Here is a 124,214-nt window from a genome sequence, read left to right on the forward strand (position 1 = left end):
CATCTCTATCAACTCTATCATATGCCTTCTCCAGATCCATAAATGCTACATACAAATCCATTTGCTTTTCTAAGTATTTCTCACATACATTCTTCAAAGCAAACACCTGATCCACACATCCTCTCCCACTTCTGAAACCACACTGCTCTTCCCCAATCTGATGCTCTGTACATGCCTTCACCCTCTCAATCAATACCCTCCCATATAATTTACCAGGAATACTCAACAAACTTATACCTCTGTAATTTGAGCACTCACTCTTATCCCCTTTGCCTTTGTACAATGGCACTATGCACGCATTCCGCCAATCCTCAGGCACCTCACCATGAGTCAAACATACATTAAATAACCTTACCAACCAGTCAACAATACAGTCACCCCCTTTTTTAATAAATTCCACTGCAATACCATCCAAACCTGCTGCCTTGCCGGCTTTCATCTTCCGCAAAGCTTTTACTACCTCTTCTCTGTTTACCAAATCATTTTCCCTAACCCTCTCACTTTGCACACCACCTCGACCCAAACACCCTATATCTGCCACTCTGTCATCAGACACATTCAACAGACCTTCAAAATACTCATTCCATCTCCTTCTCACATCACCACTACTTGTTATCACCTCCCCATTTACGCCCTTCACTGAAGTTCCCATTTGCTCCCTTGTCTTACGCACCCTATTTACCTCCTTCCAGAACATCTTTTTATTCTCCCTAAAATTTACTGATAGTCTCTCACCCCAACTCTCATTTGCCCTTTTTTTCACCTCTTGCACCTTTCTCTTGACCTCCTGTCTCTTTCTTTTATACTTCTCCCACTCAATTATATATATATATATATATATATATATATATATATATATATATATATATATATATATATATATATATATATATATATATAATTTGTTTATGGATTGGGTTGTTAGGGAGGTGAATGCAAGAGTTTTGGAAAGAGGGGCAAGTATGAAGTCTGTTGGGGATGAGAGAGCTTGAGAAGTGAGTCAGTTGTTGTTCGCTGATGATACAGCGCTGGTGGCTGATTCATGTGAGAAACTGCAGAAGCTGGTGACTGAGTTTGGTAAAGTGTGTGAAAGAAGAAAGTTAAGAGTAAATGTGAATAAGAGCAAAGTTATTAGGTACAGTAGGGTTGAGGGTCAATTCAATTGGGAGGTGAGTTTGAATGGAGAAAAACTGGAGGAAGTGAAGTGTTTTAGATATCTGGGAGTGGATCTGGCAGCGGATGGAACCATGGAAGCGAAAGTGGATCATAGGGTGGGGGAGGGGGCGAAAATTCTGGGAGCCTTGAAGAATGTGTGGAAGTCGAGAACATTATCTCCGAAAGCAAAAATGGGTATGTTTGAAGGAATAGTGGTTCCAACAATGTTGTATGGTTACGAGGCGTGGACTATGGATAGAGTTGTGCGCAGGAGGATGGATGTGCTGGAAATGAGATGTTTGAGGACAATGTGTGGCGTGAGGTGGTTTGATCGAGTAAGTAACGTAAGGGTAAGAGAGATGTGTGGAAATAAAAAGAGCGTGGTTGAGAGAGCAGAAGAGGGTGTTTTGAAATGGTTTGGGCACATGGAGAGAATGAGTGAGGAAAGATTGACCAAGAGGATATATGTGTCGGAGGTGGAGGGAACGAGGAGAAGAGGGAGACCAAATTGGAGGTGGAAAGATGGAGTGAAAAAGATTTTGTGTGATCGGGGCCTGAATATGCAGGAGGGTGAAAGGAGGGCAAAGAATAGAGTGAATTGGAGCGATGTGGTATACCGGGGTTGACGTGCTGTCAGTGGATTGAATCAAGGCATGTGTATGGGGGTGGGTTGGGCCATTTCTTTCGTCTGTTTCCTTGCGCTACCTCGCAAACGCGGGAGACAGCGACAAAGCAAAAAAAAAAAAAATATATATATATATATATATCCCTGGGGATAGGGGAGAAAGAATACTTCCCACGCATTCCTCACGTGTCGTAGAAGGCGACTAAAGGGGACGGGAGCGGGGGGCTAGAAACCCTCTGCTCCTTGTATTTTAACATTCTAAAAGGGGAAACAGAAGGAGTCACGCGGGGAGTGCTCATCTTCCTCGAAGGCTCAGATTGGGGTGTCCAAATGTGTGTGGATGTAACCAAGATGAGAAAAAAGGAGAGATAGGTAGTATGTTTGAGGAAAGGAACCTGGATGTTTTGGCTCTGAGTGAAACGAAGCTCAAGGGTAAAGGGGAAGAGTGGTTAGGGGATGTCTTGGGAGAAAAGTCAGGGGTTACTGAGAGGACAAGAGCAAGGGAAGGAGTAGCACTACTCCTGAAACAGGAGTTGTGGGAGTATGTGATAGAATGTAAGAAAGTAAACCCTAGATTGATATGGGTAAAACTGAAAGTTGATGGAGATGGGTTATTATTGGTGCATATGCACCTGGGCATGAGAAGAAAGATCATGAGAGGCAAGTGTTTTGGGAGCAGCTGAATGAGTGTGTTAGTGGTTTTGATGCACAAGACCGGGTTATAGTGATGGGTGATTTGAAGGCAAAGGTGAATAATGTGGCAGTTGAGTGAATAATTGGTATACATGGGGTGTTCAGTGTTGTAAATGGAAATGGTGAAGAGCTTGTAGATTTATGTGCTGAAAAAGGAACGGTGATTGGGAATACCTGGTTTAAAAAGCGAGATATACATAAGTATACGTATGTAAGTAGGAGAGATGGCCAGAGAGCGTTATTGGATTACGTGCTAATTGATAGGCGCGCGAAAGAGAGACTTTTGGATGTTAATGTGCTGAGAGGTGCAACTGGAGGGATGTCTGATCATTATCCTGTGGAGCAGAAGGTGAAGATTTGTAGGGGTTTTCAGAAAAGAAGAGAGAATGTTGGGGTGAGGAGAGTGGTGAGAGTTAGTGAGCTTGGGAAGGAGACTTGTGTGAGGAAGTACCAGGAGAGACTGAGTTCAATATGGAAAAAGGTGAGAACAAAGGAGGTAAGAGGGGTGGGGGAGGAATGGGATGTATTTAGGGAAGCAATGATGGCTTGCGCAAAAGATGCTTGTGGCATGAGAAGCGTGGGAGGTGGGTTGATTAGAAAGGGTAGTGAGTGGTGGGATGAAGAAGTAAGATTATTAGTGAAAGAGAAGAGAGAGGCATTTGGACGATTTTTGCAGGGAAAAAATGCAAATGAGTGGGAGATGTATAAAAGAAAGAGGCAGGAGGTCAAGAGAAAGGTGCAAGAGGTGAAAAAGGGGGCAAATGAGAGTTGGGGTGAGAGAGTATCATTAAATTTTAAGGAAAATAAAATGATCTTTTGGAAGGAGGTAAATAGAGTGCATAAGACAAGGGAGCAAATGGGAACTTCAGTGAAGGGGGCTAATGGGGAGGTGATAACAAGTAGTGGTGATGTGAGAAGGAGATGAGGCGAGTATTTTGAAGGTTTGTTGAATGTGTTCGATGATAGAGTGGCAGATATAGGGTGTTTTGGTCGAAGTGGTGTGCAAAGTGAGAGGGTTAGGGAAAATTATTTGGTAAACAGGCCACATACCCATAGCCACATTCGTTCACACTCAGTCTCTAGGTGTCATGTAATAATGCACCGAAACCACAGCTCCCTTTCCACATCCTGGCCCCACAAAACTTTCTATGGTTTACCCCAGACGCTTCACATGCCCTGGTTCAATCCATTGACAGCACGTCGACCCCGGTATACCACATCGTTCCAATTCACTCTATTCCTTGCACGCCTTTCACCCTCCTGCATGTTCAGGCCCCGATCACTCAAAATCTTCTTCACTCCATCTTTCCACCTCCAATTTTTGGTCTCCCACTTCTCCTCGTTCCCTCCACCTCCGACACATATATCCTCTTGGTCAATCTTTCCTCGCTCATTCTCTCCATGTGACCAAACCATTTCAAAACACCCTCTTCTGCTCTCTCAACCACACTCTTTTTATTTCCACACATCTCTCTTACCCTTACATTACTTACTCGATCAAACCACCTCACACCACATATTGTCCTCAAACATCTCATTTCCAGCACATCCACCCTCCTGCGCACAACTTTATCCATAGTCCACATCTCGCAACCATACAACATTGTTGGAACCACTATTCCTTCAAACACCCATTTTTGCTTTCCGAGATAATGTTCTCGACTTCCAAACATTTTTCAACGCTCCCAGAATTTTCGCCCCCTCTCCCACCCTATGTTTCACTTCCGCTTCCTTGGTTCCATTCGCTGCCAGATCCACTCCCAGATATCTAAAACACTTAACTTCCTCCAGTTTTTCTCCATTCAAACTTACCTCCCAATTGACTTGACCCTCAACCCTACTGTACCTAATAATCTTGCTCTTATTCACATCTACTCTTTACTTTCTTCTTTCACACACTTTACTAAACTCAGTCACCAGCTTCTGCAGTTTCTCACATGAATCAGCCACCAGCGCTGTATCATCAGCGAACAACAAATGACTCACTTCCCAAGCTCTCTCATCCACAACACACTGCATACTTGCCCCTCTTTCCAAAACTCTTGCATTCACCTCCCTAACAACCCCATCCATAAACAAATTAAACAACCATGGAGACATCACACACCCCTGCCGCAAACGTACATTCACTGAAAACCAATCACTTTCCTCTCTTCCTACACGTACACATGCATTACATCCTCGATAAAAACTTTTCACTGCTTCTAACAACTTGCCTCCCACACCATATATTTTAAATACCTTCCACAGAGCATCTCTATCAACTCTATCATATGCCTTCTCCAGATCCATAAATGCTACATACAATCCATTTGCTTTTCTAAGTATTTCTCACATACATTCTTCAAAGCAAACACCTGATCCACACATCCTCTACCACTTCTGAAACCACACTGCTCTTCCCCAATCTGATGCTCTGTACATGCCTTCACCCTCTCAATCAATACCCTCCCATACAATTTACCATACAATCTTATATATATATATATATATATATATATATATATTTTTTTTTTTTTTTTTTTTTTTTTTTTATACTTTGTCGCTGTCTCCCGCGTTTGCGAGGTAGCGCAAGGAAACAGACGAAAGAAATGGCCCAACCCTCCCCATACACATGTACATACACACGTCCACACACGCAAATATACATACCTACACAGCTTTCCATGGTTTACCCCGGACGCTTCACATGCCTTGATTCAATCCACTGACAGCACGTCAACCCCTGTATACCACATCGCTCCAATTCACTCTATTCCTTGCCCTCCTTTCACCCTCCTGCATGTTCAGGCCCCGATCACACAAAATCCTCTTCACTCCATCTTTCCACCTCCAATTTGGTCTCCCTCTTCTCCTCGTTCCCTCCACCTCCGACACATATATCCTCTTGGTCAATCTTTCCTCACTCATTCTCTCCATGTGCCCAAACCATTTCAAAACACCCTCTTCTGCTCTCTCAACCACGCTCTTTTTATTTCCACACATCTCTCTCACCCTTACGTTACTTACTCGATCAAACCACCTCACACCACACATTGTCCTCAAACATCTCATTTCCAGCACATCCATCCTCCTGCGCACAACTCTATCCATAGCCCACGCCTCGCAACCATACAACATTGTTGGAACTACTATTCCTTCAAACATACCCATTTTTGCTTTCCCAGATAATGTTCTCGACTTCCACACATTTTTCAAGGCTCCCAAAATTTTCGCCCCCTCCCCCACCCTATGATCCACTTCCGCTTCCATGGTTCCATCCGCTGACAGATCCACTCCCAGATATCTAAAACACTTCACTTCCTCCAGTTTTTCTCCATTCAAACTCACCTCCCAATTGACTTGACCCTCAACCCTACTGTACCTAATAACCTTGCTCTTATTCACATTTACTCTTAACTTTCTTCTTCCACACACTTTACCAAACTCCGTCACCAGCTTCTGCAGTTTCTCACATGAATCCGCCACCAGCGCTGTATCATCAGCGAACAACAACTGACTCACTTCCCAAGCTCTCTCATCCCCAACAGACTTCATACTTGCCCCTCTTTCCAAGACTCTTGCATTTACCTCCCTAACAACCCCATCCATAAACAAATTAAACAACCATGGAGACATCACACACCCCTGCCGCAAACCTACATTCACTGAGAACCAATCACTTTCCTCTCTTCCTACACGTACACATGCCTTACATCCTCGATAAAAACTTTTCACTGCTTCTAACAACTTGCCTCCCACACCATATATTCTTAATACCTTCCACAGAGCATCTCTATCAACTCTATCATATGCCTTCTCCAGATCCATAAATGCTACATACAAATCCATTTGCTTTTCTAAGTATTTCTCACATACATTCTTCAAAGCAAACACCTGATCCACACATCCTCTCCCACTTCTGAAACCACACTGCTCTTCCCCAATCTGATGCTCTGTACATGCCTTCACCCTCTCAATCAATACCCTCCCATATAATTTACCAGGAATACTCAACAAACTTATACCTCTGTAATTTGAGCACTCACTCTTATCCCCTTTGCCTTTGTACAATGGCACTATGCACGCATTCCGCCAATCCTCAGGCACCTCACCATGAGTCAAACATACATTAAATAACCTTACCAACCAGTCAACAATACAGTCACCCCCTTTTTTAATAAATTCCACTGCAATACCATCCAAACCTGCTGCCTTGCCGGCTTTCATCTTCCGCAAAGCTTTTACTACCTCTTCTCTGTTTACCAAATCATTTTCCCTAACCCTCTCACTTTGCACACCACCTCGACCCAAACACCCTATATCTGCCACTCTGTCATCAGACACATTCAACAGACCTTCAAAATACTCATTCCATCTCCTTCTCACATCACCACTACTTGTTATCACCTCCCCATTTACGCCCTTCACTGAAGTTCCCATTTGCTCCCTTGTCTTACGCACCCTATTTACCTCCTTCCAGAACATCTTTTTATTCTCCCTAAAATTTACTGATAGTCTCTCACCCCAACTCTCATTTGCCCTTTTTTTCACCTCTTGCACCTTTCTCTTGACCTGTCTCTTTCTTTTATACTTCTCCCACTCAATTGCATTTTTTCCCTGCAAAAATCGTCCAAATGCCTCTCTCTTCTCTTTCACTAATACTCTTACTTCTTCATCCCACCACTCACTACCCTTTCTAAACAGCCCACCTCCCACTCTTCTCATGCCACAAGCATCTTTTGCGCAATCCATCACTGATTCCCTAAATACATCCCATTCCTCCCCCACTCCCCTTACTTCCATTGTTCTCACCTTTTTCCATTTTGTACACAGTCTCTCCTGATACTTCTTCACACAGGTCTCCTTCCCAAGCTCACTTACTCTCACCACCTTCTTCACCCCAACATTCACTCTTCTTTTCTGAAAACCCATACTAATCTTCACCTTAGCCTCCACAAGATAATGATCAGACATCCCTCCAGTTGCACCTCTCAGCACATTGACATCCAAAAGTCTCTCTTTCGCACGCCTGTCAATTAACACGTAATCCAATAACGCTCTCTGGCCATCTCTCCTGCTTACATAAGTATACTTATGTATATCTCGCTTTTTAAACCAGGTATTCCCAATCATCAGTCCTTTTTCAGCACATAAATCTACAAGCTCTTCACCATTTCCATTTACAACACTGAACACCCCATGCATACCAATTATTCCCTCAACTGCCACATTACTCACCTTTGCATTCAAATCACCCATCACTATAACCCGGTCTCGTGCATCAAAACCGCTAACACACTCATTTAGCTGCTCCCAAAACACTTGCCTCTCATGATCTTTCTTCTCATGCCCAGGTGCATATGCACCAATAATCACCCACCTCTCTCCATCAACTTTCAATTTTACCCATATTAATCGGGAATTTACTTTCTTACATTCTATCACATACTCCCACAACTCCTGTTTTAGGAGTATTGCTACTCCTTCCCTTGCTCTTGTCCTCTCACTAACCCCTGACTTCACTCCCCAGACATTTCCAAACCACTCTTCCCCTTTACCCTTGAGCTTCGTTTCACTCAGAGCCAAAACATCCAGGTTCCTTTCCTCAAACATACTACCTATCTCTCCTTTTTTCACATCTTGGTTACATCCACACACATTTAGGCACCCCACTCTGAGCCTACGAGGAGGATGAGCACTCCCCGCGTGACTCCTTCTTCTGTTTCCCATTTTAGAAAGTTTATACAAGGAGGGGAGGATTTCCGGCCCCCCGCTCCCGTCCCCTCTAGTCGCTTTCTACGACACGCGAGGAATACGTGGGAAGTATTCTTTCACCCCTATCCCCAGGGATAATATACATACACACACACACACACACACACACATACATATATATACATATGAAAAATGTAAGAAACAATTTAGAAAACAAACTTTTAGCTTGAAATGAATGAAAAAATTGAATATATATATATATATATATATATTGCATTATAACGGCTTGTAGCAGCCAATTATGCTTTTTGTATACATTATAACGTCATATAGCAGCCACTTATAAGTGCTCATGACCAGGAATCCTAAAATATTAGAATAAAAAGCTGACAAATTCTCTCTATTAGAGATAAACAGCGACAAGATAACACACAATATTGCTGGAATACACTGTGGATCATTCCTTCAGTGTATTAAAGGACTGCCTCACGTGGTGCGGCCAACGAAGAACTGTGACCAAGGACAATATATCATTCAAACACCTAATCCTACGTTGGGTAAGACAATTACCAAAGGTAGTGGTAGTAAAACTTGGGCTATTTCAAACAAAAAGAATACGCTCCAGAACTTCTGACGTGCTGTAGATGTCAGCAGCATGGACATATGTCATGTTTACATTAAAGGACAAGAGCAGGGTTTGATCTTTGCAAAACACGACGGGACATTGCATGGAAAAGGTAGCCAGTGGGGAGGCGGTGCAGGCCGTACATCTCCACCGATTGATTATGCTTAGAATTGGAACTGTCCATGGAGGCCTCGAATCAGAGAGCGGAAACTCTTATGAGACAGCAGTTCAACCCCGCTTCACAGCCTTTAACCCCATGTTGGATCAATCCACTTCAGTAGCTTAAAGTGACACAAAATTAACAAAACTGCCCTCCTCTTCCGCAAGGAGTGAGCAAGAAAAAATTCCCAAAGCACCCTTTAAATGGAGTAAGGCTTCATAACCTGATAATACAACTCGACCAGGCTGTCTGAAAATTTATGGAAAATTTTTATAAGGAATTACATCCGAGAAACAAACCGTTCTTGCTCAAAGACCTTCACAAAATAAATTCATCGGAGACATTGGTTCTAAGGGAGAAAATGGTTGACAGTAAAGTGGATAATACAAAGCGTGAAGATACTATCTGGGATAAAGCGAAACTAGTTCGGTTCTTCTTGTTCAACAAGGGAGAGATTGGCAGACATCACAATAAGTACACAGCCACACACTACGTACACCACAAGCGTACCTTGAAAAGAAAAAGCACAACTGCATCGAATTCCTTGCATAAGAGAAGAATGAAAGATAATACCTTAATAAATGCATACCTTGTAACCAAATACCATCAGAAGAAAGCGACGCAGCAAAGAGGTTCAGGGTCAAATAGTCAACTTCATTTACTTCCAAACGAAAGTCCAGATACATTACGTACACCTAACTCCCGGTACGCACTATATCCAGGATCCTTGTTGCTATGAAGAAAAGCAAAACAGCAAACTTCAGACGCATAAATTTAAACACTCATCAACCGGTACGGACAATTCTGCAACCTTTGGTGTAGTTCTTGTAGATCTGGAGCAAGCGACTTTGATGTCACCGAAATTGTTGTCACTGACATTGGTAGATGGCGATACAAATGATTTCACGGATGTGAGAGTTACATGATGGTAATTACTAGATGGATCACCCTTCAAGAAGAAGCAGTGGATTAATGAACGACGACAGTTATCGTAAGTTCTACCAGGCAACATAAATTGGAACTTATAATGTATGAACAGTGATAAAGTGAGGTTACGGAGCTGATACATTAACGTAATGATTTGTATATTCTTCAAAATCTCGTTTGATGTGCTTCATACATGTGTATTTTCAGGTGATTTGTGATTGACCCATCTTTCTGTAATTCATCAAGTCGTGTTTTTTAAGACAAAAAATGTTTTGCTGTCAATATACAACACTTGACCGTCCCTGTAAATGTCGTGTTTTCAGCGGCTCTGATGAGTAATTAAGAAACAAGCTGCAGATAACATTGTATAATCCTCTACACTTGCATTTATTCCGGTAAAATGGTTTTGACTGTAATTGTTTAAGAAATATTCATTTTGATTTTATGTAAATGAGATCTGTCCATGTAAATGTTTTCATTGGTTAGGAGCTCCAGGAAACAAGCTTCAAGTAACATTAAATACCTCTCGCAGGAGAAATTTTCTGAATGTTGATATTTGTCTATATTCTTTGATTTTCAAGACATGTATAAATACGAGCCGTTTTCTTCATTCAAAAATCCTATTTTGACTAATTTTACTTTGATTATCATGTCTATAAACTTGTTTGATTTTTTTAAATTTTGATGATTTCAGGTTATGTCTATGTTTTGTTAATGTACATAATTTTCTATATTATCATTCTAACTATTTGAATTATTGATGATTAATTGCTTTCATGTTTGAAGCGTAATTTTTGTACTGTACTGAAATGAGAAATCAATAAAAAACTCTCCCAAATCTCAAGGCAGAGGTACGTTTAAAACTTTGCCACACTGGTCTCTTGACAGCAAAGTAGTCCCTTCACTCATGACCTTACGATTTTATGGAGATAATTGAAATGGATTATACTTGAGCAATCGAATAAATTATTTTGTGGTATTTAGGAGTTAAGTGTGATTTGCTTTATATTTCTTTTTCAGTTTCTCTGGCCATTGTATACAAACATTGATTGCATTCTCGGTCCAAATAACGACTGCGTTACTTGCACACTCCAGTGATTATCACCTCGTAAATATCATAAACATATCAATAAGCTCTGAAACATTATAGTTTTCTTAATTGACATCTACCAACGGTATGTAGTTATTTTATCTCGTAATTATTCCACACGATTGTCAATGGCAAGGTCAGTTTTGTGGGAGCTGTGTTTAATGTAGGGTAATGGTGGACGCTCTGCAACAATCTGTTACTACATCCACTTGCTAAACCAACGTATCTGACTTACTTTTGAACTAGCAGTAACCTGTCCCAGGTAGATTCTTACCGGAGCAAATTGTAGTAATTTCTTTGACGTGATACAGATGCTAGAGTAAAAACCGTAAGATGATTGGCAGTATCTGACAACAGTGTTTGTCTTACTAATTTTTAATATCTAGCGTTATTTATATTAATCTCATGTCTGTGTAACTTTGTATTGGTATTTAACGCTGTTGCTTATGAACATATTCGTTTTGTAAAAGGAGGATAGCACTTCAGACTTGTTACCGAGAACTTAACTGTGACAACTCCAGGTGTTGTCTGTTGTTATGTGATAACCACCTCCTTTGTTAACATTACGTTAGTGTTACAGTTTTATTTGTGAATTCGATTTCGTGTTACAACCTTTGATTGTTACAAGGCCTACTTTTGACTTTCAGGGTTTACCTGCAGTTATGAATATGTTACTACTTATGAATGCCAATTTGTAACCTGTTTTATTATAGTATTTCTTCGTAATTTGCCGTCAGTACCTCAGGTACATTACTTGTTTAACCATTCAATGAAACTAGCTTTAGATATCGAGTTGATATGTTGAGCATTGCCAATGGAACGTTTAAAAAGAATGCAATAAGTGTTTGGAATGTAATTTGGAGCATTTTATTTTGCTCTGCGGTTGTAGTGAAAGTAATGTATATTAGGGAAAAATGTGTGGGTCATTGTAAACTTAGATAAAACTTTATGATCAGAACATGTGAAAACTTGCATGACCTCTCTTAGTAGCCAAGATGTATATTAGATGTATGCAGGCATTGAGTTAATCTGATACTGGGAATTGCATATTATAGCTGCTTTCAGGAATATTTGGCAGTGGCTTGAATAACCACTTGGTCTGTTTATTGGCATTTGTTAGCAGTTAGCGTGATGTTCAGTCATTGGTGTGATTGGTATAGTTCCACCAGTTTTGAACATTTGAATAAGTCATGAGTGCTAAGTAGCTAAGATGAAGCTTTTGTAGTTTCTTTTGATGCTTTATGTGTTTCAAATAGTTGTGCATTACCCACAGTTTCCCTTATATTTGTAGCCCACTCCTTTTTTGCTCTGTTTTAGCACTTTGATGCTTGAAATCAAGCGTCACAACAATTAATTTTCAAGATACTATGTTAGCATTATGGAAGAAAACTACTTTATATCTAAATCTTGTTTTGATGTGTTGCTGAAATGGTAATTTACCACCTCTGACATAGCATTTACTTTTGTTACATGTGATTGAGATTTATTGCACTTGGACCTAGATCTGTAAAATCTTTTGCTTCATGACACTGTGTCTTAGAATATCAAGTGATTTTGTTTTGTGATATTGGTTGGTGTAGTGTATAAAGCATAGAATGTTATAGTTTCTCTCCATGTTTGTGTTAGCTTTGGATGGGTATGTATATTGAGGAAAATGTGGGGTTATTAATGCTTGAATGCTGGGATTCATCAGATGAAGATTTGTGTAACAGGTTCAGGGAGTCATCATATGAGCCGTAATATTCACAAGCTTTCTTTAAATCTCCAGTCAGTATTTTGAAGTTTTTATAGGTGCCTAGTTTTGCTCTATTCATCATAGATGCTTTCTAGAGACATTCCTAATCTCTGAAAGCAATTCTGAAGTGTTGATACATACTTTGATAAGTAGATGATATGGTTTCCAGTGAATGTCGGTTTGCGGCAGGAGTTCGTGATGTCTCCATGGTTGTTTGATTTGTTTATGGATAGGGGGGTTAGGGAGGTGAATGCAAGAGTTTTGGAGAGAGGGGCAAGTATGGAGTCTGCTGTGGATGAGAGGGCTTGGGAAGTGAGTCAGTTGTTGTTTGCTGATGATACAGTGCTGGTGGCTGATTTGGTGAGAAACTAGAAGTTGGTGACTGAGTTTGGTAAAGTGTACAAAAGAAGGAAGCTGAGAGTAAATGTGAATAAGAGCAAGGTTATTAGGTTCAGTATGGTTGAAGGACAAGTTAATTGGGAGATAAGTTTAAATGGAGAAAACTGGAGGAAGTGAAGTGTTTTAGATATCTGGGAGTGGAGTTGGCAGCGGATGGAACCATGAAAGTGGAAGTGAGTCACAGGGTGGGGAAGGAGGCGAAGGTTCTGGGAGTGTTGAAGAATGTGTGGAAGGCGAGAATGTTGTCTCAGAGAGTAAAAATGGATATGTTTGAAGGAATAGTGGTTCCAACAATGTTATATGGTTGCAAGGCGTTGGCTATAGATAGGGTTGTGCAGAGGTGGGTGGATGTGTTGGAAATGAAATGTTTGAGGACATGTGGTGTGAGGTGGTTTGATTGAGTAAGTAATGAAAGGGTAAGAGAGATGTGTGGTAATAAAAAGAGTGTGGTTGAGAGAGCAGAAGAGGGTGTATTTAAATGGTTTGGTCACATGGAGAGAATGGTTGAGGAAAGATTGACAAAGAGGATATATGTGTCAAAGGTGGAGGGAACGGGAAGTGGGAGATCAAATTGGAGGTGGAAGGATGGAGTGAAAAAGATTTTGAGCGATTGGGGCCTGAGCATACAGGAGGATGAAAGGCATGCAGGGAATAGAGTGAATTGGAATGATGTGGTATACCAGGGTTGACGCACTGTCAGTGGATTGAACCAGGGCATGTGAAGTGTCTGGGGTAAACCATGGAAAGTTTTGTGGGGCCTGGATGTGGGAAGTTCGGTGCATCATACATGAGAGCTAGAGACTGAGTGTGAAGGAATAAGGCCTTTGTTGTCTTTTCCTAGCGCTGCCTCACACACGTGCGAGGGGAGGGGGTTGTCATTTCATGTGTGGCTGGGTGGCGACGGGAATGAATAAAGGCAGCAAGTATGAATTATGTACATGTGTATATATGTACATGTCTGTGTATGTATATATATGTACATGTTGAAATGTATAGGTATGTATATGTGCGTGTGTGGACGTGTGTGTATATATATGTGTATGTGGGTGGGTTGGGCCATTCTTTCGTCTGTTCCCTTGTGCTACCTTGCTAATGTTGGAGACAGCGACAAAGTATAATATTGGAGGTGGAAAGATGGAGTGAAAAAGATTTTGAGTGATCGGGGCCTGAACATGCAGGAGGGTGAAAGGCGGGCAAGGAATAGAGTGAATTGGATCGATGTGGTATACCGGGGTTGACGTGCTGTCAGTGGATTGAATCAGGGCATGTGAAGCGTCTGGGTTAAACCATGGAAAGTAGTAAGGGGACTGGATGTGGGAAGGGAGGTGTGGTTTCGGGCATTATTGCATGACAGCTAGAGACTGATCGTGAACGAATGGGGCCTTTGTTGTCTTTTCCTAGTGCTACCTCACACACATGAGGGGGGGAGGGGGATGGTATTCCATGTGTGGCGAGGTGGCGATGGGAATGAATAAAGGCAGACAGTGTGAATTGTGTGCATGGGTATATATGTATGTGTCTGTGTGTGTATATATATGTGTACATTGAGATGTATAGGTGTGTATATTTGTGTGTGTGGACGTGTATGTATATACATTGTGTATGGGGGTGGGTTGGGCCATTTCTTTCGTCTGTTTCCTTGCGCTACCTCGCAAACGCGGGAGACAGCGACAAAGCGAAATAAAGAAAAAAGTAATATATATATATATATATATATATATATATATATATATATATATATATATATATCTTTCATCTTTCTTTCATACTATTCGCCATTTCCCGCATTAGCGAGGTAGCATTGAGAACAGAGGACTGGGCCATTGAGGGAATATCCTCACCTGGGCCCCTTCTCTGTTCCCTCTTTTAGAAAATTAAAAAAAAAAGTGAGAGGGGAGGATTTCCAGCCCCCCGCTCCCTCCCCTTTTAGTCGCCTTCTACGACACGCAGGGAATACGTGGGAAGTATTCTTTCTCCCCTATCCCCAGGGATTATATATATATATATATATATATATATTTATATATATTTGTTTTTTTTTTATTATACTTTGTCGCTGTCTCCCGCGTTTGCGAGGTAGCGCAAGGAAACATACGAAAGAAATGGCCCAACCCCCCCCCCATACACATGCATATACATACGTCCACACACGCAATTATACACACCTACACAGCTTTCCATGGTTTACCCCAGACGCTTCACATGCCTTGATTCAATCCACTGACAGCACGTCAACCCCGGTATACCACATCGCTCCAATTCACTCTATTCCTTGCCCTCCTTTCACCCTCCTGCATGTTCAGGCCCCGATCACACAAAATCTTTTTCACTCCATCTTTCCACCTCCAATTTGGTCTCCCTCTTCTCCTCGTTCCCTCCACCTCCAACACATATATCCTCTTGGTCAATCTTTCCTCACTCATTCTCTCCCATGTGCCCAAACCACTTCAAAACACCCTCTTCTGCTCTCTCAACCACGCTCTTTTTATTTCCACACATCTCTCTTACCCTTACGTTACTCACTCGATCAAACCACCTCACACCACACATTGTCCTCAAACATCTCATTTCCAGCACATCCATCCTCCTGCGCACAACTCTATCCATAGCCCACGCCTCGCAACCATACAACATTGTTGGAACCACTATTCCTTCAAACATACCCATTTTTGCTTTCCGAGATAATGTTCTCGACTTCCACACATTCTTCAAGGCCCCCAGAATTTTCGCCCCCTCCCCCACCCTATGATCCACTTCCGCTTCCATGGTTCCATCCGCTGCCAGATCCACTCCCAGATATCTAAAACACTTCACTTCCTCCAGTTTTTCTCCACTCAAACTCACCTCCCAATTGACTTGACCCTCAACCCTACTGTACCTAATAACCTTGCTCTTATTCACATTTACTCTTAACTTTCTTCTTCCACACACTTTACCAAACTCAGTCATATATATATATATATATATATATATATATATATATATATATATATATATATATATATATATATATATTTTTTTTTCTTTTGCTTTGTCGCTGTCTCCCGCATTTGCGAGGTAGCGCAAGGAAACAGACGAAAGAAATGGCCCAACCCACCCCCATACACATGTATGTACATACGTCCACACACGCAAATATACATACCTACACAGCTTTCCATGGTTTACCCAGACGCTTCACATGCCTTGATTCAATCCACTGACAGCACGTCAACCCCAGTATACCACATCGCTCCAATTCACTCTATTCCTTGCCCTCCTTTCACCCTCCTGCATGTTCAGGCCCCGATCACACAAAATCCTTTTCACTCCATCTTTCCACCTCCAATTTGGTCTCCCTCTTCTCCTCGTTCCCTCCACCTCCGACACGTATATCCTCTTGGTCAATCTTTCCTCACTCATTCTCTCCATGTGACCAAACCATTTCAAAACACCCTCTTCTGCTCTCACAACCACGCTCTTTTTATTTCCACACATCTCTCTTACCCTTACGTTACTTACTCGATCAAACCACCTCACACCACACATTGTCCTCAAACATCTCATTTCCAGCACATCCATCCTCCTGCGCACAACTCTATCCATAGCCCACGCCTTGCAACCATACAACATTGTTGGAACCACTATTCCTTCAAACATACCCATTTTTGCTTTCCCAGATAATGTTCTCGACTTCCACACATTCTTCAAGGCTCCCAGAATTTTCGCCCCCTCCCACACCCTATGATCCACTTCTGCTTCCATGGTTCCATCCGCTGCCAGATCCACTCCCAGATATCTAAAACACTTCACTTCCTCCAGTTTTTCTCCATTCAAACTCACCTCCCAATTGACTTGACCCTCAACCCTACTGTACCTAATAACCTTGCTCTTATTCACATTTACTCTTAACTTTCTTCTTTCACACACTTTACCAAACTCAGTCACCAGCTTCTGCAGTTTCTCACATGAATCAGCCACCAGCTCTGTATCATCAGCGAACAACAACTGACTCACTTCCCAAGCTCTCTCATCCCCAACAGACTTCATACTTGCCCCTCTTTCCAAAACTCTTGCATTCACCTCCCAAACAACCCCATCCATAAACAAATTAAACAACCATGGAGACATCACACACCCCTGCCGCAGACCTACATTCACTGAGAACCAATCACTTTCCTCTCTTCCTACACGTACACATGCCTTACATCCTCGATAAAAACTTTTCACTGCTTCTAACAACTTGCCTCCCACACCATATATTCTCAATACCTTCCACAGAGCATCTCTATCAGCTCTATCATATGCCTTCTCCAGATCCATAAATGCTACATACAAATCCATTTGCTTTTCTAAGTATTTCTCACATACATTCTTCAAAGCAAACACCTGATCCACACATCCTCTACCACTTCTGAAACCACACTGCTCTTCCCCAATCTGATGCTCTGTACATGCCTTCACCCTCTCAATCAATACCCTCCCATATAATTCACCAGGAATACTCAACAAACTTATACCTCTGTAATTTGAGCACTCACTCTTATCCCCTTTGCTTTTGTACAATGGCACTATTCACGCATTCCGCCAATCCTCAGGCACCTCACCATGAGTCATACATACATTAAATAACCTTACCAACCAGTCAACAATACAGTCACCCCCTTTTTTAATAAATTCCACTGCAATACCATCCAAACCTGCTGCCTTGCCGGCTTTCATCTTCCGCAAAGCTTTTACTACCTCTTCTCTGTTTACCAAATCATTTTCCCTAACCCTCTCACTTTGCACACCACCTCGACCAAAACACCCTATATCTGCCACTCTATCATCAAACACATTCAACAAACCTTCAAAATACTCACTCCATCTCCTTCTCACATCACCACTACTTGTTATCACCTCCCCATTTGCGCCCTTCACTGAAGTTCCCATTTGCTCCCTTGTCTTACGCACTTTATTTACCTCCTTCCAGAACATCTTTTTATTCTCCCTAAAATTTAATGATACTCTCTCACCCCAACTCTCATTTGCCCTTTTTTTCACCTCTTGCACCTTTCTCTTGACCTCCTGTCTCTTTCTTTTATACGTCTCCCACTCAATTGCATTTTTTCCCTGCAAAAATCGTCTAAATGCCTCTCTCTTCTCTTTCACTAATACTCTTACTTCTTCATCCCACCACTCACTACCCTTTCTAATCAACCCACCTCCCACTCTTCTCATGCCACAAGCATCTTTTGCGCAATCCATCACTGGTTCCCTAAATACATCCCATTCCTCCCCCACTCCCCTTACTTCCATTGTTCTCACCTTTTTCCATTCTGTACTGTCTCTCCTGGTACTTCCTCACACATATATATATATATATATATATATATATATTGTTTCCTTGTTTCCTTGCTTTACCTCGCAAACACGGGAGACATCGACAAAGCAAAATAAAATGAATATATATAATATATTTATTTATTTATTTTGCTTTGCCGCTGTCTCCCGCGTTTGCGAGGTAGCGCAAGGAAACAGACGAAAGAAATGGCCCAACCCACCCCCATACACATGTATATACATACACGTCCCCACACACAAACATACATACCCATACATCTCAATGTACACATATATATACACACACAGACATATACATATATGCACATGCACACAATTCAAACTGTCTGCCCCTACTCACCCCCCATCGCCACCTCGCCACACATGGAATAACATCCCCCTCCCCCCTCATCTGTGCGAGATAGCGCTAGGAAAAGACAACGAATGCCCCATTCGTTCACACTCAGTCTCTAGCTGTCATGCAATAATGCCCGAAACCACAGCTCCCTTTCCACATCCAGGCCCCACAAAACTTTCCATGGTTTACCCCAGACGCTTCACATGCCCTGATTCAATCCACTGACAGCGTCAACCCTGGTATACCACATCGAACCAATTCACTCTATTCCTTGCCCGCATTTCACCCTCCTGCATGTTCAGGCCCCGATAACACAAAATCTTTTTCACTCCATCTTTCCACCTCCAATTTGGTCTCCCACTTCTCGTTCCCTCCACCTCCGACACATATATCCTCTTGGTCAATCTTTCCTCACTCATTCTCTCCATGTGCCCAATCCATTTCAAAACACCCTCTTCTGCTATCTCAACCACACTCTTCTTATTTCCACACATCTCTCTTACCCTTACATTACTTACTCGATCAAACCACCTCACACCACACATTGTCCTCAAACATCTCATTTCCAGCACATCCACCCTCCTGCGCACAACTCTATCCATAGCCTACGCCTCGCAACCATACAACATTGTTGGAACCACTATTCCTTCAAACATATCCATTTTTGCTTTCGGAGATAATGTTCTCAATTTCCACACATTCTTCAAGGCTCCCAGGATTTTCGCCCCCTCCCCCACCCTATGATTCACTAACGCTTCCATGGTTCCATCCGCTGCCAGATCCACTCCCAGATATCTAAAACACTTTACTTCCTCCAGTTTTTCTCTATTCAAACTTACCTCCCAATTGACTTGACCCTCAACCCTACTGTACCTAATAACCTTGCTCTTATTCATATTTACTCTTAACTTTCTTCCTTCACACACTTTACCAAACTCAGTCACCAGCTTCTACAGTTTCTCACATGAATCAGCCACCAGCGCTGTATCATCAGCGAACAACAACTGACCCACTTCCCAAGCTCTCATCCCCACAGACTTCATACTTGCCCCTCTTTCCAAAACTCTTGCATTCACCTCCCTAACAACCCCATCCATAAACAAATTAAACAACCATGGAGACATCACACACCCCTGCAGCAAACCTATATTCACTGAGAACCAATCACTTTCCTCTCTTCCTACACGTACACATGCATTACATCCTCGATAAAAACTTTTCACTGCTTCTAACAACTTGCCTCCCACACCATATATTCTTAATACCTTCTATATATATATATATATATATATATATATATATATATATATGGGAGAAAGAATACTTCCCATGTATTCCCTGCGTGTTGTAGAAGGCGACTGAAAGGGAAAGGAGTGGGGGCTGGAAATCCTCCCCTCTCATTTTTTTTTTAATTTCCCAAAAGAAGGAACAGAGAAGGGGGGCCAGGTGAGGATATTCCCTCTAAGGCTCAGTTGTTTTTTAATTCTACCTAGCTAACATGGGAAATGCAAATATGTATAAGAGAAAAATCAAAGCAAATAAGCCAAACTTTCCAGCAAGATCCTTAGTGTGTTCAGTGGGCTCAATCACATGTAGATTATCATAATGTATATTTTCTTTATTAATCCAATTGGTAAACAAACATTACCATCTGGTAATGTTTGTTTTCCTATGGTATCTTAGTTATGTCTCTTCATTGTTTATCGAGTGACTGTTCTATTTCTTTTATCTCATAACCTGATGATGTGATCATTACAGGAAAATGCACTTGGGAATTTATCGGGTTTCATTTTCTATGTCGTTACATGCATATAGTTGATCAAGTGCACCACTGTGATGTCTTGCAGTGTTTATACATATATACTTATGTACATTGCTTACTTGCTTGTCTTCATCCATTCCTAGCACCACCCTGCCCTACAGGAAACATTCCCCCCCTCCCTTTGCGTCAGCTAGGTAGCACAGGAAACAGACGGAGGAAGGCCACATCCACTTACATCCATATATAAACTGTCATGTGTAATGCATTGAAACCACAGCTCCCTATCCACATTCAGGCCCAACAGACCTTTCTATGGTTTACCCCGGATGTTTCACCTGCCCTGGTTCAGTCCACTGACAGTACGATGACCTTGCATGCTTTTCACCTCCTGCATGTTCAGGCCACAGTTGCCCAAAATCTTTTTCACTCCATCCTTCCACCTCCAATTTGGTCTCCCAGTTTTCCTTGTTCCCTCCACCTTTGACACATATATGGGTGAAATCAGCAATATTTGAATTCTGGAAAAAAGTTATGAGTTATATAAAGAGCTACCATTATTTAACCCTGTATTGAAGACTTTATACCTTGGCACAATACTAGGCACTAAAATCTTGATTGGCTGCAAGCCATTGCTTGCCCAGTGACTCCTCCATTTTCAAATATACAGGGTGTAATCAAAAAGTTCTAAGACTTTGTCTATTACTGGTTGCTCTAACTGTAATTTATAAAGAGTACTCAGACAGTTAACCAGACCTTTTATAAAGAGTTTCTGATTTGATTGGGGGATAAAGGTAGGAGAAACTGCCACCAGCTGTTTGAAAATTGTGGATGGTTTCTAGAGCACCATGGCAATGCTTCTTCACACACTGGTGTCTCCATTCAAGAATTTTTGGCTAAATAAACACTCTCATTATACCATATCCTCTGTATTCACCTGACCTCACCCCATTTGGTTTTTTCTGTTCCAAAAATGAAGCTGAAAGATTGACTTAATGATTTTCCAAACATCCATAAAAATATGAAGGTATAACTACATCAGTTCACAGTTGAAGACTTCCAGCAATACTCTCAAAAGTGGCAGAAATGTTAGAACACTTGGATATCATCATAGGATGATTACTCTAAAGTGAGACTAGGCTGATTACTTTAAAGTGGGACTGCTTATGAATATGTTGTATTAATACTACTGTTTAAAAAAGGCTAAGTCTTTGAACTTTTTGATCACACCTTCTATATACATACTCAGCCTTTACCTAGTAAGAAACAAGTGAGCAGAGACAGCTCTTGATTAGAGTTGTGGGTTACATATGGCACCCACATATGCATCAAGGAAGCATACACCTAAAATCATGGGCTTCCTCAGACATGGGTAGGAAATTTACAAAAATACATGTATGCCCTTAGCACTCTTTGGAGAGAATGCATGTACATGTCCACAGTACTAAAGGGTAAAAAGGCTTTCTGTGATATACTACATGGGTGTCGGTAAGCAAGAGATTTGCTTAGATAGTTATCTTTGAGTTTGTGAGAGATTTTTTTAAGATCGTCGGGGTTAGAAACCGATTAACCCCCTCCCTTACCCCTTTCAAACCACCTTTCATTAGTTGTGGCCAACAGCAACCCCCGCTTGGCTGACATGTTGGGCACACTGGTGATTTTTCTCCACCCTTACCTTCTCTCTTTTGGAAAACTTTTCTTGTACCTGATGGTAACCTTCATTAGGGTGATATCCATGCTTGGAGAATTGTGAGGCAACCAATGTGGCTGGCAGGATTATGATGTCGTTGCTGAGTGGAGGTTTTATGATTGGTACTGGAGGTTTTATGATTGAACTGAAGACAGCAATTACTGAAAAGTGACTAGTGAAAAGCATAAACCTTACCAGAAGGCAGGATTTAGGTGTTTTTAACCTCCAAGGATCTTTGAGTATCTATGTCAGCTTGCAGGATACCACCCCAGAGAGACAGTTTACAATTTTCGAACCTTACTGTTTCAACTAAAATTATCACTTGCCAAACTCATCTTCCCCCTCAGAGCGTGGCTGATATTAGGACTATCTTTGGGGGTTTGAGACATTAGGGACGGATGGCTAACATGAGAGAAAGTTACCGTATGATGTCATGGATAGGGGTTGAGGAATAGCTTAAGCTGGTTATTGCAGATGTTTTTGACTTATTTTGTTATACTACCATGTAAAACACTTTATGATTTAGTTACATTGTTTGTGTGAATCCAGCTTGAGTATCCCCCCTTTTTTTTTTTTTTTGCTGTATTTATGTTTCGTTAGATGTTTGCCTATTTTGGCTGTCATCTTATGGCTGTGACAGCTTTATAAGAGCATAATCTAGGTGAAGGGGAGATGAGGATTCCAGTTCAGAAACATGCTTTTCACAAGCTTCAAGATTTTTTCTGTTAAAGGTGAACTAGCTGTAGATTAGGACGATGTCTTTCATACATAGGTATTAAAAATTTGAATTAAACTGAAGCATTTATGTGGTCACCTTCAAGAAGTTTGGTGGTAAAACCAACTTAATTTTCATTCATAAGGGTTGGATGAAGTGCATGCAGCTATGTATTTTTTTGTGGGAATAATTTTTCAAATTGGGATTCCCACTGGCTGGCAAAGGGCAATGATCCTGAAGTAAACTTGCTGCCCTGCTTAGTGTATTATATATGAAAGGCTCTGCTCTGTGAAGGAGAATGAGATGTTAACATTTTGGGACACTGAAAAACATCAAGGCAGAAGTTTGTTCTGAAGATAGTTTATGATGTTTTGCATTTGCACTTTATGTGGGACAAGTCAGTTCTTTTCATTTTCTTTAAAATATCTTTTTATATTACAGTACAACTGGAACTTCAAAACTCTGAGGCTCTTTGAAAAGACTTGCAACTAAGAGTTAGGAATTATGGTCCATTTGTTGCTGGTAGTTATGTAGCGGTAACTATATGTTCCAATTTTTTTAGACGAGTTAAACTGCTGAAGACAACATGGAATCCATTGATACCCAAGAGGAGATGGATGACACAACTTACAAAGAAGAGGATGGTGTGATTCAAAAGTGTGATCAGATGAGCAGTGAGGAAGAACAATTGAACTGTGAGAAAAACCAGATATCTGAAAATGGTTTGATATTAGAGGAAAAGGAAAGATTACAAGCAAGAATAATGGAATTGGAAGCACTCTATGAGAAGACAAGACATGATTTGGAGGCTGCACGAAAGGTAGGTTGTGCTGGTTAATAGTTAAAAAACTATGAATCATTTGACAATGTTGACTACCTCTGGCCACCAGTTGCTAGGAGGAGGATGGATACAGGTGAACCACCTCCCCTTCTTCCTGCCCTCTCTGTTGTACCCACACACTGTTCTCTAATATAGACCAAATACTGTGAATATGATTTGGAAAGTATTGTTGCATAATATTGCTGCCCGTTTGATGACAGTTTTATTTGATGTAGAGAGGTTTATGATGTAATAGTTGCTCTTAAACACAATTCCTTTAATTGCCATTGAAATGATAGTTACCTTTAAACAAGATTTCTTTTCCTTAACTTATACCATGGAACCTTTGTAATATGTTTCTGCTTTAGGTTAGGCCATTAAGAACAAATTCATTATACAGACTCTATAGTTTACCATAGATTTGATGTTTGATAATGGTATTGGTGGTTATATTGAAGTATGATTTAATGAGGACAAATTTATTAGAAAGAAGCAAATGTCAGTACCCTATCTTTTCTCTCTTTTATTCATCTCTTTATGCGTAGAATGTTTTGAATCCAAGTTAACATAAGCCCTTGATACATAAAATTCTAACTCTACCACCAATTTCCCCATTAATTTTCTAAGCATTGATTGTTCATGATGATACCTATATATTACATATGTTCAAGATTTCTCTTGACTTTTATTTTAAAGTTTAAGGTGACATGGAGGGCAATATTTGGTGTGCTGTTAAGGGCCTTTGGTTCCTAACTCTGTATTTATAGAGGAAATCATTAAGCTGAACTTCACAACTGAGACTCAAGGCATTTCAGTCCATCTGTTGATCTTTATTATTATTGTTATACTTAAACGCTGTTTCCTGCATCAGTAAAGTAGTGCAAGGAAACAGACGAAGAATGGCCCAACCACCCACTCACATGCACACACAAATATATACATAAATGCCCATGCACGCATGTATACATATACATTTCACCGTTTACATACACATACATTTTTTATTTAGTATACCTTGTCGCTGTCTCCCGCGTTAGCGAGGTAGCACAAGGAAACATACGAAAGAATGGCCCAACCCACCCACATACACATATACATACATGCCCACACACGCACATATATATACCTATACATTTCATCATATACATACATATACTTACACAGACATAAACATATATACACATGTATATATTCATACTTGCTGCCTTCATTCATTCCTGTCACCACCCCGCCACACATGAAATAGCATCCCCCCTTCCCCGTGCATGGTAGCGCTAGGAAAAGACAAAAGGCCACATTTGTTCAGGCTCATTCTCTAGCTGTCATGTGTAATGCACTGAAACCACAGCCCCCTTTCCACATCCAGGCACATCTCTCTCACCCTTTCATTACTTACTTGATGAAACCACCTCACACCACATATTGTCCTCAAACATTTCATTTCCAACACATCCACCCTCCTCCGCATAACCCTATCTATAGCCCACACCTCACAACCATATAACATTGTTGGAACCAGTATTCCCTCAAACATATCCATTTTTGCTCTCTGAGTTAACATTCTTGCCTTCCATACATTCTTCAATGCTCCCAGAACCTTCGCTTCCTCCCCCCACCCTATGACTCACTTCCTCTTCCATGGTTCCATCTGCTGCCATATCCACTCCCAGATATCTAAAACACTTCACTTCCTCCAGTTTTTCTCCATTCATACTTACCTCCCAATTGACTTGTCCCTCAACCCTACTGAACCTAATAACCTTGCTCTTATTCACATTTACTCACAGCTTTCTTCGTTCACACACTTTACCAAACATATACATTTTTATTTTTTGATTTTTTCATTATACTTTGTCGCTGTCTCCCGCATTGGTGAGGTAGTGCAAGGAAACAGACAAAAGAATGGGTAGTGAGTGGTGGGATGAAGAAGTAAGAGTATTAGTGAAAGAGAAGAGAGAGGCATTTGGACGATTTTTGCAGGGAAAAAATGCAATTGAGTGGGAGATGTATAAAAGAAAGAGACAGGAGGTCAAGAGAAAGGTGCAAGAGGTGAAAAAAAGGGCAAATGAGAGTTGGGGTGAGAGAGTATCATTAAATTTTAGGGAGAATAAAAAGATGTTCTGGAAGGAGGTAAATAAAGTGCGTAAGACAAGGGAGCAAATGGGAACTTCAGTGAAGGGCGCAAATGGGGAGGTGATAACAAGTAGTGGTGATGTGAGAAGGAGATGGAGTGAGTATTTTGAAGGTTTGTTGAATGTGTTTGATGATAGAGTGGCAGATATAGGGTGTTTTGGTCGAGGTGGTGTGCAAAGTGAGAGGGTTAGGGAAAATGATTTGGTAAACAGAGAAGAGGTAGTGAAAGCTTTGCGGAAGATGAAAGCCGGCAAGGCAGCAGGTTTGGATGGTATTGCAGTGGAATTTATTAAAAAAGGGGGTGACTGTATTGTTGACTGGTTGGTAAGGTTATTTAATGTATGTATGACTCATGGTGAGGTGCCTGAGGATTGGCGGAATGCGTGCATAGTGCCATTGTACAAAGGCAAAGGGGATAAGAGTGAGTGCTCAAATTACAGAGGTATAAGTTTGTTGAGTATTCCTGATAAATTATATGGGAGGGTATTGATTGAGAGGGTGAAGGCATGTACAGAGCATCAGATTGGGGAAGAGCAGTGTGGTTTCAGAAGTGGTAGAGGGTGTGTGGATCAGGTGTTTGCTTTGAAGAATGTATGTGAGAAATACTTAGAAAAGCAAATGGATTTGTATGTAGCATTTATGGATCTGGAGAAGGCATATGATAGAGTTGATAGAGATGCTCTGTGGAAGGTATTAAGAATATATGGTGTGGGAGGAAAGTTGTTAGAAGCAGTGAAAAGGTTTTATCGAGGATGTAAGGCATGTGTACGTGTAGGAAGAGAGGAAAGTGATTGGTTCTCAGTGAATGTAGGTTTGCGGCAGGGGTGTGTGATGTCTCCATGGTTGTTTAATTTGTTTATGGATGGGGTTGTTAGGGAGGTAAATGCAAGAGTTTTGGAAAGAGGGGCAAGTATGAAGTCTGTTGGGGATGAGAGAGCTTGGGAAGTGAGTCAGTTGTTGTTCGCTGATGATACAGCGCTGGTGGCTGATTCATGTGAGAAACTGCAGAAGCTGGTGACTGAGTTTGGTAAAGTGTGTGGAAGAAGAAAGTTAAGAGTAAATGTGAATAAGAGCAAGGTTATTAGGTACAGTAGGGTTGAGGGTCAAGTCAACTGGGAGGTGAGTTTGAATGGAGAAAAAGTGGAGGAAGTGAAGTGTTTTAGATATCTGGGAGTGGATCTGGCAGCGGATGGAACCATGGAAGCGGAAGTGGATCATAGGGTGGGGGAGGGGGCGAAAATTCTGGGGGCCTTGAAGAATGTGTGGAAGTCGAGAACATTATCTCGGAAAGCAAAAATGGGTATGTTTGAAGGAATAGTGGTTCCAACAATGTTGTATGGTTGCGAGGCGTGGGCTATGGATAGAGTTGTGCGCAGGAGGATGGATGTGCTGGAAATGAGATGTTTGAGGACAATGTGTGGTGTGAGGTGGTTTGATCGAGTGAGTAACGTAAGGGTAAGAGAGATATGTGGAAATAAAAGGAGCGTGGTTGAGAGAGCAGAAGAGGGTGTTTTGAAGTCGTTTGGGCACATGGAGAGAATGAGTGGGGAAAGATTGACCAAGAGGATATATGTGTCGGAGGTGGAGGGAACGAGGAGAAGAGGGAGACCAAATTGGAGGTGGAAAGATGGAGTGAAAAAGATTTTGTGTGATCGGGGCCTGAACATGCAGGAGGGTGAAAGTAGGGCAAGGAATAGAGTGAATTGGAGCGATGTGGTATACCGGGGTTGACGTGCTGTCAGTGGATTGAATCAAGGCATGTGAAGCGTCTGGGGTAAACCATGGAAAGCTGTGTAGGTATGTATATTTGCGTGTGTGGACGTGTATGTATATACATGTGTATGGGGGGGGGTTGGGCCATTTCTTTCGTCTGTTTGGGCACATGGAGAGAATGCGTGAGGAAAGATTGACCAAGAGGATATATGTGTCGGAGGTGGAGGGAACGAGGAGAAGTGGGAGACCAAATTGGAGGTGGAAAGATGGAGTGAAAAAGATTTTGTGTTATCGGGGCCTGAACATGCAGGAGGGTGAAATGCGGGCAAGGAATAGAGTGAATTGGATTGATGTGGTATACCAGGGTTGACATGCTGTCAGTGGATTGAATCAGGGCATGTGAAGCATCTGGGGTAAACCATGGAAAGTTGTGTGGGGCCTGGATGTGGAAAGGGAGCTGTGGTTTCGGGGATTATTGCATGACAGCTAGAGACTGAGTGTGAACGAATGGGGCATTCGTTGTCTTTTCCTAGCGCTATCTCGCACAGATGAGGGGGGAGGGGGATGTTATTCCATGTGTGGCTATGGGGGTGAGTAGGGGCAGACAGTTTGAATTGTGTGCATGTGTATATATGTATATGTCTATGTGTGTATATATATGTGTACATTGAGATGTATAGGTATGTATATTTGCGTGTGTGGACGTGTATGTATATACATTTGTATGGGAGTGGGTTGGGCCATTTCTTTCGTCTGTTTCCTTGTGCTACCTCGCAAATGCGGGAGACAGCGACAAAGCAAAATAAAAATAAATAAAGAATATATATATATCCCTGGGGATAGGGGAGAAAGAATACTTCCCATGCATTCCTCACGTGTCGTAGAAGGCGACTAAAGGGGACGGGAGCAGGGGGCTGGAAACCCTCCCCTCCTTGTATTTTAACTTTCTAAAAGGGGAAACAGAAGAAGGAGTCACTCGGGGAGCGCTTATCCTCCTTGAAGGCTCAGATTGGGGTGACTAAATGTTTGTGGATGTAACCAAGATGAGAAAAAAGGAGAGATAGGTTGTATGTTTGAGGAAAGGAACCTGGATGTTTTGGCTCTGAGTAAAACGAAGGTCAAGGGTAAAGGGGAAGAGTGGTTTGGGAATGTCTTGGGAGTAAAGGCAGGGGTTAGTGAGAGGACAAGAGTAAGGGAAGGAGTAGCACTACACCTGAAACAGGAGTGATGGGAGTATGTGATAGAGTGTAAGAAAGTAAACTCTAGATTGATATGGGTAAAACTGAAAGTTGATAGAGAGAGATGGGTGATTATTGGTGCATATGAACCTGGGCATGAGAAGAAAGATCATGAGAGGCAAGTGTTTTGGGAGCAGCTGAGTGAGTGTATTAGTAGTTTTGATGCAAGAGACTAGGTTATAGTGATGGGTGATTTGAATGCAAAAGTGAGTAATGTGGCAGTTGAGGGAATAATTGGTGTACATGGGGTGTTCACTGTTGTAAATGGAAATGGTGAAGAGCTTGTAGAATTATGGGCCGGAAAAGGACCATTGATTGGGAATACCTGGTTTAAAAAGAGAGATGAACATAAGTATACGTATGTAAGTAGGAGAGATGGCCAGAGAGTGTTATTGGATTACGTGTTAATTGATAGGCACGCGAAAGAGAGACTTTTGGATGTTAATATGCTGAGAGGTGCAACTGGAGGGATGTCTGATCATTATCTTGTGTAGGCGAAGGTGAAGATTTGTAGAGGTTTTCAGAAAAGAAGAGAGAATGTTGGAGTGAAAAAAGTGGTGAGAGTAAGTGAGCTTAGGAAGGAGACTTGTGTGAGGACATTCCAGGAGAGACTGAGTACAGAATGAAAAAAGGTGAGAACTAAGGACGTAATGGGAGTGGGGGAGGAATGGGATGTATTTAGGGAAGCAGTGATGGCTTGCGCAAAAGATGCTTGTGGCATGAGAAGTGTGGGAGGTGGGCAGATTAGAAAGGGTAGTGAGTGGTGGGATAAAGAAGTAAGATTATTTGTGAAAGAGAAGAGAGAGGCATTTGGATGATTTTTGCAGGGAAATAATGCAAATGAATGGGAGATGTATAAAAGAAAGAGGCAGGAGGTCAAGAGAAAGGTGCAAGAGGTGAAAAAGAGGGCAAATGAGAGCTGGAGTGAGAGACTATCATTAAATTTTAGGGAGAATAAAAAGATGTTTTGGAAGGAGGTAAATAAAGTGCATAAGACAAGGGAACAAATGGGAACTTCAGTGAAGGGGGCTAATGGGGAGGTGATAACAAGTAGTGGTGATGTGAGAAGGAGGTGGAATGAGTATTTTGAAGTTTTGTTGAATGTGTTTGATGATAGAGTGGCAGATATAGGGTGTTTTGGTCGAGGTGGTGTGCAAAGTGAGAGGGTTAGGGAAAATGATTTGATAAACAGAGAAGAGGTAGTAAAAGCTTTGCGGAAGATGAAAGCCAGCAAGGCAGCGGGTTTGGATGGTATTGCAGTGGAATTTATAAAAAAAGGGGGTGACTATATTGTTGACTGGTTGGTAAGGTTATCTAATGTATGTATGATTCATGGTGAGTGCCTGAGGATTGGCGGAATGTGTGCATAGTGCCATTGTACAAAGGCAAAGGGGACAAAGGTGAGTGCTCAAATTACAGAGGTATAAGTTTGTTGAGTATTCCTGGTAAATCATGTGGGAGGGTATTGATTAAGAGGGTGAAGGCATGTACAGAGCATCAGATTGGGGAAGAGCAGTGTGGTTTCAGAAGTGGTAGAGGATGTGTGGATCAGGTGTTTGCTTTCAGGAATGTATGTGAGAAATACTTAGAAAAGCAAATGGATTTATATGTAGCATTTATGGATCTGGAGAAGGCATATGATAGAGTTGATAGAGATACTCTGTGGAAGGTATTAAAAATATATGGTGTGGGAGGAAAGTTGTTAGAAACAGTGAAAAGGTTTTATCGAGGATGTAAGGCATGTGTACATGTAGGAAGAGAGGAAAGTGATTCGTTCTCAGTGAATGTAGGTTTGCGGCAGGGGTATGTGATGTCTCCATGGTTGTTTAATTTGTTTATGGATGGGGTTGTTAGGGAGGTGAATGCAAGAGTTTTGGAAAGAGGGGCAAGTATGCAGTCTGTTGTGGATGAGAGAGCTTGGGAAGTGAGTCAGTTGTTGTTCGCTGATGATACAGCGCTGGCGGCTGATTCATGTGAGAAACTGCAGAAGCTGGGGACTGAGTTTGGTAAAGTGTGTGAAAGAAGAAAGTTGAGAGTTTATGTGAATAAGAGCAAGGTTATTAGGTACAGTAGGGTTGAGGGTTAAGTGAATTGGGAGGTAAGTTTGAATGGAGAAAAACTGGAGGAAGTAAAGTGTTTTAGATATCTGGGAGTGGATCTGGCAGCGGATGGAACCATGGAAGCGGAAGTGGATCATAGGGTGGGGGAGGGGGCGAAAATCCTGGGAGCCTTGAAGAATGTGTGGAAGTCGAGAACATTATCTCGGAAAGCAAAAATGGGTATGTTTGAAGGAATATTTGTTCCAACAATGTTGTATGGTTGCAAGGCATGGGCTATGGATAGAGTTGTACGCAGGAGGATGGATGTGCTGGAAATGAGATGTTTGAGGACAATGTGTGGTGTGAGGTGGTTTGATCGAGTAAGTAACGTAAGGGTAAGAGAGATGTGTGGAAATAAAAAGAGCGTGGTTGAGAGAGCAGAAGAGGGTGTTTTGAAATGGTTTGGGCACATGGAGAGAATGAGTGAGGAAAGATTGACCAAGAGGATATATGTGTCGGAGGTGGAGGGAACGAGGAGAAGTGGGAGAGCAAATTGGAGGTGGAAAGATGGAGTGAAAAAGATTTTGTGTGATCGGGGCCTGAACATGCAGGAGGGTGAAAGGAGGGCAAGGAATAGAGTGAATTGGATCGATGTGGTATACCAGGGTTGACGTGCTGTCAGTGGGTTGAATCAGGGCATGTGAAGCGTCTGGGTAAACCATGGAAAGCTGTGTAGGTATGTATATTTGCGTGTGTGGACGTATGTATATACCTTCCACAGAGCATCTCTATCAACTCTTATCATATTCCTTCTCCAGATCCATAAATGCTACATACAAATCCATTTGCTTTTCTAAGTATTTCTCACATACATTCTTCAAAGCAAACACCTGATCCACACATCCTCTACCACTTCTGAAACCACACTGCTCTTCCCCAATCTGATGCTCTGTACATGCCTTCACCCTCTCAATCAATACCCTCCCATATAATTTCCCAGGAATACTCAACAAACTTATACCTCTGTAATTTGAGCAGTCACTCCTATCCCCTTTGCCTTTGTACAATGGATTTGTTGGATATGAAATGTTTTAGGACAATATGTGGTGTGAGTGGTTTTCTTGAGTAAGTAATGAAAGGATAAGAGAGATGTGTGGTAATAAAAAGAATGTGGTTGAGGGAGGAGAAGAGGGTGTATTTACATGGTTTGGTCACATGGAGAGAATGAGTGAGGAAAGATTGACAAAGAGGATGTATGTGTTGGATGTGGAGGGAATAAGAAGTGGGAGACCAAATTGAAGGTGGAAGGATGGTGTGAAAAAGATTTTGAGCGATCGGGGCCTGAACATGCAGAAGGGTGAAAGACATGCAAGGAATAGAGTGAATTGGAATGATGTGGTATACCGGGGTCGACATGCTGTCAGTTGGTTGAACCAGGGCATGTGAAGCGTCTGGGGTAGACCATGGAAAGTTTTGTTGGGCCTGGATATGGAAAGGGAGCTGTGGTATTGTAACATCATACATGGCAGCTCGAGAATGAGTGTGAACGAATGTGGCCTTTGTTGTCTTTCCTAGTGCTACCTTGCGCACATGTGGGGGAAGGGGGTTGTCGTTTTATTTCAAACATATTTATACACAGACATATACATATATACACATGTACATATTCATACTTGCTGCCTTCATGCATTCCCATCGCCACCCCACGACACATGAAATAGCATCGCCCCTCCAGTGAAGTACATCAGGAAAAGAAAAAAGGTCCAATTTCATTGAAAAGTCCTGTTGTTAGTTGGACCTCTTTTTTAAGCTTTCTACTGCCTATGGCTACACTATTTCTAATAGTAGGGATATGAAGATTCCTTTGGTTCCAAAGTGAGTTCATTGATGAAACTGTACTCCCAATTATACGGTATTGCCCAAAGTGGCTTTCCATTTGCAATGTAACCTTGAGTAGGATGAGTTGGTAACAACTAATATAAAGTATAGTTCTGTGCATGTTATACACATATGGATAGTATATTGTAAGTGAATAATCTTACTGGGGACCAAGCAGGTTGTGCAGAACATATTGGTTGGTCTGAGGCAAGCCACCAGATGGGCCATGCCTCACAGTTTATTCACTCTGTGCATCAGTGTACAGTATTTCTACTTTTACAGAATTGCAAGTTTTGCATTCAATGTTTTTTGTGTTCCAAGCTATTTTTTGTGTGATACTTATATTTTAATTGTTTTTCAAGTTTCTCCAGCAAAAACTGATTTTGGGTCTCGAAGAGTTTATAGTAGTAAATGAATTACAGGCTGTACAGGAATTCAAACATTTCTCAGTTGTCAGATGCTATAATCATTAATCTCTTGAATTGTGCGTGTAGGCATCTGAACCTTCATTTCTAGCCTTGTAATGTTACCATAGGTGTTTTTATCAATATCAGAGCTGGATTCTCTCACTATTTCTGTAATTCTTCACACCTTTCACTACAGTTTTTCTGGTGAACTAATGCATCTTGTGACATATCCCACCTGGTTGTAGTGTAAATTATCCCCAACCAATGGCAACATCTTGGATAGTTCATGGCAGCTAGCAAAACTTTCAAGAAAAATGCTGGAATCTAGTGTTTGTTGATGGCATCTCTGACTGATTGATGTGTACATGTAATTAAGCAGTTAACGGGTTAACCTACCTGTTGTTTTTTTCATTTTCCTTTTTTTCATATCAAATAGGAAAGCTTATGTAAAGTCTTTGCTGTTATTTATACCTTTGATAATCCTCTCCTCTTTGACAAAGCTTTTCATTAAATCAGGAGTCAATGATACAGTATGGGGTATGCTTAACCCTTCCATACTGAAAGTCTTAGTATGAATGAATGTAGCAGTTGCTAGTAGTCATCACATGAACACTGGTTTTTGCAGGCTTGTTTTGAACAGCCTGCCAAGATTTTGATATTTGTAGGACTGCCACGTGCCTCTTGGTTACTATAGGTTCTTGTTACAGAAATTACTATACAATTTAAAAATAATTAAAAATAAAAAGGACTGATGATTGGGAATACCTGGTTTAAAAAGCGAGATATACATAAGTATACTTATGTAAGTAGGAGAGATGGCCAGAGAGCGTTATTGGATTACGTGTTAATTGACAGGCGTGCGAAAGAGAGACTTTTGGATGTTAATGTGCTGAGAGGTGCAACTGGAGGGATGTCTGATCATTATCTTGTGGAGGCTAAGGTGAAGATTTGTATGGGTTTTCAGAAAAGAAGAGTGAATGTTGGGGTGAAGAGGGTGGTGAGAGTAAGTGAGCTTGAGAAGGAGACCTGTGTGAGGAAGTACCAGGAGAGACTGAGTACAGAATGGAAAAAGGTGAGAACAATGGAAGTAAGGGGAGTGGGGGAGGAATGGGATGTATTTAGGGAATCAGTGATGGATTGCGCAAAAGATGCTTGTGGCATGAGAAGAGTGGGAGGTGGGTTGATTAGAAAGGGTAGTGAGTGGTGGGATGAAGAAGTAAGAGTATTAGTGAAAGAGAAGAGAGAGGCATTTGGACGATTTTTGCAGGGAAAAAATGCAATTGAGTGGGAGATGTATAAAAGAAAGAGACAGGAGGTCAAGAGAAAGGTGCAAGAGGTGAAAAAAAGGGCAAATGAGAGTTGGGGTGAGAGAGTATCATTAAATTTTAGGAAGAATAAAAAGATGTTCTGGAAGGAGGTAAATAAAGTGCGTAAGACAAGGGAGCAAATGGGAACTTCGGTGAAGGGCGCAAGTGGGGAGGTGATAACAAGTAGTGGTGATGTGAGAAGGAGATGGAGTGAGTATTTTGAAGGTTTGTTGAATGTGCTTGATGATAGAGTGGCAGATATAGGGTGTTTTGGTCGAGGTGGTGTGCAAAGTGAGAGGGTTAGGGAAAATGATTTGGTAAACAGAGAAGAGGTAGTGAAAGCTTTGCGGAAGATGAAAGCCGGCAAGGCAGCAGTTTTGGATGGTATTGCAGTGGAATTTATTAAAAAAGGGGGTGACTGTATTGTTGACTGGTTGGTTAGGTTATTTAATGTATGTATGACTCATGGTGAGGTGCCTGAGGATTGGCGGAATGCGTGCATAGTGCCATTGTACAAAGGCAAAGGGGATAAGAGTGAGTGCTCAAATTACAGAGGTATAAGTTTGTTGAGTATTCCTGGTAAATTATATGGGAGGGTATTGATTGAGAGGGTGAAGGCATGTACAGAGCATCATATTGGGGAAGAGCAGTGTGGTTTCAGAAGTGGTAGAGGATGTGTGGATCAGGTGTTTGCTTTGAAGAATGTATGTGAGAAATACTTAGAAAAGCAAATGGATTTGTATGTAGCATTTATGGATCTGGAGAAGGCATATGATAGAGATGCTCTGTGGAAGGTATTAAGAATATATGGTGTGGGAGGAAAGTTGTTAGAAGCAGTGAAAAGTTTTTATCGAGGATGTAAGGCATGTGTACGTGTAGGAAGAGAGGAAAGTGATTGGTTCTCAGTGAATGTAGGTTTGCGGCAGGGGTGTGTGATGTCTCCATGGTTGTTTAATTTGATTATAGATGGGGTTGTTAGGGAGGTAAATGCAAGAGTTTTGGAAAGAGGAGCAAGTATGAAGTCTGTTGGGGATGAGAGAGCTTGGGAAGTGAGTCAGTTGTTGTTCGCTGATGATACAGCGCTGGTGGCTGATTCATGTGAGAAACTGCAGAAGCTGGTGACTGAGTTTGGAAAAGTAGTGGAAGAAGAAAGTTAAGAGTAAATGTGAATAAGAGCAAGGTTATTAGGTACACTAGGGTTGAGGGTCAAGTCAATTGGGAGGTGAGTTTGAATGGAGAAAAACTGGAGGAAGTGAAGTGTTTTAGATATCTGGGAGTGGATCTGGCAGTGGATGGAACCATGGAAGCGGAAGTGGATCATAGGGTGGGGGAGGGGGCGAAAATCTTGGGGGCCTTGAAGAATGTGTGGAAGTCGAGAACATTATCTCGGAAAGCAAAAATGGGTATGTTTGAAGGAATAGTGGTTCCGACAATGTTGTATGGTTGCGAGGCGTGGGCTATGGATAGAGTTGTGCGCAGGAGGATGGATGTGCTGGAAATGAGATGTTTGAGGACAATGTGTGGTGTGAGGTGGTTTGATCGAGTGAGTAACGTAAGGGTAAGAGAGATGTGTGGAAATAAAAAGAGCGTGGTTGAGAGAGCAGAAGAGGGTGTTTTGAAGTGGTTTGGGCACATGGAGAGGATGAGTGAGGAAAGATTGACCAAGAGGATATATGTGTCGGAGGTGGAGGGAACAAGGAGAAGAGGGAGACCAAATTGGAGGTGGAAAGATGGAGTGAAAAAGATTTTGTGTGATCGGGGCCTGAACATGCAGGAGGGTGAAAGGAGGGCAAGGAATAGAGTGAATTGGAGCGATGTGGTATACCGGGGTTGACGTGCTGTCAGTGGATTGAAGCAGGGCATGTGAAGCGTCTGGGGTAAACCATGGAAAGCTGTGTAGGTATGTATATTTGCGTGTGTGGACGTATGTATATACATGTGTATGGGGGGGGGGGGGTTGGGCCATTTCTTTCGTCTGTTTCCTTGCGCTACCTCGCAAACGCGGGAGACAGCGACAAAGTATAATGAAAAATAAAAAAAAATTAAAAATAATTCTGAAGCGTTGATATGTATGTAAGCATGTGTAAATAAGAACCATTAAAAGTAATGTGTCATTCGGTGAATGTAGATCATGAGCCCTTACTCCACTAATTATAGAGGTTGTGTAACTTCAGTTCGAATGGTGTGATATTATGTACATCATTGAATTGCACACATTGATGTTTTGCCAAGACAAACATAGAAAAAAGAAATTATATATTATTTTTTCAAGAAAGCTTCCTACTTTTTTGTTACTTGACGTGTATAATATTTTTTTCTTGCTAATATGGATTTCAGTACATTTATAGTTAATGAAAATAGTACTTTACTATACAGAAATTACAGCAGTAAGCACAAAATTTATGATAATCAATAGAGATCAAAAATGGTTTATTCCTGGGGATAGGGAAGAAAGAATACTTCCCACATATTCCCCACATGTTGTAGAAGGTGACTAAAGGGGGTGGCAGTGGGGGCTGCAAAACCTCCCCTTCTTGTAATTCATTTTCTAAAAGATAAAACAGGTGTCAAGTGGGGAGTGTTCATCCTCCATGAAGGCTCAGATTGGGGTGTCTGAATGTTTGTGGATGTAACCAATATGAAAAGAAAGGAGATAGGTAGTCTGTTTGAGGAAAGAAACCTGTATGTTCTGGCTCTGAGTGAAATGGAGCTTAAGGGTAAAGGGGAAGAATGGTTTGGAAGCATCTTGGTAGTAAAGTCAGGGGTTGGTGAGAGGACAAGAGCTAAGGAAGGAGTAGCGCTTCTCCTGAAGCAGTTGTGGGAGTGTGTGATAGTGTAAGGAGTAAATTTTAGATTGATGTGGGTAAAACTGAAAATGGATAGCAAGAGATGGGTGGTTGTTGGTGCCTCTGTGCCTAAGCATGAGAAAAAAGATCATGAGGGGCAAGTGTTTTGGGAGCAGTTGAGTGAGTGTGTCAGATTTGGCGCATGAGACCGGGTATTAGTGTTGGGTGATTTGAATGCAAAGGTGAGGGTTTAATTGGTGCTACATGAATGGAAATGGTGAAGAGCTTGTGGATTTGTATGCTGAAATAAAGATTGATTGGGAATACCTGGTTTAAAAAGTGAGATATACACAAGTATATGTATGTGAGCAGTGGGCATTATAGATTATGTATTAATTAATAGGGGTGTAAAAGAGAGACTTTTGGATGTAAATGTGCTGAGACTGGCAGCTGGTGGGATGTCTGATCACTATCTTGTGGGGGCAAAGGTGAAGATTTGTAGTTTTCATAAAAGAAGGGAGAATGTTGGGAGAAGAGAGTGGTGAAAGTACATGAGCTTGGAAAGGCAACATGTGAAGAAATACAGGAGAGATTGAGCATAGAATGGCAAAAGGTGAGAGCAAATGAATTGAGGGGAGTGGGGTGAGGAATGAGATGTATTTAGGGAAGCAGTGATGGCATATGCAAGAATGCATGTGGGATGAGAAAGGTGGGAGGTGGGCAGATGAAGAGGTAAAGTTGTTAGTGAAAGAGAAAAGAGAGGCATTTGGATGATACAAGGAAGGTGTGCAAATGACTGGGAGATGTATAAGAGAAAGTGGCAGGCCAAGAAGAAGGTCTAAGGGTTGAAAAAGAGGGCAAATGAGTTAGGGGTGAGAGAGTATCATTAAAGTTTAGGGAAAATAAGATGTTTTGGAATGAGGTAAATAATGTTCGTAAGACAAGAGAAAAAATGGGAACATCAGTGAAGGGGGCAAGGGGGAAGTCATAACAGGTAGTGAGGAGATGGAGTGATTATTTTGAAGGATTGTTGAATGTGTTGAAGATAGAGTGGCAGATGCAGGGTATATTGGTCAGGGTGGTGTGCAAAGTGAGAGCGTCAGGGAGAATAGTTTGGTAAAGAGAGAAGAGCAGGTGAAAGCCTGCAAAAGATGAAATCCGACAAGGTGGCGGGATTGGATGGCATTGCAGTTGAATTTATTAAGAAAGGAGGTGACTGTTTTGTTGATTGCTTGGTAAGGATATTCAATGTATGTATGGATCATGAAGTGCATAAGGATTGGTGGAATGCATGCATAGTGCCATTGTACAAAGGCCAAGGGGATAAAGGTGAGTGTTTGAACCACAGAGGCATAAGTTTGTCGAGTATTCCTGGGAAATTGTATGGGAGGATATTGATTGAGAGGGGTGAGGACATGTGCAGAGCATCAGACTGGGGAGGAGCAATGTGGTTTTAGAAGTGGTAGAGGATGTGTGGATCAGGTGTTTACTTTGAAGAATGTATTTGAAATATACTTAGAAAAACAGATGAATATGTATGTAGCATTTGTGGATTTGCAGAAGGCATATGATAGGGTTGATCGAGATGCTTTGTGGAAGGTCTTAAGAATATATGGTGTTAGAGTTAAACTGCTAGAAGCAGTGAGAAGTTTTTATCAAGGATGTAAGGCATATGTACAATTAGAAAGAGAGGAGCATGGTTGGTTCCCAGTGAAGATTGGTCTGTGGCAGGGGTATGTGATGTCCCCATGGTTGTTTGATTTGTTTATGAATTGGGTGGCTAGGGAGATCAATGCAAGAGTTTTGTAGAATGGGGTGAGTATGCAGTCTGTTGGGATACTCTTAGGGATGAGAGGGCCTGGGAAGCATGGAAGTGGATGTGAGTCACAGGGTTGGGGAGGGGGCGAAGGTTCTGGGAGCGATGATGAATGTGTAGGAGAGAATGTTATGTTAGAAGGATTAGTAGATCCAACAATATCATATGGTTTCAAGGCATGGGCTATGGATAGAGTTAGATGGAGGAGGATGATTATGTTGGAAATGAAATATTTGAGGACAATATGTGGTTTGAGGTGGTTTGATCAAGTGTGTAAGGTAAGGATAAGAGAGATATGTGGTAATAAAAAGTGTGGTTGAGAAAGCAGAAGAGGGTGTGTTGAAATGGTTTGGACATATGGAGAGAATGACTGAGGAAAGGTTGACAAAGAGGATATATGTGTCAGAGGTGGAGGGAACAGGGAGAAATGGGAGACTATTTTTGAGATGGATGGATGAATGAAAAAGAATTTAAGTGATTGTGGCCTTGAACTTGCAGAAGGATGAAAGGCATGTAGTTAAACATCTGAGGCAAATCATGGAAAGGTCTGTGGGGCCTGGATGTAGATAGGGAGCTGTGGTTCGGATAATACACACGACAGCTAGAGACTGAGTGTGAGCTGATGTGACCTTTTTTGTATGTTTCCTGGCACTACATCGCTGAAGCAGGGTGTGGTGATGCTGTTTTCTCTGGGGAAGGATGGTGCCAGGAATGGACGAAGGCAAGAAATTATGAATATTTTCATATGTATATATGTATATGTGTGTGTATGTATGTATATACATACATATATGTTGATATGTATATGTATTTATATGTACATTTAGGTGCATGTATGTATATATGCATGCATATGACTGGATGGATTTTTCTTTGTCTGTTTCCTGGTGCTACCTTGCTGATGTGGGAAATGGAGATCAAGTGTAATAAGAAGTAAGATCCTTTCTCTAATATTTCCCTACTTTATATAGTCCTATTATACTGTAGAAAGACTGTTAAAGGTTATAGAATTAGATACAAGGCTATGGGATATAAGAATAAAAGGGAAATGTATGGTGGATGGATGAGATTAGAAATGCTGTGAAAGAAAAGAAAAAGGCATGTGGTAGATTGCGTGAAAGGAATGTATCGCTGGAAAGTCAGCAAAGGAGGAGGGAAGAGTATAAGATGTGCTAGTGGAATGTTAAAGAGGCTGATAGAGGAAAGCAGAGAAAGATTAGATGAAGATTTTGCAAGAAAGTTGAGTGAAAAGTTTAAGGAAAATAAGAAATTGTACTGAAAGGTGAAAAGGTAAGAGATGGTTGTGAGAATGGAATGGAAATATGAGAAGTAAGGTAGAGGGGTGGCTGAATCAGGAGGAGGAAGTGAAAGGAAGATGGAAAGAGTATTTTGAAGAACTGATGAATGGGAGAGAGGATTAGGCAGCAGTTGATGCATGCGTAGGTGTAGAGGATGGAAGGAAAAGGATACAAGTGCCAGGGCGTGCAATAAAAAGGGAGATGAAAAGACAGTAATGAGTTAGAAGGTAGGAAAGGCTATGGAAGTGGATGGGATTACAGCTGAAATGCTGAAGTATGGAAGAAAAAGTGTGATAGAGTGGATGCATTTGATATATGATTTAGCATGGAAGCAAAAGGTTGTGCCTGAGGATTGGATGAAAACTATTATTATTCCTTTAATCAATGGGAAAGGTCCTAAGGATGTGTGTATCAGTTGTAGGGGAATAAGTTTAAGTATAACAGGAAAAGTTTATGCAAGAGTGTTGATTTGTAAAGTGATAGAAGTGAATGAATGCAGTATGAGGATTAAGGGGGTTTGGGAAAGGTGAGGGATATGTGGATCAGATTTTTACATTGTGAATAGAAAGATTTTGAGCAAAAAGTAGAGAAGCTGTTTGTAGTTTTAATGGATCTGGAGAAAGTGTATGACAGAGTCAAGTGGAGTACCTTATGGGATGTGTTAAGGATATATGGGGTAGAGGGACAGCTGTTGGATGTGAAAGCCTTCTGTTAAGGAGAAAATGCATATGTAAGAGTGGATGGAGAGTTGAGTGAAAGTTTCAGTGTTCATGTGGGTGTGAAGCAAGGTTGTGTGATGTCACTGTGACTTTTTTAACATATTTAGGATAAAGTGATGAGAGATGAAAGCAAAGGAAAAGGAAGGTAGATATGGTTGTGGTGGTGGGGTATGTTGCTGTTGACAAGCATGTATGTGGATGATACTGTATTATTTGCTGAAAGTGAAGAGTTGTAGATGGTTATAATTCTGTTTTATGATGTATGTAAGCATAGGCAGTTTAAGGTCAGTTCAGTAAAGTAATGATATATGAAAGGAAATGGAGTGAAAATTTTTGCAAAGCCCTGTTGAATGAGAAAAGAAAGTGTAATCAGTTGTTTTAGATATGGGGAGAAAGACTGGAAAAGGTGACAGAACTTGATTATTTGATTATTTGGGAGCTGTTATGGGTAAGTTTGGTGATGTGGAAGGAGAGAGAAGGGAGAGAGCAATAGAGAGTAAAAGAGTCACTGGTTCCCTTAATAGAAAAATGAAGGGTAGAGATGTAAGTGTGGAAATGAAGAAAGGATTAAGGGACAGCACAATCCTCTCAACCCTGACCTATGCAGCTGAAACATGGAAATGGTATGAGTCGCAGATGTCAAGAATCTAGGCTGTGGAAACAACCTAATTGAGAGGAGCATATGATTAGATGGAATGGAGAAAGTAATGAAAGGGTGTATAGGAGATTTGATATGGTAGGGAATGCAAAGGAAAATGAATTGTGGAGTAGTAGAGTGGGTGAAATGTAATGCTTTGAGGTGGTCTAGGCTTGTGGAAAGAATGCAAGACTGGAAATTTGCTAGGTGGGTGTATGATGATAAAATTAAAGAGGATGGTGCAATTAAAGGGGATGCTGTGAGAGGAAAACCACGTGTGACATGGGGAACAGGGTGGAAAAGTACTGGTAAAAGAGAAATGGGGAAGAATAGGTGAAATGGTGTATGCAAGGGAGGTGTGTAAGGACAGGGATATTTGGAGAGGTATAGATAGATATATAGGTAGAGAGGGAAAAAACAAACCATACAAATTTGGCTAGAGTCCTCACTGCATAAGATATTGTTTTATATGAGTTACTGACACTAGAGTTATTTTTCCTGTGCTAATTGTAGTTGATTTTGACCTGAAATATCAATAAAAACTGATAAAGTCACCTATTTTAAATGAGGGTGGGAAGATGACTCCTCGACAAGTACTTTGAGGAACCTGCCTCCCTAAGCTGTATCTGTGTCTGGGGTCCTTAAAGAGTTCAGAATGAGCTGTTCCTAGTTTAGGAAAAACACATCATGTACTGTAATGGCCATTCTTATGTATACATGTTACCTTCTCACATTTTGAAACTACTTTATTTATACGATTAAGTACAGAGTAATTATTGAAATTATTTTTTTTAATTCCTATTTATTCAAAGTTAAGCTTTTGTATTTTAGAAAAACACATTTACTGAACTGGCCAGTTCTAAGTAAGGGTTGTGGGGGCATAACAGTAAGCATTACACATGCTGTTAGTCCCTAAAAAAGTTACAATACCACCCACTGTGATCATTAGAAGGATATTGAGACCATCAAGCAGCTTCAGTGACCCTTGTTTTGTTTTGGTTGCCGTCTGTGATCAGCCTACATTGTGCACAGAATTCAAGATGTGGGAAAGCAGTGATTCAATTGAGGAAAGAATTGTAGCATCCTAGTACACTTGCTTCAGTCAGGGACAGTAGCACTGAAAGGGTTAGATACTCGTAAATGAAATCTCTTCCTTTGTCTTGTTTAGGTATGCACTGAGTTCAGTCTCATGGTCAAGATATGTTTGAGATTATTTAATTTTTGCAGGGTATTTTCATCTGTTTCCAGTGCCATGAAAATCATGAGCTATTGCATGAGTTGTAGTGTGTTATGAATACATGGCAGTTTCTTGGTAAAGGAACATGTTGTCTTGATGAAACATCAGATTTAAGCCTTGTTTTCCCAGGAGTAAATTTCTGCACATTAAATACTGAAAAACTCCATTGCTCATGGTTAGTTTTTATCCATTTTTATGATAATTTTAAGGTGTATAATCTACTTAGACTTTTCTGTTCTCTTTAAAAAATTTTAGAATATTCTTTGTGTTTATGTGTTTGTTTCAGTGTACCTTTACATGAAAATTTGTTTTGCTTTTAGAGAGAAAGTTTAAAAGCTATTATCCTGATACAGAACAAAACAGTTGAATATTTCTTTAGCTTTTTATATATGAATGAGTAGCAACTGCAAAATGCACTTTTTAGAAAACTGTTTTCTTAATTACAGTAAAACCTGTGTTATCCAAAATGCTTAGGGGAATCAGCCACTCCAGATGACAAATTTTTTATTTTTTCAGGGTTTTTGATATGTTGATAATACAGAAATTTTCAAAATCTAAAATGTTTTACATATCTTTGAATATAAAGGGGAAATATTGAAATATGTAAGCAAATAATGTGGAAGTTCTTCACAAGTGCGGACATGGAGTTGCCCTTAGCCAGCCCCTTGCACATTTCTGTCTTTTTTACGAAGCTTAAAACATTCCTCTTGTGCTTCGTGCAAGACATAGATGGCTTTGATGAGCTGTCAGGCAATTGCTGGCAATTCTTGAAGGGTGTAATTGTCCACATCAGTAATCCAGGGTGCACAAGATACGCAAATGTGCAGGACCAGCACACAACACTGCACCACAAAATGCTTGGGAGATGGTAGGCTATCACCAGTGCTACAGAACACTGGGTAGTGAGTACAGTAATTGCTGTGGCATGGTCATTGCACGACTCTTTAATATATCTTTTAGTTTTTCAAATTTTTCCAAATGATAGAGGGTTGCCAACCGAAATTGTGAAAATATGTTTTGAACATTTAGTTGGCTCAAATTATGGTTAATAAAGGTTTTACTGTACTTTATTTTCATTTGAATTGACTGCAGATTGGGACTACATCTTTTATGAATTAGTTTTTTTTTTATATGTTTCAGGTAAATTCGAGCACCTCTGTAGTTGACCACATGGGATGAGTTGGTTATGATTTCTTGCACTGTCTTGACAGCATGATAATAATTTTGTTTTGAAATTAGCTCTGTTCCAGTCTTTTGGTTGACTGCTTATTTTATGCATGATCTGGTCTTTTTATGGAAGCTCATCAATATCTTCATTATTTTTTTTTTCACAAAAAATATGTGATACATATATGTCTAGTCCCATTTTTCATGCATGTATGCTATTGTAGTGTTTCACACATACTCAGAGCATATAATGTCTCATTAGAGATCACATTTTACTGCAGTATTCAGCCCTGATATTCTAATTTGGTTTTATGAAATTTTTTTTTAAGGCTCTTTCCAAGATTGAGACAGCTGAGAATGCAACTACAGCTGATGAAGTTAAGACTGACAGCCATAATTCTGAATCAGCTGATCAAAAGAGTTCACAACCAGGACAAGAATCAGAACAGGTGTTTATTACATCTGTATTTTTTTTGTGAGGTCATACATGTTTGCCATTTCCCACAGTAGAAAGATAGCATGAGGAAAATTGATTGAACAAGAAATGAGCCTTTTGGTTGTTTATGTGCTGAGAGGTGCAATTGGAGGGATGTCTGGTCATTATCTTGTGGAGGCAAAGGTGAAGATTTGTAGAGGTTTTCAGAAAAGAAGAGAGAATGTTGGGGTGAAGAGAGTGGTGAGAGTAAGTGAGCTTAGGAAGGAGACTTGTGTGAGGAAGTACCAGGAGAGACTGAGTACAGAATAGAAAAAGGTGAGAACTAAGGATGTAAGGGGAGTGGGGGAGGAATGGGATGTATTGAGGGAAGCATTGAAAGCTTGTGCAAAAGATGCTTGTGGCATGAGAAGTGTGGGAGGTGGGCAGGTTAGAAAGGGTAGTGAGTGGTGGGATGAAGTAAGATTATTAGTGAAAGAGAAGAGAGAGGCATTTGGACGATTTTTGCAGGGAAAAATGCAAATGAGTGGGAGATGTATAAAAGAAAGAGACAGGAGGTCAAGAGAAAGGTCCAAGAGGTGAAAAAGAGGGCAAATGAAAGTTGGGGTGAGAGAGTATCATTAAATTTTAGGGAGAATAAAAAGATGTTTTGGAAGGAGGTAAATAAAGTGCATAAGACAAAGGAGCAGATGGGGACTTCAGTGAAGGGGGAAGATGGGGAGGTGATAACAAGTAATGGTGATGTCAGAAGGAGATGGAGTGAGTATTTTGAAGGTTTGTTGAATGTGTTTGATGATAGAGTGGCAGAGATAGGGTGTTTTGGTCGAGGTGGTGTGCAAAGTGAGAGGGTGAGGGAAAATGATTTGGTAAACAGAGAAGAGGTAGTAAAAGCTTTGCGGAAGATGAAAGCCGGCAAGGCAGCAGGTTTAGATGGTATTGCAGTGGAATTTATAATAAAAGGGGATGACTGTATTATTGACTGGTTGGTAAGGTTATTTAATGTATGTATGATTCATGCGCAAAAGATGCTTGTGGCATGAGAAGAGTGGGAGGTGGGCTGTTTAGAAAGGGTAGTGAGTGGTGGGATGAAGAAGTAAGAGTATTAGTGAAAGAGAAGAGAGAGGCATTTGGACGATTTTTGCAGGGAAAAAATGCAATTGAGTGGGAGAAGTATAAAAGAAAGAGACAGGAGGTCAAGAGAAAGGTGCAAGAGGTGAAAAAAAGGGCAAATGAGAGTTGGGGTGAGAGACTATCAGTAAATTTTAGGGAGAATAAAAAGATGTTCTGGAAGGAGGTAAATAGGGTGCGTAAGACAAGGGAGCAAATGGGAACTTCAGTGAAGGGCGTAAATGGGGAGGTGATAACAAGTAGTGGTGATGTGAGAAGGAGATGGAATGAGTATTTTGAAGGTTTGTTGAATGTGTCTGATGACAGAGTGGCAGATATAGGGTGTTTTGGTCGAGGTGGTGTGCAAAGTGAGAGGGTTAGGGAAAATGATTTGGTAAACAGAGAAGAGGTAGTAAAAGCTTTGCGGAAGATGAAAGCCGGCAAGGCAGCAGGTTTGGATGGTATTGCAGTGGAATTTATTAAAAAAGGGGGTGACTGTATTGTTGACTGGTTGGTAAGGTTATTTAATGTATGTATGACTCATGGTGAGGTGCCTGAGGATTGGCGGAATGCGTGCATAGTGCCATTGTACAAAGGCAAAGGGGATAAGAGTGAGTGCTCAAATTACAGAGGTATAAGTTTGTTGAGTATTCCTGGTAAATTATATGGGAGGGTATTGATTGAGAGGGTGAAGGCATGTACAGAGCATCAGATTGGGGAAGAGCAGTGCGGTTTCAGAAGTGGTAGAGGATGTGTGGATCAGGTGTTTGCTTTGAAGAATGTATGTGAGAAATACTTAGAAAAGCAAATGGATTTGTATGTAGCATTTATGGATCTGGAGAAGGCATATGATAGAGTTGATAGAGATGCTCTGTGGAAGGTATTAAGAATATATGGTGTGGGAGGCAAGTTGTTAGAAGCAGTGAAAAGTTTTTATCGAGGATGTAAGGCATGTGTACGTGTAGGAAGAGAGGAAAGTGATTGGTTCTCAGTGAATGTAGGTTTGCGGCAGGGGTGTGTGATGTCTCCATGGTTGTTTAATTTGTTTATGGATGGGGTTGTTAGGGAGGTAAATGCAAGAGTCCTGGAAAGAGGGGCAAGTATGAAGTCTGTTGGGGATGAGAGAGCTTGGGAAGTGAGTCAGTTGTTGTTCGCTGATGATACAGCGCTGGTGGCTGATTCATGTGAGAAACTGCAGAAGCTGGTGACTGAGTTTGGTAAAGTGTGTGGAAGAAGAAAGTTAAGAGTAAATGTGAATAAGAGCAAGGTTATTAGGTACAGTAGGGTTGAGGGTCAAGTCAATTGGGAGGTGAGTTTGAATGGAGAAAAACTGGAGGAAGTGAAGTGTTTTAGATATCTGGGAGTGGATCTGTCAGCGGATGGAACCATGGAAGCGGAAGTGGATCATAGGGTGGGGGAGGGGGCGAAAATTTTGGGAGCCTTGAAAAATGTGTGGAAGTCGAGAACAGTATCTCGGAAAGCAAAAATGGGTATGTTTGAAGGAATAGTGGTTCCAACAATGTTGTATGGTTGCGAGGCGTGGGCTATGGATAGAGTTGTGCGCAGGAGGATGGATGTGCTGGAAATGAGATGTTTGAGGACAATGTGTGGTGTGAGGTGGTTTGATCGAGTAAGTAACGTAAGGGTAAGAGAGATGTGTGGAAATAAAAAGAGCGTGGTTGAGAGAGCAGAAGAGGGTGTTTTGAAATGGTTTGGTCACATGGAGAGAATGAGTGAGGAAAGATTGACCAAGAGGATATATGTGTCGGAGGTGGAGGGAACGAGGAGAAGAGGGAGACCAAATTGGAGGTGGAAAGATGGAGTGAAAAAGATTTTGTGTGATCGGGGCCTGAACATGCAGGAGGGTGTAAGGAGGGCAAGGAATAGAGTGAATTGGAGCGATGTGGTATACAGGGGTTGACGTGCTGTCAGTGGAGTGAATCAAGGCATGTGAAGCGTCTGGGGTAAACCATGGAAAGCTGTGTAGGTATGTATATTTGCGTGTGTGGACGTGTGTATGTACATGTGTATGGGGGGGGGGGTTGGGCCATTTCTTTCGTCTGTTTCCTTGCGCTACCTCGCAAACGCGGGAGACAGCGACAAAGTATAAAAAAAAAAAAAAAAAAAAAAATGATTCATGGTGAGGTGCCTGAGGATTGGAGGAATGCTTGCATAGTGCCATTGTACAAAGGTAAAGGGGATAAGAGTGAGTGCTCAAATTACAGAGGTATAAGTCTCTTGAATATTCCTGGTAAATTGTATGGGAGGGTATTGATTGAGAGGGTGAAGGCATGTACAGAGCATCAGAGTGGGGAAGAGCAGTGTGGTTTCAGAAGTGGTAGAGGATGTGTGGATCAGGTGTTTGTTGAAGAATGTATGTGAGAAATACTTAGAAAAGCAAATGGATTTGTATGTAGCATTTATGGGTCTGGAGAAAGCATATGATAGAGTTGATAGAGATGCTCTGTGGAAGGTATTAAGAATATATGGTGTGGGAGGCAAGTTGTTTGAAGCGGTGAAAAGTTTTTATCAAGGATGTAAGGCATGTGTACGTGTAGGAAGAGAGGAAAGTGATTGGTTCTCAGTGAATGTAGGTTTGCGGTAGGGGTGTGTGATGTCTCCATGGTTGTTTAATTTGTTTATGGATGGGTTTGTTAGGGAGGTGAATGCAAGAGTTTTGGAAAGAGGGGCAAGTATGCAGTGTGTTGTGGATGAGAGAGCTTGGGAAGTGAGTCAGTTGTTGTTCGCTGATGATACAGTACTTGTGGCTGATTCATGTGAGAAATTGCAGAAGCTGGTGACTGAGTTTGGTAAAGTGTGTGAAAGAAGAAAATTGAGAGTAAATGTGAATAAGAGCAAGGTTATTAGGTACAGTAGGGTTGAGGGTCAAGTCAATTGGGAGGTAAGTTTGAATGGAGAAAAACTGGAGGAAGTGAAGTGCTTTAGATGTCTGGGAGTGGATTTGGCAGCGGATGGAACCATGGAAGCGGAAGTGAATCATAGGGTGGGGGGAGGGGGGGAAAATTCTGGGAGCCTTGAAGAATGTGTGGAAACCGAGAACATTATCTCGGAAAGCAAAAATGGGTAGGTTTGAAGGGATAGAGGTTCCAACAATGTTGTATGGTTGCGAGGCATGGGCTATGGATAGAGTTGTGCGCAGGAGGGTGGATGTGCTGGAAATGAGATGTTTGAGGACAATATGTGGTGTGAGGTGGTTTGATTGAGTAAGTAATGTAAGGGTAAGAGAGATGTGTGGTAATAAAAAGAGTGTGGTTGAGAGAGCAGAAGAGGGCGTTTTGAGATGGTTGAATGAGTGAGGAAAGATTGACCAAGAGGATATATGTGTCGGAGGTGGAGGGAACAAGGAGAAGTGGGAGACCAAATTGGAGGTGGAAAGATGGAGTGAAAAAGATTTTGAGTGATCGGGGCCTGAACATGCAGGAGGGTGAAAGGCGGGCAAGGAATAGAGTGAATTGGAACGATGTGGTATACAGGGTCGACGTGCTGTCAATGGATTGAACCAGGGCATGTGAAGCATCTGGGGTAAACCATGGAAAGTTCTGTGGGGCCTGGATGTGGAAAGGGAGCTGTGTTTTCGGTGCATTATTACATGATAGAAAGAGACTGAGTGTGAAAGAATGGGGCCTTTGTTGTCTTTTCCTAGCGCTACCTCGCACACATGAGAGGGGAGGGGGATGTTATTCCATGTGTGGTGAGGTGGCGATGGCAATGAATAAAGGCAGACAGTATGAATTATGTACATGTGTATGTATGTATGTATATGTCTGTGTGTGTATATATATGTATACATTGAGATGTATAGGTATGTATATTTGCGTGTGTGGACGTGTATGTATATACATGTGTATGTGGGTGGGGTGGGCCATTCTTTCGTCTGTTTCCTTGCGCTACCTCGCTAACGCGGGAGACAGTGACAGCAATTTTTTTTTTTTTTTTTTGTCGCTGTCTCCCGCGTTTGCGAGGTAGCGCAAGGAAACAGATGAAAGAAATGGCCCAACCCACCCCTATACACATGTATATACATACACATCCACACATGCAAATGTACATACCTACACAGCTTTCCATGGTTTACCCCAGACGCTTCACATGCCCTGATTCAATCCACTGACAGCACGTCAACCCTGGTATACCACATCGATCCAATTCACTCTATTCCTTGCCCTCCTTTCACCCTCCTGCATGTTCAGGCCCCGATCACACAAAATCTTTTTCACTCCATCTTTCCACCTCCAATTTGGTCTCCCACTTCTCCTCGTTCCCTCCACCTCCGACACGTATATCCTCTTGGTCAATCTTTCCTCACGCATTCTCTTCATGTGCCCAAACCATTTCAAAACACCCTCTTCTGCTCTCTCAACCACGCTCTTTTTATTTCCACACATCTCTCTTACCCTTACGTTACTTACTCGATCAAACCACCTCACACCACACATTGTCCTCAAACATGTCATTTCCAGCACATCCACCCTCCTGTGCACAACTCTATCCATAGCCCACGCCTCGCAACCATACAAAATTGTTGGAACCACTATTCCTTCAAACATACCCATTTTTGCTTTCGGAGATAATGGTCTCGACTTCACACATTCTTCAAGGCTCCCAGGATTTTCGCCCCTACCCCACCCTATGATCCACTTCTGCTTCCATGGTTCCATCCGCTGCCAGATCCACTCCCAGATATCTAAAACACTTTACTTCCTCCAGTTTTTCTCCATTCAAACTTACCTCCCAATTGACTTGACCCTCAACCCTACTGTACCTAATAACCTTGCTCTTATTCACATTTACTCTTAACTTTCTTCTTTCACACACTTTACCAAACTCAGTCGCCAGCTTCTGCAGTTTCTCACATGAATCAGCCACCAGCGCTGTATCATCAGCGAACAACAACTGACTCACTTCCCAAGCTCTCTCATCCACAACAGCCTTCATACTTGTCCCTCTTTCCAAAACTCTTGCATTCACCTCCCTAACAACCCCATCCATAAACAAATTAAACAACCATGAAGACATCACACACCCCTGCCGCAAACCTACATTCACTGAGAACCAATCACTTTCTTCTCTTCCTACACGTACACATGCCTTACATCCTCGATAAAACCTTTTCACTGCTTCTAACGACTTGCCTCCCATACCATATATTCTTAATACCTTCCACAGAGCATCTCTATCAACTCTATCATATGCCTTCTCCAGATCCATAAATGCTACATACAAATCCATTTGCTTTTCTAAGTATTTCTCACATACATTCTTCAAAGCAAACACCTGATCCACACATCCTCTACCACTTCTGAAACCACACTGCTCTTCCCCAATCTGATGCTCTGTACATGCCTTCACCCTCTCAATCAGTACCCTCCCATATAATTTACCAGGAATACTCAACAAACTTATACCTCTGTAATTTGAGCACTCACTCTTATCCCCTTTGCCTTTGTACAATGGCACTATGCACGCATTCCGCCAATCCTCAGGCACCTCACCATGAGTCATACATACATTAAATAACCTTACCAACCAGTCAATAATACAGTCACCCCCTTTTTTAATAAATTCCACTGCAATACCATCCAAACCTGCTGCCTTGCCGGCTTACATCTTCTGCAAAGCTTTTACTACCTCTTCTCTGTTTACCAAATCATTTTCCCTAACCCTCTCACTTTGCACACCACCTCGACCAAAACACCCTATATCTGCCACTCTATCATCAAACACATTCAACAAACCTTCAAAATACTCACTCCATCTCTTTCTCACATCACCACTACTTGTTATCACCTCCCCATTTGCGCCCTTCACTGAAGTTCCCATTTGCTCCCTTGTCTTACGCACTTTATTTACCTCCTTCCAGAACATCTTTTTATTCTCCCTAAAATTTAATGATACTCTCTCACCCCAACTCTCATTTGCCCTCTTTTTCACCTCTTGCACCTTTCTCTTGACCTCCTGTCTCTTTCTTTTATTCATCTCCCACTCAATTGCATTTTTTCCCTGCAAAAATCGTCCAAATGCATCTCTCTTCTCTTTCACTAATAATTTTACTTCTTCATCCCACCCCTCACTACCCTTTCTAATCAACCCACCTCCCACTCTTCTCATGCCACAAGCATCTTTTGCGCAGTCCATCACTGATTCCCTAAATACATCCCATTCCTCCCCCACTCCCCTTACTTCCATTGTTCTCACCTTTTTCCATTCTGTACTCAGTCTCTCCTGGTACTTCCTCACACAAGTCTCCTTCCCAAGCTCACTTACTCTCACCACCCTCTTCACCCCAACATTCACTCTTCTTTTCTGAAAACCCATACAAATCTTCACCTATGATCATAATGAGTCATTTTTTTATACTAGATTTCTTTTAAGTATGTTATATAGTAAATTACCAAAAATGTTTTTTCTTAGGCCGCAGGTAAGGAGCAAGCACGAGGAAACACCTTTAAAATATTTGTTGGGAATCTCAGTGATTTTGCCACAAGTTCAGATATCCGAGAACTCTTTGAAGCATATGGTACAGTGGTTGAAGCTGATGTTGTGAAGAACTATGGGTTTGTACATATGGAAAAAGAAAATGAGGGTCAAGTGGCTATTAAAGCTTTGAATGGTCACATGCTTCGTGGAAAGGTAGGGATGGATTTTTTTCCCACTCACCACCTTAAGTGATGACTGCTTAGTTTTATCTCATAGTTTGTAATATTCTAGTTATATTGGCTTTTCTCTCATGTAAAACTTCATTCTTGATGTTTTGATTTGAATAATGCTGAATTGTTTTTAAATTTATTACTGAGATGAGTAATAGGCATGCTAAAATGTGCTGAAGAACCAGTAGGTTCTTGTGCTTTACAAATTACATGAAATCAATGCACATTTTATTTCAGCCAATGAATGTTGAAGCCTCCACTCGCATAAAGAAGGGTAGCAACCAAACAACAAAAATCTTTGTTGGCAATGTACACAGGGATGCAAAACGCCTGGAATTGAAAAGTCTCTTTGAAGCTTATGGCAATGTGGTAGAGGCTGACATTCTTACTAACTATGCTTTTGTTGTAAGTATACACAAATTCTTTTGATAATTTGCTTTTATCTTTTTCATATCTTTTTTATTTTTATTTATTATACCTAGTCGCTGTCTCCCGCATCAGCGAGGTAGCACAAGGAGACAGACGAAAGAATGGCCCAACCCACCCACATACACATGTATATACATAAACACCCACACACACACATATACATACCTATACATCTCAACATATACATACATATACATACACAGACATATACATATATACACATGTACATATTCATACTTGCTGCCTTCATCCATTCTCGTCACCTCCCCCGCTACCTCGCGCGCATGCGAGGTAGCACCAGGAAATGATTGAAAAAAAGGCCACATTCATTCACACTCAGTCTTTAGCCATCATGTGTAATGCACCAAAACCACACCTCCCTTTCCACACCCTGACACCACAAAACTTTCCATGGTTTACCCCAGACGCTTCACACACCCTGGTTCAATCCATTGACAGCATGTCGACCCCGGTATACCATATCGTTCCAGTTCACTCTATTCCTTGCACACCTTTTGCCCTCCGTTATGTCTTGTGTAGTTGCCCTTGACATATCTAAGGCTTTTGACAGGATGTGGCATCGGGGTCTCATCTCTAAGCTCCCCTGTTTTGGCTTCCCTCCCTCACTTTGCCCCTGCATATCTAGCTCCCTCTGTGGCTGATCTACCTCTGTGGTTGTTGATGGATCAGCCTACCCCCTTTTCTTCATCAACAGCAGTGCCCCTCACGTTTCTGTCTGTCCCCTATTTTTATTCTCCTATTTTTCAACAATTTTCTCTCCTCCACATATAACCCAATGCACTCATATGCTGATGACTCAACACTGCTTTCATCCACATCCTTCATTTCTGCTCCCTCTTCTCTCACTTGTCTTGACACAGCTTCCTCAGTAAACTAATACTTGGACAGGATATCTCTGTGGGGTAAACAAAATATCTGCCCATCTCTCTATCGAAAACTCCTCACAACTCGTCTTTCCTTTGGTGGGTCTTTAATTCCACCTCATGATTCAGTGAACATATTGGGTATTGCTGTAACATCCATTCTTTGTTGGAATCCCCACATTGCAGGAATAACTAAGTCTGCCTCTAAGAAACTGGGTGTCCTGTTTAGATGTCGAAGTTTCTTCTCTTCTGAAAAATTGCTTTATATATACAAGGGGCTGATTCATCCTTGTATGGAATACTGCTCTCACATTTAAGGTGGTTCAAACTCTGTATGCTTACTTGACAGAGTTAAGTCGAAAGTGATTTGACTTATAAACTGTCCCAGGCTAACTTCCAAACTTGACCCCCTTGCCCTACACCACAATGTTGGTTCATTTTCCCTCTTCTGTAAGTATTACTTTGGTTTCTGCTCCCGAGAGCTGGCTGCTTGTGTGCCCCCACCACTAGCTAGACCACCCAATACTTGGCAAGCTGCTGCATCGCATGATTATTACGTGGCCATTGGCAACTTAAGGTTGGGCCCATTATGATACCTGCATCTTTCCCTGCATGTCAAAGCTTTAGAACTCTTTGCCTTCTCATGTCTTAGCCAATAACTATGACCTGGCACAATTCAAATGACAGGTCTTTTACTTCCTCCAAAATTTGTAAATACTTTCCTATGTTTTTTCTTTTCCCTTTTCATAATTCTCTCTTTATTTGAGGACAATATGTGGTATGAGGTGGTTTGATCAAGTAAGTAATGAAAGGGTAAGAGAGGTGTGTGGTAATAAAAAGAGTGTGGTTGAGAGAGCAGAAGGGGGTGTGTTGAAATGGTTTGGTCTCATGGTGAGAATGAGTGAGGAAAGATTGACAAAGAGGATGGATGTGTCAGAGGTGGAGGGAACGAGAAGAAGTGGGAGACCAAATTGGAGGTGGAAGGATGGAGTGAAAAAGATTTTGAGCGATCAGGGCCTGAACATGCAGGAAGGTGAAAGGCGTGCAAGGAGTAGAGTGAATTGGAATAGTGTGGTGTACTGGGGTCGACGTGCTGTCAATGGATTGAATCAGGGCATGTGAAGCATCTGGGGTAAACCATGGAAAGTTTTGTTGGGCTTGGATATGGAAAGGGAGCTGTGGTTTCGGTGTGTTATACATGACAGCTAGAGACTGAGTGTGAATGAATGTGGCCTTTGTTGTCTTTTCCTAGCCCTTCCTCATGTGCATGCTGGGGAGGGGGGGTGTCATTTCATGTGTGGCTGGGTGGCAACAGGAATGAATGAAGGCAGCAAGTATGAATTATGTTTTTTTTTTTTTTTTTTTTTTTTTTTTTTTTTTTTATACTTTGTCGCTGTCTCCCGCGTTTGCGAGGTAGCGCAAGGAAACAGACGAAAGAAATGGCCCAACCCTCCCCATACACATGTACATACACACGTCCACACACGCAAATATACATACCTACACAGCTTTCCATGGTTTACCCCGGACGCTTCACATGCCTTGATTCAATCCACTGACAGCACGTCAACCCCTGTATACCACATCGCTCCAATTCACTCTATTCCTTGCCCTCCTTTCACCCTCCTGCATGTTCAGGCCCCGATCACACAAAATCCTCTTCACTCCATCTTTCCACCTCCAATTTGGTCTCCCTCTTCTCCTCGTTCCCTCCACCTCCGACACATATATCCTCTTGGTCAATCTTTCCTCACTCATTCTCTCCATGTGCCCAAACCATTTCAAAACACCCTCTTCTGCTCTCTCAACCACGCTCTTTTTATTTCCACACATCTCTCTCACCCTTACGTTACTTACTCGATCAAACCACCTCACACCACACATTGTCCTCAAACATCTCATTTCCAGCACATCCATCCTCCTGCGCACAACTCTATCCATAGCCCACGCCTCGCAACCATACAACATTGTTGGAACTACTATTCCTTCAAACATACCCATTTTTGCTTTCCCAGATAATGTTCTCGACTTCCACACATTTTTCAAGGCTCCCAAAATTTTCGCCCCCTCCCCCACCCTATGATCCACTTCCGCTTCCATGGTTCCATCCGCTGACAGATCCACTCCCAGATATCTAAAACACTTCACTTCCTCCAGTTTTTCTCCATTCAAACTCACCTCCCAATTGACTTGACCCTCAACCCTACTGTACCTAATAACCTTGCTCTTATTCACATTTACTCTTAACTTTCTTCTTCCACACACTTTACCAAACTCCGTCACCAGCTTCTGCAGTTTCTCACATGAATCCGCCACCAGCGCTGTATCATCAGCGAACAACAACTGACTCACTTCCCAAGCTCTCTCATCCCCAACAGACTTCATACTTGCCCCTCTTTCCAAGACTCTTGCATTTACCTCCCTAACAACCCCATCCATAAACAAATTAAACAACCATGGAGACATCACACACCCCTGCCGCAAACCTACATTCACTGAGAACCAATCACTTTCCTCTCTTCCTACACGTACACATGCCTTACATCCTCGATAAAAACTTTTCACTGCTTCTAACAACTTGCCTCCCACACCATATATTCTTAATACCTTCCACAGAGCATCTCTATCAACTCTATCATATGCCTTCTCCAGATCCATAAATGCTACATACAAATCCATTTGCTTTTCTAAGTATTTCTCACATACATTCTTCAAAGCAAACACCTGATCCACACATCCTCTCCCACTTCTGAAACCACACTGCTCTTCCCCAATCTGATGCTCTGTACATGCCTTCACCCTCTCAATCAATACCCTCCCATATAATTTACCAGGAATACTCAACAAACTTATACCTCTGTAATTTGAGCACTCACTCTTATCCCCTTTGCCTTTGTACAATGGCACTATGCACATATATGTGTATATATGTATATGTCTGTGTATGTATATATATATATATATATATATATATATATATATATATATATATATACATTGAATTGTATAGGTATGTATATGTGTGTGTGTGTGGAAGTGTATGTATATACATGTGTGTGGGTGTTGCCATTCTTTTGCCTGTTTCCTTGCGCTACCTCGCTAATGCGGGAGACAGTGACAAAGTATGATAATAGTATTTCAATTAAGGCCCAGCCCTGATGTGGACTTTTGTCTGCAACTGGAGCCTTTAAAAAAAATTAAATCCTTGTCACACATAACATTAGACAGCGCATAACTCATACAGCTCATTCTTCATAACTCTAGATTTCCTCTGGTGAGTGCCATGTGCTATCCCTGCCTGTTGGGAAAATGGTAGGAGCAGTAGATAGAAGTAGTAGTTAGGAACATTTAGGTAGGAGCATTAGGTAGAAACATCAGGTAGAAGTTGTCAGTAGGAATATTAGGTAGGAGCCTCTGCAACATTGTGTAAGACTTACCTTCTGCTGGTGGCCTGTTAAGGGTGAGGCAGTGAAGGCTAAGAAGCAGCACTGGAATTCACTAATTATGGAGATACTATTTCTGTGAACACCCCCTTGAGGGAGTTCCAGGTGGGAACAGGTGTCAAAGATATAGATAGAGGGATAATTTCTCATGCCCTGGTTCAGTCTATTGACAGTTCATTCCAGTTCACTTTAACCCTTGCATAACTTTCACCCTGGTGCATGTTCAGGTATTGATTGTTTAAAATTTTTTCAACTCATCCTCCCATCACCTGTTTGGTCTCCATGTTTTCCTTGTTCACTCCACTTCTGACATGTTTCCTCTTTTTCATCCTTTCCTTACTCATTCTTTACATATGTACAAACCATTTCAGCACACCCTCTTCAGTTCTCTCAGCCACACTGTATTTATTACCACACCATTCTCTTACCCCTTTCATTACTTAATCAAACCCCCTCATACCTCATATTGTCCTCAGACATTTCATTTTCAACACATCCACTCTCCTTCACACACTGTTATCTATAGGCCATGCCTTACAGGCATATGATAATGTTGGGACTGCTTTACATTCAAAACATGCCTATTTTTGCCTTCCCATATAACAGTCTCTCTTTCCACCATTCTTCAGTTTTCCCAGAACCTTGGTCCCCTCTCCCAGCCAATTGGTCCCCTTCTCGCTGCATATTGGTCCCCCTCTTCCAGCCTATGACTTGCTTTTGCATCTGTGGTTCCACTTACTACCACAACCAGTCCCATGAATCTAAAACACTTCATTTTTCCAATTTTTCTCCATTCACACTCACACCCTAGCTATCTTGTCCCTCAACTCTTCAAAATCTAATAACCTTGCTTTTATTCCCTTTTACTCTCAACTTCCTCCTTTCATGCACCCTTCCAAACTCAGTTACCAACCTCTACAGTTTGAAACTCAAATCTTCCCTCAGTGCTGTATCATCAGCAAACAACGACTGACTCACTTCTCAAGCCCTCTCATCCCATACAAACTGTTTACTCTCCCCTCTCTCCAAGTCTTTCACATTTACTCCCCTCATTACCCTGTCCATAAACAAATTAAGGAACCTTAGTGACAGTCACACACCTCTGATACAGACCAGCCTTCACTTGGAACCATTCATTCTCCTCTCTTCCTACTTGTACACTTGCCTTACACTTTTAACAAAAACTTATTATTGCTTCTAACAGCTTTCCTCCAATGCTATATATTCTTAAGACCTTCTACAAGGCATCTGTATCAAACCTGTCATATGCTTTCTACAGATCCGTAGATGTCATATAAGCAACCATTTATTTCTCTAAGTATTTCTAACACATTCTTCAAAGCAAACACTTAATCTACATACCCTCTACCACTTTTGAAACCATACTACAATTCCTGCTTCAGGAGCAGTGCTACTCCTTCTTTTAGCTCTTGTCTTCCCACCAACCCTTTACTTTACTAAGACATGTCCAAACCATTCTTCCCCTTTACCCTTGAACTTTGTGTCACTTAAAGCCAGAACATCAAGGTTTTTCCTCAAATATACTACCTATCTCCCCTCTCTTCTATTCTTGGTGACATCCACGTACATTCAGATATTCCCCCTGAGCCTTCGAGGAGGATAAGCACTCCCTGCTTGGTTCCTATTGTTTCGTCTTTTAGAAATTGAAGTGCAAGAAGAATAATGTTTCTCACCCCATGCTCCTCCCCGCTTTGGTTGCCTTCTATGACACAATTGGACTATAGAGGTACAATTTTCTCCCCTGTCTCAGGGAAAAGACTTTGTATCCTCATGAAAAAGTATAGCTCATAGAGTGTAGTTTATGTGCACCAGGCAAGTGTATGTTATCTGTGAACTCATTTTATATTCTTATTAGATGAAACAGAAGTCATGTGGGGAGTACTCGCTCATCCTCCTTGAAGGCTCAGATTGGGGTGTCTAAATTTGCGTGGATGTAACCAAGATGAGAAAAAGGAGGAGTGGTAGTATGTTTGAGGAAAAGAATCTGGATGTTTTGGCTCTGAGTAAAACAAAGCTCAAGAGTAAAGGGGAAGAGTGGTTTGGAAATGTCTTGGGAGTAAAGTCGGGGTTGGTGAGAGGACAAGAGCAAAGGAAGCAGTAGCACTACTCCGGAAGCAAGAGTTGTGGGAGTATGTGATAGAGTGTAAGAAAGTAAGCTAGATTGATAAGGTAAAACTGAAAGTGGATAGAGAGAGATGGGTGATTATTGGTGCCTTTGCACCTGGGTATGAGAAGAATCATGAGAGGCAAGTGTTTTGGGAGCAGCTGAGTGAGTGTGTTAGCAGTTTTGATGTATGAGACCAGGTTATAGTGATGAGTGATTTGAATGGAAAGGTGAGTAATGTGGCAGTTGAGGGTATAATTGGTGTACATGGGTTGTTCAGTGTTGTAAATGGAAGTGGTGAAGAGCTTTTAGATTTGTGTGCTGAAAAAGGACTGGTGATTGGGAATACCTGGTTTAAGAACAGAGATACACATAAGTATACGTATGTAAGTAGGAGAGAAGGCTAGAGATCGTTATTGTATTACGTGTTGATTGATAGGCATGTTAAAGAGACTTTTGGATGTTAATGTGCTGAAAGGGGCAACTGAAGGGATGTCTGATCATTATCTTGTGGAGGCGAAGGTGAAGATTTGTAGAGGTTTTCAGAAATGAAGATAGAATGTTGGGGTGAAGAGAGTGGTGAGAGTAAGTGAGCTTGGAAAGGAGACTTGTGTGAGGAAGTACCAGGAGAGACTGAGTGCAGAATGGAAAAAGATGAGAGCAAAAGACGTAAGGGGAGTGGGGAGGAATGGGATGTTTTAAGGGAAGCAGTGATGGCTTGTGCAAAAGATGCCTGTGACATTAGAAAGGTAGGAGATGGACAGATTAGAAAGGGTAGTGAGTGGCGGGATGAAGAAGTAAGATTGTTAGTGAAAGAGAAAAGAGAGGCATTTGGATGATTTTTGTAGGGAAATAGTGCAAATGACTGGGGGATGTGTAAAGGAAAAAGAAGCAGGAGGTCAGGAGAAAGATGAGAGGCGAAAAAAAGGGCAAATGAAAGTTGGGGTGAGAGAGTATCGTTAAATTTTAGGGAGAATAAAAAGATGTTTTGGAAGGAGGTAAATAAAGTGCATAAGACAAGAGAACAAATGGGAACATCAGTGAAGGGGGCTAATGGGGAGGTAATAACAAGTAGTGGTGAAGTGAAGGGATGGTGTGAGTATTGTGAAGGTTTGTTGAATGTGTTTGATGATTGTGTGGCAGATATACGGTGTTTTGGTTGAGGTGGTGTGCGAAGTGAGAGGGTTAGGGAGAATGGTTTGGTAAATAGAGAAGAGGTAATGAAAGCTTTGTGGAAGACGAAAGTGGGCAAGGCAGCAGGTTTGGATGGTATTGCAGTGGAATTTATTATAAAAGGGGGTGACTGTGTTGTTGACTGGTTGGTGTGGATATTCAGTGTATGTGTGGTTCATGATGAAGTGCCTAAGGATTGGTGAAATGCATGCATAGTGCCATTGTGCAAAGGCAAAGGGAATAAAAGTGAGTGTTCAGATTCGAGAGGTATAAGTTTGCTTGAGTATTCCTGGGAAATTATATGTGAGGGTATTAATTGAGAGGGTGAAAGTAGGTACAGAGCATCAGATTAGGGAAGAGCAGTGTGGTTTCAGAAGTGGTAGATGATGTGTGGATCAAGTGTTTGCTTTGAAGAGTGTGAGAAATACTTAGAAAAACAAATGGATTTGCATGTAGCATTTATGGGTCTGGAGAAGGCCTATGATAAAGTTGAGAGAGATGCTCTGTGGAAGGTATTAAGAGTATATGTTGTGAGAGGTAAGTTGCTATAAGCAGTGAAAAGTTTTTATCGAGGATGTAAGGCATGTGTATGAGCAGGAAGTGAGGAAAGTGAATGGTTCCCAGTGAATGTCAGTTTGCGGCAGGGGTGCATGATATCTCCATGGTTGTTTGATTTGTTTATGGATGGGGTTGTAAGCGAGGTGAATGCAAGAGTTTTGGAGATAGGGGCAAGTATGCAGTCTGTTGTGGATGAGAGGGCTTGGCAAGTGAGGTAGTTGTTGTTCTCTGATGATACAGCACTGGTGGCTGATTCATGTGAGAAACTGCAGAAGCTAGTGACTGAGTTTGGTAAAGTGCGTGAAAGAAGAAAGCTGTGAGTAAATGTGAATAAGTGGTTCAGTAGGGTTGAGGGTCAAGTCAATTGGGAGGCAAGTTTGAATGGAGAAAACCTGGAGGAAGTGAAGTGTTTTAGATATCTGGGAGTGGATTTAGCAGCGGATGGAACTATGGAAGCAGAAGTGTGTCACAGGGTGGGGGAGGCGGCAAAGGTTCTGGGAGTGAAGAATGTGTGGAAGGCGAGAATGTTATCTTGGAGAGCAAAAATGGGTATGTTTGAAGGAATAGTGGTTCCAGTTATGTTATATGGTTGCGAGGCGTGGGTTGTAGATTGGGTTGTGCGGAGGAGGGTGGATGTGTTGGAAATGAGATGTTTGAGGACATTATGTGGTATGAAGTGGTTTGATCGAGTAAGTAATGAAAGGGTAAGAGAGATATGTGGTAATATAAAGAGTGTGGCTGAGAGGGCAGAAGAGGGTGTCTGGAAATGGTTTGGTCACATGGAACGAATGAGTGAGGAAAGATTGACAAAGAGGATATATGTGTCAGAGGTGGAGGGAACAAGAAGTGGAAGACTAAATTGGGGGTGGAAGGATTGAGTGATAAAGATTTTGAGCGATCTGGGCCTGAACACACAGGAGGATGGAAGGTGTGCAAGGAATAGAGTGAATTGGAACACTGTGGTATACCGGTGTCGTCTTGCTGTCAGTGGATTGAACCAGGGTATGTGAAGCGTCTGGGGTAAACCAAGGAAATTTTTGTGGGGCCCGGAGGTGGAAAAGGAGCTGTGGTTTCGGTGCATTACACATGACAGCTGGAGACTGAGCGTGAACAAATGTGGCCTTTGTTGTCCTTTCCTAGCTCTACCTTGCGCCCATGCATGTGTGTGTGTGTGTGTGTGTGTGTGTGTGCCATTTAATGTGTTGTGGGGTGGCAATGGGAAAGGATGAATGCAGCAAGTATGAATATTTCCATGTATATATATATCAAGTCAATTGGGAGGTGAGTTTGAATGGTGAGAGGCTGGAGGAAGTGAAGTGTTTTAGATATCTGGGAGTGGATCTGTCAGCGGATGGAACCATGGAAGCGGAAGTGGATCATAGGGTGGGGGAGGGGGCGAAAATTTTGGGAGCCTTGAAAAATGTGTGGAAGTCGAGAACATTATCCCGGAAAGCAAAAATGGGTATGTTTGAAGGAATAGTAGTTCCAACAATGTTGTATGGTTGCGAGGCGTGGGCTATGGATAGTGTTGTGCGCAGGAGGATGGATGTGCTGGAAATGAGATGTTTGAGGACAATGTGTGGTGTGAGGTGGTTTGATCGAGTAAGCAACGTAAGGGTAAGAGAGATGTGTGGAAATAAAAAGAGCGTGGTTGAGAGAGCAGAAGAGGGTGTTTTGAAATGGTTTGGGCACATGGAGAGAATGAGTGAGGAAAGATTGACCAAGAGGATATATGTGTCGGAGGTGGAGGGAACGAGGAGAAGAGGGAGACCAAATTGGAGGTGGAAAGATGGAGTGAAAAGGATTTTGTGTGATCGGGGCCTGAACATGCAGGAGGGTGAAAGGAGGGCAAGGAATAGAGTGAATTGGAGCGATGTGGTATACAGGGGTTGACGTGCTGTCAGTGGATTGAATCAAGGCATGTGAAGCGTCTGGGGTAAACCATGGAAGGCTGTGTAGGTATGTATATTTGCGTGTGTGGACGTGTGTATGTACATGTGTATGGGGGGGGTTGGGCCATTTCTTTCGTCTGTTTCCTTGCGCTACCTCGCAAACGCGGGAGACAGCGACAAAGTATAAAAAAAAAAAAAAAAAAAAAAATATATATATGTCTGTGTATTTTTTTTTTTTTTTTGTCGCTGTCTCCTGCGTTTGCGAGGTAGCGCAAGGAAACAGACGAAAGAAATGGCCCAACCCACCCCCATACACATGTATATACATACGTCCAAACACGCAAATATACATACCTACACAGCTTTCCATGGTATACCCCAGACGCTTCACATGCCCTGATTCAATCCACTGACAGCACATCAACCCCGGTATACCACATCGATCCAATTCACTCTATTCCTTGCCCTCCTTTCACCCTCCTGCATGTTCAGGCCCCGATCACACAAAATCTTTTTCACTCCATCTTTCCACCTCCAATTTGGTCTCCCACTTCTCCTCGTTCCCTCCACCTCCGACACATATATCCTCTTGGTCAATCTTTCCTCACTCATTCTCTCCATGTGCCCAAACCATTTCAAAACACCCTCTTCTGCTCTCTCAACCACGCTCTTTTTATTTCCACACATCTCTCTTACCCTTACGTTACTTACTCGATCAAACCACCTCACACCACACATTGTCCTCAAACATCTCATTTCCAGCACATCCATCCTCCTGCGCACAACTCTATCCATAGCCCACACCTCGCAACCATACAACATTGTTGGAACCACTATTCCTTCAAACATACCCATTTTTGCTTTCGGAGATAATGTTCTCGACTTCCACACATTCTTCAAGGCTCCCAGGATTTCCCCCCCCCCCCACCCTATGATCCACTTCCGCTTCCATGGTTCCATCCGCTGCCAGATCCACTCCCAGATATCTAAAACACTTCACTTCCTCCACTTTTTCTCCATTCAAACTTACCTCCCAATTGACTTGACCCTCAACCCTACTGTACCTAATTACCTTGCTCTTATTCACATTTACTCTTAACTTTCTTCTTTCACACACTATACCAAACTCAGTCACCAGCTTCTGCAGTTTCTCACATGAATCAGCCACCAGCGCTGTATCATCAGCGAACAACAACTGACTCACTTCCCAAGCTCTCTCATCCCCAACAGACTTCATACTTGCCCCTCTTTCCAAACCTCTTGCATTCACCTCCCTAACAACCCCATCCATAAACAAATTAAACATCCATGGAGACATCACACACCCCTGCCGCAAACCTACATTCACTGAGAACCAATCACTTTCCTCTCTTCCTACACGTACACATGCCTTACATCCTCGATAAAAACTTTTCACTGCTTCTAACAACTTTCCTCCCACACCATATATTCTTAATACCTTCCACAGAGCATCTCTATCAACTCTATCATATGCCTTCTCCAGATCCATAAATGCTACATACAAATCCATTTGCTTTTCTAAGTATTTCTCACATACATTCTTCAAAGCAAACACCTGATCCACACATCCTCTACCACTTCTGAAACCACACTGCTCTTCCCCAGTCTGATGCTCTGTACATCCCTTCACCCTCTCAATCAATACCCTCCCATATAATTTACCAGGAATACTCAACAAACTTATACCTCTGTAATTTGAGCACTCACTCTTATCCCCTTTGCCTTTGTACAATGGCACTATGCACGCATTCCGCCAATCCTCAGGCACCTCACCATGAGTCATACATACATTAAATAACCTTACCAACCAGTCAATAATACAGTCACCCCCTTTTTTAATAAATTCCACTGCAATACCATCCAAACCTGCTGCCTTGCCGGCTTTCACCTTCCGCAAAGCTTTTACTACCTCTTCTCTGTTTACCAAATCATTTTCCCTAACCCTCTCACTTTGCACACCACCTCGACCAAAACACCCTATATCTGCCACTCTATCATCAAACACATTCAACAAACCTTCAAAATACTCACTCCATCTCCTTCTCACATCACCACTACTTGTTTTCACCTCCCCATTTGCGCCCTTCACTGAAGTTCCCATTTGCTCCCTTGTCTTACGCACTTTATTTACCTCCTTCCAGAACATCTGTGTATGTATGTGTATGTATATGTTGAATTGTATGGTTATGTATATGTGCATGTGTGGATATGTATGTACATACGTGTGTATGTGGGTGGGTTGAGCCAATCTTTTGTCTGTTTCCTTGTGTTACCTCACTAACGCAGGAGACAATGACAAAGTATGATAATAAAAAATAATAGAAATTAAAAAATTCCATTTAATGTGTTGCGGGGTGGCAACGGAATGGATGAATGCAGCAAGTATGAATATGTACATATATATATATATATTATCTCAGTGAATGTAGGTTTGCGGCAGGGGTGTGTGATGGCTCCATGGTTGTTTAATTTGTTTATGGATGGGGTTGTTAGGGAGGTAAATGCAAGAGTTTTGGAAAGAGGGGCAAGTATGAAGTCTGTTGGGGATGAGAGAGCTTGGGAAGTGAGTCAGTTGTTGTTCGCTGATGATACAGCGCTGGTGGCTGATTCATGTGAGAAACTGCAGAAGCTGGTGACTGAGTTTGGTAAAGTGTGTGGAAGAAGAAAGTTAAGAGTAAATATGAATAAGAGCAAGGTTATTAGGTACAGTAGGGTTGAGGGTCAAGTCAATTGGGAGGTGAGTTTGAATGGAGAAAAACTGGAGGAAGTGAAGTGTTTTAGATATCTGGGAGTGGATCTGGCAGCGGATGGAACCATGGAAGCGGAAGTGGATCATAGGGTGGGGGAGGGGGCGAAAATTCTGGGAGCCTTGAAGAATGTGTGGAAGTCGAGAACATTATCTCGGAAAGCAAAAATGGGTATGTTTGAAGGAATAGTGGTTCCAACAATGTTGTATGGTTGCGAGGCGTGGGCTATGGATAGAGTTGTGCGCAGGAGGATGGATGTGCTGGAAATGAGATGTTTGAGGACAATGTGTGGTGTGAGGTGGTTTGATCGAGTGAGTAACGTAAGGGTAAGAGAGATGTGTGGAAATAAAAAGAGCGTGGTTGAGAGAGCAGAAGAGGGTGTTTTGAAGTGGTTTGGGCACAAGGAGAGGATGAGTGAGGAAAGATTGACCAAGAGGATATATGTGTCGGAGGTGGAGGGAGCAAGGAGAAGAGGGAGACCAAATTGGAGGTGGAAAGATGGAGTGAAAAAGATTTTGTGTGATCGGGGCCTGAACATGCAGGAGGGTGAAAGGAGGGCAAGGAATAGAGTGAATTGGAGCGATGTGGTATACCGGGTTTGACGTGCTGTCAGTGGATTGAATCAAGGCATGTGAAGCGTCTGGGGTAAACCATGGAAAGCTGTGTAGGTATGTATATTTGCGTGTGTGGACGTATGTATATACATATGTATGGGGGGGGTTGGGCCATTTCTTTCGTCTGTTTCCTTGCGCTACCTCGCAAACACGGGAGACAGCGACAAAGTATAAAAAAAAAAAAAAATTACCCCTGGGGATAGGGGAGAAAGAATACTTCCCACGTATTCCCTGCGTGTCGTAGAAGGTGACTAAAAGGGGAGGGAGCGGGGGGCTGGAAATCCTCCCCTCTCATTTTTTTTTTTTTTTTTTAATTTTCCAAAAGAAGGAACAGAGAATTCGGCCAGGTGAGGGTATTCCCTCAAAGGCCCAGTCCTCTGTTCTTAACGCTACCTCGCTAATGCGGGAAATGGCGAATAGTTTGAAAGAAAAAGAAAGATATATATATATGTATATGTCTGTGTGTATATATATATGTATGTTATACGTTGAAATTTATAGTTATATATATGTGCATGTGTGAGCGTGTATGTACATACAGTTAGGTTCGGTAAAATGCTATCTGCTGGCTATGTGCGCCTGTTGGGAAATAACCGGTGTAGACCCCATTGCTCACCAATGCGAGACGAAGGGTATTCGAGTACATAGTATTCGAATAGTTATTTCCTATTAGCCAGGCCCATAGCCTAGCGGTTAGCATTCCCGCCTCTTGCACAGGGGTCCCAGGTTCGATCCTGGCTGTTGGAGGTTTGTATGTTATACATGTGTATGTGGGTGGGTTGGGCCATTCTTTCGTCTGTTTCCTTGTGCTTCCTCACTAATACGGGAGACAGCGACAAAGTATAATGATAGAAAATAATAAAAATTAAATGAAGACATGCATAAGAGAGTGCTTAAAGAATAACTTTTTTTTTCATGTTGTTGAACCATTTAGATTATTCCTGTAATTCCATCAGTTGTATAGGGAACTAGAGTGCTAGATTAAGGTGTAGTAGCTTCTGTCCTTGAAATATTTAATCAATACCACTCATTTTATATTTTTTCTTAGCATATGGATGATGAGTCTCAAGCTGAGCAAGCTATTCAAAAGCTTGATGGGCATGAACTCCATGGCTTGCGTTTGACAGTCCAGAAGTCAACTTCACGTAGCAGACCACAAGCAGGGATGGGAAACAGAGATTTGTACTTCCGCTTTGGACCTGGTGAGCGAGGTCACAGCTTTGGAAATCGATATGACCCCTATCCACCACCACCTCCACCCAGATATGCCAGGGACCGTATGTTGCGCTTCAGGGTTAGTTGCAGTTGTATGTTTGTTGACTTGAATTATAAAAGTAATGGTTTATTTTCACACAGATTGCTGTGATTTTGTGAATCACTAGTGCTAAAATTTATTAACCAGGTTATAAGAGAGAGTACCTGTGTTCTGTTTATTGTCTTTACCTCCATTTCTGTATATATTGGCTGGACGAAGTGTACCTTCATCTTGGAACTGGGCCTCCCTGCTCTTTGTTATCATTCAGGATTAGGGTTAGGGACCTCCACTTAAGCAAAATTTGTTTCACCAAATATGTATGACTTTCTGCTTTTGATACAGTCTTTGCACTTGATAATTGTGTTAAAGATGATAGATTAGATAAATGGGATGAAGTTTACAAAAGCTTACATCCTATTTATACTCACAGATGCACTGTGCTGGAGCTCTTCATAACTCTTTGTTGTTCACTCTGAATTAACTGAGTAGTTTAGGCTTCCATCTCCATTCACCTTTTCACCCTCATTAATTCTTATTCTGTAAAATGTTCCCCAATGTGGAAAAAACAATAAAACTTTTTCCCCTCTGGAATATCTTTACATCATATGTGATGTTATTGAAGTATTCAAGGAAATAAACAAAGATGTAGTAAACCTTCTGTAATGGTATGAGAGGGGGTTGAGCAGGCGGGGGAGGGTCCTGGCTGGCAGCAAGGATCCTCTGTGATTATGTGAGTATTCAATGATTATGTTTATTTTCTAGGTGCGATTTCATTTTACACACTGCTAAACACATTAAACACTTTATTGTTATTTTTTTTCAATGCATGATTTTACACATCCCATGTGTATCATTTGCATTTTTTTCACACACATACACACACACATATATATTGAGGATGTAAGGCATGTGTACGTGTAGGAAGAGAGGAAAGTGATTGGTTCTCAGTGAATGTAGGTTTGCGGCAGGGGTGTGTGATGTCTCCATGGTTGTTTAATTTGTTTATAGATGGGGTTGTTAGGGAGGTGAATGCAAGAGTTTTGGAAAGAGGGGCAAGTATGAAGTCTGTTGGGGATGAGAGAGCTTGGGAAGTGAGTCAGTTGTTGTTCGTTGATGATACAGCGCTGGTGGCTGATTCATGTGAGAAACTGCAGAAGCTGGTGACTGAGTTTGGTAAAGTGTGTGAAAGAAGAAAGTTAAGAGTAAATGTGAATAAGAGCAAGGTTATTAGGTACAGTAGGGTTGAGGGTCAAGTCAATTGGGAGGTGAGTTTGAATGGAGAAAAACTGGAGGAAGTGAAGTGTTTTAGATATCTGGGAGTGGATCTGGCAGCGGATGGAACCATGGAAGCGGAAGTGGATCATAGGGTGGGGGAGGGGGCGAAAATTCTGGGAGCCTTGAAGAATGTGTGGAAGTCGAGAACATTATCTCGGAAAGCAAAAATGGGTATGTTTGAAGGAATAGTGGTTCCAACAATGTTGTATGGTTGCGAGGCGTGGGCTATGGATAGAGTTGTGCGCAGGAGGATGGATGTGCTGGAAATGAGATGTTTGAGGACAATGTGTGGTGTTAGGTGGTTTGATCGAGTAAGTAACGTAAGGGTAAGAGAGATGTGTGGAAATAAAAAGAGCGTGGTTGAGAGAGCAGAAGAGGGTGTTTTGAAATGGTTCAGGGACATGGAGAGAATGAGTGAGGAAAGATTGACCAAGAGAATATATGTGTCGGAGGTGGAGGGAACGAGGAGAAGAGGGAGACCAAATTGGAGGTGGAAAGATGGAGTGAAAAAGATTTTGTGTGATCGGGGCCTGAACATGCAGGAGGGTGAAAGGAGGGCAAGGAATAGAGTGAATTGGAGGGATGTGGTATACCGGGGTTGACATGCTGTCAATGGATTGAATCAAAGCATGTGAAGAGTCTGGGGTAAACCATGGAAAGCTGTGTAGGTATGTATATTTGCGTGTGTGGACGTATGTATATACATGTGTATGGGGGTGGGTTGGGCCATTTCTATCGTCTGTTTCCTTGCGCTACCTCGCAAACGCGGGAGACAGCGACAAATCAAAAAAAAAAAAAAATAATTTACCAGGAATACTCAACAAACTTATACCTCTGTAATTTCAACACTCACTTTTATCCCCTTTGCCTTTGTACAGTAGCACTATGCAAGCATTCCACCAATCCTCAGGCACCTCACCATGAGACATACATACATTAAATAACCTTACCAACCAGTCAACAATACAGTCACCTTCTTTTTTAATAAATTCCACTGCAGTGCCATCCAAACCCGCTGCCTTGCTGGCTTTCATCTTCCGCAAAGCTTTTACTACCTCATCTCTGTTTACCAAATCATCCTCCCTAACCCTCTCACTTTGCACACCACCTTGACCAAAACACCTTATATATGCCACTCTATTATCAAACACAGTCAACAAACCTTCAAAATACTCACTCCATCTCCTTCTCACATCACCACTACTTGTTATCACCTCCCCATTAGCCCCCTTTACTGAAGTTCCCATTTGTTCCCTTGTCTTGCACACTTTATTTACCTCCTTCTAAAACATCTTTTTATTCTCCCTGAAATTTAATGATACTCTCTCACCCCAACTCTCATTTGCCCTCTTTTTCACCTCTTGCACCTTTCTCTTGACCTCCTGCCTCTTTCTTTTTTACATCTCCCATTCATTTGCATTATTTTCCTGCAAATTCGTCCAAATGCCTCTCTCTTCTCTTTCACTAATAATCTTACTTCTTTATCCCACCACTCACTACCCTCTCTAATCTGCCCACCTCCCACACTTCTCATGCCACAAGCATCTTTTGCACAAGCCATCAGTGCTTCCCTAAATACATCCCATTCCTTCCCCACTCCCCTTCCCTCCTTTGTTCTCACCTTTTTCCATTCTGTACTCAGTCTCTCCTGGTACTTCCTCACACAAGTCTCCTTCCCAAGCTCACTTACTCTCACCACTCTCTTCACCCCAACATTCTCTCTTCTTTTCTGAAAACCTCTACAAATCTTCACCTATGCCTCCACAAGATAATGATCAGACATCCCTCCAGTTGCACCTCTCAGCACATTAACCTCCAAAAGTTTCTCTTTTGTGAGCCTATCAATTAACACGTAATCGAATAACGCTCTCTGGCCATCTCTCCTACTTACATACGTGTACTTATGTATATCTCTCTTTTTAAACCAGGTATTCCCAATCACCAGTCCTTTTTCATCACATAAATCTACAAGCTCTTCTCCATTTCCATTTACAACACTGAACACCCCATGTATACCAATTATTCCCTTAACTGCCACATTATTCACCTTGGCATTCAAATCACCCATCACTATAACCCAGTCTTGTGCATCGAAACCACTAACACACGCATTCAACTGCTCCCAAAACACTTGCCTCTCATGATCTTTCTTCTCATGCCCAGGTGCATATGCACCAATTATCACCCATCTCTCTTCATCCGCTTTCAGTTTTACCCATATCAATTTAGAGTTTACTTTCTTACACTCTATCACATACTCCCACCACTCCTGTTTCAGGAGTAGTGCTACTCCTTCCCTTGCTCTTGTCCTCTCAGTAACCCCTGACTTTACTCCCAAGACATTCCCAAACCACTCTTCCCCTTTACCCTTGAGCTATGTTTCACTCAGAGCCAAAACATCGAGGTTCTTTCCTCAAACATACTACCTATCTCTCCTTTTCTCTCATCTTGGTTACATCCACACACATTTAGACACCCCAGTCTGAGTCTTCGAGGAGGATGAGCACTCTCCGCTTGACTCCTTCTGTTTCCCCTTTTCGAAAGTTAAAATACAAGGAGGGGAGGGTTTCTAGCCCCCCGCTCCCGTCCCCTTTAGTCGCCTTCTACGACACGTGAGGAATGCGTGGGAAGTATTCTTTCTCCCCTATCCCCAGGGATATATATATATATATATATAGATACTTAGAAAAGTGAGGAAAGATTGACCAAGAGGATATATGTGTTAGAGGTGGAGGGAACAAGTAGAAGTGGGAGACCAAATTGGAGGTGGAAAGATGGAATGAAAAAGATTTTGAGTGATCGGGGCCTGAACATGCAGGAGGGTGAAAGGCGTGCAAGGAATAAATTGGAACGATGTGGTATACCGGGTTCGACATGCTGTCAGTGGATTGAACCAGGGCATGTGAAGCATCTGGGGTAAACCATGGAAAGTTCTGTGGGGCCTGGATGTGGAAAGGGATCTGTGGTTTCAGTGCATTATTACATGACAGCTAGAGACTGAGTGTGAACGAATGGGGCCTTTGTTGTCTTTTCCTAGCGCTACCTCGCACACATGAGGGGGGAGGGGGCTGTTTTTCCATGTGTGGCGGGGTGGCAATGGGGATAAATAAAGGCAGACAGTATGAATTATGTACATGTGTATATATGTATATGTCTGTGTGTGTATATATATGTGTACATTGAGATGTATAGGTATGTATATTTGCGTGTGTGGACGTGTATATATATACATGTGTATGTGGGTGGGTTGGGCCATTATTTCGTCTGTTTCCTTGCGCTACCTTGCTAACGCAGGAGACAGTGACAAAGCAAACTAAATATATAAAAAAAACATTTAGAAAAGCAAATGGATTTGTATGTAGCATTTATTGACCTGGAGAAGGCATATGATAGAGTTGATAGAAATGCTCTGTGGAAGGTATTAAGAATATATGGTGTGGGAGGCAAGTTGTTAGAAGCAGTGAAAAGTTTTTATCTAGGATGTAAGGCATTTGTACATGTAGAGAGAGAGGAAAGTGATTGGTTTTCAGTGAATGTAGGTTTGCGGCAGGGGTGTGTGATGTCTCCATGGTTGTTTAATCTGTTTATGGATGGGGTTGTTAGGGAGGTGAATGCAAGAGTTTTGGAAAGAGGGGCAAGTATGCAGTCTGTTGTGAATGAGAGAGCTTGGGAAGTGAGTCAGTTGTTGTTCGCTGATGATACAGCGCTGGTGGCTGATTCATGAGAGAAACTGCAGAAGCTGGTGACTGAGTCTGGTAAAGTGTGTGAAAGAAGAAAGTTGAGAGTAAATGTGAATAAGAGCAAGGTTATTAGGTACAGTAGGGTTGAGGGTCAAGTGAATTGGGAGGTAAGTTTGAATGGAGAAAAATTGGAGGAAGTGAAGTGTTTTAGATATCTGGGAGTGGATTTGGCAGCGAATGGAAGCGGAAGTGAATCATAGGGTGGGGGAGAGGGCAAAAATTCTGGGAGCCTTGAAGAATGTGTGGAAGTCGAGAACATTATCTCGGAAAGCAAAAATGGGTATGTTTGAAGGAATAGTGGTTCCAACAATGTTGTATGGTTGTGAAGCGTGGGCTATGGATAGTTGTGCGGAGGAGGGTGGGTGTGCTTGAAATGAGATGTGTGAGGACAATATGTGGTGTGAGGTGGTTTGATCGAGTAAGCAATAATAGGGTGAGAGAGATGTGTGGTAATAAAAAGAGTGTGGTTTAGAGAACAGAAGAGGGTGTTTTGAAATGGTTTGGTCACATGGAGAGAATGAGTGAGAAAGATTGACCAAGAGGATATATGTGTCAGAGGTGGAGGGAACGAGGAGAAGTGGGAGACCAAATTGGAGGTGGAATGATGGAGTGAAAAAGATTTTGAATGATTGGAGCCTGAACATGCAGGAGGGTGAAAGGCGTGGAAGGAATAGAGTGAATTGGAACGATGTGGTATACCGGGGTCGACATGCTGTCAATGGATTGAACCAGGGCATGTGAAGCGTCTGGGGTAAACCATGGAAAGTTCTGTGGGGCCTGGATGTGGAAAGGGAGCTGTGGTTTCGGTGCATTATTACGTGACAGCTAGACACTGAGTATGAATGAATGGGGCCTTTGTTGTCTTTTCTAGCGCTACTTGTCATACCTGAGGGGGGAGGGGGTTGTTGTTATTTCAATGTGTGGCGAGGTGGTAAATGAGTGGGAGATGTATAAAAGAAAGAGGTAGGAGGTCAAGAGAAAGGTGCAAGAGGTGAAAAAGAGGGCAAATGAGAGTTGGGGTGAGAGAGTATCATTAAATTTTAGGGGGAATAGAAAGGTGTTTTGGAAGAAGGTAAATAAAGTGCGTAAGACAAGGGAAGAAATGGGAACTTCAGTGAAGGGTGCTAATGGGGAGGTGATAACAAGTAGTGGTGATGTGAGAAGGAGATGGAGTGAGTATTTTGAAGGTTTGTTGAATGTGTTTGATGATAGAGTGGCAGATATAGGGTGTTTGGTCTAGGTGGTATGCAAAGTTAGAGGGTTAGGGAGAATGATTTGATAAACAGAGAAGAGGTAGTAAAAGCTTTGCGGAAGATGAAAGCCGGCATGGCAGCGGCTTTGGATGGTATTGCAGTGGAATTTATTAAAAAAGGGGGCGACTGTATTGTTGACTGGTTGGTAAGGTTATTTAATGTATGTATGACTCATTGTGAGGTGCCTGAGGATTGGAGGAATGCTTGCATAGTGCCATTGTACAAAGGCAAAGGGGATAAAAATGAGTGCTCAAATTACAGAGGTATAAGTTTGTTGAGTATTCCTGATAAATTATATGGGAGGGTATTGATTGAGAGGGTGAAGGCATGTACAGAGCATCAGATTGGGGAAGAGCAGTGTGGTTTCAGAAGTGGTAGAGGATGTGTGGATCAGGTGTTTGCTTTGAAGAATGTATGTGAGAAATACTTAGAAAAGCTAATGCATTTGTAGGTAACATTTATGGATCTGGAGAAGTCTTATGATAAGAGTTGATAGTGATGCTCTGTGGAAGGTATTACAAATATATGGTGCGGGAGGCAAGTTGTTAGAAGCAGTGAAAAGTTTTTATCAAGGATGTAAGGCATTTGTATGTGTAGGAAGAGAGGAAAGTGATTGGTTCTCAGTAAATGTAGGTTTGCGGCAGGGGTGTGTGATGTCTGAATGGTTGTTTAATTTGTTTATGGATGGGGTTGTTAGGGAGATGAATGCAAGAGTTTTGGAGGTAGGGGCAAGTATGCAGTGTGTTGTGATGAGAGAGCTTGGGGAGTGAGTCAGTTGTTGTTCGATGATGATACATCGCTGGTGGCTGATTTGTGTGAGAAGCTGCAGAAGCTGGTGACTGAGTTTGGTAAAGTGTGTGAAAGAAGAAAGTTGAGTGTAAATGTGAATAAGAGCAAGGTTATTGGGTTCAGTAGGATTGAGTGATAAGATAATTGGGAGGTAAGTTTGAATGGAAAAAAACTGGAGGAAGTGAAGTGTTTTAGATATCTGGGAGTGGATTTAGCAGCAGATGTAACTATGGAAATGGAAGCGAGTCACAGGGTGGAGGAGGGGGTGTAGGATCTGGGAGTGTTGAAGAATATGTGGAAGGCGAGAACATTATTTCAGAGAGCAAAAATGGGTATGTTTGAAGAAATAGTGATTCCAACAATGTTATGTGGTTGCGAGGCATGGGGTATAGTATAGTTAGGGTTATACAGGGGGTGGATATGTTTGAAAGTAAATGTTTGAGGACAACATTATCTCATGTCACTATTCCCAACACTAGAGTGACATCATCCATCCTCCGGTCCAGTACCTGAACCCAGGTCATCTAGGCATACACTGTTAAGTGAAGTAGTGAAACAAGAGGTGAATATTTAAATGCCTCTTAGTCTGTTTTCCTATGGTAATAGTGATAGACTTAGGATTTTTCTTCTCTTTATTCTTAATCATGAGATAATGTAGATTGTTTAGAATTAGGCTTGGAAACTTCTTGAGTGTCTTGATTCCTTTAGCACCTAAACCATAGTCTATCTTATGGTGATCCTTTAGAGATGGTTGTGTATCCAGCTTCTACAGTTTTCCTTTTGGGGATGATATCACTTACAGGCATAGTGTACAGCAAAAACATGGACTTCAACCCATAAGGCTAGAAGTTGATATTGTCAAGCAGTATAAAGGGTATATTTATTTTGGACATATTATTGAGAAACAGCTTGACGAAATTATGCTTCCACTTTCATCCTTACTGTAATGTGTACAGGATGCAGTATCCAAGCTTGGTAGTGCTAGAGTTAAGTTGTTACAATTACCTCACAGCTAATTTTGATGTTTGCATTTTCATCTATAATCATATACTGTTTTTCAGGATGATATGTTTGAGCGACGCCCTTCACTGCCTCCTCTTTCTGAATACATGAAATATGGTCGACAGTTTCCACAACTATCTCGGTTAGTGTATTTTATGATAAATATTTTTATTTGGAACGATAGCACATTGGCAGAGTCTACTTACTCTTGCTTATGTTCTTGATATACAGGTTGAGCATCCCTGTCTGAAAATCCGAAACTTTTTGAGTGTTGACTTTACGTTACCAGTGGAAAATTCCACTCCTGAACACATTATTTTTTCATTGTCTTAATGGCATTTCATATTACTGTTAAGTACCTATGTGTGAGTAAGTGTAAGAAGTGATTGCTTATCTGTAGCATATAGATTTAGAGTCAGGAATGAAGGCGATGCCAAACAACTACAGATTGTCCACATGGGCGGCTGAGGTTGTGACACCTTATCTTTCTGATAGTCTAGTGTTATACACACTTTGTTTCATGTACAAAATTATTAGAAATATTTTATGAATTACCTTCAGACTATGTGTATAAGGTGCATATGAAACATAAATGGATTTTGTGTTTAGACTTGGGCCCCATCCCCAATATATCTCATTATGTATATGCACATACTCCAGAATTTAAGAAAAAAAAAAATCCATCCCAAACACTTTTGGTCCCAGGCATTTTGGATAACGGTTGCTCAACCTGTACTTATATTTTTGCTATTGATCCATGTTCCTTGACTGGTTAGCATATAGACAAAACTTAATGTCATATTTTTCATGAAAATTAGGTATGAAAAATACCTTAATTCTTCTCATGATCTCTGCTTTCATTCTCAGAAAGATAAAACTTTTGATAGAAATTAGTACATAAAGTGAAAAATTCATAAAACTGGCATGTTGCCCTATAGTCCCCCTTTAAATGCCAACTTTGGCACCGTGGGAGAATTTACTGTGGTCATCCTTATGTAGTGTCTTTACTGATTTTCCCAAGGATGGGTACTGCTCTGCTGGCAAGAGTGCCCTAGTTGTGCTTGCCGTATAGTGTAGGTTAATTTGGCTGGGTTGGAATTCTACATCCCTCTTCTTAAAAAAAAAAAAAAAAACTTGCTCCAATGCCTGTTGCATCAGGGACAGCATATTGGGTCATGAAACTCTTCTCTTTCCCTGGAGCTCCCTCTGCTTTCATTCTTATTTGGAATCACAGCAAAGCTGTTCTCTTGTAAAGTCATGGACACTTTTCTTGTAAAGGAAGAGTGCTGACTGAATCAACAAGTATTTCTGGTCCCTAACCAAATGCCATTTAATTTAATCTTTCCCCTTTTCTAAGCTTATCAATCAGTTGCTAACTCTCCAACTGGTAAACTGAACGTTTTTGGTACTTTATTTCCTGTAATTCAACTTTGGAAGATACTACATCTCTAGTCCTCTTCCCCAGTCTTTATTACTTTAACAACTCAAAGAGGGCATGGCTTATTACCTTTTGCTGTTCTACATTCAGTATTTCTTGGTATTTCTTCACAAGTCTCTTTTCTAAGCTCACTTACTCTCGATACTCTCCTTACCATCACTGTTTCCTCTTCTCCAAAAAGCCTCTACAAATCTTCACCTTCAACTCCACAGTATAGTGATCTGACATGCCCCTCTTAGCACATTTACATCCAAGAGTCTGTCTGTTTTACATGCCTGTCAGTTGATATGTAATCCATTAATGCCCACTTACCTTCTCTCCTACTCACTTATGTATACTCTTGTATGTCTCTCTGTTTAAACAGAATGTTCCTTGTCACCAGAACTTGTTAAGCACACAACTCCACAAGCTTTCACCATTTGCATTCATAAATATGAATACCCCATTCCTCCCATTTACACTCTGAACTGTACATTACTCACTTTTGCATTTCATTCACCTATTACTAATACCTGGTCTCTTACATCAAAACTGCTGACACACTCACTCGGCTGCTCCCAAAACACTTGCCTGTAATGATCTTGAACATTCTCCACTACTGTATAACTTCCAGGCTGCTCATTGAGTAGATTGTTGATAGTGTGTAGATCTTGTCATGTGACTTGAAGAGCTTGTCATGCAAATTGAAAACAGCTAATTTTTTTGGCTGGTAGACAATGTTTCATGCAGCTTTGCCCATTGGCTGTAACTGCACCATGGTCGAATGGGCTGGCTTGGTCAAACCTCCCAAAGATGATATGCATGGCAGAGAGGAAGCCATTGAGGAGAAGCTGGTGCTGGAGGAGTTTATCCCAAAACTCAAGAACAACCTAAATTGAATAAGCACACAACAGGAAAATCTATATGAAAGCTAATAATGTAATCAGCCACTTTTGCCAGAATTAGTCAGTTTAACTCTATAACATCTCAGTTAGGTTTTTCCAGTCTTGTGAATCTCTGTTTTCAGGTTTTAAGAAATGTATCTAGCCCTCAGATTTCAAAGCCACTCATATAACTGTCAATGCCTTTTAGAGGTATATTTCATCCCCTTTTATCACACTGACAATGTGCAGAAATTTTGTGGGTGTTTCAGCACATTATGTTAAAATGTGCTGGAGTATGGCCTGAATGTCAGGTAAGCTGCCACCGCACATCCTTTCTATTTTACTTACACTGAAAAATTGACTACTGATCATTATTGTTGTATATGATAAATCTTGTTATAATCACTGATTCATTGATATGGTTTTTTAATAACAGCAAAATTTTTGAAATTTGTAAAATTTCCAGCTGCACAAGTCAGATAAGGTCAATTGGGTGCTGATAGCACTGCCACAAATTATTCAAGAAACACATTTTCTAGCCTCGTTGTGGTCAACTTTCATTCTCCTCACGATCCAAAGACAGACTGTCATATAAGTAATAAAGGATCGTCTTTTACCTGGTTCTTTAAATCTGGCTAAAAGTCTTTCAGTTTCATTTCCAGAAAAGACTGTCATTGGCATGATTGGAGGATGACTGACTGTGGGGAGAAATTATTATGCAATGCAACCACATTGGAAGGCCTTGAATACAGGCATGAAACTTAGTGCATAAATTTACATCTGCATCTACAGGAGTTGCTTAGCTCATGTAAATATGTGCTTAAAGGAGTTGAGGTGTTAGAGAATTTTGTATGGTTCACTTTCATTGATAGACTCTCCACTTGATTCCAATAATGCATTCCCTTCAAATACATAGTTACTTTTCTTTTCACAATATGGGTTTACACCAATATTGACTATATGAAGAATAGGTTGCATAATGATGTAACAAGTCAGTCACTCCTACCCTTCACAAGTTATACTCCCAGTTATGATAAAAGTGCCTGTAATGGCTTGAGGAAACTAGGAGTTAATAGAGAAAAAAACATGAAATTCATCTCGAGCAATGTACTAGCTTCTGGGAAAAAAACTTCCCAGCATGCCTGCTTGATTGTGAAAGTTCACTCTGAACCAGCTTATTTACAGGTAGTTGTATGTTAAAATGCAAATATATCCTATTACATGAATCTGGCTGATATAATATTTTCTTGTGAATTGCATGGTGATTATTGAAGTCGAATTTTATTGAATTGGTCTTTTCAAGTTTGAATTATTAATACCCTTGTAGTCCCCTCTGGCACTGGGAGCAGCTACTTGTATGTGGTCTTAACTTTTAGTGCTAATGTTGTAAGCATATAGATAATACTGGATATTTTGTGTTATACAAATGTTGAGTGTTTGTGGTTGATAGGTGATTGTTCTGAGTGCTCTGTTTTATGTGGGTTGTACCTGTTAAAATTGCTTTTGACAGGGTGGATGGCCAGGAAGGCAAAGGGTAATGTAGGCAGGAGCAGATGAATTGTTTTTAGAGGATGATGCATGAATTGTTTTTAGAGGATACTGCAGGATTCTTTTTTCAAATCTGGTGCTGGTAAGTATTCTGAGAGTATTGAGTCTTCATCTTGAAGTTTGTAATGTGGGGTGTGAATGCTATGCATTTCAAGTGTGATACAAGTTGTGAGTGGTTGACAAGTCACAGTTATGGGAGAGTGCAGTTGGACCTAGGTCTGTCCAGAATTTAGTGAATGACTATAAATCCCATTAGAGGTGCTGACATTGTTTTGAATGAGCCAGTGTTGTAATTGCATGATGCAGTGTTGCATGATATTTGGTATTGCTTGTGTAGTGCCATGGTGCTGCGATATATTCGTGAGATCATGTGCATATGACATGACTTTAACACTGTGGTCTGTACAAGGTCATGTAGGAAGATTGAGGTGGGTTCAAGAATGAACTCCTCCCCCTAGAGGAGGGATGGAGAAAGAACTGCTCCTTGGGGAACCTCACTGTAGTATTTTGAAGGTGAGGCCCTTGTGATTCACTCTTGCTTGGCAGCCAGCTGTGAAGTTGACAACCAGTTTTTGTCATTTTTGTGGAGATTGGTGTATCTTTTGTATGAGGCTGTGCTGGGAATTCACTGTCAAATGCTTTGTCGATATCTGTTGTAACTACATAACTGCTTTGTGTACGTTTTTTTGGTGGTTGAAGCCTTCCAGGATGTGTAGTATGGTTTTATGTGTAGGGTGGAGGAGAGTGATAAGGTCTAAAGCCATGCTGTATGGATGAGCGATCTATTGGTTGACTGTTGTGGATCAGCTTTCTTTGGAGTCTGGTATTTAGTTTGGAGGGGTTTTGGTTGGGTACTGTGATGGCGGATTTTCAGATAAACCTTTGGGATTTATTCGCATAAAAAAACAATAATATATATATATCCCTGGGGATAGGAGAGAAAGAATACTTCCCACGTATTCCCTGTGTGTCATAGAAGGCGACTAAAAGGGGAGGGAGCGGGGGGCTGGAAATCCTCCCCTCGTTTTTTTTTTTAATTTTCCAAAAGAAGGAACAGAGAAGGGGGCAAGGTGAGGATATTCCCTCATAGGCCCAGTCCTCTGTTCTTAATGCTACCTTGCTAACGCGGGAAATGGCGAATAGTTTGAAAGAAAAAAGAATATATTTTTTTTTTTTTTTTTTTTTATACTTTGTCGCTGTCTCCCGCGTTTGCGAGGTAGCGCAAGGAAACAGACGAAAGAAATGGCCCAACCCCCCCCCCCCCCATACACATGTACATACACATGTCCACACACGCAAATATACATACCTACACAGCTTTCCATGGTTTACCCCAGACGCTTCACATGCCTTGATTCACTCCACTGACAGCACGTCAACCCCTGTATACCACATCGCTCCAATTCACTCTATTCCTTGCCCTCCTTTCACCCTCCTGCATGTTCAGGCCCCGATCACACAAAATCTTTTTCACTCCATCTTTCCACCTCCAATTTGGTCTCCCTCTTCTCCTCGTTCCCTCCACCTCCGACACATATATCCTCTTGGTCAATCTTTCCTCACTCATTCTCTCCATGTGCCCAAACCATTTCAAAACACCCTCTTCTGCTCTCTCAACCACGCTCTTTTTATTTCCACACATCTCTCTTACCCTTACGTTACTTACTCGATCAAACCACCTCACACCACACATTGTCCTCAAACATCTCATTTCCAGCACATCCATCCTCCTGCGCACAACTCTATCCATAGCCCACGCCTCGCAACCATACAACATTGTTGGAACCACTATTCCTTCAAACATACCCATTTTTGCTTTCCGAGATAATGTTCTCGACTTCCACACATTTTTCAAGGCTCCCAAAATTTTCACCCCCTCCCCCACCCTATGATATATATATATATATATATATATATATATATATATATATATATATATATATTTTTTTTTATACTTTGTCGCTGTCTCCCGCGTTTGCGAGGTAGCGCAAGGAAACAGACGAAAGAAATGGCCCAACCCCCCCCCCCCCCCATACACATGTATATACATACGTCCACACACGCAAATATACATACCTACACAGCTTTCCATGGTTTACCCCAGACGCTTCACATGCCTTGATTCAATCCACTGACAGCACATCAACCCCGGTATACCACATCGCTCCAATTCACTCTATTCCTTGCCCTCCTTTCACCCTCCTGCATGTTCAGGCCCCGATCACACAAAATCTTTTTCACTCCATCTTTCCACCTCCAATTTGGTCTCCCTCTTCTCCTTGCTCCCTCCACCTCCGACACATATATCCTCTTGGTCAATCTTTCCTCACTCATCCTCTCCATGTGCCCAAACCACTTCAAAACACCCTCTTCTGCTCTCTCAACCACGCTCTTTTTATTTCCACACATCTCTCTTACCCTTACGTTACTCACTCGATCAAACCACCTCACACCACACATTGTCCTCAAACATCTCATTTCCAGCACATCCATCCTCCTGCGCACAACTCTATCCATAGCCCACGCCTCGCAACCATACAACATTGTTGGAACCACTATTCCTTCAAACATACCCATTTTTGCTTTCCGAGATAATGTTCTCGACTTCCACACATTCTTCAAGGCCCCCAGAATTTTCGCCCCCTCCCCCACCCTATGATCCACTTCCGCTTCCATGGTTCCATCCGCTGCCAGATCCACTCCCAGATATCTAAAACACTTCACTTCCTCCAGTTTTTCTCCATTCAAACTCACCTCCCAATTGACTTGACCCTCAACCCTACTGTTAGTGGTTTTGATGCACGAGACCGGGTTATAGTGATGGGTGATTTGAATGCAAAGGTGAGTAATGTGGCAGTTGAGGGAATAATTGGTATACATGGGGTGTTCAGTGTTGTAAATGGAAATGGTGAAGAGCTTGTAGATTTATGTGCTGAAAAAGGACTGATGATTGGGAATACCTGGTTTAAAAAGCGAGATATACATAAGTATACTTATGTAAGTAGGAGAGATGGCCAGAGAGCGTTATTGGATTACGTGTTAATTGACAGGCGTGCGAAAGAGAGACTTTTGGATGTTAATGTGCTGAGAGGTGCATCTGGAGGGATGCCTGATCATTATCTTGTGGAGGCTAAGGTGAAGATTTGTATGGGTTTTCAGAAAAGAAGAGTGAATGTTGGGGTGAAGAGGGTGGTGAGAGTAAGTGAGCTTGAGAAGGAGACCTGTGTGAGGAAGTACCAGGAGAGACTGAGTACAGAATGGAAAAAGGTGAGAACAATGGAAGCAAGGGGAGTGGGGGAGGAATGGGATGTATTTAGGGAATCAGTGATGGATTGCGCAAAAGATGCTTGTGGCATTAGAAGAGTGGGAGGTGGGTTGATTAGAAAGGGTAGTGAGTGGTGGGATGAAGAAGTAAGAGTATTAGTGAAAGAGAAGAGAGAGGCATTTGGACGATTTTTGCAGGGAAAAAATGCAATTGAGTGGGAGATGTATAAAAGAAAGAGACAGGAGGTCAAGAGAAAGGTGCAAGAGGTGAAAAAAAGGGCAAATGAGAGTTGGGGTGAGAGAGTATCATTAAATTTTAGGGAGAATAAAAAGATGTTCTGGAAGGAGGTAAATAAAGTGCGTAAGACAAGGGAGCAAATGGGAACTTCAGTGAAGGGCGCAAATGGGGAGGTGATAGCAAGTAGTGGTGATGTGAGAAGGAGATGGAGTGAGTATTTTGAAGGTTTGTTGAATGTGTTTGATGATAGAGTGGCAGATATAGGGTGTTTTGGTCGAGGTGGTGTGCAAAGTGAGAGGGTTAGGGAAAATGATTTGGTAAACAGAGAAGAGGTAGTGAAAGCTTTGCGGAAGATGAAAGCCGGCAAGGCAGCAGGTTTGGATGGTATTGCAGTGGAATTTATTAAAAAAGGGGGTGACTGTATTGTTGACTGGTTGGTAAGGTTATTTAATGTATGTATGACTCATGGTGAGGTGCCTGAGGATTGGCGGAATGCGTGCATAGTGCCATTGTACAAAGGCAAAGGGGATAAGAGTGAGTGCTCAAATTACAGAGGTATAAGTTTGTTGAGTATTCCTGGTAAATTATATGGGAGGGTATTGATTGAGAGGGTGAAGGCATGTACAGAGCATCAGATTGGGGAAGAGCAGTGTGGTTTCAGAAGTGGTAGAGGATGTGTGGATCAGGTGTTTGCTTTGAAGAATGTATGTGAGAAATACTTAGAAAAGCAAATGGATTTGTATGTAGCATTTATGGATCTGGAGAAGGCATATGATAGAGTTGATAGAGATGCTCTGTGGAAGGTATTAAGAATATATGGTGTGGGAGGCAAGTTGTTAGAAGCAGTGAAAAGTTTTTATCGAGGATGTAAGGCATGTGTACGTGTAGGAAGAGAGGAAAGTGATTGGTTCTCAGTGAATGTAGGTTTGCGGCAGGGGTGTGTGATGTCTCCATGGTTGTTTAATTTGTTTATGGATGGGGTTGTTAGGGAGGTAAATGCAAGAGTTTTGGAAAGAGGGGCAAGTATGAAGTCTGTTGGGGATGAGAGAGCTTGGGAAGTGAGTCAGTTGTTGTTCGCTGATGATACAGCGCTGGTGGCTGATTCATGTGAGAAACTGCAGAAGCTGGTGACTGAGTTTGGTAAAGTGTGTGGAAGAAGAAAGTTAAGAGTAAATGTGAATAAGAGCAAGGTTATTAGGTACAGTAGAGTTGAGGGTCAAGTCAATTGGGAGGTGAGTTTGAATGGAGAAAAACTGGAGGAAGTGAAGTGTTTTAGATATCTGGGAGTGGATCTGGCAGCGGATGGAACCATGGAAGCGGAAGTGGATCATAGGGTGGGGGAGGGGGCGAAAATTCTGGGGGCCTTGAAGAATGTGTGGAAGTCGAGAACATTATCTCGGAAAGCAAAAATGGGTATGTTTGAAGGAATAGTGGTTCCAACAATGTTGTATGGTTGCGAGGCGTGGGCTGTGGATAGAGTTGTGCGCAGGAGGATGGATGTGCTGGAAATGAGATGTTTGAGGACAATGTGTGGTGTGAGGTGGTTTGATCGAGTGAGTAACGTAAGGGTAAGAGAGATGTGTGGAAATAAAAAGAGCGTGGTTGAGAGAGCAGAAGAGGGTGTTTTGAAGTGGTTTGGGCACATGGAGAGGATGAGTGAGGAAAGATTGACCAAGAGGATATATGTGTCGGAGGTGGAGGGAACAAGGAGAAGAGGGAGACCAAATTGGAGGTGGAAAGATGGAGTGAAAAAGATTTTGTGTGATCGGGGTGTGAACATGCAGGAAGGTGAAAGGAGGGCAAGGAATAGAGTGAATTGGAGCGATGTGGTATACCGGGGTTGACGTGCTGTCAGTGGATTGAATCAAGGCATGGAAAGCTGTGTAGGTATGTATATTTGCGTGTGTGGACGTATGTATATACATGTGTATGGGGGGGGTTGGGCCATTTCTTTCGTCTGTTTCCTTGCGCTACCTCGCAAACGCGGGAGACAGCGACAAAGTATAATAAAAAAAATAATAAATATAAAAATAATATATATATATATATATATATATATATATATATATATATATATATATATATATATATATATATATATATATACATACCCTAATAAAGGGAGAATAAAAAGATGTTCTGGAAGGAGGTAAATAAAGTGCGTAAGACAAGGGAGCAAATGGGAACTTCAGTGAAGGGCGCAAATGGGGAGGTGATAACAAGTAGTGGTGATGTGAGAAGGAGATGGAGTGAGTATTTTGAAGGTTTGTTGAATGTGTTTGATGATAGAGTGGTAGATATAGGGTGTTTTGGTCGAGGTGGTGTGCAAAGTGAGAGGGTTAGGGAAAATGATTTGGTAAACAGAGAAGAGGTAGTAAAAGCTTTGCGGAAGATGAAAGCCGGCAAGGCAGCAGGTTTGGATGGTATTACAGTGGAATTTATTAAAAAAGGGGGTGACTGTATTGTTGACTGGTTGGTAAGGTTATTTAATGTATGTATGACTCACGGTGAGGTGCCTGAGGATTGGCCCCCTCCCCCACCCTATGATTCACTTCGGCTTCCATGGTTCCATCCGCTGCCAAATCCACTCCCAGATATCTAAAACATTCACTTCCTCGAGTTTTTCTCCATTCAAACTTACCTCCCTTTTGAATTGACCCTCAACCCTACTGTACCTAATACCCTTGCTCTTATTCACATTTACTCTTAGCTTTCTTCTTTCACACACCTTACCAAACACAGTCACCAGCTTCTGCAGTTTCTCACACAAATCAGCCACAGTGCTGTATCATCAGCGAACAACAACTGACTCACTTCCCAAGCTCTCATTCACAACAGACTGCATACTTGCCCCTCTTTCCAAAACTCTTGCATTCACCTCCCTAACAACCCCATCCATAAACAAATTAAACAACCATGGAGACATCACACACCCCTGCCGCAAACCTACATTCACTGAGAACCAATCACTTTCCTCTCTTCCTACACGTACACATGCCTTACATCCTTGATAAAAACTTTTTACTGCTTCTAACAACTTGCCTCCCACACCATATATTTGTAGTACCTTCCAGTACATTGCTGGGAGAGGGGGATGCTATTTCATGTGTGGCGGGGAGGGGACGGAAATGAATGAAGGGAGTGAGGTAGCGAAAGGTAAAGACAAAAAGGCCACATTCATTCACACTCAGTCACTAACTGTCATGTGTAATGCACTGAAACCACAGCTCCCTTTCCACATCCAGGCCCCGCAAAACTTTCCATGGTTTACTCCAGACGCTTCACATGTTCTGGTTCAGTCCATTGATAGCACGTCGACCCCGGTAGACCACATCATTCCAATTCACTCTATTATTTGCCTTTCACCCTCCTGCATGTTCAGGCCTCGATCGCTCAAAATCTTTTTCACTCCATCTCCCCACCTCCAATTTGGTCTCCCACTTCTCATTCCCTCCACCTCTGACACATATATCCTCTTTGTTGATCTTTCCTCACTCATTCTCTCCATGTGACCAAACCATTTCAAAACACCCTCTTTTGCTCTCTCAACCACACTCTTTTTAATACCATACATCTCTCTTACCGTTTCATTACTTACTCGATGAAACCACCTCACACCAAATATCTCATTTCCAACACATCCACCCTCCTGTGCACAACTCTATCTATAGCCCACGCCTCACAACCATATAACATTGTTGGAACCACTATTCGTTCAAACATACCCATTTTTCTCTCCAAGATAACATTATTGACTTCCACACATTCTTCAGCACTCCCAGAACTTTTGCCCCCTCCCCCACCCTATGACTCACTTCCGCTTCCATGGTTCCATCCGCTGCCAAATCCACTCCCAGATATCTAAAACACTTCATCCAGTTTTTGTCCATTCAAACTTACCTCCCAATTGACTTCTCCCTCAACCCTACTGTACCTAATAACCTTGTGCTTATTCACATTTACTCTCAGGTTTCATCTTTCACACACTTTACCATGTGAAGCGTCTGGGGTAAACCATGGAAAGTTTTGTGGGGCCTGGATATGGAAAGGGAGCTGTGGTATCAGTGCATTATACATGACAGCAAGAGACTGAGTGTGAACGAATGTATCCTTTGTTGTCTTTTCCTAGTGCTACCTCACACACATGCAGGGGGAGGGGGTTGTCACTTCATGTGTGGTGGGGTGGCGACAGGAATGAATAAGGGCAGATAGTATGAATTATGTACATGTGTATTTTTGTATATGTCTGTGTGTGTATATATATGTATACGTTGAGATGTATAGGTATGTATATGTGCATGGGTGGACGTGTATATATGTATAAACAAAAGACTGTTCATGATCTGGACTATGATAGTTATATTTGCATTGACTTTTGCAGCTATCAAACAACTTCAGAGTATAAAAGTTCTTGATGTATATCTTAATGAACCTCAAGATAGACCAGAACCATATATTCATGAAGCATACTCTTATACTAATTGTGACTGAAACCATATTCCAGACCAGAGAACCCACTGGTGAGTGAGCAGTCCTGTGGGTTGCTTAGATCCCTCCCCATTCCTTTTGTGTCAATCACTACTGATCCTATAGTGCCTTGCAGATTTGCTGGTGTCTTAACGCTCTCAGTTATATATTCATGTTCACTTCATAGATTATTATAGGAGTAAAATGAATACAACAGACAGCAGCTAGCCTCCTCACAAACATGGTACTTAATACCACTTTGATTTCTTGAATACCTCCCCACATTTTAGACTTCCACCCTCCCTTTCTGATTCTTTTTGCTGTTTCCACCAACTCCATGTATCCCATGACTCCTCTACTCCCTTACACCGCTGTTTCATGACCCAGTTTAGTTCCTAGTCATTTTTGCCTCAACCTTCTCTTACTTATCACCACCTTACATCCATATACCTCCTCACACTACATGCCCGTCACAGTTACAGTCTTTTGCTGTCTTGACATTGATCAGCCTATCCTCACCACTCGGTCTACTCAGTCTTTTATCTGCCTCACCTTCTCAATCATCTCTACAAAAGACTCTTCATTTCTCTTAGTCATTGTGTATATTCCTTTATCCCCACACTTGCTCATATCGATTCCTTTTTCAACCTTTTGACACATTACAGTACCCCGGTCCCTCCAGTTTTTCTACCAAACACCTCTTTAGTTTCCTCACACTTATTTTTCACACCTTTCAAGTAACATGTAAGTCTCAACCCCTCATATCATTCTCACTCCAGTTTCACCCCATCCTTCTCATCCCCTTTATATCATTCACACTTCTCTTTTTCACTCTTAATCACACATGTCCCATACCTTTTCATCCCATTTACCATTTACCCTCACACCTTGATTCATATTATCCTTCAGCACACCTAACAGTTTACTCTCACTGCTCTTGAATAATTGCAGGGCACACAAAGTTGCTGTAAAACAGCTTTGATATTTGGAAGATGTAGGGGATATTGGACTTCTGTGTTTTTGAAGTACATGACAGCACTCCACCACTAAATGTTCCTTACAACAAAAGTCTATTTATTACTGTTATTGATAAACTGCAGTAGTTTTGTTATAGTTTATGGACTCTGATGTTGAAGTTGATAGAAATCCAGGATGCAAATTCACTGGCCAGGATTGTTCAGTTTTTCATCCCTTTTTCAGATGGATAGAAAAGTTGGTTACTTATCTCAGTTTGATTTAGATACAACACTGCTGTGACAGGCCATTGGCTTGATTTCAGGTGATATAGGGATGGGCTTAGTGGTTGGATTGGTAGCTAGTTAACTGTTGCCCCAACCCACCACTTTCAACTTCATGACATGATATAACAGTTATTAAACTTACATTCCTAACAAGACCTTACTTGCTAATTCTATATGATCCACCCTTTGCACTTTAAAATTTTTCCACAGGATACCTTCCTCACTCAGCACAACGTAATCACACACTATACATACCTAATCTTTCACTTGTTACATCTTCAGTACCCCATACCTTCTTCACTCCATATGTTTCCACATATTATCTTCATCCCATACCTTCCGAACTCCACGTAAAGCTTACTTTTCAGAAATATAACCTCTTAACCAAGTTCTTCATACTTTCCTCACACAACACTCCACACCCACAAATAGCTCCACATCCCACATTCAGTCCAGTTCACACCTCTAGACTGTTTTACTTTCCACCCCTTCCCTAGTCCTCCCCTACTTAACTAATCCCCTTCTATAGTTCTCTCTCTTTCCACCTAACATTGATTCTCCCTCACTACTTATTCTCCTATTCTCAAGTCCTTTCCACTCCCAAATGCGATCTCCAGTTTTCCCATTTTTCTCATACCCGTGCTCTTTTCTATCCCTTCCATTCTTAGTGACTCTTGCTCTTTCCTTGCTTTTCCTACTGATTTTGCCTGTGCCATTTTCATTTCTCTCCGTCACTTTTCTATCCTTTCTTATGGCTGTTCCCCACTCTTTGATTGTCTACTCCTGTGTCACTTTACCCATGTTTCTCACCTCATCTTATGGTATTTCACACCCTTGGATCTACCAGTTCTATCTTTCCTCTTCACTTTTGTGCCTCTTGTCACAGCACTCTCCCACTCCTTGTTCTTGGTATTCCTTCCTCCCAGATTTGTTCTTTTTTTTTTTTTTTTTTTTCGCTGTCTCCCGCGTTTGCGAGGTAGCGCAAGGAAACAGACCAAAGAAATGGCCCAACCCACCCCCATACACATGTATATACATACAAACATCTCATTTCCAGCACATCCATCCTCCTGCGCACAACTCTATCCATAGCCCACGCCTCGCAACCATACAGCATTGTTGGAACCACTATTCCTTCAAACATACCCATTTTTGCTTTCCGAGATAATGTTCTTGACTTCCACACATTCTTCAAGGCTCCCAGAATTTTCGCTTCCTCCCCCACCCTATGATCCACTTCCGCTTCCATGGTTCCATCCGCTGCCAGATCCGCTCCCAGATATCTAAAACACTTCACTTCCTCCAGTTTTTCTCCATTCAAACTCACCTCCCAATTGACTTGACCCTCAACCCTACTGTACCTAATAACCTTGCTCTTATTCACATTTACTCTTAACTTTCTTCTTTCACACGCTTTACCATACTCAGTCACCAGCTTCTGCAGTTTCTCACATGAATCAGCCACCAGCGCTGTATCATCAGCGAACAACAACTGACTCACTTCCCAAGCTCTCTCATCCCCAACAGACTTCATACTTGCCCCTCTTTCCAAAACTCTTGCATTCACCTCCCTAACAACCCCATCCATAAACAAATTAAACAACCATGGAGACATCACACACCCCTGCTGCAAACCTACATTCACTGAGAACCAATCACTTTCCTCTCTTCCTACACGTACACATGCCTTACATCCTCGATAAAAACTTTTCACTGCTTCTAACAACTTGCCTCCCACACCATATATTCTTAATACCTTCCACAGAGCATCTCTATCAACTCTATCATATGCCTTCTCCAGATCCATAAATGCTACATACAACGCCATTTGCTTTTCTAAGTATTTCTCACATACATTCTTCAAAGCAAACACCTGATCCACACATCCTCTACCACTTCTGAAACCACACTGCTCTTCCCCAATCTGATGCTCTGTACATGCCTTCACCCTCTCAATCAATATCCTCCCATATAATTTACCAGGAATACTCAACAAACTTATACCTCTGTAATTTGAGCACTCACTCTTATCCCCTTTGCCTTTGTACAGTGGCACTATGCACGCATTCCGCCAACCTCAGGCACCTCACCATGAGTCATACATACATTAAATAACCTTACCAACCAGTCAACAATACAGTCACCCCCTTTTTTAATAAATTCCACTGCAATACCATCCAAACCTGCTGCCTTGCCGGCTTTCATCTTCCGCAAAGCTTTTACTACCTCTTCTCTGTTTACCAAATCATTTTCCCTAACCCTCTCACTTTGTTCTATCTTGATTAATTTTTTGCCATAGTTTCAATATCCCTGCTAATGGTCCTTCCTTTTCTTGCTTTTCCCTATCTTTCTATATCTCTGATGCCTGTTCCCTCAGGGAACTCTCATCAAGAGATGACCACAGCAAAAGTCTCCATTTATCCCTGTTCTTACATGCCTCCTTCACATATACCAATCCACACGTTCTTCCACTATTTCTCTCCCTTCAGTATTCCTCCACCCTGTTTGCCCATGACACAGTGGCCTTCCTCTCACATCAACCCCTTTAATTGTAGTATCACACTCTTGTAAACTCCCAGTCTTGCATTCTTTCTACATGCCCAAACCACCTCAAAAGATTATGTTTCACCCATTGTACCACTCCACAATTCATTCCCTTTGCATTCTCTGCCATACCACATCTCTTACACACCCTTTTATTTATTTCTTCATTCCATCTAATCACACCACAAGCTATTCTCAGTTAGCTCATTTTCACACTGTGGATTCTTGACCTCTATGTTTCATTCCATGTCCATTTTTCAGCTGCATAGGTCAGGGTTAGGAGGACTATGCTGTCCCTTAATCCTCTCCTCTTTTCCATACTTACACCTCTACCCTTCATTATTCTATTAAGGGATGCAGTGACTCGCCTACCCTGTGTTGCTCTTTCCCTTATCTCTCCTTCCATATTACCATACTTGCCCAAAACAGCTCCTGGATATTTAAGTTCCCTCACTTTTTCCAGTCTTTTCTCCACTATATCCAGAGCACAATTTGGTACACTTTCTTTTTTCACTATATGGTTTTACAAAATCTATACTTTCACTCTCCATTCAAACACCATTACTTTACTTGCATTTACCTTCAATTGCCTATGCTTATCCACATCATAAAATACACCTACAACCTTCTGCAACTCCTCTTAACTCTCACTCTCAGCAGAAAATATAGTATCATCCACAAACATGCTTGCCACAAGCCACCACATCTCAATGCCACACTCCATCTCTGCATCCCTTTTCCCTACTTTTGCTTTCATCTCTCATCTCTCCATCCATATATATATTAAAAAGCTACAGTGACATCACACAGCCCTACCTTACTCCTACATGTATCCCAAAACTTTTGCTCAGCTCTCCATCCACTCTTACACACACATTTGCTCCTCTATGTTTTTACACTATCCCAGTTGTTCCCATATATCATATATCCTTAACGCATTCCACTCGACTCTGTCATATGCTTTCTCCAGATCCATAAAAGCTGCATACAACATACCTTTTGCTAAATACTTTTCCATGGTAATCTTTACTACAAAAATCTGATCCTATCCCTGGTTATCCAGCATAATGTATTTAGTTATAAAAAAGTAAAAATTTTTTCCAACATGGGAAGACCTTTGTTATTTGGATGAATGAGTTGCATTTGTCATATGTTTAGATATTGCTCTAAAAAAGACGGGTTTTATTATAATGTTACTACTATCAATTGAATTTTAGAATTTCTTACCATTATTTTATGATTACATAGTCATTGTTTTAGTCATTTTATATCTTTGTACATATATATAAGATATTTTCATTAAGCAGCAGGTATACTGTTTTTTCTGTATATTATTTCCAGAATTTTATATATTGAATGTCACTGACTAACCCTAACTGTATCTTGTGATTGTTTGCTTGTATTGATTTGATTCTTCTTTTATTGCAGTTATCCTATGTCTTCACCATCAGTGAGTCGGTGAGTATAAAGTAGGTAGTAATTTTTTATTTTTTATTTTGTGTAAGCAGTCTCACATAATACCATACTGAGTAAATTATATTTTATTTGACAAAATGTGCAGCATCCATAGGCAATTAAATTTATTTTATTGATTTTTATTTATTTTATTTAATTTTCAACATCTGATTATTAACATAAAGGAAGGTATAGATGGGAACTAACTTCCTCCCCTTCCTTGTTGCTGCAGTTATCCCCCACCGGACCGTTCGCCGTACTAAGCGTGTGATGTACGCCGAATGCACCGCCGCCATACCCTCGATCGTTGGTGCGGGTACAGTAGTGTGGGTTCAGCATGCATTTGTAACTTCTCTTATAGCGTACGTGTCGTCTCCGCCCGGATCCATACCGCTGCCGTGGCTATGCCTTGCCGTGCTGCTCTAGGAACCTGGGATGGGCATATGCTCATTCACGATGAGACCCCCAGAGGGCATCACTGTGTTACTGGAATTTTAGAGTTAGTGCGTTTTGGTAATTTTTAGGGTTTATGATTATGGTCATGCCGAAAAGTATCTCGGGTAGGATCAGGTAATGTTCTTTCCTTCGTTTTTAATTTAATGTAGGTTACATTGTACTGTGAATGTTGAAGAATAACGTCAAATAAATGCAGAAATTGGACATAAAATTCTTGTTTTAATTTCTTTAAATCCTGTGCGTACTACATGAATAACTTTGTTTTTTATTAAGTGCTCATACCTCTCAAGGTCATTATAGTAAGACACATGTACTAATATATTGGCGGAATGCATGCTTAGTGCCATTGTACAAAGGCAAAGGGGATAAAGGTGAGTGTTCAAATTACAGAGGTATAAGTTTGTTGAGTATTCCTGGGAAATTATATGGGAGGGTATTGATTGAGAGGGTAAAGGCATGTGCAAAGCATCAGATTGGGGAAGAGCAGTGTGGTTTCAGGAGTGGTAGAGGATCTGTGGATCAGGTGTTTGCTTTGAAGAATGTATGTGAGAAATACTTAGAAAAGCAAATGGATTTGTATGTAGCATTTATGGATCTGGAGAAGGCATATGATAGAGTTGATAGAGATGCTCTGTGGAAGGTATTAAGAATATATGGTGTGGGAGGCAAGTTGTTAGAAGCAGTAAAAAGTTTTTATCAAGGATGTAAGGCATGTGTACGTGTAGGAAGAGAGGAAAGTGATTGGTTCTCAGTGAATGTAGGTCTGCGACAGGGGTGTGTGATGTTTCCATGGTTGTTTAATTTGTTTATGGATGGGGTTGGTAGGGAGGTGAATGCAAGAGTTTTGGAAAGAGGGGCAAGTATGCAGTCTGTTGTGGATGAGAGAGCTTGGGAGGTGAGTCAGTTGTTGTTCGCTGATGATACAGCGCTGGTGGCTGATTCATGTGAGAAACTGCAGAAGCTGGTGACTGAGTTTGGTAAAGTGTGTGAAAGAAGAAAGTTGAGAGTAAATGTGAATAAGAGCAAGGTTATTATGTACAGTAGGGTTGAGGGTCAAGTCAACGGGGAGGTAAGTTTGAATGGAGAAAAACTGGAGGAAGTGAAGTGTTTTAGATATCTGGGAGTGGATTTGGCAGCGGATGGAACCATCGAAGCGGAAGTGAATCATAGGGTGGGGGAGAGGGCAAAAATTCTGGGAGCCTTGAAGAATGTGTGGAAGTCGAGAACATTATCTCAGAAAGCAAAACTGGGTATGTTTGAAGGAATAATGGTTCCAACAATGTTGTATGGTTGCGAGGCGTGGGCTATGGATAAAGTTGTGCGGAGGAGGGTGGATGTGCTGGAAATGAGATGTTTCAGGACAATATGTGGTGTGAGGTGGTTTGATCGAGCAAGTAATAATAGGGTAAGAGAGATGTGTGGAAATAAAAAGAGTGTGGTTGAGAGAGCAGAAGAGGGTGTTTTGAAATGGTTTGGTCACATGGAGAGAATGAGTGAGGAAAGATTGACCAAGAGGATATATGTGTCAGAGGTGGAGGGAATGAGGAGAAGTAGAAGACCAAATTGGAGGTGGAAAGATGGAGTGAAAAAGATTTTGAGTGATCAGGGTCTGAACATGCAGGAGTGTGAAAGGTGTGCAAGGAAAAGAGTGAATTGGGACGATGTGGTATACCAGGGTCGACATGTTGTCAATGGATTGAACCAGGGCATGTGAAGCATCTGGGGTAAACCATGGAAAGTTCTGTGGGGCCTGGATGTGGAAAGGGAGCTGTGGTTTTGGTGCATTATTACATGACAGCTAGAGACTGAGTGTGAACGTATGGGGCCTTTGTTGTCTTTTCCTAGCGCTACCTCACACACATGAGGGGGGAGGGGGTTGTTATTCCATGTGTGGCGAGGTGGTGATGGGAATAAATAAAGGCAGACAGTATGAATTATGTACATGTGTATATATGTATATGTCTGTGTGTGTATATATATGTGTACATTGAGATGTATAGGTATGTATATTTGCGTGTGTGGATGTGTATGTATATACATGTGTAAGTGGGTGGGTTGGGCCATTCTTTCGTCTGTTTCCTTGCGCTACCTCGCTAACGCGGAAGACAGCGACAAAGCAAAATAAATAAAAATATATTATTATTATTATTATTATTATTATTATTATTATTATTATTATTATTATTATTATTATTATTATTTTGCTTTGTTGCTGTCTCCCGCGTTTGCGAGGTAGCGCAAGGAAACAGACGAAAGAAATGGCCCAACCCACCCCCATACACATGCATATACATACACGTCCACACACGCAAATATACATACCTATACCTCTCAATGTACACATATATATATACACACACAGACATACATATATACCCATGCACACAATTCACACTGTCTGCCTTTATTCATTCCCATCGCCACCTCGCCACACATGGAATACCATCCCCTCCCCCCTCATGTGTGCGAGGTAGTGCTAGGAAAAGACAACTAAGGCCACATTCATTCACACTCAGTCTCTAGCTGTCATGTAATAATGCACCGAAACCACAGCTCCCTTTCCACATCCAGGCCCCACAAAACTTTCCATGGTTTACCCCAGACACTTCACATGCCCTGGTTCAATCCATTGACAGCACATCGACCCCGGTATACCACATCGTTCCAATTCACTCTATTCCTTGCACACCTTTCACCCTCCTGCATGTTCAGGCCCCAATCACTCAAAATCTTTTTCACTCCATCTTTCCACTTCCAATTTGGTCTCCTTTTGTCTCCCACTTCTTCTCGTTCCCTCCAAATCTGACACATATATCCTCTTGGTCAATCTTTCCTTACTCATTCTCTCCTTGTGACCAAACCATTTCAAAACACCCTCTTCTGCTCTCTCAGTCACACTCTTTTATTACCACACATCTCTCTTACCCTATTATTACTTACTCAATCAAACCACCTCACACCACATATTGTCCTCAAACATCTCATTTCCAGCACATCCACCCTCCTGCGCACAACTCTATCCATAGCCCATGCCTTGCAACCATATAACATTGTTGGAACCACTATTCCTTCAAACATACCCATTTTTGCTTTCTGAGATAATGTTCTCGACTTCCACACATTCTTCAACGCTCCCAGGATTTTCGCCCCCTCCCGCACCCTATGATTCACTTCCACTTCCATGGTTCCATCCGCTGCCAGATCCACTCCCAGATAGCTAAAACACTTCACTTCCTCCAGTTTTTCTCCATTCAAACTTACCTCCCAATTGACTTGACCCTCAACCCTACTGTACCTAATAAGCTTGCTCTTATTCACATTTACACTCAACTTTCTTCTTTCACACACTTTACCAAACTCAGTCACCAGCTTCTGCAGTTTCTCACATGAATCAGCCACCAGCGCTGTATCATCAGCGAACAACAACTGGCTCACCTCCCAAGCTCTCTCATCCACAACAGACTGCATACTTGCCCCTCTTTCCAAAACTCTTGCATTCACCTCCCTAACAACGCCAACCATAAACAAATTAAACAACCATGGAGACATCACGCACCCCTGTCGCAGACCTACATTCACTGAGAACCAATCACTTTCCTCTCTTCCTACACGTACACATGCCTTACATCCTGGATAAAAACTTTTCACTGCTTCTAACAACTTGCCTCCCACATCATATATTCTTAATACCTTCCACAGAGCATCTCTATCAACAATATCATATGCCTTCTCCAGATCCACAAATGCTACATACAAATCCATTTGCTTTTCTAAGTATTTCTCACATACATTCTTCAAAGCAAACACCTGATCCACATATCCTCTACCACTTCTGAAACCACACTGCTCTGTACATGCCTTCACCCTCTCAATCAATACCCTCCCACATAATTTACCAGGAATACGCAACAAACTTATACCTCTGTAATATATATATATATATATTTATTTATTTATTTATTTATTTATTTTGCTTTGTCGCTGTCTCCCACGTTTGCGAGGTAGCGCAAGGAAACAGACGAAAGAAATGGCCCAACCCACCCCCATACACATGTATATACACACACGTCCACACACGCAAATATACATGCCTATACATCTCAATGTACACATATATATTACACACACAGACACATACATATATACCCATGCACACAATTCACATTGTCTGCCTTTATTCATTCCCATCGCCACGTCGCCACACAAGGAATACCATCCCCTTCCCCCCTCATGTGTGCGGGGTAGCACTACATATATATATATATATATATATATATGGATGGGGTTGTTAGGGAGGTGAATGCAAGAGTTTTGGAAAGAGGGGCAAGTATGAAGTCTGTTGGGGATGAGAGAGCTTGGGAAGTGAGTCAGTTGTTGTTCGCTGATGATACAGCGCTGGTGGCTGATTCATGTGAGAAACTGCAGAAGCTGGTGACTGAGTTTGGTAAAGTGTGTGAAAGAAGAAAGTTAAGAGTAAATGTGAATAAGAGCAAGGTTATTAGGTACAGTAGGGTTGAGGGTCAATTCAATTGGGAGGCGAGTTTGAATGGAGAAAAACTGGAGGAAGTGAAGTGTTTTAGATATCTGGGAGTGGATCTGGCAGCGGATGGAACCATGGAAGCGGAAGTGGATCATAGGGTGGGGGAGGGGGCAAAAATTCTGGGAGCCTTGAAGAATGTGTGGAAGTCGAGAACATTATCTCGGAAAGCAAAAATGGGTATGTTTGAAGGAATAGTGGTTCCAACAATGTTGTATGGTTGCGAGGCATGGACTATGGATAGAGTTGTGCGCAGGAGGATGGATGTGCTGGAAATGAGATGTTTGAGGACAATGTGTGGTGTGAGGTGGTTTGATCGAGTAAGTAACGTAAGGGTAAGAGAGATGTGTGGAAATAAAAAGAGCGTGGTTGAGAGAGCAGAAGAGGGTGTTTTGAAATGGTTTGGTCACATGGAGAGAATGAGTGAGGAAAGATTGACCAAGAGGATATATGTGTCGGAGGTGGAGGGAACGAGGAGAAGAGGGAGACCAAATTGGAGGTGGAAAGATGGAGTGAAAAAGATTTTGTGTGATCGGGGCCTGAACATGCAGGAGGGTGAAAGGAGGGCAAGGAATAGAGTGAATTGGAGCGATGTGGTATACCGGAGTTGACGTGCTGTCAGTGGATTGAATCAAGGCATGTGTATGGGGGTGGGTTGGGCCATTTCTTTCGTCTGTTTCCTTGCGCTACTTCGCAAACGCGGGAGACAGTGGCAAAAAAAAAAAAAAAAAAAAAAAAAAAAAAAAAAAAAAAATATATATAAAAATATATATATATATATATATATATATATATATATATATATATATATATATATATATATATATATCTTTCTTTCTTTCATACTATTCGCCATTTCCCGCATTAGCGAGGTAGCGTTGAGAACAGAGGACTGGGCCCTTGAGGGAATATCCTCACCTGGGCCCCTTCTCTGTTCCCTCTTTTGGAAAAAAAAAAAAAAAAGTGAGAGGGGAGGATTTCCAGCCCCCCGCTCCCTCCCCTTTTAGTCGCCTTCTACGACACGCAGGGAATACGTGGGAAGTATTCTTTCTCCCCTATCCCCAGGGATAATATATATATATATATATATATATATATATATATATATATATATATATATATATATATATATGTACATATGTAGTTAGAGAGAGAGAGAGAGAGAGAGAGAGAGAGAGAGAGAGAGAGAGAGAATATAATAGCATTTGGAAACTCGGTATTCCATCCCCTAACTTTGGTCTTTTAAATGAAAATTTTGGTTTTCCTGTACACCAACATCACTAATTTTAATTTCAGAACTTCCTCTTTTTATACTTCCATACCCATTCTTCATAAATGCATTATACACTAAGACACATGAAAAAACATTAAGTTTGCAGAATTGAATGTACGTGAGCCACTTGTTTAATGTGTCGCCACTGCAAGTAGATTCAATTTTATGAATAAAAAAATTAATGATCAGTTAATTATCTAATTATTTTCTTTAAAAACTTAACATGATAACAATGGGGTAATGTTCCTTTCGTCTCCCTTCAGACCTACTTTAACATGATAGATAAGTGGCATATGAGAGATGGGCATGTGAAAAAGGGAAAAGAAGTGGTGGGATGATGAGATGTATGGTGTTGTTATTTGCAGGGAAGGAGAGCAAGTGACTGGAAGAAGGTGTAAAGGGGTCAAGAGAAAAGTGCTGAAGATGAGAAACGGGAAATGAAAACTGGGGTGAGCGAATATCAGCAGACTTCAGGGAGAATATGTTTTGGGAAGAGGTTACTAATGTGAAACGAGAACAGTTGGGAGCAAATGTGGAAGTGATAACAGGAAAAGATGAGGAGATAAGGTGAGTACTTTGAAGGATTGACAGATGTGATTGATGATAGGGTGGCAGATGTGGGATGCTTGGTTCAGACAGATACGTGTAGCGAGACAGTCTTGGCAAATGGATTGGCGAAAGCCTTCTATAAGACTCTGTGTGGCAAGGTGGCCAGAGTGGATGGTATTACAGTTGAATTTCTTGAGAAAGGAAGTGTCTATTGTTGACTGATTCATTAGTGTTTTTTCATGTACGTTTGGCTTATGATTAGTAGCCTGAAATTGGTAAAATGCCTGTACAGTGCTCATGTATAAAGGCAAGGGATACAAAAGGTTATGTTCAAAATTACATAGGCATAAGATTGTTGAGTATATCTAGAATGGGAGAATGGAAGCAGAGGGTGGTGGCATGCCAGACTTACAGATTGGGGACAAACACTGTGGTTTTAGGAGTAGCAGAGCATGTGTAAAGAAGGTAATAGGAGGATTTGTATACGGCATTTATTGATTATTGGATTATATAGTTAATGATATGAAGGCAAAACAGAGACTTTTGGATATGAATGTGTTGAGAGGGGCAACTGGTGGGTGGAATGTCTGACAATTACCTGGTGGAGGCAAGGGTCAAGACTTGTAGGTTTTTTTTGCTAAAGAGGGAACAATATGAGTGAGAAGAGGGTGGTGAAAGTAACTGAGCTTTGAAAAGAGATGTGTGAAGAAGTACCATTAGAAATTGGTTGAAAAATGGCAAAAGGTGAAAGTAAACAAAGCAAGGAGAGTGGGTGAAGAAGAATGGGAGATATTTGGGGAAGCAGTTTTGGTATGTGCAAAAGAAGTATGTGGCATGTGGGAAAAGAAGAGACAAAGGAAAGTGTTTATGAAATTTGGAAGTGAAGAACCTATCTTTTAAAATGTGTCAGATCATAGTTATTGGGAAAGACCCAAAGCCTCGAGGTGTAGGGGATTTTTTTTTTTTTTTTTTTTTTTTTAATCAAAACAGCCCACCCTTGAGTTGCCAGTGGCCACACAGTAATCATGTGACACAGCAGCTTGCGAGTATTGTGTGGTCTGATTAGTGGTGTGGGTACAGAAGCAGCCAGCTCTTGGGAGCATAACCTAAAGTAATACCAATAAAACAGGGAAAATGAACCAACAAGACAGCCAAGTTTGGAAGTTAATTTGAGAGTGTCTATGTCAGACTGCTTTTGACTCAACTCTGCCAACAAGGATGCAGAGCTAAAACCACTAGAGCAGTATTTCATGCAAGGATTAATCAATCCTTTTTTTTTTTTTTTTTCTTTGTCGCTGTCTCCTGCGTTTGTGAGGTAGCGCAAGGAAACAGACGAAAGAAATGGCCCAACCCACCCCCATACACATGTATATACATATGTCCACACACGCAAATATACATACCTACACAGCTTTCCATGGTTTACCCCAGACGCTTCACGTGCCCTGATTCAATCCACTGACAGCACGTCAACCCTGGTATACCACGTCGATCCAATTCACTCTATTCCTTGCCCTCCTTTCACCCTCCTGCATGTTCAGGCCCCGATCACACAAAATCTTTTTCACTCCATCTTTCCACCTCTAATTTGGTCTCCCACTTCTCCTCGTTCCCTCCACCTCCGACACATATATCCTCTTGGTCAATCTTTCCTCACTCATTTTCTCCATGTGCCCAAACCATTTCAAAACACCCTCTTCTGCTCTCTCAACCACGCTCTTTTTATTTCCACACATCTCTCTTACCCTTACGTTACTTACTCGATCAAACCACCTCACACCACACATTGTCCTCAAACATCTCATTTCCAGCACATCCATCCTCCTGCGCACAACTCTATCCATAGCCCACGCCTCGCAACCATACAACATTGTTGGAACCACTATTCCTTCAAACATACCCATTTTTGCTTTCCGAGATAATGTTCTCGACTTCCACACATTCTTCAAGGCTCCTAGGATTTTTGCCCCCTCCCCCAACCTATGATCCACTTCCGCTTCCATGGTTCCATCCGCTGCCAGATCCACTCCCAGATATCTAAAACACTTTACTTCCTCCAGTTTTTCTCCATTCAAACTTACCTCCCAATTGACTTGACCCTCAACCCTACTGTACCTAATAACCTTGCTCTTATTCACATTTACTCTTAACTTTCTTCTTTCACACACTTTACCAAACTCAGTCACCAGCTTCTGCAGTTTCTCACATGAATCAGCCACCAGCGCTATCATCAGCGAACAACAACTGACTCACTTCCCAAGCTCTCTCATCCCCAACAGACTTCATACTTGCCCCTCTTTCCAAAACTCTTGCATTCACCTCCCTAACTACCCCATCCATAAACAAATTACACAACCATGGAGACATCACACACCCCTGCTGCAAACCTACATTCACTGAGAACCAATCACTTTCCTCTCTTCCTACACATACACATGCCTTACATCCTCGATAAAAACTTTTCACTGCTTCTAACAACTTGCCTCCCACATCATATATTCTTAATACCTTCCACAGAGCATCTCTATCAACAATATCATATGCCTTCTCCAGATCCACAAATGCTACATACAAATCCATTTGCTTTTCTAAGTATTTCTCACATACATTCTTCAAAGCAAACACCTGATCCACATATCCTCTACCACTTCTGAAACCACACTGCTCTGTACATGCCTTCACCCTCTCAATCAATACCCTCCCACATAATTTACCAGGAATACGCAACAAACTTATACCTCTGTAATATATATATATATATATTTATTTATTTATTTATTTATTTATTTTGCTTTGTCGCTGTCTCCCGCGTTTGCGAGGTAGCGCAAGGAAACAGACGAAAGAAATGGCCCAACCCACCCCCATACACATGTATATACACACACGTCCACACACGCAAATATACATGCCTATACATCTCAATGTACACATATATATTACACACACAGACACATACATATATACCCATGCACACAATTCACATTGTCTGCCTTTATTCATTCCCATCGCCACGTCGCCACACAAGGAATACCATCCCCTTCCCCCCTCATGTGTGCGGGGTAGCACTACATATATATATATATATATATATATATGGATGGGGTTGTTAGGGAGGTGAATGCAAGAGTTTTGGAAAGAGGGGCAAGTATGAAGTCTGTTGGGGATGAGAGAGCTTGGGAAGTGAGTCAGTTGTTGTTCGCTGATGATACAGCGCTGGTGGCTGATTCATGTGAGAAACTGCAGAAGCTGGTGACTGAGTTTGGTAAAGTGTGTGAAAGAAGAAAGTTAAGAGTAAATGTGAATAAGAGCAAGGTTATTAGGTACAGTAGGGTTGAGGGTCAATTCAATTGGGAGGCGAGTTTGAATGGAGAAAAACTGGAGGAAGTGAAGTGTTTTAGATATCTGGGAGTGGATCTGGCAGCGGATGGAACCATGGAAGCGGAAGTGGATCATAGGGTGGGGGAGGGGGCAAAAATTCTGGGAGCCTTGAAGAATGTGTGGAAGTCGAGAACATTATCTCGGAAAGCAAAAATGGGTATGTTTGAAGGAATAGTGGTTCCAACAATGTTGTATGGTTGCGAGGCATGGACTATGGATAGAGTTGTGCGCAGGAGGATGGATGTGCTGGAAATGAGATGTTTGAGGACAATGTGTGGTGTGAGGTGGTTTGATCGAGTAAGTAACGTAAGGGTAAGAGAGATGTGTGGAAATAAAAAGAGCGTGGTTGAGAGAGCAGAAGAGGGTGTTTTGAAATGGTTTGGTCACATGGAGAGAATGAGTGAGGAAAGATTGACCAAGAGGATATATGTGTCGGAGGTGGAGGGAACGAGGAGAAGAGGGAGACCAAATTGGAGGTGGAAAGATGGAGTGAAAAAGATTTTGTGTGATCGGGGCCTGAACATGCAGGAGGGTGAAAGGAGGGCAAGGAATAGAGTGAATTGGAGCAATGTGGTATACCGGAGTTGACGTGCTGTCAGTGGATTGAATCAAGGCATGTGTATGGGGGTGGGTTGGGCCATTTCTTTCGTCTGTTTCCTTGCGCTACTTCGCAAACGCGGGAGACAGTGGCAAAAAAAAAAAAAAAAAAAAAAAAAAAAAAAAAAAAAAAAAATATATATATATATATATATATATATATATATATATATATATATATATATATATATATATATATATATATATATATATATATATATATATATATCTTTCTTTCTTTCATACTATTCGCCATTTCCCGCATTAGCGAGGTAGCGTTGAGAACAGAGGACTGGGCCCTTGAGGGAATATCCTCACCTGGGCCCCTTCTCTGTTCCCTCTTTTGGAAAAAAAAAAAAAAAAAGTGAGAGGGGAGGATTTCCAGCCCCCCGCTCCCTCCCCTTTTAGTCGCCTTCTACGACACGCAGGGAATACGTGGGAAGTATTCTTTCTCCCCTATCCCCAGGGATAATATATATATATATATATATATATATATATATATATATATATATATATATATATATATATATATGTACATATGTAGTTAGAGAGAGAGAGAGAGAGAGAGAGAGAGAGAGAGAGAGAGAGAGAGAGAGAGAATATAATAGCATTTGGAAACTCGGTATTCCATCCCCTAACTTTGGTCTTTTAAATGAAAATTTTGGTTTTCCTGTACACCAACATCACTAATTTTAATTTCAGAACTTCCTCTTTTTATACTTCCATACCCATTCTTCATAAATGCATTATACACTAAGACACATGAAAAAACATTAAGTTTGCAGAATTGAATGTACGTGAGCCACTTGTTTAATGTGTCGCCACTGCAAGTAGATTCAATTTTATGAATAAAAAAATTAATGATCAGTTAATTATCTAATTATTTTCTTTAAAAACTTAACATGATAACAATGGGGTAATGTTCCTTTCGTCTCCCTTCAGACCTACTTTAACATGATAGATAAGTGGCATATGAGAGATGGGCATGTGAAAAAGGGAAAAGAAGTGGTGGGATGATGAGATGTATGGTGTTGTTATTTGCAGGGAAGGAGAGCAAGTGACTGGAAGAAGGTGTAAAGGGGTCAAGAGAAAAGTGCTGAAGATGAGAAACGGGAAATGAAAACTGGGGTGAGCGAATATCAGCAGACTTCAGGGAGAATATGTTTTGGGAAGAGGTTACTAATGTGAAACGAGAACAGTTGGGAGCAAATGTGGAAGTGATAACAGGAAAAGATGAGGAGATAAGGTGAGTACTTTGAAGGATTGACAGATGTGATTGATGATAGGGTGGCAGATGTGGGATGCTTGGTTCAGACAGATACGTGTAGCGAGACAGTCTTGGCAAATGGATTGGCGAAAGCCTTCTATAAGACTCTGTGTGGCAAGGTGGCCAGAGTGGATGGTATTACAGTTGAATTTCTTGAGAAAGGAAGTGTCTATTGTTGACTGATTCATTAGTGTTTTTTCATGTACGTTTGGCTTATGATTAGTAGCCTGAAATTGGTAAAATGCCTGTACAGTGCTCATGTATAAAGGCAAGGGATACAAAAGGTTATGTTCAAAATTACATAGGCATAAGATTGTTGAGTATATCTAGAATGGGAGAATGGAAGCAGAGGGTGGTGGCATGCCAGACTTACAGATTGGGGACAAACACTGTGGTTTTAGGAGTAGCAGAGCATGTGTAAAGAAGGTAATAGGAGGATTTGTATACGGCATTTATTGATTATTGGATTATATAGTTAATGATATGAAGGCAAAACAGAGACTTTTGGATATGAATGTGTTGAGAGGGGCAACTGGTGGGTGGAATGTCTGACAATTACCTGGTGGAGGCAAGGGTCAAGACTTGTAGGTTTTTTTTGCTAAAGAGGGAACAATATGAGTGAGAAGAGGGTGGTGAAAGTAACTGAGCTTTGAAAAGAGATGTGTGAAGAAGTACCATTAGAAATTGGTTGAAAAATGGCAAAAGGTGAAAGTAAACAAAGCAAGGAGAGTGGGTGAAGAAGAATGGGAGATATTTGGGGAAGCAGTTTTGGTATGTGCAAAAGAAGTATGTGGCATGTGGGAAAAGAAGAGACAAAGGAAAGTGTTTATGAAATTTGGAAGTGAAGAACCTATCTTTTAAAATGTGTCAGATCATAGTTATTGGGAAAGACCCAAAGCCTCGAGGTGTAGGGGATTTTTTTTTTTTTTTTTTTTTTTTAATCAAAACAGCCCACCCTTGAGTTGCCAGTGGCCACACAGTAATCATGTGACACAGCAGCTTGCGAGTATTGTGTGGTCTGATTAGTGGTGTGGGTACAGAAGCAGCCAGCTCTTGGGAGCATAACCTAAAGTAATACCAATAAAACAGGGAAAATGAACCAACAAGACAGCCAAGTTTGGAAGTTAATTTGAGAGTGTCTATGTCAGACTGCTTTTGACTCAACTCTGCCAACAAGGATGCAGAGCTAAAACCACTAGAGCAGTATTTCATGCAAGGATTAATCAATCCTTTTTTTTTTTTTTTTTTCTTTGTCGCTGTCTCCTGCGTTTGTGAGGTAGCGCAAGGAAACAGACGAAAGAAATGGCCCAACCCACCCCCATACACATGTATATACATATGTCCACACACGCAAATATACATACCTACACAGCTTTCCATGGTTTACCCCAGACGCTTCACGTGCCCTGATTCAATCCACTGACAGCACGTCAACCCTGGTATACCACGTCGATCCAATTCACTCTATTCCTTGCCCTCCTTTCACCCTCCTGCATGTTCAGGCCCCGATCACACAAAATCTTTTTCACTCCATCTTTCCACCTCTAATTTGGTCTCCCACTTCTCCTCGTTCCCTCCACCTCCGACACATATATCCTCTTGGTCAATCTTTCCTCACTCATTTTCTCCATGTGCCCAAACCATTTCAAAACACCCTCTTCTGCTCTCTCAACCACGCTCTTTTTATTTCCACACATCTCTCTTACCCTTACGTTACTTACTCGATCAAACCACCTCACACCACACATTGTCCTCAAACATCTCATTTCCAGCACATCCATCCTCCTGCGCACAACTCTATCCATAGCCCACGCCTCGCAACCATACAACATTGTTGGAACCACTATTCCTTCAAACATACCCATTTTTGCTTTCCGAGATAATGTTCAAATGCAGCTTCCACACATTCTTCAAGGCTCCTAGGATTTTTGCCCCCTCCCCCAACCTATGATCCACTTCCGCTTCCATGGTTCCATCCGCTGCCAGATCCACTCCCAGATATCTAAAACACTTTACTTCCTCCAGTTTTTCTCCATTCAAACTTACCTCCCAATTGACTTGACCCTCAACCCTACTGTACCTAATAACCTTGCTCTTATTCACATTTACTCTTAACTTTCTTCTTTCACACACTTTACCAAACTCAGTCACCAGCTTCTGCAGTTTCTCACATGAATCAGCCACCAGCGCTATCATCAGCGAACAACAACTGACTCACTTCCCAAGCTCTCTCATCCCCAACAGACTTCATACTTGCCCCTCTTTCCAAAACTCTTGCATTCACCTCCCTAACTACCCCATCCATAAACAAATTACACAACCATGGAGACATCACACACCCCTGCTGCAAACCTACATTCACTGAGAACCAATCACTTTCCTCTCTTCCTACACATACACATGCCTTACATCCTCGATAAAAACTTTTCACTGCTTCTAACAACTTGCCTCCCACACCATATATTCTTAATACCTTCCACAGAGCATCTCTATCATACACCTTCTCCAGATCCATAAATGCTACATACAAATCCATTTGCTTTTCTAAGTATTTCTCACATACATTATTCAAAGCAAACACCTGATCCACACATCCTCTACCACTTCTGAAACCACACTGCTCTTCCCCAATCTGATGCTCTGTACATGCCTTCACCCTCTCAATCAATACCCTCCCATATAATTTACCAGGAATACTCAACAAACTTATACCTCTGTAATTTGAGCACTCACTCTTATCCCCTTTGCCTTTGTACAATGGCACTATGCACGCATTCCGCCAATCCTCAGGCACCTCACCATGAGTCATACATACATTAAATAACCTTACCAACCAGTCAATAATACAGTCACCCCCTTTTTTAATAAATTCCACTGCAATACCATCCAAACCTGCTGCCTTGCCGGCTTTCATCTTCCGCAAAGCTTTTACTACCTCTTCTCTGTTTACCAAATCATTTTCCCTAACCCTCTCACTTTGCACACCACCTCAACCAAAACACCCTATATCTGCCACTCTATCATCAAACACAGATGCTTGTGGCATGAGAAGAGTGGGAGGTGGGTTGATTAGAAAGGGTAGTGAGTGGTGGGATGAAGAAGTAAGATTATTAGTGAAAGAGAAGAGAGAGGCATTTGGATGATTTTTGCAGGGAAAAAATGCAATTGAGTGGGAGATGTATAAAAGAAAGAGACAGGAGGTCAAGAGAAAGGTGCAAGAGGTGAAAAAGAGGGCAAATGAGAGTTGGGGTGAGAGAGTATCATTAAATTTTAGGGAGAATAAAAAGATGTTCTGGAAGGAGGTAAATAAAGTGCGTAAGACAAGGGAGCAAATGGGAACTTCAGTGAAGGGCGCAAATGGGGAGGTGATAACAAGTAGTGGTGATGTGAGAAGGAGATGGAGTGAGTATTTTGAAGGATTGTTGAATCCTTTTTGTAAACAGAAAAGAAACGAGGTTCCGAATTCTAAACATGACACCCAGTTTCTTAGGGCAGACGTAGCTATTTCCATAATGTATGGTTTCTAAGAAAGAGTGGATGTTACAGTAATACTTAGTATGTTCATTGAGTCAGGAGGTGAAATTACAGTATCATCAAAGAAGAGATGAGAGTAGCGAGGAGTTTTTGATAGAGGTTGTTAGAAACTGGGTCTTTTGAGGCATTAAACTTTATTACATTTACCCAACCAAGATATCCTTTCCAAGTCTGAGTTTATTGAGAAAGCTGTGTCAAGACAAGATGCATGTCGAGGGAGTTAAGGAGCTGAATTGAAGGATATGGATGAATACAGTGTTGTCAGCTGATGAGTGAACTGGTTATTTGTGGAAGAAAGAAAATCATTGAAAAAAAAAGGAAAAGCATAGGGTACAGGACAGAACCTTGAGGGACGCCACTCTTGATGGAGGAGGGGGGCTGATAGATCAGTCGGAGAGGAAGCTAAATATGATGGAGCAAAGTGACGTAGGGGAGCTTAGAGGTGAGACCCTGATGCCACATCCTGTCAAAAGCTTCGAATATGTCAAATGCAGCTACACACGACTCTCAGAATCTTTCAGGGATGATGACCAGACATTAGTAAGATAGGAAAGAATATCACCAGTGGACCTCACCTTTTGGAAGCCATACTGGTGATCAGAGAGAGGACTGAGTTTTGAGGTGTCTAAAGATATGGGAGTTGAGGAGGGATTCAAAGACTTTGGAAATGGTAGATGTCAAAGCAATAGGGTGATAGAGGGGTCAGAGTGGTCATCCTTCTTAGGGATGAAATGTATCAACACATACTTCTGAGGGGAAGAAAGTGGTCATCCTTCTTAAGGATGAAATGTATCAACACATACTTCTGAGGGGAAGAAAAAGTTTTAGTTTTTAAACAAATGAAACAGACGAGCAAACAGGTACAAATTTAGAGGTACACTCAGTACATGGGAATGGATTGCCATCAGGACCATATGACTTGCGGGAGTGGATACCATTAGAACCGTGAGCCTTGCTTGTGTCTAAGGAGAGAAGCACTTTTCAGGCAGAATGAAGAGATTACAGGAAGGGACATAGGATTAGTGAAAGGAGCATCAGGGGGTGAAAGAATGTTTAAGAGTCATCCAAGGTAGTGTTAGAGGAGAAACAGGAAGCAGAGTTGCTTTGTCTTGGGAGAGACAGCTATGGTACCGTTAAAATGGAAGAGTGAAAGAAAGTTGTTAGAGACGCCCTTAGCTTCTGACTAGAAAGCCTATTAGTGGAAGACGAGGAGAGGTTATCGCACTTCCTTTGAATAAAGGAATGCTTTGCCTGATGGATAACGTCCTTGCAATGATTATAGGCAAAGATAAAAGTGGAATGGGAGTCAAGAGGAAGGCGAGTTTTTCCAAGCCCAATATGCCTGATCCCTTGCCTGAATGGCCTTAGAACTGGAACAGTTGAATCATGGATTGGAAGAGGTCATGTTGGAGGAAAAGGGGATAAATGCTTTCATACCTTAAAGAATAACCTCTGCTGGAATCTGATATGGCAGCAGGAGTGAGTCATAGAGTGGGTGAGGCGGCAGAGGTTCTTAGAGCACTGAGGAGTGTGGAAAGAGAGGTCATTAGCTGGGAGGGCAAAAAATTTTTGTTTGAAGGTGAGTTAGTCACAATGATGTATGGATGTGAGGCATGTGCTATAGAGATGAAGGGTAGATGTGTTAAAAATGAAATAGAGGACAGTATGTGGTTTGAGTTACTAACAAAAGGGTGAGAGAGGTATGGCAAGAAGAGTTTGACAGAGAGGGGTGAAGGGGGTATACTGAGATGGTTTGGACATGAGAGAAACAGTGAAGAAAGGGTGACAAAAAATATGTACGTGTTGGTTGTGTTGGGGAAAAGGAGAAGACGAGACCAAAAGGACTGCATGGGACAAAGTAGGAATGATCTGATATACAGGTGGCAATGTATTGTCAATGGATTAAACTAGGGCATATGAAGCAGCTGTGGGAAACCCTGGAGTGGATAGGGGGCTTTAATTTCATTGCATTCCATATGTCACAAAGAGAATGGATGTAAATGAATGCAGCCTGTCTTCATCTGTTCCTGGCACTATCTTGCTAATGCGAGAAATGGAAGACAAGTATGAAAGAAAAAATTATGGATCTGGAGAAAGTTCAATAGAGTTGATAGAAAATCTTGTGGATCTGGAGAAAGTGTATGATAGGGTTGAGAGAGATGCTCTGTGGAAGGTGTCACAAATATATGGTGTTGGAGGAACGCTACTAATAGCAGCAAAGAAGAGGGAAAGGCATGTAAGGAAGAAAAAAGGGAGAAGGATGAGAGGTTTCAGGTGAAGTTGGGTCTACAACAGGGGTGTTAAATTTGTTTATTGGTGGGGTGGTGAGGTAGGTAAATGCAAGGTCTTGGAAAGAGAGGAGCAAGTCTACTGTCTGTTAGAGGTAGGGAAAGCTTTGGAATAGTCATTTACTATTTGCTGATGACATGTTGCTGTTGCCAGATTTGCCTGAGAAACTGCAAAAGTTGGTGTCTGAGTTTGGGTGAGTGTATGAAAGGAGAGAGATGATAGAGAACGTGAGTAAAAGCATGGTGATTGGTCCAGCAATGGAGAGAGATACAGGTTAGTTAGGGTGCGAGTTTGAATGGAGATACTTTGGAGGAAGGGAAGTGTATCAAGATACCTGGGAGTGGACGTGACAAGTGGAAACATAGGAGCTGAAGTTAGTCATAGGATAGATGAGGGGATGAGGGTTCTGGGCAAATTTGACAAACATGTGGAAATAGAGGTCACTATCTGGAAGAGTGAATGTGTTGGAGATGAAATGTCTGAAGACAATAAGTGTTGTAAGGAGGGATGATCAAGAAATGATTGGGTAAGGGAGAGGTGTGGTAATAAGAGTAAGGATGAGAGAGCTGAAATAATTTGAACATATGGTGAGAAAGAGTGTGGATAGGTTGACAAAGAAGGCATACACGTCAGAAAAGGAGGAGACATGGAGAAGGGATAGACCAAATTAGAGGTGGAAGGTTGGAGTAAAAAAGAATTTGATTACTTGGGGCCAGAACATGTGGGAGGGTGTAATGGGTTAATGAAATAGATTGGAGCAATATGGTACATATAGAGCAACATGCTATTAATGGACTGAACCAGGGCATGTGAAGCAATCAGAAGAAACAACTGAAAGATTTGTTGCGCCCAGTTGTGGATAGGGGGCTTTGTTTTTGGTGCATTATACTTGACAGCTAGAGAGTTGATGTTACCAACTGAAGTAATTTCTTCATCTGTTCCTGGCACTAACTTGTCACTAATTTATGATTTGGAAAACATGGAAAAAACAGGGATACATCCATACTCTTACTCCAACCCATTTGTCAAACAAATGCATTACAGTTACTGGTACATTCATTTATATACTGTAGAAGTAACAGTAGTACACACAGAAATGGTATGTACTGATTTAGTGTATCCACAGTGGCCAATGCACATGGCTGCCAGATTTTGTTATAAATTATTGTACTAAAACGTTCAAATTATTATGGAACCATTGCTTTAATTCATCACAAACTTTTACACATAAAATCAGATAATTTATAAACAGGTACTTCCTATTGTCACATACATTAAGATGCTCAACCTTTTAAATTACATGTGCATGTAACTGAGGTAGCTTTGCTCACCAATGTTCGTCTGTCTGTGCATCCACATTTCATGTAAAACAACTAATAATTTTCCTCCAACAGCTGAGCTAAGTATCAAAGATTTGCTTCATTAAAAGTTTATGATAAACCCGCTAAAATGATTAAGAATCACTCAGTATCTAGTAGTTGTTCCAGTGACATGAAAACAGAAAAACTATGTCTCGATGTAAAGCAGTGTGTTAATATGATCGTGGACTTTATTTTGTCATAAGATGATAATCTTTACCTCATATATTGTGGCAAAATAAAAACCAACCTTCTGTTGTGTGCAGGGGGAATGTGTGTGCATGCTGAAGAATGAAATAAGAAAAAACAAATAATTTACCTTAATTTGTTTAACCATGGTGGAGCGAGTTTCTTGGAGCTAAATACTAAATTTGGCAAGCAGTTTAAAAAATTGTATCAAGATCAAATGTGGCATGTTGCAATTGTGTAAAAAGACTCATGTCCTAAGTTAAGGGTTAATGTGTTAAGTAATACCCAGAACAGCATGTTTATGTGAAAGAGTATGTCCAGTAATGTTCTCCAGAAATGTGATATTTTTGTAACTAATTATGGTAAAGTTGGCATTGTTTAAAGTAGGAGCTTCACTTTTAAGTATCACTTTTAAGGAATGCAACTCCTATCTTAAATGAGGACCCCCAGTAAAAAATATTTCTAATAGAACAAGGAAGAGAGATTATTTAACAGTGGAAAATGTGTCTTTGTTTCCCTTAAAGTTCCTTGATTTTTGTGGTGCACTTTTTAATAATAGTGCAGTCGCATAGCTTAACTTTTTTTTTCTCAAAGTAACATAGAAGCTACATTGCTTTACTGCAAAGTTTTGTTATGGATCTGAGCTGTGCTCAAATGTACTTCAGAAAAAGTGCCCCCATTTCATTCAGATATAAAACTGCTTTGTCCAAGAAATTACTGAACTAAAGGAAGCCAGTTGAAATACCAGCTACATTACTAGCTTTAGCATCATCAGATACATACAGAAGTATGATATGCTCTGGAAAGGAAATTCAAGAAAACTGTCACATTGTAACCCTATAATTTCTTCCATAATGTAAGAATGAACACTTCAACAATACAAATAGTACAAGTTAATATTTTTGTACTCATACTCTGTTTACATAATATTTTAAAGTATACTGTATAGGCTATCAAAATTCATGAAACAGGAATAGTGTAACACATACAGGTATACGAAAAAGTGAAAGATGGTGACTACACTGGTCTGTAAACTGTTTCTTATAAGCACTCAAGTTGATTCTGGCAGCGTAGGTGAATGGGGTGGCAGACAATGGAAATGTGTTCCATCCGTGCTAACAAAGAGAGAACGTTTCCTTCTGCAAGGTACCTTGTTAGCTCCCTGGAGAAGAAAGTATCAATTGAGAAAACACATTTCTCTGTCAGGGCATGGTAAAAGCAATAAAAAAGAATTTTATAAATCTTGAACTAAAAGGATTTTAGGATAAACGAGTTAAAATATGATAATATATATATGACATACATGCCAACAAAGGATCAGGTGTTTGCTTTGAAGAATGTATGTGAGAAATACTTAGAAAAGCAAATGGATTTGTATGTAGCATTTATGGATCTGGAGAAGGCATATGATAGAGCTGATAGAGATGCTCTGTGGAAGGTATTAAGAATATATGGTGTGGGAGGCAAGTTGTTAGAAGCAGTGAAAAGTTTTTATCGAGGATGTAAGGCATGTGTACGTGTAGGAAGAGAGGAAAGTGATTGGTTCTCAGTGAATGTAGGTTTGCGGCAGGGGTGTGTGATGTCTCCATGGTTGTTTAATTTGTTTATGGATGGGGTTGTTAGGGAGGTGAATGCAAGAGTTTTGGAAAGAGGGGCAAGTATGAAGTCTGTTGGGGATGAGAGAGCTTGGGAAGTGAGTCAGTTGTTGTTCGCTGATGATACAGCACTGGTGGCTGATTCATGTGAGAAACTGCAGAAGCTGGTGACTGAGTTTGGTAAAGTGTGTGAAAGAAGAAAGTTAAGAGTAAATGTGAATAAGAGCAAGGTAATTAGGTACAGTAGGGTTGAGGGTCAAGTGAATTGGGAGGTAAGTTTGAATGGAGAAAAACTGGAGGAAGTAAAGTGTTTTAGATATCTGGGAGTGGATCTGGCAGCGGATGGAACCATGGAAGCGGAAGTGGATCATAGGGTGGGGGAGGGGGCGAAAATCCTGGGAGCCTTGAAGAATGTGTGGAAGTCGAGACCATTATCTCGGAAAGCAAAAATGGGTATGTTTGAAGGAATAATGGTTCCAACAATGTTGTATGGTTGCGAGGCGTGGGCTATGGATAGAGTTGTGCGCAGGAGGATGGATGTGCTGGAAATGAGATGTTTGAGGACAATGTGTGGTGTGAGGTGGTTTGATCGAGTAAGTAACGTAAGGGTAAGAGAGATGTGTGGAAATAAAAAGAGCGTGGTTGAGAGAGCAGAAGAGGGTGTTTTGAAATGGTTTGGGCACATGGAGAGAATGAGTGAGGAAAGATTGACCAAGAGGATATATGTGTCGGAGGTGGCGGGAGCGAGGAGAAGTGGGAGACCAAATTGGAGGTGGAAAGATGGAGTGAAAAAGATTTTGTGTGATCGGGGCCTGAACATGCAGGAGGGTGAAAGGAGGGCAAGGAATAGAGTGAATTGGATCGATGTGGTATACCGGGGTTGACGTGCTGTCAGTGGATTGAATCAGGGCATGTGAAGCATCTGGGGTAAACCATGGAAAGCTGTGTAGGCATGTATATTTGCGTGTGTGGACATATGTATATACATGTGTATGGGGGTGGGTTGGGCCATTTCTTTCGTCTGTTTCCTTGTGCTACCTTGCAAACGTGGGACACAGCGGGGGGAAAAAAAGAAAAAAAAAACATGCCAACAAGTATAGAATAGGTGAGGCAAGCACATATTGCAAATGCCTATCTTCAGCATATTTGAAAGTGTTGTTTCAGCTATTTTTTTTCCAAAGTAGTTATATTTAACCCTTTTGCTACAGTAGTGTGTATATCTACACACACACACCAAAAAATTTTTCATTTTGTTTATAACATTTAAAAGACATTATTGTATGCGGAATCTTCCCATTCAGAACCAGGCTCAAACACAGTAGCAATACTCAAGCAAATGCTATACAAATCTGCATGTTAATTCATCAGAAAGGAATATAGCTTGTAAGGAAAGAAAAAATAATTTTAAAAGTGTCTTGACAGGAGGAAGATGAGGTGTATAACAGCTTCCATATCCTGCCCAGACATATTATTAGAGCGTAAATAAAGTGGCAAGCTTAACTAGCAAATGTGGAAGGAGCATGAAGTCACTGCAAAAGACTTGTTACTAGTTGCCAGCTGATGAAAATGTATACAAGTTCTCCACTGTCAAAAAACAACCATCAGATGGTTTATCACCTCCACTTCAGGATACTTCAAATGAACGTGAGTTACAACAAATTATCCATAATGAAAAACAGATTTGATGGGAAAGTAGAGTGTATCTTCAGTTTACTGTAACAGTGGTTCTCAAAGTCATTAGTTAAAACAATTTTTTTTTTTTTTAGACCAGGAGATGAAATTACTATACCAAAACTTTCTAAAATTAAATGGTAAGCCAGTCATTTTAAAAGGTGGCAGCTACTTATCTGCCCTCTACCTAAACTTAGGAGTTTCACAATCACGAAAAGAGATTGATACCATTGTGGTGATTTCTGTCAGAATATCATGTATTGACAAATTAACATTATTATCCAGGGATGAGATGGGCTTAGGCCCTTGCGTGCATGAGGATCTACATGCGAGCTGCTGGTATTCAGTCTACAAACACACATCCTATCCATCTTAAACACATTTGACAACACATAATTTAAACAATCTTGTACTCTACACTCCAATTTTTTCTTTTTTCAGGAAAATCGTGAAAGCACATTTCCATTTTGATTCTCCGGTGCTGCAACAGAGTAATACCACAAGGTGAAGTGGATGGATGGTTCCCAGGGCCACTTTGACCAACATCAAGCAACTGGAACCAGCTCCACTCTTCTGGACACAGCTTCTAGATCTGGCCCATTTTCTGTTCATTTCTGCAATATTAGCAGTCTCAGTTAACCTTCCTAATGTAGAACACTTTATCTGTCCACTTCCTTCCCTGATCATCATCATCTCTCTGAGACTTTAACGCCTAAGACTGCATCATCAGATCTCTGACTTTGATCAAAGCCATCATTTTCTGCTCTAAGGGTGGCATTTGCACCTCCTGCACCACAAAGACTCCCACTGTCTGCCTCAAGGATTTTAAATTTCCTATGATATTATCCAGCTTAGATAGTTGTTGGTAGGTAGCCAATGACCAAGGACATATCTTACCAGTGCTACCCACTTGGGTATCAAAAGGGTTAGTGACAGCTGCATAGTGAGCCAGTACTTAAGTGGTTGTCAAGTTGCACTCCTCTCACCCAGGTACCTGTCTTATCTTTCTGCCTCACCCACATGTGAATGACTGGCATCCTGTCCACAAACATACAATCTCTCCTTAACACAACACTTAACTCACACAGCTCATTCTGGATATTCCTGTAGTGAGCGTTATTTAGGTTGGAGCATTATGTAGAAATACGAGTTAGGATTGTTAAGCTGGACCATTAAGTAGAAGTTGCCAGTAGGAACACTGGGTAGGAGCCTCTGCAAACACTGCGCTAGGCATGCCCTCTATCAGTGGCCTGTTAAGGGTGAGACACTAAAAGCTGAGAAGTGGCACTGGAGTTCACTAATTATGGAGACTCCATTGCAGTGGCCACCCTCTTGAGGGAGTTCCAGATGGGAACAGGCATCAAAGATACATATGGATAGAAATTTCTCTTCCCTCTATAACTTTAATTTTTTGTTTCCTCCCCTCCAGTTCCTCCAATTAGTAGGTAGTAGTTGGTAGGTAGTTGCTGTCCAGGGAGATATCTGTCTATATCTTTGATGCCTGTTCCCTTCAGGAACTCCCACAAGGGGGTGGCCACGGCAATAGTGTCTCCATAACCAGTGAACTCCAGTGCTGCTTCTTAGCCTTTAGTGCCTCACCCTTAACAGGCTTTATTACTGGTACTACCCGTCTGGGTATTTGAAGGGTAAGCGATGGCTGCATAATGAGCCAGTACTTCAGTGGTTGTCAAGTTGCACTCCTCTGACCCAAGGTAGCTGCCTTTTCTTTCTGCCTAGCCTACAAATGGACTGGTGGCATTCTATCCACAAACATACAATCTTTCCTCATCACACATCACATGTGACAACACTTAACTTACACATCTTACTCTAACTAGATTTTCCTCCAGTGGGTGCTATGCACTAACCCTGTCTTTTGGCAAAATGGAAAGAGAAGATAGAAGTAGTAGGTTGGAACATTAGAAAGGAGCATTAGGTAGAAATAGTATGTAGGAATATTAGACTGGAGCATTAGGTAAAAATAATAGGTTGGAACATTAGGTATAGTAGTCAGTAGGAACATTAAGTAGGAGCCTCTAGAGACAGTGTGCTAGAGTTGACCTCTGCCAGTGGCCTGTTAAGAGCAAGGCACTAAGGGCTTAAAAGCAGCAGTGGAATTCACCAATTGAGATTCTTTTGCTGTGGCCAACCCCTTGAGGGAGTTCCTGAAGGGAACAGGCATCAGATATACATTTAGATAGTTCCTCAAATTATATACAACCCTTCTACTATCTGATTTTCTGCCATGTGCTGAAATACTCTCTTGTAAGAAATTTTAATGTAATCCACAAGTATTGGTTAGGATCTACCTGGGGTGTTTCCGACCATCAAAACCACTATTCTCCACACTACCCTGGTATTTTTTACTGCTGGACCCTCTCTGTGAATACACTAATTCTCCCCCCTTAGAGTCCTCCAACCACAACCTTATTTCCATCTCCTCTCATTTGGAATATGTAATCCCATCCCACTCGAAATGCCAACCTTACTGAATGCCCCATGCCCCCCAGCTGTACCCTCAACTGGCACATTACTCATACTCACATTTAAATCAGCCATCACTAATACCCTTGCATCAAAACTGCTGACATGTACAGGTAGTGATGAGGTGAAGAGATGAAGCAAGTCTTTTGGTGGCTGTTGAATGTTTTTGATGATATGGTGGCAAAGGTAAGGTGTTTTGGTCGGGAGGTATGCAGAGCAAGAGTCATGGCAAATGGTTTGGTGAAGACAGCATATCTGGTGAAAGCCTTGCTTAAGATAAAATGTAGCAAGGTAGCTGGAGTGGATGGTACAGCGGTTGAATTTCTTAAGAATGGAGGTGATTGTGTTGACCATTGGTTAGCTGGAATTTTCCCTGAATATATGGATCATGGGGAGGTGTGTGAGGATTGGCAGAATGCATGTACAGTGCCACTATATAAAGGCAAGGGATACAAAGGTGAGAGTTCAAATTAAAGAGGTATAAGTTTGCTGAGTGTACTTTGTAAGTTATGTGGAAGAGAGGTGACTGGGAGGATGGTAAAATGCACAGAGCATCAATCTGGTAAGGAAAATTGTGGTTTCAGGAGCGTTAGTCGATGTGTGGTTCAGGTGTTTGATTTGAAGAATGTGCGAGAAATACTTATAAGCCCAGAAGGATTTGTGTAAGCCATTTATGGTGAAGAGAGCACATGATAGGTTTGGTAGAGATTCTTTGTGGAAGATGTTACTATATATGTTGTAGGAGGAAACCTATTTGAAGCAGAAAAGTTGTTACTTATGAAATGGCCCTGGTGGCAGATTCAGGTGAGAAACTACAGAAGTTGGTGTCTGAGTTTGGGAGAATGATTAAAAGCAGAAAGTTGAGAGTAAATGTGAGTAAAAGCAAGGCCATTAGGTTTAGGAGAACAGAGACAGGTTACTTTGGGAGCATGTTTAAACAGAGAAAACCTGGGAGCGAATTGTTGTAGATACATGGAAGTGAAAGTGAATCATAGGGAGGGTGTGGGGGTGAAGGTTTTGGGAGCAATGAGGAATGTATAGAGAGGTAAATACATGGAAGGTTAAAATGGTAATGTTCAAAGGTATACTGGTAACCAATGATAACGTACAGATGCAAGGCATGGACTATAGATGAGAATATACAGAGGAGGGTGAATGTGATGGAAATGAAACGTTTGAGGACTACATGTGGTGTGAAGAGGGTTGATCAAGTGTGTAATCATATTGTAAGAGAGAGCTGAGGTGATAAGAGGAATATGATCATGAGAGCTGAAGAGGGTGTGCTGAAATGGTTGGGACATATGGTGAAAATGAGTGAGGAAAGGTGGACAAAGAGGATATGTGTGTTTGAAATGGACTGAATCAGGGCATATGAAGCAGAAACCACAAAGGTCTGTGGGATCTGGTTGTAGATACGAGGCTGTGATCTTGATGCATTGTTCATGACAGCTAGGGAATTGAGAGCAAATAAGGCTCTTCTTTGTTCCTGGAGCTGTCTTGCTGACAAGAAATGGCGTACAAGTGAAGAAGAATGTGTGGAAGGAAAGAATGTTATTGCAGAGCAAAAATGGGCATGTTTGAAGGAATAGTAGTTCCAATAATATTATATGGTTGTGAGGCATGGGCTACAGATAGGGTTGTAGGGAGGAGGGTGGATGTGTTGGAAATGAAATGTTTGAGGACAATATGTGGTGCGAGATGGTTTGATTAAGTAATGAAAGGGTAAGAGAGATGTGTGGAAATAAAGAGTGTGGTTGAGAAAGCAGAAGAGGGCATGTTGAAATGGTTTAGAGATGTGTGGAAATAAAGAGTGTGGTTGAGAAAGCGGAAGAGGGCATGTTGAAATGGTTTAGAGAGAATGAGTGAGGAAAGAAGGACCAAGAGCATATATGTGTCAGAGGTGGTAGGAATAAAGAGAAGTGGAAGACCAAATTGGAGGTGGAAGGATGGAGTGAAAAAGATTTTGAGTGATTGGGGCCTGAAAATACAGGAGAGTAAAAGGTGTGCAAGGAATAGAGTGAATGGAATGATGTTGTATACCAGGGTCGATGTGCAGTCAATGGATTTAACCAGGGCAAGTGAAGCGTCTGGGGTAAACCTTGGAAAGTTTTGTGGGGCCTGGATGTGGAAAAGGAGCTGTGGTTTCAGTGTATTCCACATGACGGCTAGACTGAGTGTGAAAGAATGTGGCCTATTTTGTCCATTTTCAGGGTGCTACCTCAGTGAAGCAGGGGGTAGCGATGCTGTTTCCTATGAGGCGGGGTAGTGCTGAGAATGGATGAAGGCAAGAATGAATATGTAAATGTCTATATATATATTTTTTTTTTTTTTTTTTTCATACTTTGTCGCTGTCTCCCGCGTTTGCGAGGTAGCGCAAGGAAACAGACGAAAGAAATGGCCCAACCCCCCTCCCCATACACATGTACATACGTCCACACACGCAAATATACATACCTACACAGCCTTCCATGGTTTACCCCAGACGCTTCACATGCCTTGATTCAATCCACTGACAGCACGTCAACCCCTGCATACCACATCGCTCCAATTCACTCTATTCCTTGCCCTCCTTTCACCCTCCTGCATGTTCAGGCCCCGATCACACAAAATCTTTTTCACTCCATCTTTCCACCTCCAATTTGGTCTCCCTCTTCTCCTCGTTCCCTCCACCTCCGACACATATATCCTCTTGGTCAATCTTTCCTCACTCATTCTCTCCATGTGCCCAAACCATTTCAAAACACCCTCTTCTGCTCTCTCAACCATGCTCTTTTTATTTCCACACATCTCTCTTACCCTTACGTTACTTACTCGATCAAACCACCTCACACCACACATTGTCCTCAAACATCTCATTTCCAGCACATCCATCCTCCTGCGCACATCTCTATCCATAGCCCACGCCTCGCAACCATACAACATTGTTGGAACCACTATTCCTTCAAACATACCCATTTTTGCTTTCCGAGATAATGTTCTCGACTTCCACACATTTTTCAAGGCTCCCAAAATTTTCGCCCCCTCCCCCACCCTATGATCCACTTCTGCTTCCATGGTTCCATCCGCTGCCAGATCCACTCCCAGATATCTAAAACACTTCACTTCCTCCAGTTTTTCTCCATTCAAACTCACCTCCCAATTGACTTGACCCTCACCCCTACTGTATATATATTTTCTTTCAAACTATTCGCCATTTCCCGCATTAGCGAGGTAGCGTTAAGAACAGAGGACTGGGCCTTTGAGGGACTACCCTCACCTGGCCCAATTCTCTGTTCCTTCTTTTGGAAAATCAAAAAAAAAAAAAAAAAAAAAAAAAAAAACGAGAGGGGAGGATTTCCAGCCCCCCGCTCCCTCCCCTTTTAGTCGCCTTCTACGACACGCAGGGAATACGTGGGAAGTATTCTTTCTCCCCTATCCCCTATATATATATATATATATATATATATATATATATCCCTGGGGATAGGATAGAAAGGATACTTTCTACGCACTCCTCATGTATCATAGAAGGCAACTAAAGGGGACGGGAGGGGGACTGGAAACCCTCCCCTCCTTGTATTTTAACTTTCTAAAAGGGGAAACAGAAGAAGGAGTCAAGTGGGGAGTGCTCATCCTCCTCGAAGGCTCAGATTGGGGTGTCTAAATGTGTGTGGATGTAACCAAGATGAGAAAAAAGGAGAGTTAGGTAGTATGTTTGAGGAAAGGAACCTGGATGTTTTGGCTCTGAGTGAAACGAAGCTCAAGGGTAAAGGGGAAGAGTGGTTTGGGAATGTCTTGGGAGTAATGTCAGGGGTTAGTGAGAGGACAAGAGCAAGGGAAGGAGTAGCACTACTCCTGAAACAGGAGTGGTGGGAGTATGTGATAGAGTGTAAGAAAATAAACTCTAGATTGATATGGGTAAAACTGAAAGTGGATGGAGAGAGATGGGTGATTATTGGTGCATATGCACCTGGGCATGAGAAGAAAGATCATGAGAGGCAAATGTTTCAGGAGCAGCTGAGTGAGTGTGTTAGTAGCTTTGATGCACGACAGCGGATTATCGTGATGGGTGATTTGAATGCAAAGGTTGGTAATGTGGCAGTTGAGGGAATAATTGGTATACATGGGGTGTTCAGTGTTGTAAATGGAAATGAAGACCATGTCGATTTATGTGCTGAAAAAGGACTGGTGATTGGGAATACCTGGTTTAAAAAGAGAGCTATACATAAGTATACATATGTAAGTTGGAATGGTTTGGTCACATGGAGATAATGAGTGAGGAAAGATTGACTATGAGGATATATGTGTTGGAGGTGGAGGGAATGAGAAGTAGTGGGAAACCAAAATGGAGGTGGAAGGATGCAGTGGAAAAGATTTTGAGCAATTGGGGCCTGAACATGCAGGAGGGTGAAAGGCGTGCAAGAAATAGAGTGAATTGGAATGATGTGGTACACCAGGGTTGACTTGCTGTCAATGGATTGAACCAGGGCATGTGAAGTGTCTGGGTTAAACCATGGAAAGTTTTGTGGGGCCTGTGATTTTGGTGCATTATACATGACAACTAGAGACTGAATGTGTGGCCCAACTTACCCACATACACGTACATACATACACGTCCACACACGCACATACCCATACATTTCAACATATACATATATATACATACACAGACATATACTTGTATACACATGTATATAATTCATACTTGCTGCCTTTATTCATTCCCGTCGCCACCCCGCCACACATGAAATGAAAACCCCCTCCCCCCGCATACGTGCAAGGTAGCACTAGGAAAAGAAAACAAAGGCCACATTCGTTCACACTCATTCTCTAGTATTTATGTATAATGCACCCAAACCACAGCTCCCTTTCCACATCCAGGCCCCAATAAACTTTTCATGGTTTACACCAGATGCTTCACATGCCCTGGTTTAATCCACTGACAGCACGTCGACCTCGGTATACCACTTCGTTCCAATTCACTATATTCTTTGCATGCCTTTCACCCTCCTGCATGTTCAGGCCCTGATCGCTCATATATATATGCATGTATTTATGTTCATACACACACACCTTTATTGAGAGACTGGTAAGATATAAAAAAAAGTCCAATCTCATTGAGGAACTACTCAATCTCAAGGAATCTATTTCCTTGCACCTGCTTGGATCGCAGCCTTGAAGCTGTAGGAGACCCATACCTATGGATTGTAGAAGTAGTCAGTTAAAAATATTCATTCTCTGGCAAGGTCAAATCTACATTTAAGTTTGACATGATAGTTTTGTTGCAACTCACTATTAGTACTTCTCATGATAAAGCAGTCTTACAAATAATCTTAACTACTATTTCCATTTCCACCTGAAGTATGTCAATAACTATTTGTAGTTACCTAAATAACATTTCAATTTTCTGGGGTGCATCTTCCAATCATAATTAAGATGAACACCTAGCTACCTCACAAATGCGGGAGACAGAAAAAAAAAAAAAAAAAAAAACTTCCTTTTGTGATATCCATAAAGAAATGACTCTGGCAAATGCTTCATGCACAAGAACCAGATTTACTGTGAAGAATATGTGAACAAAGATGCAGTGACTAACTGTTTAAAAAATTATTCCTACCCAAATGGAAGAAGACAGGGCTGGAAGTGAGGGGATGAATATAACGATGTGCATTTAGAAATATTCTTAAACTTATTAAAAGTAAAACGCAACTTCACGTGAATCTTCACACAATCGGAATAGAATTGCTTTTCAAGATAAATTTTGGATTATTTTCTGAACTTGCATTTAACCATCACATCTTGTACAATACTCTAATTAGGAATTTTATCCAATTTCAATGAGATTTCCTGCCTATTACACCTATGACTTAGTGCGTGATCTACTCTCACCTCCAATTACCCTGAATGTTTCTTCAGTGCCTCACTTGTCGGTTTCTCTGTTACCTGCTGCATGGGACTGGAGATGTCATGCCTTTTTGTAGCATTGTATAAAGTAGCCACAGGTATGTTGAAAGCTCTGGCAGCTGGCTTTATCCCAAGGTGCCCATCTCGTATTAAGTTTAAAGCAGTCTGAAAAGAAATTCATTTCATTTATGCAGTGAATTTATGGATGGTCAAAATTCAATGACAAAAGGAATCATACTTATTCAACATATTAATGCATGTAGAACATGACACCCCGAATTTGCCTTATGAAAATCAAAACTTTTCAAGGAATAATTAAAGAAGTATCATTTAGTTCCACACAGCCTACATCAGAGTGAAAGGATAGAACTTGCAAAGACTTCCAGAGTGACTGAACAAAGTGTTCTAAACTGTTACAGATATAGGGGGAGGAAGACTGGAAGAGGTAGCACAATTTAAGTACTTGGGAGCTATCTTAGGTAAGTTTGGTGATATGGCAGGAGAGAGCCATACAAGGTAGAAGAGTCACTGGGTCCTGCAAAAGAATATTGAAGGGTA

The 124,214-nt window shown here is 41.5% G+C and overlaps 2 protein-coding genes across 20 annotated transcripts in view; one reads left to right on the forward strand and one right to left on the reverse strand.

The window, feature by feature from the left end:
* Positions 1-10,895: 10,895 nt before the first annotated feature.
* LOC139753124 (uncharacterized) lies at positions 10,896-93,260 on the forward strand. 6 transcript variants are annotated; one of them, XM_071669236.1, is made up of 9 exons: positions 10,896-11,057; positions 23,495-23,752; positions 44,457-44,576; positions 52,100-52,318; positions 52,573-52,740; positions 67,270-67,515; positions 75,595-75,677; positions 92,567-92,596; positions 92,826-93,260. In XM_071669236.1, the coding sequence occupies exons 2-9, from the start codon at positions 23,519-23,521 to the stop codon at positions 92,854-92,856; spliced, it is 1,131 nt and encodes a 376-aa protein (XP_071525337.1). In that variant the 5' UTR covers positions 10,896-11,057; positions 23,495-23,518; the 3' UTR covers positions 92,857-93,260. The 6 variants fall into 6 exon arrangements, with proteins under 6 accessions (XP_071525337.1, XP_071525339.1, XP_071525340.1 ...); XM_071669238.1 differs by having other exon boundaries at positions 10,925-11,057; positions 23,374-23,752; XM_071669239.1 differs by having other exon boundaries at positions 10,928-10,990.
* Positions 93,261-112,847: 19,587 nt separating this feature from the next.
* LOC139753130 (uncharacterized) overlaps positions 112,848-124,214 on the reverse strand; it is a 250,412-nt gene continuing 239,045 nt past the window's right edge. For 7 of the 14 annotated variants that reach the window (XM_071669258.1, XM_071669260.1, XM_071669256.1 and 4 more), the window contains exons 9-10: positions 123,696-123,821; positions 112,848-113,185 (exon numbers count right to left, since the gene is read on the reverse strand). In XM_071669258.1, the coding sequence (XP_071525359.1) occupies positions 113,075-113,185; positions 123,696-123,821 (237 nt within the window). In that variant the 3' untranslated portion in view covers positions 112,848-113,074. Of the gene's footprint in view, positions 113,186-115,528; positions 115,904-122,825; positions 122,951-123,641; positions 123,822-124,214 lie in introns of those variants that run through there. The other 7 variants (XM_071669269.1, XM_071669263.1, XM_071669267.1 and 4 more) reach the window with 5 other exon arrangements.

Source organism: Panulirus ornatus, chromosome 14 (genome assembly GCF_036320965.1).
Source record: "Panulirus ornatus isolate Po-2019 chromosome 14, ASM3632096v1, whole genome shotgun sequence".
NCBI classification, from domain to species: domain Eukaryota; kingdom Metazoa; phylum Arthropoda; class Malacostraca; order Decapoda; family Palinuridae; genus Panulirus; species Panulirus ornatus.

What these genes read in the sequence shown, in the direction of transcription:
- LOC139753124 (XM_071669236.1), top strand. Translation starts at nt 23,519, where the DNA reads ATGGAATCCATTGATACCCAAGAGGAGATGGATGACACAACTTACAAA. An exon ending in ACCGTATGTTGCGCTTCAGG is followed by an intron (nt 67,516 to 75,594) that starts GTTAGTTGCAGT and finishes ACTGTTTTTCAG; the next exon opens with GATGATATGTTTGAGCGACG. An exon ending in TCTTCACCATCAGTGAGTCG is followed by an intron (nt 92,597 to 92,825) that starts GTGAGTATAAAG and finishes TTGTTGCTGCAG; the next exon opens with TTATCCCCCACCGGACCGTT.